Genomic DNA, 144,179 nt, shown 5'->3' on the forward strand with positions numbered 1-144,179 from the left:
GGCATATTTTCCCCCTTCCTTTACTGGAGCCATTTTTTGTAAAGCTTCCTTTTTAGAAAGATGTGTATTTTTCTTGTGTACTAAAGGGTATAGTGCTTTGCAGTGCTTTCAAATATATTCTGTATGTGAATCAGGCAGAATTATGTAAAAACAGAAGCCTCAAACCACCTTAGTCTGGAATTCTGCCTTCCCAGGAGGGCTGACAGGTCTGGACAGAGCATTACGGTAAGTGAAGTGTTAAAATCTATTTTTTGTACCCAGGCTGACTTGTTCAAACTCTCTCAGAGTTTATCTCTACACATTCTACATGGAAATTTCCAAAATTTCCTCAATGCACATTTTAACAATGTAGGTTTGTTTTGGAGGTTGTATATCCAAAAAACATTTCAGCTTTGTTAAAATTCTTGTCTCATCAGATGCTTTGCATTTTTCCCCTTATGACTGAATTAACCCATTTATTTTTGTTTATTTGGCTTACGTGCATCATGGAACAAATGAGGTTGTAGATAGGATAGAGATAGCAAAAAGATCGGGCTTTTAGGGTGAAATCATGGTAGTGTTACTCAGACTGTAGTATTTTCGCAATTATTTACATAGGAAACTAGCTTTTAATGTGACACTTTGTCTGGGTTACTAACAGCAGGGATAATTTCACCATGACCCCTCTCTGAGATTAGGACAAGAGACTGCTAGTTCGCTGATTTTAAGATATTCTTCTTCTATGGTCCTATCATTACAAGGGAACCAAAAGCTGTATTTCATGAGCCTGTTTTAGTACATATAGGCAAATTAAAACTTTATCATTAACATTTGTGGCTACAGGATAAAAATATATAAAACTAGTAATTACACTACAATTTTTCAATAGCTGGTTGTTTCCTGGTGGGATAAATTACCACTGGATTTGAGGAAGACTTCAGTTGGGCTCTTGTGTGTATTTGCAGTGAACAGCACATTTGCATTCCAAAAGCAATGCAGAGATCTAACACTGAGTTATAATCCCTTTACCCAATAAACATAAAGCAAAGAATTCTGAATGCGCATTGTTCCTCCAGTCTTAATATCTTAATTGGATATGATGCAAATTACCACCAAGAGTTAGTTTTAGGGTTTTATTTAATTCATTATATTGATTTATATGTTTTTATTACTTTAATAATAAGAAGACTACTTTGAATAACCTGATGGTTAGTTTTGAACGTCTATTTCTTGTATATTTAGTTAAGTACTGCCTACAATAAGCAGGATGTTGCAAAATTGATAAAATTTCAGCTATATCCTGTTAGTTCCTGGGACCCAAATCAGTATATGCCTCCCCTGTAGCTGGGCCTACAGGCACTGATAGTAAGAGGTATATACAAAGTAATCAAAGGACAGTTGAGACAATAATTTTTGTTTATATTTTCCAGGCTGAAAACTGCAACAAAAGCAAAAGGTTGTTGAGAAAATATGAAACAAAAGACACATCTTAGTCTGCTGCCTTAGGGTAAGCCTTTATTTTTTCTCTGGGTTTCTGTTGATCAAATTTTATTTAAAGAAGTCATTTGGTAAACATTTTTCATCTTGTTTTCTCTCTGCTTGAAGACCAAACTTTTATCTAGCATAATATAATGTTTACCTCTTTCTGATTTTATTATTCATCTGGTTTTAGGTAGACCATCATTTTCATAGAGTATGAAAGCACAGGCACTGTGAGGAAATTGATAAAAGAGAAGCTAGAAGCAATGAAGGGCAGAATATTTCATAATGGCTTTAAAAGTATACTTCATACCTTTCTCAAAAACAGAGAATTAATACTTTTATTGTCTCAAAACCAAAATGCTTTTGCTTTTGGTTTTGTTAAAAATGTAATGGTCTACTTCAATCATCAGATCTTGAACTGATGGAAAACAGATATAAATTATGTGTTTGATCCTGCAAACCTCACTTAGGTCCTTTAATATACCAAAATGTCTAGTTGTGATCAAAGAAAACCAGGAGGAGTGGATGAATGGCACTCTGGAGAATTAGGGTGTGATTATCAAAGTCCTGGGGAAGAAGTCTTACAAGAAGCCAAGCTTAGGAAGGATTATGGTGATCCCCCCTCCCCTTCCCCTGCCCCCTTTTTTTTTTTTTTACTTTAAGAAAGATAAATCCCAGGGAACAGAAAAGTTTTTGCAAAGAAACTCACCAGCACAAAAGTTTCATTAAAGCAATTTAAATTATGTGTGAAAAAGATGATTTGTTAGTGGTTATATTTGTTTCAGTGTAGCTTAATGACATACGCTTGTATGATATATTACCTTACTCTAAGTAATGAATAGTATTGGCACCAAGAAATTTCAGACAGGACCGATTCATGTATGGAGAAGCTGAGCTCTCCCAAACGTGGGGATAAGACACAATGGTGGTGGTTGTCCATCTAACGGAAATACCAAACTGAAGGCAAATGTGATAGTGCCACGTTAGCAGGTGTTGGTGTCACACACAAAGAAAATCTGTAGGTCCAGAACAGTGGGATATGGAAGACATGATGGCAGCAGTTTGAAGGGATCTAAAGACAGGAACAGAGCAATAACCCCTAATACCAGAATACTTCACTCTAGTTTGCTGGGTACAGCAGTGAAGCACTAAGAACAAGATGATAGCAGCAAAAAACAATTTAATCCTCTGCCTTGGCCTTCTTCATAAACTCTCCTCTTTCTCCCTATCCTTGAAAAAGGGGAAAAAAAAGTACAATAAGGAGACTCAACTAGTTTACAAAGACCATGAAAAAGAAAAGAAGATATTGATGACTGATGAAACAGTGACTTTTTTCTTTTCCCTTGTATAGGTTGTTATAGGCAGGTTAGCCTCTCTGTGAATAAAGTCATCAGGCATTTCTTGTTAGCTTATAGGTGTCCCTCATTGCTTGGAAATGTGGTGTTACATTCAGATAGTCATAACCTGGACTTCCTGGATTGGTCAAGTCTCCCTTCTTAAAGTAATAATGATTTAGCCTGACTTTGCATCTGGATAAGTGTTATGCTCTATTTTACTGCAAAATATGTTTATGAACCACAGGATGGTGAAAGAGGATTTCTACTTGTTCCCTTTTGTGTAGCACAAACCAAACTAATTTTCATGTTAGTTATAGACTGCCATGTAGATCTGATTTATGAACTGTATTGCACAAATCAATTTATCCACATGGGTTCTAATTTATACAGACATTCAAATACAATCTCATGGAAATGACAAAAATCAAGCATACATTTGCAGTCATTTGAAGAATGAAGGCAATAAATTTAAAGGGATTTCTTCCTTCTGACTTTCTGTTCTGTAATACAAGTATTAGAAAGGGAAGAAGGAATTTATTTATTCCTACCACTAAATTGGAGAGATAGGGGTTTGGTGGATGGACTGTTAGATGGATAAGGAATTGGATGGATGAATGCATCCAAAGACTTACTGTCAATGGCTCAATGTCCAAGTGGAAACCAGTAACAAGTGGTGTCCCTCAAGGGTCTGTACTGGGACCAATACTATTTAATATCTTGTCGTGGTTTAACCCCAGCCGGCAACTAAGCACCACGCAGCCGCTCATGCACTCCCCCTCAGTGGGATGGGGGAGAGAATCAAAAGAGTAAAAGTGAGAAAACTTGTGGGTTGAGATAAAGACCGTTTAATAGGGAAAGCAAAAGCCATGCACACAAGCAAAGCAAAACAAGGAATTCATTCACTACTTCCCATGGGCAGGCAGGTGTTCAGCCATCTCCAGGAAAGCAGGGCTCCATCACATGTAACAGTTACTCAGGAAGACAAACACCATCACTCTGAACGTCCCCCCCTTCCTTCTTCTTCCTCCAGCTTTATATGCTGAGCATGACATCATATGGTATGGAATATCCCTTTGGCCAGTTGGGGTCAGCTGTCCCAGCTGTGTCCCCTCCCAGCTTCTTGTGCACCCCCAGCCTACTTGCTGGTCGGGTGGTGTGAGAAGCAGAGAAGGTCCTGACTCTGTGTAAGCACTGTTCAGCAACAACTAAAACATCTCTGAATTATCAACACTGTTTTCAGCAGAAATCCAAAACATAGTCCCATACTAGCTACTATGAAGAAAATTAACTCTACCCCAGCTCAAACCAGCACATATCTTCATGAATGACATAGGCAGTGGGACTGAGTGCACACTCAGTAAATTTGTGGGTCACATCATGCTGAGTGGTGCAGTTGACTTGCTTGAGAGAAGGGATGTCATCCAGGGGGACCTTGATAGGCTTGAGGAGTGGGCCTCTGTGAACCTCATGAAGTTCAACAAGGCAAAGTGCAAGATCCTGCACCTGGGTTGGGGCAATCCCCAACATCAGTACAGACTGGGGGGATGAACTGATTCATAGCAGCTCTGCAGAAGAGGACTTGGGGATACTGGTGGATGAAAAATTGGACATGAGCCAGCAATGTACTCTTGCAACCCAGAAAGACAATTGCATCCCAGGATGCATAAAAAGAAGTGTGGCCAGCAGGTCAAGAGAGGTTATTCTCCCCCTCTACTCTGCTCTTGTGAAACCCTACCTGGAGTACTGCATCCAGCTCTGTGGTCCCCACACAAGAAAGACATGGGACCTGTTAGAATGGGTCCAGAGGAGGGCCACAAAAATGATCAGAGGGCTGGAACACCTCACCTATGAAGAAAGGCTGAGAGAGCTGGGGTTGTTCGGCCTGGAGAAGAGATGAGGGGAGACCTTATTGTGGCCCTTTGTTATATAAAGGGGGCTTATAAGAAAGATGGAGAGACGTTTTACCAAGGCCTGTAGTGACAGGACAAGGGGCAATGGCTTTAAACTGAAAGAGGGTAGATTTAGATTAGATATAAGGAAGAAATTTTTTATGGTGATGGTGGTGAGACACTGGAACAGGTTGCCCAGAGAAGCTGTGGATGCCCTATCATTGGAAGTGTTCAAGGTCAGGTTGGATGGGGCTTTGAGCAACCGGATCTAGTGAAGGAAGTCCCTGTCCATGGCAGGGGGGTTGGACTAGATGATCCTTAAAGATCCCTTCCAATCCAAACTATTCTATGTTCTAGTTGATGGTTTAACTCTTTCTGGGCAGTTATGGACTTCTTGTTGAGCAAAGATCAAAGTGAAAGCAAAACTTGCTTCTCTCAGCTTTTTCATGATAGTAGTAAAGATAAATATTGTTACAGGAGAAGGGGAAATATAAGATGCCTTAGAATATTTCAGATATGTAGAGTATTTTAGTGATTAGCATCAATCAGAGAATTGAGTGTTATGGGTAAACATATCCTTAGAAGCCTTAATCTGGGTAAGTCTAACAGCACAAGCCAGAGAAGATGTTTTGCCAAGGATTTCAATGTAGGTTAGCCAGAGCTGAAAGCATTTGGGCCCTCTGGCAAGCTTCTGTTGTTATTCTGAGCCTCTCTTGTTCACAGCTTCATTGTTGGTGTTGTCTGAGACAGTCAAAGTGAAGTCAAATTGCGTATGTCTCTATATCAGACAATCATACCCCTAGTCGCTGCACAGGTGGAAGTCTTTGTCAGTTCTCCTCTATACCAGCTGAAGACCAGAATGCAAACCCAGAGCCTTCCTGGGAAAGCAAATCTTTTAAAGTGGCTATAAAAGTTCTTTGAATCCTCTGAGTAAATATGAAAGTTAAGAAAAACTTGTTTGACTTTCTGTTTTGGTCTGTGAATTGCTCTCAAAGAAAGATTCAAGCCATTGAATCAAGCCAAGAAGAATTACGTTCTTTTCAGTATAATTTATTTCTTATATAGTGCTGTTTTTGTAATGCTTCTCATCTCTAAGGGTCTATCAGGCCCAGCTCTTTCATACACATGTCTTAAAACTGTCTGAAAATGTTGTGGTCCTAGTGTTGGCGAGGTGTTGAAAACTTCTACTGTGATTGTAGCAAGACTGGGAAATATCCGTTTTTAGTCTCTGCAGTTCTCTGTGAATGGGATTAGCACATTAGGAAATCCTGGATAAGTGCATTCTGTGGGCATGATCCATGAAATGAGAAAAGGAGGAATTATTCTGTAGTCCAGCTGCTACAAAAACACACTTGTTTTTATTCATGTCTGTAGGAAACCCAGCAAGGGACTGGGCTGGTTCTTATTTTCCTACCTCGCCAAATTCATGAAGGCAAAGAAGGACAGTTTGTCAGCCAGCAGGAAGCAGAAGTCAACTAAAATGAGCAGGGAAATGAACTGTTGAAAAGAGAAAGCATATTCAAACCTAGTGGCTTGTAGTCAACTCGTCATTAGTCAGTAAAACTAAGTAGTTTGAACAGTCTTTTTTTGGTATGAATAATTTACAGGAGTCAAATCTGTGGCTTCATTACTAAAAACAGTAATAATATTGTGGCTGTGACACTAATAGATGTCTCAATTTGAGAGAGAATAGGTTTTGTAGGTAGGGTGTAACATCTTTATTTAAATCAGCTTTCATCAGGTCTGTTAGCATTGTTTCTATTGTGTTCATAATTGTTATTATCTATGGAATTCTATTTCCCCTCAAGCATTAGAACTGAAACAGAGATGGAAATATTGTGTTGAAAAATGTGTTCCCCCTCATAATGGATTGACATAATGCTGCTGGTGGTGACATGATTTCATACACACAGTTTCTACGAGGAGACTGATGATAATGTTGCGTTCTAGGATGTATGTATTGGTGTCCAATAAGTAGGATATGATTTATGTTTCATTACTGTAGAAGCCTGTTGTGTTTTGAAAAAAGCTGTGTCTTCATAGTCTTTAAGAATCCCCAGGGTTTTGTTGTGAGGGGTGATGGGGTACTTTTTTCATGGTGGTAACAGCGATAATTGTTTCAAACTTGTTGTTGTAACATGATTTGGTACAATTTGATCTATTAAATGGTTGGTTGCTTTTGGTGATAAGTCTTGCAAGAATACAAGAACGTTCAGAGATGGTAAGGTCTGGGAAAATGTTTCTTCTACTGTAGACTGGAGTTGCTGAATGACTTCATATACAAGTTTCACCATTAAGTGACTAGTGGCAAGCAGAATTGTATGTTCTCTTTGTAGGTTTTTGCAAATGGTTTGTTCAAAGGCCAGCTTTTCATTGGGACAAGTATCCAAACTACAGCTGGCCCAGTGTGCACTGTTTTTTCTTCTCCAAAGGTCAAGCTTCTGCCCAGAGGAACTATGTACTGTATTTTCATATATTAATATGTAAAATTAGAAGATTATTTTGATTGGTTCTATGTAATAAATTATTCATAATGATCCTGTCCCGTATGGCAACCTCAAATACAATGAAAAAATGTCAGACTAGACAGATTACAACACATCTAATCTTTTTCAGGGTAAGAATCAGTAGAATTATGAGAACAATCACTAAACACTTTTCCCTCAGAGAACAAGGCTGTCTGCTGCCTAACACCTAATCAACTACCGTAAGTAAACTTGGACACTGGGAACTACTGTATGTGGCTAAGAGGCAACTCTCTGATCCTATATATTACGAGGAACTAAAAAAAAAAGCCCACAAACCCCTCAACAGATACCCATCTTTACCTGAGAATCAAGATCCTATCAATTTTTTTTTTTCTAAAATTCTAAAAAACCACACAGCCTCATCCTTTGTTCTCTCTTCATAAACTTTTAATACTCTTCCTAAGATCAGCTATTAAGATTTGTAGGTCCATCCTCACTCAGTAAGCCAGCTTTTTTCAATACAATGCAGATTTTCTGTGCAATCACTCAAGGTAAATATTTCTGTACCAAAATCAGCACTATCACCATTGGCATCATCAGTCTATACAGCAAAATCTGACATTGGCATGACATCATACCTGTTTCAGCCCATACTATAGGTTTACATTAGTGTGACCCAGGCTATCTTAGTGACTTCCACTACAAATTCAGTAAGATCTTTCTCTAGAACACTTCTTAGTATTGTAGAAACTTCAATTCTTAGATTCTACTGTAAGATGATTAAAAAGGCAAGCTACCTAAAATAAACAGAAAACACGGAGACCTCTACTCCCACTTTCCCCAAACTAAAATACATCTAAAGCTCATCACTTCAAATCACGTAAGTTGCAACATTGCTTCTCAAATAAGATACCAGATTAAACAAAGATATGGTAGGATGAGGGTCCTCTAGCTCAGTGCTCTCCCTCCATCAATGGTTAACAACAGATTTTTATTTGAGTTAAAGAACAGGAGAAAGCTGATGAGGGGTGCTCCTGCTGTGTATTCTCTCAGCTTCTAATGGACTGTGGCTTGGTCATTTTCCAGGTCAGAGGCTGTGATTTTAAAAAAGTCTAAATTTTCTTACAGAAAAAAAACCCAAACCTTCTTTTCCCCTCCGATTCCTTTTTTTTTTAGGTGTTGTAAACTTGTATTTAAATGGCAAGGTCTTGTATATCTTCCATTTTTATGACATAGTCAGAGCATAGCTGATATCATGAGGTTTGTTCTACATCACTCTGCACTGACTGATAGTGAGCTAACATGACATAAAAATTATATAGAAACAACCATTAAGCCTTGGAAATCTCTGGGAAGATTTATTTTAACTTGTTAAAAACCACTTTGGTGGTTTTGATAGTCTCACTGAATTGCTAGTCCTCCTAAGTTTCTCCATGACTGCTAAAAGGTAAGTTGCTACTGAAAGAAAGAAAGGCGGATTTGGATGTATTTATATGTACAAATGAAATACTATGTTGTATCTCCACTAACAATAATTATACCTAGGCTGTTCATCAAAGGCTGCCAAAATTCATTAGAAATTGAGCTTTAGAACACTCCCGTGTCATAAAATCAAGGGTTCACTTCAACTACCACTAATATTCAGATTTTAAAGCAACAGTTAATCAGAACCGAAAAAGAGTAAAATCAAATAAAGTGGAACTAGAAGTAAAGTTCAGGAAAGAATACATGTCCGTGCTTAACTTCCAGCCTATTTCGACAATTAGCCAAGCACCTGATTTGAAATCAGTGGCTAATATGTGCTTAATGTTAAATACAGCTTTTTGATCCCAGGGCATGTTTATTAATGTTGACATCAGGTTAGTCTAAAGCTATAACCCTTTTACTGAAATTAAAAAGTAATTTTCCTTTAAATGTTACAACTTCAAAGACTGAGCTCAAGAAATGTACAACAGGTCAATAAGAGCCTTGGGCATATTGAACTCTTCTGAACCATCATTACTGCATTGTCTAGGTGTCTTGCGCAGTGGGGACTGTCTCTCATCCTGTCATTTTTAATTTATGAGCTTTCCAAGTCCCACATTCTAGCCTTGGGACTGGAAATTTCTATGGACACGATATTTGTTTAAAATATCGTTTGTTTGTACACACTAGCTATGATTCACATAAGGAGTAATGTATTTATTAAGGGTGCTAGTTATTTCAAAGTACACAGAAGTGTCAGTTCAGTTTCTTAGTTTTAGGTGTGAAAAACAAAGAACTTCACAGACTGGCAAAAATTCCATGAAGAATTACAATGGTTCATATCTTCCATGCAAGTAAACAAAGATTTCTGAGATTTAATGCATTAAAGCACAGTGGTTCCTGAGAGTTTCATTTAGATTTTCTTTGGAAACAATACAAATTTGTATACAAAACTCTTCTGCTTCAACTGTTGGGTTTTTGGTTGGGTTTTTTTTTGTTATAATTCACACTTCTGAAAGTTTGGGACATCAAAAATTTTCTTAGAGAAGAGACAGAATGTGTTCAGTGTCCAGGCATATTACAGTAAAATGCTCTTTTTTGTTTTCAGTGTGAAGAATCTGAGCCTTGATTTCTTCCCTGCTGAGTTTGGAGCTTAGCCAATGCAACTTGCTTTAGGTTTGTGAATAGTTTACATAATGCAAAGTCTTTTGTCTGCCTGTCAGCCAGGGAAGAGCTTAACATTTTCATCTGCAGTTGCAGCATTCCATTTTTGTCAGCCCCATTGGTGTCTGGAGCAGCTAGCTGAGTTTCTCTGCTATACCCTGAATAAGCAGTTGCTAAGTGTGGTGGATGTATGCCTGGCCCTGCAAAATACCAAGAAGGTACTGTTTTGAGGATTCGCAGCCCACCCTGTAGCAAAGTAGCCAAATATGACAGATTTCATACTCTTGGTAACTCAAGTGCAAGTGGAAGCTAGTACTGAAACACTGCATACTAATGCTAGTGAGCTCTATTAACAGACAAATATAGTATTTTAAACAGTATATAGTATTTTAAACAGTATGTACCCATCCTGTATTTAAGACTTTTCATCAAGTGCCAGCTTCACAGAAGCTCAGCTCTGTGGGACAAGTAGAAGTAAGGCCAATGGAGTCTCAGTTGGCTGAGGAAACTGAAGTCAGCAGGAGGCTGGCAAGGTAGAGGTTTCAAGGATACTTCTTTTCCCTATGTAAAACTTACAAGTAACCTAGAAATTACACTATTAAATGCCTGAGTATGGCACCAAGTTTCTCAGAGAAGGTGAAAGAGAAAAGTGTGATGGTTATACTACTCTCCCATGAAGGTAAAAAGGAAATAAGCTGTCAATGATCAACACTAAGTGGCAGAGGACATGCTAATGTGTTACTGAAGCAAAAATAATCCTTTTAGCAAAAACCATCCAAATTTTGAAATTTGGTGTAATTATGAAAGCCATCCTGAGAGTAAAGGAAATAACATTTCATCTCTTACTACAACCTTGGGTTATGGGAAATGTGGCTTTCACTCAAATACTGCTTATTTTCGGTGAGAACCATTCATTACAATTTCAAGATATCATGTTTCACGCAAATGTTTCTGTCCTTCAACTTCAATTTTTAAAAATTACAACATCAAAATAAGCATTGTAACACCAGGCTACAGAAAACTTTCTTTAGAAAGAAAGTAACTTTTCTAAAAATATCTTGTGAAGTTTTACGTTGCTGTAAGGATTTTTCTTTTGCCTTCAGCCTAAGTTTTTGTTCTAGGATGAGTCCTGCATTTGGGGCACTATAACTTTAGAAGTACCACATCAGCATTGCTTACTGTTGACTGTTCTAAAATTCTTAGTTTAAAAGGAAGCCTTTCACAGTTTTTGCATGTTTGTTTATACATTAGTTGGCTCATCTTTCTTGTCCAGGTGTATAATTTCAGAAGTTAGAAGAAGTTTAAAGTCCTTAGAACAAAGTGGGCTTATGGATCTAAAGGTGAATATTCAGTTTTATAAACTGTCAGGTACAGTGATCTGAGAAATAGAACAGTAGAGGAGAACAAATGGATGAAAAGCTTGTTTATTCCAAAGAGGTATCACCCAGCTGAGGTCTCAAGGCTAGCAATAAAGAAGGTACTTTGTTGGAGGTAGTCACTGGAAAATGGCATAATTACAGAGCATACAAACGATGATGCTGCACTAAGGCCATCTTTCACACAAGGTTGCGGAAGGCAGGAGCAAGAACTGGCAGAGGAGTTTTACAGTGTGCCTGTTTCATTCCATGTATGGATCATGTGCTGACTAGGCTAAATCTTTGCCTTTGCAGGAGCTTCAGATATCTGGTCTGTAAATTAGAAACCATGCGTAAAAATGCTCAGGGCTCCATTCCTCTATCCAGCTCATTCCTACATAAGGTAAAAAGGGGGTCTTGTGTTCTTCTTCTTCCTTATTTGGGTAGGATGTGTACTGAGATAAAGGTCAAATTTTCTTTTTTCTACGTGAATGAAAACGGAGTCTAAAGATTTATTTGGGAAAATTCTGCCTAACTATCATCCTGTATTTTGTGAAAGGTGGTCCACATTGTTATATTTATTAAAGGATTCTCTCTAGTAATTATATAATGTAAATAGGAAATGTTAAAAAAAAACCCCAACAACACAAAAACCAGTGAAGAAAAACACCTGAGTTAAATAGGAAGGATCCAAGTGGAAGAAAATAATTTGCTGTAGTACTTGAGAGGATTCTCATGAATAGTAAAAACTCCAGCTAACAGCCTGCAGCTCTCAAAATTATTTTTGTTTGGCTTTCTCTTTTCGGAAGTGTTGAGCTCTTTGCTTTAGTTATAGCTTTCCTCTTTCTTATATATTATGAATCATAAGTTATAAATCACTTGCAGCAGTGTGGCAAGCCCTATATAAAGCAGAAGTTGACATTCCACCTGAAAAATGTCAGGGACCAAGTAGAGAAGTAAAATTTTAGGTACTTCGTGGATTGCAGGTAGTGCAGCAATTCCACCAGAGACCCTAAGTAAAATGGAACAATTGCAGATGCCCCAATCTAGGAAAGAATTACAACAACTTAGGGGTACTTTAGGATACTGGAGGAGACATGTACCTGGATTTTCTATCATTGCTTACCCACAGTACTCACTCTTACAAAAGGGAGAACTGTGGAAATGGAAGGCAGAACATGAAGAGGTAGTCAAAACTCTAATACAGGAATTAAAGACATATCAGTCACTGGGGCCAGTATACCTCCACAACCCTATTATAGCAGAATGGGGTTTTGCAGAGCATGGTACTTATTGTAATCTATTCCAGACCGGGCCAAGCAGGCCAAAAAGGCCTTTAATGTTTAGCTCAACTGCATTTAAAGAGGCCGAACATATTACGAGTGGGAAAAGGGACTTTTGCCTTTAGTCCAAGCAGTTAAACAAGTTGAGACACTAAGGGATAACCCATCTAGAAAAACCTACCGAGACCTGGATTGTTTTCTCTTTCCAGGAACAATACCAGGAATTATACCAGTACACTTCCCCTGGAGATTGGGTTAACCATCGAAAGATTGCTTACCCTTCCTCATGGGAGTAATCATCACCAGCATGAACCAAATTCAGTTCATACATCAACAAGCCTGACCCACAGGGTGGAGGCCCTCATTTCTTTTATTTATGCTAATCAATACGGTAACTATAGTACATTCTGCACCAGTTGTGGGTGCAATCTACTGTAACAGCAATTAGAAGGGAAGGCGATGAAGGCACCTTGCCTACTGAGATTCAAAAGATAATTTGAGATAATGTGACTCAATTCAAAAAGGATTTCCAGTCTTGGTGGTATCTAGTTAATTTCACTTATGACCCCACCAACAGCAAAGCCACAGCTTTTGTTTTGACAATACGCAATGCTTCGTATTGTCAATACGCAATTGTATTGCATATTTGTAATTTGACAATTACTTCGTAATTGTCAATACGCAATCCCAGCACAATCATTGTGCTGGGATTAAATCACAATGGAACTGTCCTCTATCCATTAGAGTATAGGCCCAACAAAGTGGGAACAAATGGCAAACTGTTGATGTTGATGCATGTGTTGTACAGGAACAACAGGAATAGTATTACTTGTGAAAGTAATACTGTTAAGGCCCAAGACATTTGTCTTGACACTGAATAAAATGTTTGTCATTTTGAAATACATCCTGATGAAACCCCTGAAACTGTACTTGTATATGTTGGAAATGGGTGTGTTTGTATAAGAACCCTTTGTGATTCTATATTTGTAGACAACACCACTGTAGAGACAAATAATCACTCAAATATCTGTATTTGTAATTTTACCAAAATTATGGGATGTGATTTTAACTATTCAGCTCCTGTCACAACCCACCAATTGCTACAATCTAACTATACATTGTATCAAGATTTATTGCCTACTCCTATCGGAATGAATCTGACATTGGTAAGAAAACTGTTGCAACATGATGACCTGAGTCAATTGCTAAAACAAATCCGGAGCAATGGACAAGGAACCCTGATTATTGTCCATCATGGTGCAGAGAAGATACACCATATCCTAGAAAGGTTGAAGAAACCTCAGTAAGTTTGCAGACAACACCAAGTTGTGCAGGAGTGTTGATCTGCTTGAGAGGAGGAAGGCTCTGCAGAGGGACCTGGACAGGCTGGATCGATGGGCTGGGGCCAATTGTATGAGATTCAACAAGGCTAAGTGCAAGGTCCTGCACTTGGGCCACAACAACCCCATGCAACGCTACAGGCTTGGGGAAGAGTGGCTGGAAAGCTGCCCAGCAGAGAAGGACTTAGTAGTGTTGGGTGACAGCCACCTGAATATGAGCCAGCAGTGTGCCCAGGTGGCCAAGAAAGCCAATGGCATCCTGGCTTGTATCAAAAATAGTGTGGCCAGCAGCACTAGGGAAGTGATCGTGCCCCTGTACTCGGCACTGGTGAGGCCGCACCTCGAATACTGTGTTCAGTTTTGGGCCCCTCACTACAAGAGAAACATTGAGGTGCTGGAGCATGTCCAGAGAAGGGCAACGAACCTGGTGAAGGGTCTAGAGCACAAGTCTTATGAGGAACAGCTGAGGGAACTGGGGTTGTTTAGTCTGGAGAAAAGGAGGCTGAGGGGAGACCTTATTGCTCTCTACAACTGCCTGAAAGGAGGTTGTAGAGGGGTGGGGGTCGGTCTCTTCTCCCAGGTAACTAGTGATAGGACAAGAGGAAATGGCCTCAAGTTGCACCAGGGGAGGTTTAGGCTGGATATGAGGAAATTTTACTTCACTGAAAGGGTTATCAAGCATTGGAACAGGCTGCCCAGGGAAGTGGTTGAGTCACCATCCCTGGAAGTATTTAAAAGACGTTTGGATGAGGTGCGTAGGAACATGGTATAGTGGTGGTCTTGGTAGTGTTAGGTTTACGGTTGGACTCGATGATCTTAAAGGTATTTTCCAACCTATACGATTCTGTGATTCTGTGAAAGATGGAGAACATCACTGGTGGGAAACTCTTTTTGGATGGCCGCAACTGGAATTTAGAATTTGATGCTGCATCCAATTGTAGTTTTGTTAGTTTTAACCTTATTATGTTTACTGCTTATGATCATTCTGTATATCAAAGTTTGGCAAAAGATGAAACAAATTATGTCAATCCAACATGTAAAACATATACAATCAACTGATTCTGTATGTGAAATGGCATATAAGTAGCATTAATTGTGACACTTAAACTAAACAGCTTATCAAATAACTAGACTCTTACCACTGATCTGCAATATGCCACATATTTATGACATAGAGGCAAGAGGTAACCGTACTACCACTCTAAGAGTCCATAAAGTGGATTGACTGTAGTCATGGGGTGGAGTGTGACGGATGCACTCGACCCCTTAACCAACTAGCAGTAGTTTGGTACAGGCTCCAAAGGAGGTAAAGGCCTGAGCCGTAGCCAGGCCAAGAACTCCTCTAGTTCCAATCTGTTATCTGAAAACCCACAAAGGAGCTGAGTGGCACAGTGAGCATTGATGCATTTGAGCTTGGAACATCAATCATGCGATTAAGACACGAATAGCGGGTGGCTTTTCCAAGACTCATTTATCAAGGAACAAAGTTGTGGGTACAAGGAGTCCCATGCATACCTTTCCCATTGCATGTAATTTGATTATGAGCCAACCACTTTATTCCATAAATATGACAGCCTAAATGAGCCTTCTTTGAGCTCTCCCTGCTAGGCAGTGTGGCTGCATGGGGGTGATCTCCCCTTGAGCTGGGACGCCTCTCAAGGTTGTTCCTCGAGGCAGGCAGACCTTTTACCAATGGCAGATCTTTGGTAAGTGATCAATATCGTGCATAACCTTGTAGTATAGTAACTTTGATTTTGTCTTGGTGACTTTGATTTGTGACTTGGTAACTTTGATTTTGTCTTGGTAACTTTGATCAGTTGAATAGTTTTTAATCACTGTTCAAATGATTGTGCCGTACAGTTGATAGAGTGAACCTTGCCATCGAACTTTGTTAAGTCACACTTTTACAGCATCATATTAAAACCACTTTTGCTAATACCTTTGGCAGTGGTTCTTTAAGCAACCTAAATCACCCATTTGCAACACTTGCAAAGTTGTTAGCAGACATTATATCCTTATACAGTATAGTGATAACTTAAGCACTGTCATGGTCCATTTGTAGACCATTTATGGACTTTGGTTTAAAATATGGCCTACAATTAAGCTTTCCATCTCAGAAAGCATAAATGGAAAGCCTTTTATTGGTTGCAAAAGGAACAAAAAATTTGTGTAGACACTGTCACATGGTATATGGAAAACCTGATCAAGCATGTGTTACTATCAAAATATTTTTTTCTCATCTTAAAGTTCTCTACTGTCTGGGAGGTGTAATGCCATATAAAAAGAAACAGCACTTTGGGCACACATAGTATACAATGATATAGGAAATTTTTTTCTGAATATTTTCATAAATCTGAAATTATGGCTTTCTTGATGTTCCGAAACACATTGATTTTTCTACCGTGTGGGTTTTTTTGTGAAAGTAGAAAAGCAAAAAGTACTGCCAAAATATTTTTGTCTTCAAATTACCTTGATTATAAGAAGCTGTAGGAGGAATCTAGGAGCTGCTGGAGTCCCCATGGGAAAAACTAAATTATACCAGAGGAAGGGTACAGTTATGCATCTACAGAAACAGTAACAAATCCTGCTGACTTTGCCTGGGTAGAAGCAGGCCCACCTGTACAAGATGCATGACTGATATCTTCAGGAATGATCCAGAACAGTGCACCAGACTACTCTACATGCTAGCATATTAGAGAAGACATTTAGACTTGTAATGAGTCACCAGTCAAGCACTTCACCCCCAAACCACTGCTTATATATGTTGAAATCTGCTAGCAAGTACAAATACAATCTCTGGTTTTATAATAAAGTATGGGCCTTACTCTATTATGCTTGCCAAAGCTCTGAGTTGCTTGAGCTTTTTTTTTTTTTTTTTAACCTCTACATTGATTTCTCAAATCCTCTTCTTCACAAACTAAAGGGATCTGCATTCTAGCATCTGACATTCAGGGCTGTTTAACTTAAGGACACTCGCTTGCAAATGCAGACCATTGTAGTTATTTTTATGGATGTCTATCCTCAGAGAAGGACTTGGCTGTATAAATAACAATTACATAAAATATGTAGTTTATATATGCTACAGTGCTTCTTTTAACCTCTCCTCTTCTGTAGATGTTTAAAGAATGGACATCACATCTCATGGGCTCAGAACTGTCACCTTTTTTTGAACTATGACAACTTATTGAGTCATGCAGATTGTTTCCCTAATAAGAAAGAGAGAGAGATTGGCGAAGCAAGTTTTTTCTATCTTTTTTTACTGCAATTTATTTTGTGTTAAACCCACTAAATTTTTACTATTAGTGTTGATAAATAGCAGGCAGAGAATGACTTCCTTTTTTTTAGAAATACTTGGTTTGATTTGAGGTATCAGAACTTCTTTCCATATGAGGATGACAAAAGTAAGAAACAAATTCTAGTCTGCCTGCTGCAGCTTCTTTAAAAAAGAAACTACATCACAAAACATTTCTCTATTTCATGTGTTAATAACAATATGTGAAACCAAGCCTAACAGGATGAGCTGGTGACTGCTGACAGCAGTATTTTCATATGAGATTAAAAAAACCCCACAACCCAATATCTGAGAGACTTATTCAAAATGCTGGGTCCTCAACTCCTGTAAATATTGTCAGCAGTAGGACATTTTTTCCTTTTTGTCTTTGAAAATATGTTTGCTTACTTTCTCTGTAATTATGCATTATAGAATAATTGATTTATTTTATGAATCATAGAATCATAGAATGGTTTGGGTTGGAAAGGACCTTAAAGATCATCTAGTTCCAAGCCCCCTGCCATGGACAGGGACTTCCTTCACTAGATCCGGTTGCTCAAAACCCCATCCAGCCTGACCTTGAACACTTCCAATGATAGGGCATCCACAGCTTCTCTGGGCAACCCATTCCCGTGTCTCAGCACCATCACCATAAAAAATTTCTTCCTTATATCTAATCTAAATCTACCCTCTTTCAGTTTAAAGCCATTGCCCCTTGTCCTGTCACTACAGGCCTTGGTAAAACCTCTCTCCATCTTTCTTATAAGCCCCCTTTGTATCATGAAGGGCCACAATAAGGTCTCCCCTTGTCTCTTCTCCAGGCTGGTCAACCCCAGCTCTCTCAGCCTTTCTTCATAGGTGAGGTGTTCCAGTGCTCTGATCATCTTCATGGCCCTTCTCTGGTCTTGCTCCAACAGGTCCATGCCCTTCTTATGTTGGGGGCTCCAGAGCTGGATGCAGTACTCCAGGTAGGGTCTCACAAGAGCAGAGTAGAGAGGCAGAATCACCTTTCTCGACCTGCTGGTCATGCTTCTTTTGATGCAGCCCAGGATACGGGCTTTCTGGGCTGCAAGTGCACATTGCCAGGTCATGCTGAGCTTCTCATGAACAAACACCCCCAAGTCCTTCTCCTCAGGCTGCTCTCAATCCATTCTCCACCCAGCCTGTATCTGTGCTTGGGATCACCCCAACCCATGTGCAGGACCTTGCACTTGGCTTTGTTGAATGTAATGAGGTTCTCAAAGGCCCTCTTCTCAAGGCTGTCCAGGTCCCTCTAGATGGTATCCCTTCTCTCCAGCGTGTTGACTGCACCACACAGCTTGGTGTCGTCGTCAAACTTGCTGAGGGTGTCCCACTGTCCATGTCAGTGGCAAAGATGTTAAACACTGCCAGTCCCAATACCAACCCCTGAGGAACACCACTCATCACTGGTCTCCACTTGGACATCGAGCCCTTGACTGCAACTCTTTGAGTGCGACCATAGAGACAATTCCTTATCCACCTTGTGGTCCATCCGTCAAATCTGTGTCTCTCCAATTTAGAGACAAGGATGTCGTGCAGGACAGTGTCAAATGCTTTGAACAAGTCCAGGTAGATGACATCAGTTGCTCTTCCCTTATCCACGAACTCTGTAACCCTGTCGAAGAAGGCCGCAAATTTGTCAGGCACAATTTTCCCTTAGTGAAGCCTTGTTGGCTGTCACCAATCACCTCCTTATTTTCCATGTGCCTTAGCATAGTTTCCAGGAGGATCTACTCCATGATCTTGCCAGGCACAGAGGTGAGACTGACTGGCCTGTAGTTGCCCAGGTCTTCCTTTTTTCTCCTTTTTAAAAATAGGGGTTATGTTTCCCCTTTTCCAGTCAGTGGGAACTTCACCGGACTGCCACGACTTCTCAAATATGATGGATGGTGGCTTAGAAACTTCATCCGCCAGTTCCCCCAGGACCCATGGATGCATTTCATCAGGTCCCATGGACGCATCTCATCAGGTCCCATGGACTTGTACACCTTCAGGTTCCTTAGATGGTCTCGAACCTGATCTTCTCCTACAGTGGGTAGTTCTTTGTTCTCCTAGTCCCTGCCTTTGCCTTCTGCGACTTGGGCAGTGTGGCTTGAGCACTTGCTGGTGAAGACTGAGGCAAGAAAGTCATTGAGCACCTCAGCCTTCTCCATATCCCGGGTAACCAGGTCTCCCATTGCCTTCTGGAGAGGGCCCACATTTTCCCTAGTCTTCCTTTTACCACTGTCGTACCTATAGAAGCTTTTCTTGTTGTCCTTGACATCCCTGGTCAGATCTAATTCTGTCAGGGCTTTAGCTTTCCTAACCTGATCCCTGGCTGCTCAGACAATTTCTCTGTATTCCTCCCAGCCTACCTGTCCTTGCTTCCACACTCTGTAGGCTTCCTTTTTGTGTTTGAGTTTGTCCAGGAGCTCCTTGTTCATCCATGCAGGCGTCCTGGTGTTTTTGCCTGAGTTCCTCTTTGTTGGGATGCATCGCTCCTGAGCTTGGAGGAGGTGATCCTTGAATATTAACCAGCTTTCTTGAGCCCCTCTTCCCTCCAAGGCTTTATCCCATGTTATTCTACCAAGCAGATCCCTGAAGAGGCCAATGTCTGCTCTCCTGAAGTACAGGGTAGCGAGCTTGCTATGCAACCTCCTCAGTGCCCTAAGGGTCTTGAACTCCTCCATTTCAGAATAAAGAAGACAGGAATCATGCAAATTCACTCCCTGGAAAAAGTTTCTGCAAAAACATTGTGCTGCCTCATACTCAGGCTTTTTAGTCTGCCTTTTACTTTGATGTGGAAAAATTATGTTTTTTAAAAAAAGAGCTTGAACTGTAAGGCAACCCATCATTTCATGCTGAAATGAAACATACCATACTGTGTCCTTGAGAAATTTCCTTGGTCAACATGCACCTTGATGTCAATGTAAGCTAGGTAAACTGATTAATACATTCACCCAGGATAGACCTGCATTATTATCACAAAATTTACATCTGTTTAAAACTGCAGGAAGCCTGACATTCCAATTATATTGGAATGGAATGAGTCTCATGTTCAAAATGCAAACACAATGCAAGTGCATGTTCAGCTACTGATTCACTTCCAATTTCCTGTCCTTACATGACTTTAATAGAGGATTCAGTCCTACATCATGATTTTGCAGCTTGAAGTTATCTGGAAATAATTGCCTGTTTTGGAAGGACAAGAGCTGATTAAAAAAAATGAAGTTGCATAATGTAGAGGCTTTCAAGCTGCTGAAGAAAAAATGTAGAGGATGTAGGGAGAAAAAGAAAGCTGGAGAGGGAATTTCCTCCTGCTGAATGTAATCCTTTGTTAAGTATTAAATTGCATAATTTATATCACATAATTTTATATCGGTGCATCAGGCCTGATGCTAAATAAAAAAAAAAAAGTCTAAAGATGCAATGACTTATTTTGCAAATTTCATACATGTGTTATATTTGAACCCATAAAACACAAATTTCCAGATACATATTGTATCATGGAGATTTCTACCTCTCCTTGTTCTAACTTCTTCAAGCCAATAAATGAGACTCAAAAATAAATTTGCACTTGTAATAATGTTTCTAACTGCAGCTGACACAAAAGTTAGTTAGGTAGCTATTTCTGATAGCTCCTTTTTCAATGCTACTGAAACTGCTTATCTAATACCAATGGCAGTGACTGCCTTTCCTTATGCCTGAAGGCAGCAAAGCTGGACAGTGTGATGGAAAAAGCATCCCTGTATTTTAATTCACTGTATATCACTAAGGTCATCTTTCTTAGTTTCATAATTCTCTTTTCTGTTTTACATCCTGCTCCATTTGTGGCACCTTTGATGACTTGTGCTCATGACTGACACAGGACAAATGGGCTACATATCTTCTTAGCAGGATTTCTTATGCCTGTTTTTATTATGGCAAGAATAAATACATAGAATCAATTACCCTGTTGGTAATATTTGTTACTTTATGTAACATGTCTTTGCTTAGTAAAAATTATATTTTTTCCCATGTGGCATTCTTGTCACACTTATTAAAAACATATTACCAATTATTTTTCTGTGATTTTATTTTATTTTATGAGGCAGAGTATCCAGGAGATAATATGATATTCACATACTACAAAACTGCCATGGCATTGGATTGTTACTTGCATTATTTTCTCAAGCTTTCTTGACATCTCTTAATTCTTCATGACTTTAACTTGGAGAAACACAGGTAGTTTTCTTTGTATAAAATATTTTCAAGTGCCACATCTGGTTTCGAAACTTATTACATTTCTGGTGACTAGGGCTTTGCAAGCATTTTCAACATGACTGTAGATAAACTTCTGCTTATAACTAATTAGTAAGTAGCAGGGGAAGAGAAAAGTAACTTTGATACTATGCTCACTCTTGTAGCTTCATTTTGTAATCGGAGACAAGGAATATCTTTAGTTTTCTTGTTATGGGCAGGTCTGGGTTTCACATTGTAATGTTTCACTTTACTGTCCCTTAAATATATTCTCCAATGGTTAGGCAACCTTGCTGAAGAACTATTGGACAAAAAAATAACCACCTATATATAAATTTTGGGAATGATTAGTAGTGACTTTGTGCTGAATTACAGGAAGGTTTAAGAAAGACATTCTGACAACAGTGAAAGAGCTGACAATTTAGATGGTGTTAAAAATGGTCCCAAGAAGCAGGAAATCGGGCATACCTATGAAACTTTCAGTGATGGATAAACTCCTACAACCAACCTATGACCTTACTGAGCAGCTTTGAAACAGGGTAAACAGAGGAAAGAAAGGACAGCCAAGCTGTAGACATAACTACTCCTATAACAAAGGTCTGAGTATAAGGTCTCTGCATTTCATTCGACCTATACATTTACGATTAAGGAAAAGGCAAATATATGATCTTAGCAGAATAGATAGATATCTAAATTAATGTTCAACTATAGGGACTATAATTTTTTCTATGGATCTGAGGGAAAGGAAACTTTTGTATGGAAGACTTTATCTATTTTGTAAGCTCAGCTGTGAAAGTTAGCTGCTTCTATCACATAATTGATTTCAGGTTTGTATTTAAAGTCAGCATAGAAAAATTCTGTTGGATGTTGTATGCAAATAAATGTCTTATTAATTTATGTCTGTTCCTTAGTTGCTTCATGATGTAAGATTAATAGTTCTCAACTGATACTGATACTTCAATGCTTAACTAGTTGTGTATATTAAATGAATGAAAACTTTTTACTGAAGTGCAACATCATTGATGATGTGGCTGCCAAAACAGATGTTAAAATATTATTCTATTATGGCAGTGGAACTTTACTAGATGCTGTTGATACATATACTTTCAAGAAAGCAAAATAGGCACAGGCTGTTTAAAAAACATTTTTATGCTCAAGGAGTTCAAAAGGAATTTCAAATGTAGTAGTAAGAAATATCAACTGGTTTACTAATAACAAATAGTATTCATTGAAAGAGCAAACTTGTAGGAAAGCAAACTTTCAGCTCTTTAAAGAATTAATGGATAGGACCCCCTGGGAACCTGTCTTCAGGGATAAAGGGGCTGAACAGAGCTGGCAGCTCTTTAAGGACTGTTTTTTAGGCCTCAAGAGCTCTCGATTCTCATGTGTAAGAAATCGGGCAAGGAAGGCAGAAGACCATCATGGCTGAGTAACGACTTCCTGGTCAAATGAAAGTGTAAGAAGGAAATGCACAGGCAGTGGAACCAGGGACATATATCCTGGGGAGAATACAGGGACCCTGCCTGGATGTGTAGGGATGCGATCAGGAAAGCTAAGGCACAGTTGGAGCTGAATTTGGCAAGGGATGCAAAGAATAATAAGAAGGGCTTTTACAGGTATGTTGGCCAGAAAAGGAAGATTAAAGAAAATGGACCCACCCTGGTAAATAAGACACGAGAGCTGATAACAACACATTTACCACAGCAGGCTGAGGTACTCAATACTTTTTTTTGCCTCAGTTTTCAATAATAATCTCTCTTCCCACATTTCTCAAGTCCCTGAACCTCAAGGCAGGGACTGGGGGAATGAAGTCCTTCATGAGGAGGATCATAGGAGAAGATCAGCTTTGAGACCACCTGAGGAACCTGAACATACACAAGTTCATGGGATCTGACAATATGCACTACATGGTCCTGAGGGAATTGGCTGATGTAGTTGCCAAGGCACTCTCCATCATATTTGAAAAGCCATGGCAGTCAAGCCAGTTCCCAGTGACTGGAAAATGGGAAACATCACACCCATTATTAAAAAAGGTAAAAAGGAGGACTGTGGGAACTACCGACCAGTCAGCCTCCATGCCAGGTAGGATTATGGAACAAATCCTCCTGGAAGTTATGTTGAAGTACATGGAATACAGGGAGGTGATTAGAGACAGACAACATGGCTTCACCAAGAGAAAATCATGCCTGACCAATCTAGGAGACTTCTACGATGGAGTGTCTGCATTAGTGGACAAGGGAAGAGCTATGGATATCATCTACCTATACTTCTGTAAGGCCTTTGATATGGTCCCCCACAACATTCTTACCTCTAAATTGGAGATTAATGGATTTAATGGATGGACTGTTAGATGGGTAAGGAATTGGATGGATGGCCACATCCGAAGAGTGCCAGTCAATGACTCAATGTCCAACATTAGCACAGGGTGGGGGATGAATGGATTCATAGCAGTCCTGCAAAGGAGGACTTGGAGATACTGGTGAATGAAAACTTGGACATGAGCCAGCAATGTGCACTTGCAGCACAGAAAGTAAATAATCTCCTGGGCGGCATAAAAAGGAGCATGGCCAGCATTTCGAGGGAAGTGATTCTCCCCCTCTTCTCTGCTCTCATGAGACCCAACCTGGAGTACTGCATCCAGCTCCGGGGTCCCCAGTACAAGAAATACCTGTTGGAGTGTGTCCAGAGGAGGCCCACAAAAATGATCAGAGGGCTGGAACACCTCACCTATAAAGAAAGGCTGAGACAGCTGGGGTTGATCAGCCTGGAGAAGAGAAGGCTCCAGAGACACCTTATTGCAGCCTTTTGTTATATAAAGGGGGCTTATAAGAAAGATGGAGAGACATTTTACCAAGGCCTGTAGTGACAGGACAAGGGGCAATGGCTTTAAACTGAAAGAGGGTAGATTTAGATTAGATATAAGGAAGACATTTTTTATGGTGATGGTGGTGAGACACTGGAACAGGTTGCCCAGAGAAGTTGTGGATGCCCTATCATTGGAAGTGTTCAAGGTCAGGTTGGATGGGGCTTTGAGCAACCTGATCTAGTGAAGGATGTCCCTGTCCATGGCAGGGGTGTTGGACTAGATGATCTTTAAAGATCCCTTCCAACCCCAACCATTCTGTGATTCCATGATTCTATGATTCTGTGAAGGAAGTAACCTTAAAATAATTGGCTACTTTGGATGACTGATGCTGGATACAGTAACTTGCAGGTTTTATACCTGCTCTGTGCTCAGATTTTTTAAGTCTGAACCACACCTTCATGCAAAGTCTGCTAACAGGCAACAAAGCAGCTGAACCTTATTAGTTTTGAAGCAATACAGCCCTTCTGGCTACATCTCAGTACGAGCTGGAAGCTAAGGAGGGCTAGGTGTGGCACTATGCAGGTGCTTTTTTATAAAGCAAGACATCTCCAAACAAAACATCAGTGAGTTTGGAGCTCCACTGGATGCCTAATAAAATTTACAATGGTGACCTTTGCTATGTAAAACCTCAATATTCTCTGAGTGCTGGAAAGCCTTAACCAGTCTTCTCACTCAACATACAACCAAACTGCAAATACATTGTGTTGGTTTGCTATCCCCCTCTGTGCAAATTATGCTAAGTTTGTTGATTTGTACAGAGACACTTGTCTTTTTAGGCTTTGAGGAAGGGATGATGAAATGAACGTTTCCACTGAGAAAAGGTATCTAAGGTTTTCTGTTAATCTTTTGTGTCATGGAGCTTGATTGATGGTTGACCTGCCTCAAAATCAGAAATGGTGATTTGTGTGTATTGGCAATGTGGCTTCCTACAAACAGAAACACATAACAAGTTTCTGTCTGTGATAGGAGTCATGTCCAAACTGCTGGCACAATAATGGCCATGCAGTTTAAACATTATGTTTCAAACTCTTTTCCTGTGCGTATGGTGTAAGAGAACACTGGTGTTCAGAGTGGAGAGAAAATGACATATAAGGTGTCAGTAACAAAGTATCACCCAATATATTTAAGCACTGGCCAAGATAGGTAAGTGACACTATTTTGACATACAAATCAGTTTTCAACCCTTTGAAAGAAACAGTGGTAATAAACTGATTTCAAAAATGTATAGTCTTCACTTAACGAACTGGTCAAGTTTCAATCCATAAAATTTTATACAGTATTCTTATGGAAAATAGTGTACTATGTTGAAGCTACACACATTTAGCATCCTTGAAGAGAAAGAATCTAACTACTTTACTTTCAATTCAAATTTGAATAAACAGAAATGTACTGGGTTTTGCAAAAGTTTCACTATGGTTTGACTGGAAAAGAGGCTATGTTTTGGTTTTGCAATTTAGGGTGACTCATTTTATTTATACTATAATTCATTAGTCATTGAACAACAGTGGATTCCATCTCTTTTCCAAAAATTTCCGCCTAACATCACTGCCTGTCCTTGAAAAACAAAACAGTTGTCTTTGGTCACAGTGATAAGGCCGAGAGCCACTCATTGACTTTTTTCTGAAGCTCTTTTTAAAGAGACTAAGTAATAGAACAGGATTTTGGGAGGAGGGGGAGTTTTGCTTGCTTTATTCTGCTTAGTGGTGTTTTTTTCTCCACAGGTTAAGTTAGTTATAACACTCAAGGATCTAGTCATAATGCTCTACACAACTGAATAGACAACTAAGGAATTTAATTAAGTGCTTGTTGGCTGGAGCATTCTGGAGAAGTACAGGTGTGTATTCATATCTACAGTGGAAAAAAGAAGCGCTACCTCCTCCTCCTCTCCTGTAGAACATTTTAAAAGCAAGCGGCTTCATACAAATAACAAGAATGGCCTGTAGTATTGGTTCAGGGTGCTCATGGGACTTATTGAGAGCAGCACCTCAGTAGGTGTGACATAGTCTTCCATCTGTTTCGACTAGGGCAGAAGCAAAAAAGCTTCTAAGTAAGATTAGGCAGATGTCTAGAATATTCTAAAACCACATAAAGATATACACAATAAATATAACTGCTCACTAGATTAGGTTTTAGACTATTTTTTTTTATATTTTGACTTCTCAATTCTGTTGAAGTTCTTGCAGCTAGCCTGAAATGGATAAGAATTTATTTAAAGGAATAACTACAGAAATCTATGTGTAAATTAAATTACACAGTAAGGGTGCTATGAAGTGCAGCTCTGTCTTATCAATAAGACATGGCATCTGTCAAAGTAGCTTCCCCATTTTGTTCAGCACAAATACCTCATCCATTTTAAAAGAAAACATGTCTTCCTGAGAGTAGTTGTACTTCAGAACAAGAATTAATAATTTATTTCATGTAAGTTAAATAGTTTGTGTTGCATGTGTCTGTATATCCACATATATACATATATTTACGTATATATGGTACCTGCACCTTCTTGGTGCAGATATTAAGGGAGCTAACTAGGAAAGGTGCCCTCCTAGGTTTGTTGTTTGTAAACAGAGAGGAACTCATGGGCGAAGTGGTGACTGATGGCTGGTCACAGTGACCACGAAGTAGTTGAGTTTCAAATCATTGGCGACAGGAGAAAAAGTGCCAGCAAAACTTCAACCCTGGATATGGGGAAAACAGATTTCAGGCTGCTGAAGGAGCTAGTTAGTAAGGTCCTTTGGGAATCTGCTTTTGAAAGTATTGGGGTCCATGACTGCTGGTCACTTTTTAAGAGCCATCTCTTAAGAGTGCAGGAGCACTTAAGAGTGCAATTCCAGAGTGTCAGAAGTCAAGCAAGCGGGACGGAAGGCTGGCTTGGCTGAGCAGGGATCTTCTTCTAGAACTTAGGTGGAAAAGGAAAGTTTATGGACATCAGAAGCAAGGACAGGTGACATGGGAGGACTACAGAGATGCTGTTCACCACTGTAGGGAGAAAATTCACGCTGCCAAACCTCGATTAGAGTTCAAGCTGGCCAGCACAGTGAAGGGCAACAAAAAGGGCTTTTTAAAATATGTTAACAACAAAAAGAGGATCAGAGATTGGTCTGTTGCTTGACAAGGTCAGTCACCTCACAAGTAGGATGTAGACAAAGTGGAGACATTTAATGCCTTCTTCATCTCTGTCTCCAGTACCGATTATGGGCCCTGAGACCCCCTGGAGCCATGTGTTGGAAGACCATGATCGCGGGCATGATAAAATCCCAGCCAACTCTGAACTTGTTCAAGACTTGCTGCTCCAGCTGGATGCATGTAAGTCTATGGGACCCAATGGGATTCATCGCAGGGTACTAAAAGAGCTGGTCGATGTCATCGCAGGACCTCTCTCCATTATTTTTCAAAGCTCTTGGGAGTCTGGAGAGGTCCCAGTTGACTGGAAGCTGGCAAACATTGTCCCAGTTTTCAAGAAGGGTAAGAAGGAAGACCCCGGTAATTACAGGCCTGTCAGTCTCACTTCAGTGCCTGGTAAAATTATGGAGAAGGTTATTCTGGGAGTTACTGAAAAACACTTGAGAGACAACGCAGTCATTGGTCATAGCCAGCACGAGTTCACAAGGGGAAAGTCCTGCTTAACCATCTTAATTTCCTTTTATGACAAGGTGACCCATCTAGTTGACTAAGGGAAGCCAGTAGGTGTGGTGGTTTTGGATTTTAGCAAAACTTATGATACTGTCTCTCACAGTATCCTTCTGGACAAAATGTCCAGCACATAGCTAGACAAGTCCATAATATGTTGGGTGAGAAATTGGCTGAAGGGTCAGACTCAAAGAGTTCTAGTAAATGGGGTTACGTCAGGCTGGCAGCCGGTCACCAGTGTGGTTTCCCAGGGCTCAATTTTAGGGCCAATGTTCTTTAATGTTTTTATAAATGATCTGAACGCAGAAGTCAAATGTGTACGTTAAGTAAGTTTGCCAATGATACAAAACTAGGAGGAGCTGTGGATTCCTTCAATGGCAGAGAGGCCTTACAGAGAGATCTGGATAGACTAGAGAGCTGGGCAATCACCAACTGTATCAAATTTAATGAGAGCAAGTGCCGGATTCTCCACCTGGGATCGGGTAATCCTGGTTATATGTACAAACTGGGGGACGAGAGCAGCCCTGCGGAAAGAGATCTGAGGGTTTGGGTTAAAGGCAAGTTGAATATGAGTCAATAGTGTTACCTGAGGGCCAACCATGTTCTGGGATGCATCAAGCACAGCATAGCTAGCTGGTCGAGGGAGGTGATTGTCCCACTTTACACCGCACTGGTGCGGCCTCACCTCGAGTACTGTGTGCAGTTTTGGGCACCTCAATATAAGAAGGCCATCAAACTGCTAGAGTGTGTCCATAGGAGGGCAACCAAGATGATGAAAGGTCTTGAAGGCAAGACTTATGAGGAGTGGCTGAGGTAACTTGTTTTGTTCAGCTTAGAGAAGAGAAGGCTGAAGGGTGAGCTCATCACTGTATACAAGTTCCTCAAGGGGGGCAGTGGAGTGGGAGGTGCTGATCTCCTCTCTCTGGTGACCAGCAATAGGATACGAGGAAATGGAATGAAGCTGCATCAGGGGAAGTTCAGACTGGACATCAGGAAAAGGTTCTTCACTGAGAGGGTGGCTGGTCCCTGGAACAGGCTCCCCAGGGAAGTGGTCACGGCACCAAGCCTGTCAGAGTCCAAAGAGCGTTTGGATGACACTCTTAATCATATAGTTTAGTTTCAGGTAGTCCTGCAAGGAGCAGGGAGTTGGACAGAATGATCCTTATGGGTCCCTTCCAGCTTGACATATTCTATGATTCTATGATTTATGTGTTGATTATGTATATCTACCTATATAAATATGCAAACACACATACACACACTCACTCATATATATAATAGATACCTATATTAATGACAAGGTATGTCAATATTGAAGATGTCCATGGGCCTCTCTCCAACTCTGTCAATACTTCTACAGGAGAATTCAATCGAGTCTTTTTTCTTTTTTTTTTCCTTTTCATATATGTGCTGGAAGTCTTCTAAGATCAGAACTGAGTCTAATTGTATTGCAATATCATTCTAAAACACAGCTGTGGTTCTTTGCTCTACTCTTAAGATCATTTCAGGTCCTTCATACACATGTGGAGGTCTTTATCAGTTTAAAAACTCTACTCTTTTTTTTCTTTTTCTTTCCTGTGCGTGGTCCTCATAGCAGAGCAAACCTGGAAAGAATCATCAGATTATCTTAATCTGTTTAACTGTATAATTACTAGGGATTGGAGACACCATATAAGTATCTGGACAGAGAGCAAGAGATTATTAAAACTGAAAGTCCTCTCAATGTTAAACCTGGTCCTGTGCTTTTTTGGATGACATAATTAAATAATGCAAAGCATAATGTTAGGTCTAATCTGGCTCCACCTACCTCCAAAAAAGTTCAATCATCAGCTTCGCTGAATCAAGATGGGAGAGAATGTAAACATGCTGTATGAGCTGGGGAAAGAATTCTTGCAACAGTTACAGCTAAACCAGTTCTACTGTAAGCTTTTCTCTAGGCACTGAATATGTGTCCAAGCAGGACAAAAAAAGGCAAATATTAAAACTACATTGAAGATACTCTACTCCAGTTTTGTAACATGGTGCCTGGTTGGTAGACCAGGCTGGTATACTGTTGTGAGGTCAGCTGATTTTCAGACTGTCTTCTGTAATGAGGGTATTGTGTGTGTATGAAGGATGAGGAGAAGACAAGGTTAGTCCTGGTAGAGTGGGTGATGTACTGGGAAGGAAGAAAGGCTCTATGGATTTGGTTAGATTTAACAATATTACAAGGGAAGTGAAATCTAAGGAGATACGGTAGGAAACAATCCCTAGGAATCCAGTCTTTGTTTATTTTGCTGCTTATGAAACTAGCTGCTCTTCTGGACATGTGCAAGGCATACCCCACGAGCTAGAACAAGATTTCTGTCCTGTTTTCTGCATATAAAAATGTGCTACTTTCAGTTTACTGAAACAGTGTTGATTAAAATAGTCATAGCTGCTTACAAATTTGTACCAGAAAAATCAGAACTGTTACTGACCTGTTATAAATTATGGTTAGACTGGTAACCTAGAAATAGCAGCTAGCCACATTTGTCATTTCATAGAATCATAGAATGGTTTGGATTGGAAATGACATTTACAGGTCATCTAGTCCAACCCCCCTGCAAGAGCAGGGACATCTTCAACTAGATCAGGTTGCTCAGAGCCCCATCCAACCTGACCTTGAATGTTTCCAGGGATGGGGCCTCCACTACCTCTCTGGGCAACCTGTTCCAGTGCCTCACCACCCTCATTGTAAAAAATTTCTTTCTTAAATCCAGTCTAAATCTGCCCTCCCTTAGTTTAAAACTATTGCTCCTTGTCCTGTCACAACAGGCCTTGCTAAGAAGTCTGTCCCCGTCTTTCCTCTAGGCCCCCTTTAAGTCCTGGAAGGCTGCTATAAGGTCTCCCCGCAGCCTTCTCCAGGCTGAACAACCCCAACTCTCTCAGCCTGTCCTTGTAAGACAGGTGCTCCAGCCCTCGGATCATTTTCATGGCCTTCCTCTGGACCTGCTCCAACAGCTCCATGTCCTTCATGTGCTGAGGGCTCCAGAGCTGGATGCAGTACTCCAGGTGGGGTCTCACCAGAGTGGAGTAGAGGGACAGAATCACCTCCCTCGACCTGCTGGTCATGCTTCTTTTGATGCAGCCCAGGATACGGTTGGCCTTCTGGTCTGCGAGCACACACTGTCAACTCATGTCCAGCTTTTCGTCCATCAGTACCCCCAAGTCCTTTTCCGCAGGGCTGCTCTCGATCACATCATCCCCCTGTCTGTACTGAAACCGAGGATTGCCCCAACCCGGGTGTAGGAGCCTGCACTTGGCCTTGTTGAACCTCATGAGGTTCATGCAGGCCCACTTCTCCAGCTTGTCCAGGTCCCTCTGGATGACAACCTGTCCTTCTGGTGTGTTGACTGTACTACTCAGCTTGGTGTCATCTGCAAACTTGCTGACGGTGCACTCGATCTCGCTGTCAATGTCATTGATGAAAATATTGAACAGCACTGGTCCCAGTACGGACCCCTGAGGGACACCACTTGTCACTGATCTCCATCTGGACATTGAGCCGTTGACCGCTCCCCTCTGGATGTGACTATCCAACCAATTCCTTATCCAACCAATTCCTTATCTGTTTGTGAACCTTGCCTTCAAATAGTCCAGTAAGACCATCCTTGAGATTAAAGCGATATTTCAACTGAGGGATATTAAAAAATGCATAATTTAATGCACAGGTAATTGTTTGTATAGCTATCACTAGTCCATTAAAATATATTTAGAAAAGTTTGTAGTAGCTACAAAGGCTATTGCATAGGTTGAAAGTGCTGTTATCACTGGTATTTCCTTTATAAACTATTATTTTACCTTGCATTTGTCTTTTGAATTGCACTAGGTGGAACTCTGACTACCATTCCCAACAATGTACACTTTCAATATTTTAATGAAAGGTCCAGAATTTATAATTACCTATAAATAAACCCCTGAGATTCATTTTTTTTCTGTATCACTTGTGCATTTTATTTGTCACATTTAAGAGTGTCATCCTCTTTCCCCGTTTCCTTGAAAAGTATATCAATACTGACAGCAATGAGATTTCCTTGTCCAAACCAATGTTTTCAGTCCATTCAAGTGGTATATTTTGATGCTACTTACACCAAATCTCTAGCACCTTTCATAGTACCTGAATTAAACATCCCTTTTGCTTCTGGACTTCTTGTTAAGGTAGCAAAGTTTTGTGAAGAACATCATGAAATCTGTGAAGCTAAGGATTCCATCCAAATTCCTGAGTATTGAGTTGCACCTTGAGTTGCCTCTGCAACTACATGGAAGCAAAGAGTCCTTAAAATATCTAAGTTCTTTTTGGTAGAATTTATATACTTTTTACACCAAAGAGCAAAATTTTGCTTGTGTGTATGCTAGGCATTACAAAGTGATGAAAACGGAATAGTGCATGGTGCCATTGTTAGGAATAAATTTTGTATTAGCCTGATGTCTTGCAGCATAATAACAGGAACATAAAGTCCCTAAAAGTTAGGATGCATAGAGAGGATCATGCAGGACTTGTTCTTCTGAAAGGCATGAGAAGAGGAAAGTGACAATTACATATTGTATAACATTTTGTGCTGTTTAAAAAAACGAACAAACAAATGAACAGCTGTATTTTCTCCATGTGGCTATCAAAATAGTTACTGATGCTCAAAGATCTTGGAAAGGCCAAACAGCTGGCTTTCCCTCAGAATACTGGAAGAGCCCTGGACCTCATGTTAATGAGAGCTGAGGGAAGAACTAAACTTGCAATCTCCTCTCCTTCTGCCCATGCAGATTTAGAACAGAGAAACACATTCATGCATAGAGTTCACACTGAAAAAAGGTCAAATGTCAGCTGATCTTGCTATTTTATACTTGAATTCTTACTACCACTTTGTGATTCTCTTTAGTCTGAAATGCACCGCTACTATAATGTTCTTTACATAAAATGTATTGCTATCTGATTTTAATGCCACTAGTAAAAGAAGTTGCACATATCTGTCCCACTCTGTAGGCAACATTGTCTTAACTCATTCTTTTTTTTTTTTTTTTAAAGTATGAATTCTATCTTATATGGAATATGTGCACATTATTAACAAATAAGGCTCTTGGCTTGGTAAGGTTAACAATGGAAGACTACGAAGTGGAAAATATAGGCTACGAGAAACTCCCACAGGAATAAGAGTAATAAAAAAAGTTACAGAGGATCATGAAGCTCTTTCCTTGTGCAAGATACTGTCTGACTGAATGTTTCAATGAGAGACTTGATATGTGAAGCTGCAGCCTGGCAATAATCAAGGCACTGTAAAAGTGAGCTATGATAAATACAGGCAGTGCTTTAGAGCATATCTGTGTTTGCTAGTCATTGCTTATGAAGCATACCTAATATGGTTTAGGGTTGAATGCTGTAAGATTTCAAATGAATCATGAGTTCTGAAAAACACCAAATAAAATAAAGCCCAAACTTAGAAAAAACCTGCTGGTTATTCTGTTTGCCAAGGGGGAGAAAATAATTGGTAGTTATGTGCAATGCAATTTTGAAGGACAATCTGATCATGAAACACAGAGGCGAACACTCTTGGACTTGTAGAAAAATATATCTGCAAAGCTAAGAAGTATGCTCCTTCAGCAGTGCAGAATTATGTTTGTGGTCAAACACTTCCATTACAGGCACACTATTAAAAAACATTTTGAGACAATATTGTACACTTTAATGATGATCTTTCTAATGAAAATGCATGCAGTCCTAAATCCAGGTAGAACATAGGTTTGGAAAGCGTGAGGAAGAATCAGTGCTTTGAAAAAGATTGGATGACAGGGCTGGCCACCCTGAAGAAAAGTGAAGTGAAACTAGCAATAACCAGATTGAAAGATGCCATATTTTTAAAATAAGCTGTGATGTGTATGTGATAAAGTGATGATTTCTGGCAACTCAAGGCAGGAAATTCTTTATAATTTCTGCAGTTTTTATGAAGGTGTTAAGATAATAAAACTACAAGCCTGGCAGATAATTCAGCACACAGATCAACTTATATCAAGATGATGAAAAGGTTAGGAACAAAAGATAACTAAAGGAAACATTATGTCTTGTAATATTGCTGATCTACAAGTACATAAAATAGTTTAATGACTTTTTGACTGCTATAGGAGCGTTTCAGGTATTCAGCTTTTTATGTTTCCACTAATTAATCTGCAGGCTCTATTTACAAGTTAAAGAACCCCTAAAGTATCACTGAAAGATCATGTCCCGAATATTGGAATGTGTCATTTGTCAAGATATTCAAGTAAAATTCAGTCACTCAGTTCCTGAGAAATTTTTAAATATATTTCTGCTCTTGGTTGGAATATTCTCCCCATTCAACCCCATTTTCTTTTGCCATAATGAAAAATTACAATATTTTTTCATTAAGAAATATCAGTGTGCTTTAATTTGGACACCTTATATATGTTTACATGCATATAGTGTATGCATACATAAATCTTTATATACACTATTTAATATCATTTATTCAGCATGCAGTTAAATGAAACAGTAGTTAAAATGCAAATTAAAATGAAACATTTCTGTCAGAAATTCTTTAAACCACTGTTTTCTAAGAAAATCATTAACTGCAGCAGAAAACAATTTCATCAGCAATATTTAACTAGCCCTAGTTGATAATTAAATTGTAGTTAGAAGGAATAGGAATAGAGTGTTAGGTAGATTTGATTACTTTTTCCGTCTTTTTTTTTTTTTTTTTTTTTTTGTAAATGGCCAGCGTACAACAGTCATTTGACATGTAGAAAACTGGCCTTTTTTTTTTTTTTTTCCCTTAAATCCTCTGATAAGTGAAATTGTGGATGGTCTGAGCAGACTGTTTGCTAAGAGTTTTCCTGAAACTTGAAACCTGCTTGGAATAACATAAACACCACAAACAACAAAACTTACATTATCAGTCTAAGTCCACCTGGTTGGGCCAGATGACCTCCAGAGATCCCTTCCAACCTCAACCATTCTGTGATGCTGTGATTCTGTGATTCTGGGTTCTTTAAATAACTGTCAAGTTATTCTGTTATGAAAGACCATTCTGGTTTAATGAGAAAATATATTTTGTTACCTTTGTGGCCTTAAAAGAATTAAATTAAGACTGGTGGGAAGTTTCATGTACCAAAATCTGACTGAAAGAAATAATATTCTGCAGAAGTTACATGAAATTTTAAAATAGTGCAAGTGCCATACACAGATTAAACTCAGCTGTTGTTGGTGACAATTAACCCCATATGTCTTTAGCCTCTCTGAATATAAACTGCACAAAAAAATTTAGTGTCTATCTGTGTTTTAGAGTACACTTTTTACCTTTCTGCCATTTGTAATGAATTGCATCCATACTGTCTACAAACACATCTGTTCTAAATCAGCACGCACTCTGAAATTAACAAACCCCAAGGTCTGGGAATATAAATCTAAGATGAAGCCAGCAGTTAGATTTGGATCCATTTAGTCAATTGTTGTAGCTTACTAGAACCTGTACACTTGATGAAATGGCTCTATTGGGCTGTACGTTTTATAGCATTTTAAAAAAGAGTTTTATGACCTCAACAGATTTCAGATAGAAGCATTGGTTTGTGCATTGTTGAAGGACATGGACTACCATGTAGAAATTGACTTGTAGACGAGATCCCCTTGGTTTCAGGTGGGGCTCAGTAGAGGACAAATGTATGTGTGTATGCATGTGTAAGTGTAAGGGTGGGAATGGGAGCCCAAGGCTTCAGTATTTGCCATACTTTTCTGAAGGTGACAGCATGTGGATGAGACGTTGAGAGTGATTTGTTGTGTGGAACACTATTGTTCAAGGATAAGCCTCAGAATCAGTAGCTAAGAACATCATAATTTCCAAGTTCTGTGATTTTAGTCTAAATTACAAATAGTGCCATTTACAAGCAGAGGTTTACAGAATGTTATGAAGCAAGACAGAATTACCTTTTATCTTTTTTCTTCCCCCTTCTTTTTTGTAATCTTTATAGTCCTAATTTTAAGACAGATGGACAAATTGCTGGACACTTGTAACTAGAACAGTTATTTAAAAATCAGCAAACAAAAGTATCAGTATATGTTGCCTGGGTCTTTATAGTAATTTCTTGCCATGTATCACTTGCCTTACCTATACTGATGTGATTCTCAAATCCTAGTCACTGTACACAGTTATTAATGTTCTCATATAAATTTATGTCTGTGCAGAGGTTAGAATGACTACAAACCACTTACTAGTAACTACTGTCAATGTACATCATAAAGGAATTCTGCTTTCCTGAACAACTATATTTTAATGCCTGTTCATGTTAGGCATTGCCCTAAGTCATCTTTGTTTGGAGAAAATAGAAGACAGAGGACTGTTCTTCCATTATTGCAAGGCTTTTCTGTGGATTTTTTCAAGAGCTACTTAAGCAAAAATTGTATCCATAGGTAGCTAGGTTGAATTGTTACATAAGGATCCTGAAGTTTAAGCTCATACAGATCATATAGACTGATATGAAATCAGATGACTAAGGTTTCAAATAGGGTTTGGGGAAGGGTGTATACATGTGAAGGAGAAAGAGTAGGGAACAATAGGTAAGTTTATTCAACGTGATGTCAGGAAGCTCTGTGCCCATGGTAATTTAGGTTTTTCATTGTCTAACTTCTTAGTACCAGAGTTGCAAAAGCTGTCATTTGCCAGGTCCATTCAGTCAGTTTTCCCATTTTAAAAAGAGAAGGACAATATTGCAAGTTCCCATACACATGGTACTGTATTTTGCACTGATTAACTGAGATACAGGGTCTTACATTCAAGCTGTTAGTTCTTCATTTGTGGAATTAATATGATTTTATTCCACATACTGCATTCTAAGGCCTTCACTCTTGTGATAAGTTCATGTATCTGTGTACATTCAGATATACTAGGCACAGGATCTCTTTTTAGTTTATATAACATGCAGTCTCAGAGGGTAAGCTGAGATATTTGTTGATTTAACAATGCCTTAAAAGGCAACCATTCACCTTAGAAATGGCTGAACCCTGCAATCCTTATAGCTTTTCCTGGTATCTCTCCCTTTTTTTTGATCAGGAAAAGCAAAGCAGTATTTCCTGATCTTGTGATACAAAAAAAAGGAAGAAGTTATAAAATGTCATTTTTTGCTGAAAAACCCTTTCTTAATCTTTCTCACTTGCTTCCAAAATCATTGGTATATGTACCGATTTTCCTAATATTTTTTAGTCAGAAAGCATGTGGTTAATTTTGAGTGTTATGCCAAATTTAAAGGAAAGCAAAATAGGCAAAACATAGTTTATGGGCTTGGAAGTAAAACATGCAGTTTCCCAATTGCTTGGCTGTTACCCTGATTCCAGCTCAGAAATTTGCAGCCTGAAATCTTAATAGTGAAAGGCTCCGGATATAAGATAAAAATAAAGAATTAAATTGCAGCAATTGTGAGAATTGCTAAAGGCAGTGGTACATGAATTTCACAGCAGCAGTGGCTTAGGTGAAGTTTACATTTAAGCTGGATCTCCACTTCTCTATACTAGCACATCAGATGAAGAACCTTGTAGGCTTTGTTCCTTAAGGAATACCTACATACTGATGGCTTGCCATTTTTATAAGTGTTGACTTGTAGACGTTTCTGCTGAAAGTGCTGGAAAGGTATTTAAGTGGTTTTGAGACTGAATTTCTGTCACCTCGAATGCCTGAAGTTGAGCTGAGACTGCTCTTGCAAGCTACATAGATCATTAAAATGGCCTAATTATTTGAGTTAATTCGCAGAAGTTTTAAGCTGCATTATTGTGAAGTATTGAGAATCAGTATTAAAGGTGTCTGTGCTTCTCAGAACCTCAATGTGACACAATGTAAGGCTTTGGTAAAGAATTAGAAAAGAGTTTAGGAACAATCCTAATTTATTTAACTTTATTCCTATGTTAATTTAAGCACATACTAATTTTACCTCATTCTATGATTTCATTATTCCTTTCCTTATGTAATTTTTGGTCATAATTTAGTCTTGTTTCATTCATATTTATTCTCTTTTGACCTAAAATCCCCTGTATCTATTCAGCATTATAATTTTTCATACAAATACTATCATAGTATCATTTCCAACTGGAGGATCTAAGAGATGCCAAATCCCTAAACTTTCCCTACACATTGTATAACTCAAGGTTAATGACTTTGCCTGTAGGCTTTAAGAGCATCACCATTATCAGATAATTCCAATGGAATTCTAATGGAAAAGAGACAAACACACCAATATTGGAAGGGAAGTGATAGAATCTGAAATTTGTGGTTGATCCTTACAGTGTGTCAGTAATGGGTTAGATTAAAATCCAGGTCCTGCTTCAAACTCTAATGAATGCAGTTCTGAATCTCAATTTTATACTTCTGGGTTATCTCTGGAAATAAAATATTGATATAATGAACTAATGTCTTTATATGCATAAACCATAGCACTGATTTTAACCGGCTTTCTTAAAAGTCTGTTTCAGCACAATATTTTAAGAAGATCTGATAAGGAGATCTTATTTAGGCATCTCAAGCTAAACAATTGACAATGGATGTATCAAAATTAGTAATTTTGGTTTTTTAAAATAGTGATTATCTCAACCTGCCACTTTCTCTCTATATATAATATATGTGTGCTTACTTCATAATAAATCCTGTTAGAACATTTCATATTTGGAAAATTCCTTCTAGACTAATTAAAAAATAAAAATCTTAAGACTAAATATTTTAATTTTTCCCATATGAGTAAAAAATCATTTATCCTAAGAATGTAAGTTATTGTGAAATATTGGGAAACATTCGTTTTCCATAATTCCCAGACTCATCAATTGCCTGAAACAGTCTGGTGCTAATGGAAATACAAAACATATTATAAAGTGGTTACTGTTGGAACTATTAAGAGATCCTTTGTGACTTCCTCTTTAAAGACTGGTGCCCTGTTCCATACAGGAACTGAGGGAACTGCAGTCCGTGTGACTTTAGGTAAGTCCAGTGAATGGTCTCACTGATGATAAGGAGAGTCTTCCTTGTCACATGAAAGTGAGCAAAGTGTCACATACAACCTGATTATTAGTGTGTTTTAGTTCCTTATATGAGAAAAGGGCACCACACTTATCTCACTGAGTCTCCACTAGGATTAGCTAATTGTGTAAAACGAACATGGAATTTGACAATTCTACAGCTTCTTTATATCACTTTACTCACTAAATAGATACACATACACAATTTATATAATAAAGAGAGAGAGTGTGAAATTGTCAAAAGATTAGCAGGACAGTTCTGGTCAAGTTTTCAGCTGCTGTGGAGAGGTGATGTACACCCTAGACTCAGCCACTGGATAGTCAAGTAATGCATCTGATGCAAGATTCATTTTGGACCACTTGCCCAGGAATAATAGATAAATGTGAGCAGACATATATTGTACCAGCTAGTAGTTTATCACCATTAAATATTTAAGCCACTTCAGCACAAAGCTTAGGACCAAGATTCTCTCCCCTGAAGTCAGTACATTAACACAGAACTTATGAAAGCTTATGTTTGCTTTGCTTTGATGGGTTACAGAACAAGTGAAAAGGAAGGGGTTTTACAACCCAGGATTTGTCTTTTCTTGTGTTTGAAATACAAACTTGCTCTCCTGAGTTCTCAGATTTAAAATAAATGTATGAATGAACAATATGGGAGTTCTTTTTAAGAACTAAATTCAGATTAATATGGTCTTTAAATACACGCTGCTGAAAGACAGAATTATTTTTTCTCCAGAATCACAATATCAAAACACATTCTGTATGTTTTTCTTGCATGCCTTTACATTTCTTCAAAGAAAGACATTTCATTTATATTTTAAAATAAATTATTCTGAAAGCTGACATGGAAAAGACCTGGAGTTTAGTTTTGCTCCCACTGAAATCACTGAAGAATTTAGTTTCATAGAAGCTGTTTTGTAGACTGTTTTCTTAGAAATGTATGAACTGCCACATAGACTAATACCAAAATCTGTCCAGACCAAGTGTCCCTCAGTAGACAGAACCAGAAGATGCAAAAATTATCCAACAGGAAGGTATAAGATACTTTTGCCCTCAGTAGGGTATAATTTTGTTTCTAATAGTTAAAGCTTAATTAAACCTCAAAGTTTAATATCTTCTGCAAAGTATTTGTTTTTTTGACAACTTTGTGTATTCTGACTTCCATATAAATGTCCAATTCCATTTTCACACTTGTTAAATTCTTGGCATCAAATATTTTCTAAAGAACTAAGTACTTTTTGAGACTTCTGCTGAAATGCAAACTGATTCAGGTACTTTCTGTAGTTGTTTTGGACATAATCCATAAAATATTCTCTTTTCCCTAAAATCACAGAAATCACAAAATGGGAAATTCTCAACAAAATCTAATACATTGTTTCACATGAGAACTGGAATATGATGTGCGTCACTATTAGAACTGCCTATCCCCCTAGTAAGCTGGTGGCACATTGTTTCTGAGTTCATGCTGTGCAACTGAAAGCTAGTAAAAGCCAAAAACTTGGGGAAATTTGTATGGTTTAAGGCAAAGAATTTACTGCTAACATTGACTTTTATGATTTAGTGGTTATAAATATGAGGAACACAAACAGACAACTGCCCTGCTACTGAGACTATGGTGTTACAATAGGGCTAATCTTGCCTTCCTCTAAGCTGAGTGTCCTATTTTAATTTGCTAACAGGAAGGCATATAATAACTGAAAAATCATTGTGTTCTCTCTGATTTCTAAACCACCCTTCTCTTCATCATAGCTAAAAGAAAACACTATCTTGGCATCAGCAAATTATTTTGGGAAAAGTTTATAACAATAGTTTACCCTGAGTCTGTACCTTATGGTACCATTTGTAATTTCCTGCATAGTCATGATATCTTGCAGCATAAAATATTACCTTGTAATGCATTTTCTGTCTTAGTTTCTGTGAATGCACTGAACGAACTAATATACAGTGTAAGAATGACATGATTAAGTGCTCCAGTTCATTTACTCGGTATCTTCAACCTGTCAAAAATGTACTTAGTAAAAAAATCCTATGATCTGTACAGACTTACTGTGGATCTTTTTCCTCCTTGATGGATATACTGTTCATACAGAGAAGCTTGCTGTTAGCTTGAGGATAATTTAAACATCTGTAGGTTTGGGGGCGTAACTATTAATTGATGCTAGATGCTGATAATGTGGAACAGCTATCACTTGTGTTTGGAATTATTTCTATCTTTTGCAAATATACCCAGTTGTCATTATGGCTTCCATATTTTGCCTGCCAATGCCAGTTATGTATTTCCAAGCAGTTAGCAGAAACCCTGTCACTAGCTCAGTATAAAATGCAGATGTTTTCTGTTCAAAAATGTGTTTACCATCCAGGATGAAATTCATAATCTTGCATGGGGCCCACAAAGGCTCTCTCTTGTCCTTCTAAACCACAAACTAAAGTCTTACATAGTGTATGTGTCCTTGTGGGGAGCCTGTGTGCTGGAATGAATTTCACCAGCATGAATAGCAAGGGACGGTATGGCCACACCAACAGCAGTAACTGCTGCCTGTAGTACAAATGAGCACATGGAACAGCCCATGAATAAAATTTATTAACTCCTCCTTTGAATGCAGTTGTGCTCTGAAAACTGATTCTTAAAATAAGTCAGTTTTGAACTTGTCACTAACATTTTACATGTTTAGTTTTTTAAGATGTGTGTAACTCAAAATACCTACACCTTCCCTCTGAGACTTGAAAGACACACTGAGTGGGTTTGTTCTTTCACTTTTGTAGATTCATGCAGCTATCCACCATAGAAAACAGAAGTTGTGCTAGAAAGCTGCACTAGAAAAGTTGCCCCATTAGTCTGCCACCCAGTTTTTTAGGGGATCATCAGTTCTGAGTATAATTGGTCTTAATTTTGGAGAAGCAGGTAGTCTTTTACATATTGTAGGTCTAGATCATCTTGTTTCTTATAATAGGGACTGAGATTTAGAACTGTCTGGAAATCCTGTGACAGCTCTAAGACTGGGACACAGGTCAAAGGAAGATTGTGTTGGAGGCTCTGCGTTTGCTTGAGTGATTACTCCTTTTTTTTTTCTTTTTCTTTTCTTTTGTTTTTACTACTGCTGTAGAGGTTTCAGTGAGACTGTAAATTTTCTCACTCTCTTTAAGCCAGAAAAGCTTTGCAAACTAGTTTTACTGTTGTGTTTTTCCCATCCCTTTGGCTGTAAAAAATTGACTGTTTTTTTTTGAGACTGTGTATTTTCTGAGATAATGAATGCTTTTGGAATGAATTTTTAATCATATATTGTTAATGGCATGGAACATAATTTTTAGGTTCTTAAGACTTGCATTTTATAATAAAAGCATATTTTTACCAATCTCAGTCTTTTGAGGAATGTGTAAAAAGTAAAATAATATGACTTTCACCAGGACTTTTTAATGATTTAGAGTGTTGCCAGTTTTAAAGAGAAGTCTGTTGTTTGTTTGCTGTAGCTATTCAATAAGCCTAAATGAGGTTTAGGTCAAATATTTGTGTACTTTTTTTTAATCAGGCTATGGCTGCAGTTGGTAGTTCTGATTATTTAAGCTTTGAGTATTATACAGATAAACTGTACGTGATCTCATTGATAAACTGGGATTTTTAAACATTCAGAGATAACAGAGAACTACCAAAGTAAACTAAAGGAGGGCCATGCAATTCAATTCACATTTGTTGGAAGGCTGAAGAGTTATTGATATACATGTGTTTCTACAATATATATGTGTGCTGCTTGAGTTCCACAAGTAATTGTTGGATATATAGCATATAAAGAACCAATTTTGAGTTGGTCGTTGGGCTCTTTGATTAATTTTTTTCAAAAGGAATGTCTTGTACTGTGCACCCAGATATGTATCTGGATACCTGTGGAAGAGGACAGAGATGAATACTTCCAGGCTGTTCCCCAGTCACAGTTTCTTTCTGCACTTGGCTTTTGTAAATCAGTTATTTTTCCCATTAACCACCATTAAACAAAGGATGCTTTATTTTTCTTTAGAATTATTCTTACTCAAAGTCTTGCCCTGTGCACTTGTTTTGCTGTGGAAGAAAGAAAGTTCAGTTATTAGTTTTCAAACTTCTGGAAGAGGGATATACTGCTTTCGTGACTTTACGTTCATATACACAGCTGAAAGAAATAGTACCCACTTAGGAGTTCCATTCAACTTACATCCCTCTGAGCATTGAGAACAAACTGAAACACGTATGTAATGCCTTAAAGTATGCTAAGGAATCTATTACACTGTGATGGAATAAGATTAAAAGAGAGGAAGAACTGTATCCAGTGTAGCATTATAAATTTATATATTTTCTTCAAAGATTTTTTGATTGCTTACTCTCTAATTCTTCTTTCCTCTTGATAGGCTACATCTGCTTTAATATCGGCTGTGATCTAAAGCCAGCAAAAAGGGTAGTCAGTTCTTGTCTTTGTACAACAGATTATTTTAGGCACAAACCTGGGAGAACAGACTGGAATTATATATCCTCTGCCAAAGCACTTATGTATCAGATGACAAAAGGATAGACTAACCCTGCTGCTGTAGAATCATATAATCTTTTACAATAGGAGTCCCTGAACCAAAAAAATAAATATTCATCTTTACATCTCAAAATTTCTTTACCATATTACCACATGATTTGGCCAGCGCACTTTAGATGTCTACCTTTGATTAGGTTCATTATCTTAGGTAAAATGAATCTCACTTTTTATTGTTGCATTTTTTCATCTCACAGATGTGCACATCAGCTCCTTCTCTGCACAGGGGTTATTTACCACCAGCATCTATTTTGGTGCCTCCCAAAGTAGAATATGATAGTTAGCTAGTTATATGCTCTAGTTTATCATAAAAAAGGATAAATATTTATTAGCTGAAATCACCAAGTAACTTTTCACAAAAATCTGTATGTCTTGGAGCTTCTGCTAACAAAAGACACATTTCAGGTATGCTTATCATTTTAATCTACCAGTCTGTCAGAAAAACACAGGGGATTGTCCTTCAGAGCTGTGTATTAGTATACAGCTGGTAGATAATTTGAGGGATAGTATACTATGGCTGCAGAAATTGTGAACTTTGAGAATTAGGCTGGGCTATTTTGATTGTGATTGGTATATTTGATAGAGTGGCATGAATTTAAGATGCAAAGCAATAAACTGAAGTTTTTATATTGAACATGCTCACTATTTGTTTATCATACTAAAAATAAATATGAACATATAAATCAAAATACTTTCTTAAGTTTGATACTACTTAAGTTCATGCTCTGACAGTCAAGTTATTTTTTTTAAATATTATTTTTACTGACAGAGCATTACCTCTATTTTGGTGGTTTTGCAAAAAAGATCCAACAGCTAGGAAATAAGTCAGCAGCTTAAAAGTTAACATAGTTTGCCAGCTCATCTCCACTTCTTCTGAATTTTAACCTTAATTTTTGGGTCCTTTGCTTCTTCTAGCATGCTGGCCTAATTTTCAGAAGTTTTTTTACATAAATTATTTTAACATAAAAAAGAAAGACAGCTGGATGTGTTCTTGCCAACATACCCTCCACTCCCCAGCCCATCCCAGGTACAAAGCTCTGTGCCTAATTTTCCTCCACTGTAAAGAGACAGTGCTAAACAAGAATAATTGCACAGACAGATCCTTCAAACCGTGGTGGAAAATGCTGCATTAAGCTGGGCAAGAAAGTTGGTAGGCTAACACAATTTTCAAGTAAACGTGATCTTTTGACTAGTGAAGTTCAGGTTATGTTTATAATTTATACCACCAAGAACAGAAAATCTACACAGAGAAGAGGCCAATTACTAAAGAGTGCAGCTCTTATAAGGAAAAGCTGGCAGTTTTTAGGTCATTACAGGGCATAGGGTGAATCCTGAGATACATTTGAAAAAGGATATAGTGCTGCAAATTCTTTGCAAACATATTATGAGGCAAAACTGTGAGTGTCTTAAAAGCTTTGAGTATTTTCAATGTCTTTCAGTTTCTGCCATTCTCTACACCATTGGTTATGATGTACTCGTACTGTCAGAAAATATCATTAATTCTCACCTAAATTTGCCTCGAACATGTAAAGTTTTTATTACTGTGTCTGACTTTCAGTCAAAAAGAGGCTGACAGTTTTATAACACAATTACAAAATCCTACATGTATCCATTTAGAAAGATACATAATATGATGATTTTCTACCTATTGTTGCAAATCAGAGATAAATTGTAATTAAAACCACATTAAATATTACTTGCATACGTCCTAAACTAAGATATTAATGAGAAACTTTCTAAGTCACTGCCAAATTTTCTGCTGTTTGGAGAACAAATAGCTTGCTAAAAGTAGAGAGCAGAAATCAGCATGTAACATGATTTCCAGTTTCCTTGGGTAAATAGTATGATATAAATAGACCTAAAATAATAATTTAATGAATCTTTTTCTAATATTACTGTAGCTTCTTATTCTTTTTTTTTTTTGTGCTGTTTTCCTGCAGTCTACCTCCTCTGAAAAAACTGTGAATTCTATCAGTACTTCACTTGCAACAGTATAAAAAGTGAAGGAATCCTCCCTCATGCCACATTGACATACATACAACCAGTATGAACCGCATATGACGACATGGTGAATTGTGTGATAGAGACAATCTTCTCTTCCTTATACTATAAGTATTTGTCCATTTCTTTGGGATTGTTAATTTGTTTGAAATTTAATTTCATTAAACACTGTGTGCTGCTGCAGTGTAAAAATCCAAAACACATGATCAGAAGTACTTGATCATGGTACTTTTTATACTGATTCAGTTGCTGGATTTTTAAAATTATCAGTATTTTATTACTTACCTTATTATTAGTTATTTTATCAGATTTTCATCTTAACATGCTGCCTATAATAGACACATGCTTATGTCTATTTCTTTCAGCTAAGCAGATATGCAAGTACTTAAAGTTAAAGACTGTTTGAGCACTTTGGTGGAAATCTTAATTGATGATTACCCTGGGACATTCCAAAGCTCTCCAGTCTTCAAGAAGGACATCCTTCAACCATGCATCTAACTTTGACCCTGCAGTAACAGGTTAACAGCAAATATTGAAACCAAGCTCTAATGATTCATGGGCTTGGATGAAGGAAAGGGAATAGCTTATATAGCTATAGGCTTATGTAGCCGATATTCCCTCTGCACTTCTTTCTTGAACTGTACCGTTATTAAAACCAAGCTGTACCGTTGGTTTGGGCCATCACAATTTAAAATGTGTTGAAAGCAATTTGTGTTCCTCTTGAACTTCAGGAAGCGTGATTTTAATGAGTGCAGTAAATTTCTGAAGCCACCTATAATCCTCATATAGAAATACTTATGAGTTAACTGAAGCCTATGCTTACTCTTATTTTTTAATTGCCGAAAGTTGTTATCAGGCTTATATAAACAATAAAAAGCAGATGTCAATTTATTTTAAATGGATGTAATTATCAGGGATACATAAATTTGAAATGGCATTCCTTCAAGGATAGCTCATTCTGCTATAAGTCTTTTCACTGCATTTAATTTGTTTCAGTAGAAGCTTAGCAAAACCTAAAGAAAGGTGTTAGCATAAATAAGTTCTGAAGATAATAATAATAATAATATAAAAACATAAAAATAAACATTGGTTTTTATATGTCCTACTCACATGGAAATACAGTTTGAGAATATAAAATTGAAAGGAGGGATAAAAATCACATGATCCTTCTATTTATACTAGAATATAAGCAATAGTTTGCATTGCAACAAGTGATTTGTACTGCAATTCTGCATTGTCATATGGAGGATATCTTTAAGAAGCAAGAGCAACTATGAGTGAATTACATTATCATCTTTTTTTCCTGATTTTCATCTTTATGATCCTTATCCTTCTGCTAGTTCTATGATATCTTCGGTGTTTTGCATTTTTCTTGTGACTAATATTGCTATATTTTAATGAACAAATTCCTCTAAAAGGCAGTTGTTTTAAATCTTGAAGGGAACATATGCTTATTCTGCTCCCTGCAAAAGGTCAGCATTTGGTGAATTTCTTTTCTGCAAGGTGCATACAAAAACGCTGGAAGTGAAGTGGAAGTTCTCTGACAATCTGGTCTTTCCTGGGGTCTTGAAAGTCCAAGTGCATTCTTGAAAATCCAAGTCTGGGTTTCTGAATACTGCTCTCATGTTCTTGAAAGTAAGCGTAAAAGCATTTTTTTGAGGCTGCCTCTGTTGGGTTTTTTTGCGGGGGAGAGGGGGTTGTCAGGTTCCTGTAGTCATTATACCTTTTAGCTATGGGTCCATCCTGCCAAAAGAACAGGCATCTTTTATGCCTACTTATATGGATTATATCACAAGGGAAAACAAATATCTCATTATTGAGGCTAATTCATACCCCTTAGTTAAAGAAAAGAAATTTTTAAAAATTCACTTAAAGACTTACTCAAAAACTGGTGTTGTAAATCTAATTTTACATGATACTGGAACAACTATGACAATATTCGGGTAGTACCCTGTTACCGAAAATACTAAAGATGACCTGGTTGAAGAACATAATAGTTGTTCTTTTTCTAGTCTGAAGATTTATCATTATCACACAGCCATCAATTATATGTTTGATTACCAGGGAGAGATAAAAAACCCACCTTTGAGCCTTGTTTCTTCATCCTTCCTCCCAAGGCAAAACAAAAACAAGCTGTAAAAATATCTCTCTTAAAACTTTGAAATGTAGAGAAACTCTTAAAGTTACATGGCAATTGCTCAGAATTCTCAGAAAAAGAGTTTAGATGACAAATTCAACATTAATTTTTTCTTTATGTATCTTTCTTATATCAGAAAAATCCCATGTGGCCTCTTATTTCCCTAATAATGCATTTTATCTTGTTTATCAAGTACTGCATCATCCATGTCAATAGTCTACTCATCTCAAAACACAGGAACTGATTCGTTGTCCATAAAAAAGTGAATTCAATCCTAAAAATTCCAAAGCAGTTACACTGAGAAATCAAAGTCAACAAAGATGTACTTGACTAAATTTTAAATATTCTAGTTTAAACAAAGGGCACTTTCAATGGACTTCCAGACTTCTATGGGCTTACAGAAACAAAAAGCATGGAGTAAATTCAGCTGTGTAAATGTGATGAAAACAACAATCCTGTGGGGAATCTCTAACCAAGTGTTTACCACGAGTTGTCCCTTTTTTTTAATAAATTTCCCATCCTGTATAACAAACAGGTAAAGATTCAAATAAAAGCTGGAGGAAGAGAGATTTTTGTCATAGCTAACTGCAATAAAACATAATAAATTATTGTGTTCTAAGATGTCATTTCTATTTTTTATTTTCAACATAAATCTGATTGAAAGAAATGTATATTGAATTTTTTTTTAAGTTTAATTCTCAAGTCATTTAAGTGATGAGATAATGACTTAATGACAAGATATCTGAAAACAAATAAGTGTAGGCATATGAATATCTGCATGAATCATAATAATAAAACCAAAACAAAGTGTACTGATTTTGTTGTGAAACAGAAGGTATGAAATAATTCAGGGTTTTTTTACTCCAATAGAAAGTAAATTATGCATTTCTACTATGCATTCCTATTTTGATCAGCTTATGATTTATATTCTTGCTTATGTTTTAAAAAGCATTTAAATATATTTAAATATTTTCAATAAAATTGTGATAAATTGGCAAAATATTGAGAAACTGAGGAAAAAGACATTATATTTTGTTACATTATTGTTTTTGCATTGCCTGATTTTGAAATCTCAGTCACTATCCCAGAAAATAAAGGACAAGACTAAGCTGATTTTAAAGAACTCAATAGTCTTTGGAAGAGGTATTTAAAAAATTTCTAGACTAGTTTGCCAACTTGAATGCATCCATTTCCTCATTTTCAATGTAAGCAATACATAATCCTATAAGGCTCATGGGAAAATGTTTACTATGTAAGGCTTTATATTTCTACAATTTTAACGTGTCACAAACTGACGTGCCTACTTTTATGTGCCTTTAAGTCATGGATTAACTTTGTATCTCATCTTTTTATTTTTTATATGTTAGCTTTTTTTAATGTTAACAGAGAGAATTACTCCTTGTCAAGTACTTACTATTCCAAACCTACTTTTATTAGATAAGCTTTAAAACTAGACCTCTTTATTTCAACCATACTTATTTAACCACTTTCTCAACATGCTTTCTTCTTACCATTCTGAAAAAAAAATAGTTCAAGCTATGGAACAAATGTGTCATTTATTTATTGAAAGAAGAAAGTGCAAATGACATTTTACAGCTGATGCATTTTACTTCATGCTTCAAGGCATCAGCAACTGTTGCACATGCATCATAGCTAAGTGCATATTGTGAGTTTTGTACAGACAGAACTGATTTTCCTTTTGCACTTCATATTTCCTTATTTTAAATTAAGAAAATAAACTCTCAGGCATGCATGTCAATGAAGTTCCATATGAATACAAACACTCATTTATTTGCATAATTTTATCATTTGTATTTAAATGTCTTATAGAACTGGAAATAAGTGAAAGTTTGGAGACCATTTATTTGGAAGTATCTCTTAAAGACCAACTATAATGAAATTGGGAAGATTTTCTGTAATATTAGTTAGTTCTGAATCTCTTCCTTGCCCTTTTTGCATTTCTATTTTTGTTGTCTCTTTTGTAATTGGCATCTTAAACCCTTTATCTTCAAGATGCTAATCCTTCATCTAGCACTATTAATTAATTTGCTAAGTGTTTAACAGATAATTATCTGTCTTTTTTGATGTAGTTTGTGTGCTTAAATATTATCATTTATTCTTTGAAATAAACTAGAAGTCAGGCAGGCTGTGATCATTTCATATGAGAATTTCTAGTTTCTTTTTTAGTTCATTTTTTACAAAAATCCAGGAATTTGCCTCTCTACTCTTCTAAAATAAAAACCTGCAGAACACAAAAAAGTCTGAAAAGTCTAACTGACATAGAACTCGGTGTAGATTAAGTTAGAAAAAAATAAGATTAAATACTACTGATACTGATGATACTTTCACTCCTTATAGAGTCAGTGACAGTTTACATAGGAGGAAAATAATTTCCAGCCAAAATTCGTTCTGTAAATTAGATGTGACACGCCCCATTTATTCAGAACAAGATCTATAAAATAACTGCACTGCTGATCAGGTACACTAAGAATTTTTTGTCATGTTCTGTTTTTTCCCCTTCTTAATCTTCCTCAGGTATTAACCACTTTACATACCATGAAACTAGACAAAAGAGTCTCCTGTTTTGATCTCATATGATAAATGCAAAACCTGTCTAATAATAGATAAATGTTAACTATTTAGTAGACAAATGTCAACCATTGCTTTTTTCCATTCTGTCTTAGATAAATAGGATTCATATTTAATTACAAACTTTAAATGCGTTTTAGGTAAAAGTCTCTATTCTGAACATTTCAAATCCAGTTTGTAATTTCTGCACATGTCTGATTTTGCATCCAAACAAAGAATTGGCCTTTTGGGAAATAAAGATGAGTACTGCCTAATTTTCCTGGGAAGATAATTTTTATTGCACTTTTAATTTCTTTTTTTATATTTATTATGAAGGTCTTTTTCTTTCAAACATTTTATGTACTATAGAGTGTCTCTTTCCAAAAATCCTATAAAGCAGTAGAAAAGCCAGAATCCCATTTCAAAATCCACAGTGCTATACACAAAATACTATATTTATAACCAGGAAAGGACCGAATTTAAAACCTTGATAGGGAAATAAAGTTGTGTAAAGATTAACTGGAGAAGTAATGGCCAATCTCTAAACTCAGATCAAAACTTAAATCTGGGAAATTTGCTGCTAATTGCAGAGGTATTAATATTTATCCCAATGAGAGACTAAGTTCTTGAGTCATTCATTTTTAGGGCCAGAATACTGTTCCTAATTGTAATTCTCAATGTGATTTCCCCAATCAAACAGACCAACAAGCATTATTTAGTGAACTCTAATTTCTTCCAGTGTAGTCATCTGCTGTGTAGAACACGATGGGAAGATAGAGAAGAAACAAGGTATGCATTTGACAAGTCACAATATGCCTAAGCAATGTGTTTGGGAACTCTCCAAAAATAATTCAACCTTCTGTAAATTTATACTACCTGGGGGAAGACTTTTGTCAGCTTCTCTCCCTGTTTGCCAGCATCAGTGCCGATATCTCTGGAAGGACTGTACAACGCAATTTTCTCTTTGTTATAACATTCAGAGTTCTAGTCCTATCCCATCCTGGGAGATGATTTTCTATAGTCTGCATTCAGTAGATGACGACTACACCCTGTTGCATTTTCACTCACACAGAACATCTGTCAGATTTTGGTAAAAATGATTTTATAAACTTGCCTTAGAGCATGTGTCTCTGCAGTTGGAAGGAGGAAAAGAAAATGCCTCAATCAAAATAAACAAACATTAATTTGTTTATTCCCTTCTATATGTAAAATTCATTTCTATATGTAAAAAACAGAGCAAAGTCCTCAACATTCATAGAATCATAGAATCATAGAATAGTTTGGGTTGTAACAGACCTTTAAAGGTCATCTAGTCCAACCTCACCTGCTATGAGCAGGGACATCTTCAACTAGATCAGGTTGCTCAAAGCCCCATCCAGCCTGACCTTGAATGTTTCCAGGGATGGGGCATCTACCACCTCTCTGGGCAACCTGTTCAGGGGTTTCAGCACCCTCATCGTAAAAAATTTCTTCTTTACATCTAGTCTGAATCTACCCTCTTTTAGTTTAAAACCATTACCCCTTGTCCTATCACAAGAGACCCTACTAAAATGTTTGTCCCCATCTTTCTTATAAGCACCCTTTAAGTACTGAAAGGCCTCAATAAGGTCTCTGCAGCCTTCTCTTCTCCAGGCTGAACAACCCCAGCTCTCTCGGTCTTTCTTCATAGGAGAGGTGTTCCAGCCCTCTGATCGTTTTTGTGACCCTCCTCTGGACCTGCTCCAACAGGTCCATGTCTTTCCTGTACTGAGGACTCCACAGCTGGATGCAGTACTCCAGGTGGGGCCTCACCAGAGCAGAGTAGAGGGGGAGAATCACCCCCTCGACCTGCTGGTCATGCTTCTTTTGATGCAGCCCAGGATACGGTTGGCTTTCTGGGCTGCGAGCCCACATTGCCAGCTCATGCCCAGCTTTTCATCCACCAGTACCCCCTATTCTTTCTCTGCAGGGCTGGTCTCTATCCCTTCATCCCCCCAGCCTGTATTGATAATGGGGGATGCCCCGACCCAGGTGCAGGACCTTGCACTTGGACATTGGTCCTGTTCCTATTAAAGGCCAAGGGAAAATGCTTCTTGTAAGGTCTACATAGCATTCCAGCTTTAGGTGTAGACAAGATCCTGCTTTAGACATTTGAAAATGTCCTGCCCATTAAATATGGGATTTCTTACTTTTGACAGCCAGGAAAACTTTAGATAGAGTTGGAAGTGTGATCTTTTTTTAAGATCTCCTATTTAGCTGCTCTAAAATAATTTTTTTTTTTAGATAGTCTGATTCATCAAGTCAACAATAGCAACAAAAATGTATATTTAACCTGCTTCACGCATTCTTTGCTGATTTACTACTCTATGTTATCTAGAAAGTTTACCGGCAGGACTATTTATATTCACGCTATGACTCCTGAATAAAAATGTTGACTTGTATTTTCTACTCCACCAGTCCCATTAAAAATATTACATTTGCTCTCCATTTTGCTTTGCTGCCTAATTTTTGGGTTCTGTTGAGATTTATTCAACTATTTAAGATATTATTCATTGTTGTTTGCTTAACTGTTTCTGTGGTGATAATTTTTCCTCCAAATACTATGTGGCATTAAGTCAAAGACCTTTACAAAATCCAAGTATGTCACATCCACTTTCTTCATCAAAATATGAAATCGTATTTGCTTGGCAAAACCTACTTTCTAGAAATCTTGTTGTCCAATATTTAAGAATATATTTCAATCTTTTACCTGTCTATTGATTGCGTTGTGCACCAAATTTCTTTTTCCTATTAGGTAAAATGACTAAGGTTGAAATCAGACGAGAATAAGGATGTAATAATTATATACCCTTAATCTATCAGCAGTTTAACAGCATTCAGTGGCAATGCTTTAGATGTAATAAATGAATGTGTTAATTGTGTTTCCATCTACAGTTTATCTGCAAAGTTTCCTTTTCTGAAAGCAAAGAATTAAGTAAGCACAGCTGTTAGGGTGAGCCAAAGCAAAAATGAAATAGCAACAAAGTATTAAGAACTGGAATACCAGGAATCCTTAAAAAACAATAAAAAAGTACTGACTGAGGAACACCCATGTGCCCTCTTTCAAGGAAGCTGTTTTATTAGTAGGGACTGAGGTAAAAATGAATCCTAAACTATTAAAATTTCTATATTTCTGATCTTGCCCCAAACTGCTCAATTAAGGAAAACACAAACAAAAAGGCAATTTCTGCAAAAAAGTCTGAAAAACAAATGGGTTTGCATTTTGGGAAACCAGAAGGAGTGACTTGCTTAAAAGTTTTATAAATGTTGACATGCAACCTTCAGGTACAGTCTGATCAGACTGATGTCAATGGGACTGTACTTGGCCTGCCATCATATGCATTGTATCTGTGTCTGGCCCATTTTAGTTCTCAGTAAAATACATATTAGCCTTCTCCGGTAGTTATCATCCTTGGATGTAATGTTGGAATGTTCTCTTCCTACAAGTGGTCTTTCTTATAAAAGTGCTTTTTTCCTTTCTGTTTTATAGGCTTAATTTGACAAGAAACACCAGATATGATTTGTGATATAGTCATTAAATTATAGTACAGTAATAATTTCAAAAAAATATTTCTCTTAAGTAATTACTTTAAAAGTATCCTAAATCAGGGCCATAAAATATAGTTCTTTTTTTTTTTTTTTTTTTTTTGACCAAGAGACTGTTTGGGCAGTTTTCTGGCAGGCACTATGTATGTCTATGCGTGCATGCAAGTATCAAAATGGAAACTATGAAACTCTTGTGCTGCTACTAACTGACTGGCCAGGTAGCAGCTCTGCTGGAAAGAACCTGGTGGACAGTAGGCCAAACCAACTCAGCCATGCATTTTGGCAGCAATGAAGACAAACAACTTCCTGCATTTTATCAACATCAACATCCTCCATAGATCAAGGGAAGTGATTATTCCTCTTAACTCACCATTCATTAGACCACATCTGGAATACCACGTCCAGTTTTTGGACCCCCCTTTTTTTTTCCTACAGAAGCATATCTTTGCATACAAGTTGAGTAAGATTCAAATAGGCTTGTATTAACAGGGAGCCAGAAATGCAAGATCTAGTGACCAGACAAGATCAATATCTAGTGGTAAAGAAAAGGGGCCATGGTAAATGAACAAATTCAGCAAACCTTGAAGAACATTCGGTTCTGATATTGTGATACATGAGCATGACAGAGTGACAGAATGACATGCAAAGTTCTTGGTGACATGCCAATGTACCAGAAGGTCACGGACAGGGGATTTTGTGAATAAAGGCAGAAGAAGGAAGTAATATGAGTGGTTTTTGTTTTGGTCACGTATTTTGTGTATTAGTCAGCATAGGGATAGACTGTGCAGACAGTCCTTGTGTCTGTTCTTTTTTTATGACATGCTTTTTATCTCGTTATTTGATAACAAAAATAGTATTTCACAATATATAAATATGAATTTTCTCAGTAAATATCCTGCAGGCTGTATGAAGTGGCTAAGGATGGAGATTATATAGTGTATGAAGAACATGCAAAGTTGAGCAACCACTTCCTAAATTTGGGCATTTTGTGTCGTCTACTACTAACTTACATTTCTTGTTGAAAATACAGATGACATTATTTTGTGATTATTAACTCTTTTTTGCAATTTTAGCTATTTCTCTCTAGCCACAATGGTTTTTGCTATGGAAATTGCTGAACAGTCAAAACAAAGAGTTTATGGGTTTTTTTCTTTTTTTTCCAGAAAAGTGGTGTTTCTTTTTCTTTTATTCTACTACTTTATTTTTATTTCTGGTATTTGTAATTTTACCTACTCTGTGTGATCATGTTCAATATCATACTAGATTTACAAATTATTATTAACTTTAAGTCTACTAGGAAAGTTTGTTATATATTTGCAAGAGGTTTGGATCCCTTTGCAAAAGTGTAAAGACAAGTAAGGACAGTCTAACACGGGACTCTTACACATGCGGTGCATCAAAAGTGAAACCATGACACTGCTGGAATTATAGTGCGTTTTTTGCACTATTGAATGGGCTCTGTGCAGGGTAAGAGCTGTAAAACCGAATTCCCATCTGCTGGCATGCAGAGGTGGGATGTACAGAAAAAAACATTCAGAAAATTTAAGACGCTAGAAAAACACTTCTCTTTAGCACAAGTTGTTTATAACTCTGTTGCATTTCACTGTTTCTGAGACAAGTAGTTATAAAGTCTGACATCAATGTACAGCTGCAATTAGCTGAATTAAAGACATCTCATAAATGAAGGTGTATTTGAGAGGTACATAAAAATAGTATTAGAGTTTAGAAGATGAATGACATCACCAGCATTCTGTCTACACTCTTCAAGATAATGAATAGGCAGGTTCACAGTTATTTTGTGAAAGTAGTTAAGGCAGTTTAAATGTAAACATTAATAAGGGATTAATTAAATCTATTACTAATAGCCAACTTAAAAAAAATGAGTATTTTGTCTCTAAGGATTTTTGTTTTTCTAAACACATTGTGGGTTTTTTTTAATAGTTTATTTAGGTTGTTATTAAGGCTTTTTCTTTTCCAGTGTGGGTAACAAAGTAGTTAAACATTTAAGTAGGACATAGATGAATTAACTTGTAGATATTTTGGAGGGTACATTATATGAAAAGATGTACAAAATAGAAAGCAGTGACCTTACAGGACAAATAAATATAAACTGTAGCGCTATTGGGATTGTACTTTACTAACCTTAGAAAGTAATATTAACCTTCCCCCCTACCCCTCAAAAAACCTTATAGGAATTACATGATAGGTATTTTCTCCTTGAATGGCTCTGGAGAATTTTTTTAATGTTTCTTGTTTCTTTCTTTAAGCTGCTCTAATTCAATTGCTTTTCCATATGGGGAAGGGAAGGAAGGAAGGAAGGTGTTCCTTTCAGGTAAGAGGTAACTTAAATGATTCATATTTTTGTAGAGCTTTAAGTCAGATGATAGCATTATCTATTCTAGCCTGATCTGAAGTTTTAATTTTTACCCAAATACCCAACAAAGCACCTATCTAGAATGCAGCAAGTGAGGTGGTATGTTAAACAGAGACCAAATTTTAGCCAGCTGGGCATTTGGGAAGTGCATTTAATTAGTCAGTGTCCTAAGGCAGAGCTGTTAAGTGTTATGATCACATTCAAGACATTGAGAATGCTCAGAAGGACTATAAACAACTTAACAAGCTAAGACCCACAGAAGGAATAAATAGTACAGTCCCCAATGTTGCAGTAGTCTTTCAGGCTTATGTAGTCCATGACCCACATGCATTGGTTTGACAGATCAAGTAGAGCAGCCTACTAGAGCAGAGCACAAGTCTCTCTCGGCCCAGATTCCTGCTTTTTGTATGAAAGCAAGGCTTTTCTCACTATCTGCAGTCAGAAGGTAGCAAAAATACCAGACCATGCGGATGATGGGTGGAGTGCCCTCTACCCCTTTGGCTTCTCATTGTAGACAGAACTGCAGATTCCAAAGACAAAATAAGAGGTCACATCCATTTTCCCAAGCCACCCTTGCTCATAAACAACACTATCAGTCTTAAAAATAGTAACTACTTTTATTCTAAGGACTCATAGTGATAGTTGTACTTTCTACTTTAGTACGTATCTTCTAGAGTATTTCTTGCTTACAGCTAGCAAGATGTGTGCTGTTTCATGTTTCAGTTGGTCTAAACTCAACTTCTAAACATTTGGGGTTTGACTAATCTTTGAAGCAAAGCTAGTGAACTCCAGACAGCACCTTCAAAACACAAAAACAATTATCTGTTTCTCATTTTTACCATTTCTATAATATCTAAATTTTGTAGGGTGAGATAAGAATACTGAAACTATTCTGAGATTGACTGTGCTGTTCAGATCTCCAATCCAGTTTTGTTGATAGGAAAAAATTGGATAGATAATAAAATGGTGGGTATTTTGTCTAACTGGACCTCCAAATCCTTCAGGTTAATCTTTGATGACTAATGGAAACTACAGCAAAATAGAATTGCTGACTTAAAAAAAAAATTCCCTGCTGTTTTAACAGTGAGTGCAAATCTGTCAGGATGCATGCAGTGTTTTCCATTTGAGTTACTCTCAAAATACACTCAAACTGAAGAAGAAATAATCTTAAATATGGCACATTTGGGAGCAGAGATGTGTTGCTTCATATAAAATAAACCAACATTAAGATAGTGTTTTTTAATATTTAGTAATAATTAATATAAACTAACATAACAAGTTAATGTAGGGAGCTCGTCAACGACCTTCAACACCCAAGGTTCAACAACCTTCAGTACCACAAGTGGCTGCTAAGGAAACTGCCATTATTACAGAGCAGATTAACATCTCCACACAGTCTGAGTTGCAACTTTGTCATCTTTGTTTACCTGCCTGGACTCAAAGTACACAGAGGTATCTAGTGGCTGGAGAAAATGCCACTAATTAATAATATTAATTGATCAGATAGGAGCACTGAAGATGAAAGATAAGAAGACATGAAGAAGTCCAGTTTACATGAGCAATTTCTGTTTGTATCACTGCAAACCAAGAGTTGTGAGGTTAAGTGAGGCACTGCAACCATATATCCATGTAAACTAGATTGGCATAGCTGAAATCTTTCAGTAAAACAAAATATATACCTGAGCATGAACTGAATAAACCAGCTGTGCAGATGGAAGTTCTATGGAAACTAGAGTCTGCATGCCTGCGAGTTGAGCTCTGGTGGGTACTACAACCCTGAGAGAGCGGGCTGGTGCAGTTTTGTATCTGCTGGTTGAATACCCAGTATTCCAGGGTGCTGTTGCATCCTTTCCAATATAAAAAATGGATGTTTTTTGAATGTTCAGAAAGCCAGAAAGTCTTGCCTGTCCTTTCCATATAGCTATTCCTAGTTGACAAAGAATTATGATAGAGGGTGGGAATTGCATTGTTTTCTCTCCTGCCCCTTCTTCCCTCCCTCAAAGACAATAGAAGCCTGATTTAAAGGAAGCTAAGGAGGTGATGGGGAGATATTCTGCTTTCCATAGGTGGTAATACTACTTCCAAATCTCCAGCCTCAGTGGAAGACATGATTTCAAGATAATATTATGCCCCTTTAGACTGACAGTGAATCTCAGGGCTCTGTAATGCTCCAGTCTGCTCAATAGTTAGAGATTACTTAACTGTAGGAATGATTGTAGCACACAGCTTTTATGTAAAGGAGAAGACAGTTGACTGGCTGATTCCTCAGCATATTTTAAATAATTTTTGCAAGGATGCCACAGAACAGGATTTGTCTTATGTATTTGAGAAAAACAGTCAGTTATTTTCTGATTCAGTTCATCTACCTTTTGACTTTTCACAGCAGAGGTAGATTTCATTTTTTTAGGCCTTCTAGAGTTGATCAGGCTCTTAGGACATGAGATAGAGGAATAAAGGTACACTAAGCTTGTATACAACTGTTGCTTTCTTGTGCCAAGTACTGCCCACTACCAAATCTTGTCTTCAAGCAAAAATTAGTTTTCTTTTTTTTTTTTTTTTATTTATTTTAAGCTTAAAGACATACTGGGAGTTTGAAGTTTTGTAGAAAGTTCTGCTGTCATATTGGTTCTGGATTTGTATTTCCTGCAAATATGTCTGACTGAAAAAGTACTAAATTATATTAGGTGTAATAGGCTTATTTTGATTTGAACTATTGATGACATTCACCAAGTTTTAGAAGCTATAGTGAGTTATGTTGGAGAAAGAACAAGAATTTTTATGTAAGCCATTTTGATTAATTTTGCATACTGAGATTAAATGAAAATAAAAAATAACAGCAACTTTTGCTAAGTAAGTAAAAATCGGTAATTCAGATCAGTGTCTAATGAAAAGAACTTTACTGAAAATTTAGACTAGAACTTTATAAATTCAAAGTTACTTTTCACTTATTGATATAGTAGGTATGGTGTCCCTTAGGACATCATGATTTATTTTACTGTAATGCTACTCATTTTTCCACTGTTGCATGCAGTTAATACTGACATGTCTTCTGTGTTCCAATCAACAGGGATGTATTTGTTCTTCCTCTAAGACACTTTCCAGAACTGTAAGTGCAGACAAATGCAGTCGTACAGAAGCCTCACTTAGATGAAAGCATAGTTAGCCTGCCTAAAGTTAAGCCAGTTTGTACTCTTGTTTTGTTGTTGTTCTATGCCATGTTTTTATGTTATGCAAATGCAACATAAATATAACATTTAAGTAAGGGGTATTAATGATCCCTTGATATTTTTAGAGTATAAAATTCTCTGCAGAGAGCACAAAGTATAGCATTAGTATTTTTACTGTAAAACATCAGAACAAATTTAAGGTATAGGTGCTTCACAGCACTCTTTGTCTCTGAACTAATTTCTCATTTTGAGGTATCCTTTTCAAACACTATGAGTTTGCTGTATTGGCTGCTAACTTGAGACAATTCTAATATATTGTACTGGAGAATTAATATTCCATCATTATAAAAATGGAAACCTGATATTTCTTAAGCCAATGGAGGAATCCTTAAGCCAACAAAGGAATTAATTACTTCTGAACTGCTTGCCAGAAAGAGAAATCCACTGCTAATGTCTGTCTTAAAGTAATCACACAGAGTTTGAGCAAGTAGCTATATGGCGCAGTGGATTTCATTCTAATAAAGTGTGTGCTTTGAGTGCATTTAAATTTTTTGACAATATTGTCAAATGTTTACAGCTCTAAGAAGCAAAAAGTTGTTTTAAATACGGGGTCACTGAGTGAGCTGTGTGATGCAACTTTTCCTACTGCATCACACCTGGAAATTGTACAGGGTTGTAGGTGAATGAGAGGTTTCTATATTTAGATGTCTATGAATGGGAAAGTTTATATATGTCTTATTTTTGTTTGTGATTAACCATTTCAAATTTTTTGTGCTCTTTTGTCTTTTAAAAATACTATATCGCAGTCTTGGGCAGTAAACAATGTGCAAGTTATGAAGTTTTATTGTCACCCAGGTCACTGGACTAAATACATATTGATTATCTAAGTGTTCATCATTTAGCTAATTAATTGACCCCGATGAAGTATGGACTTTACAAAATTAATAATGAAATTAGACAAATATTTTCCTCCTCTTGCAAAATATGGACTACTTATTTTCAGTTATATACCAATTGTTTCCTAATGCACACATCTGTGCTGTGTCTGTTGTCCTTGTGATCCATTTCAGTGATACACTTACAGAATTAATTTTCCAGATCTGTTGCATTTTGAGTTTCTTGGACATGTATATATTAAGCTCTGCTAAACCTTCATTTTTTAACTAGAAGCTATTTCCTTGACAGTTAAATTACCTTTAATGAGAAATACAAGTGGTTCTCATTGTCACGAATCCTACGCTCATTTAATCTGGTCTTATAAAAAAAAATTCTAGAGTTCTCAGTTCTTTTGTAATCAAGAAAGCACACATTAATGGAAATTGTGTTAGTGAGTATGGATTTTGACATCAGCTCATTCTGATGACATTGGCAGTAACTATATAGACTGTTGAGACTGTCTCACTCCAAAGACAAAATCATAGGACTTCTCTTAGGCTTTAGGTTATACCAAAGAATCCATAAGAATTTGTGAAAGTTTTATAGCCTACTAGTAAGTATGTTCCTAATCTTACAGGTGGAGAAAGAGGTACAAACGGAAGAAGCAGCTCAGGTTCGCAAAATATTTCTCTTTTTTTCTTTGCTCTGTGTCTGATCTATACTCTGCTTAATAGAATAGGAGCTGCTGTGGTAGGTGAAGTCAAGCACTGACAAGCCAGAAAACTTAACTCTGAGGTTGAAGTACAAATTGAACACTGATCTTCATAGTTTTAAATAGTCTTTTGATGTTGTTAATTAACCAGTGATTACGGTTGTTGTCAATTAATAATGAATTACAATTAACATTAAAAATTGATGTCATTATTTATCAAGCAGCACTTGTAGTGCAGCTTATGCAGTCCTTCAGGTTCTGACTGAAGTTCATTTGACCTGATATGAGATCCCAGACAACTTTGTATGTTGGCAGTTCATTAATTTCCACTTTAAGTGTAATGAGTATAACTTAGCTATGGAATACAATACTGCCAGCTGTATACAGTGGGTTTGTGCTGAAAGCATTTTGCAACCTGTTCCAAATCTCCTGTTACAGCCTGTCTCCAGACAGTCTGCTCACTGCTGCTGCTGTCCTTTTCTTCCTGAGAGTTGTGCTGCCTGCACACCTTGTGTTTCACTGTTGTGGCTCCTTTCTAAAGTCATGTCATCTACACAGAGACTGGCAAGCAGCTCCTTCTTCATTTACTGAAGCATGAACCCCAGTCTCCAATCCTGGTACATTTATGTGAAGGAGGCAGGGGGGCAAGTCCCTGCTGGATCCAAGAATGGTCTTGATCATTCTTCTAGCACCTAACTATGAAATTCATAGCATGTGAAGAGTAACAAATCCCTTTGTAAAGTAAATAGTTTCAATATACATCTTCACATACCGTAAGATTTTGTTGGCTTCAGTATACTGAATATTTGTTTCAGTTTGGTGATCGAGGAAGAGGGACATATTGGGGTTTATGTTCAATATTGTCATTAAATAAAATGAGAATACTTCGTGTTGAATTTTCCATTTATCAATGACCTGTAAGAATTCATCTAGGCAAGTCTGGTGGTTTTTTTTTTCTCTTCTTTTTTTTCTCCTCCATACTCACAAAGACCTTTATAAAATACAGATCTTTTAACTGATATATCTACTTCCAGGAGAGTAAGCCACAAAATGACCCCAAAACAAATTTTAAAAAGGTGCTATGCATTTTTCTAAGTTCTTTTTAAACTCAAGACCTGATTACCAGAAGTGCTGGGTAAAAACATTTAGAGATGCAAATGTTTTTTGCCTGTATAGATAAGTACCCTGGCAGTACATTTGCCAAAGGTCTTTAAAAAATGTACTGTTTTGCTAAATCTTAAATACATCACAGAGATGTTACAGTTCTTCTAGACTATTTTCTTGAAGATTTTTTGGGTCCATTTGTAGGATCTGAGTGATAAGTAGAGATAAGATAGTCTTACAAAGAAGATTCTAGGCAAAGATTTGGGAGACAAGTTTCATACTTTATTCTCATTAATGCAGAAACCTATGTGACTGATCATCCCAGATCTATCAAGTAAAGAGAAGCCTCATTCTGAGCAAAAGGAATGAAAATGCCACATGTCTGAAAGCACACTGATAGCTTCTGGAGACACAGCAGTTTTTTCCCAAGACTTCCACTACCTTCTCTCCTTCATTACCTCCTTCCCTCCTCCCTCCCCCCCCCCCCACTCCTCCTTTAGATGGCCTTTGCAGTAGCTTTAGACAGTATTCTAACAAACCTACAGCCCTCTGATGTAGAACCCCCTTCAAATAACTACCCCAATCAAATGTTTATAACTGCATTTACTAATCGTACTGACCTGTAAGTAAGAGTAAGTAACTTTGTCACCAACAAAGTTATGATTAGATTATCTGTGAGGAAAGGGATATGGATGGAAGGAAAGCAGAATGCATTGGATTATTACAATATTTATTAATTTTCTAAGATCTCAAATTGAGTATGTCTTCAGTCATAATTAATATAGTAAAATAGAAGTTTCACAGAGATGTATCCTTATAGCTGAATTTTCTAAGGTGATTAGATCCTTACTAATAAAAAAGAAATTAGACTGCCAAACACAGTAGTTTGGGCTTGTGATTAACATGTCACAGTCAGCAGGGTGAGTGTGTGTGTGTGTGTGTGTCAGTGCTGTTCCTTATCAACTTGTTGTGCTACAGGACTGTAACTTACATATTCTATAGGAACTGGAAATAACCAAGGACTGTATTTATTACAACTGTACTTACCGCACTAGTTGTATTGTCACCAGAGGATATCTGCATATGCAACAGCAATTCTGCCTGCCGTTGTAATATAGCAGGAGATAAGGACAACCCTGCCTCTAAACTGGAGTTTCAGTTAGATGCATAAAGTTGAATCTGGCTTCTTGGGCCAAGTGAAGCAATTTCTAATCTAGAATCCAGTTCTCTACATTGCTGTATCTCTATTTTAGTGACAGTAGCACTCCGAGTCTTTCTATAATGCTACTGATTTAATATGAAATAATTGGCATCAAGGGCACTGTGCATTTGTGAAGTATTTAGTTCCATCTTCTACAACCTCTTTTTCCTCTTCATATGCTCTTCTGTTAAGAACCATACACCTGAGATGGCATGTGCAATTTTAAGAGATCTTTATGAAATTAGTTCTTCTGCCTAAGGATGGATCTAACAGCGTAGGCTTGCATGGTGAGGTGAATGAGAGGAGTTTCATGCCTACTTGTTGGGTTTGGATTTTGAATACTGACTGTGATGAGAGTGTCTAGAGTAGTAAAGAGGACACATTACTTTTGGAATATGTTTTAAATGTATAGATGTGATTTTTCTGATGCTGTTCATACTGCTTTTCCTATGCATGCACACTTTCTTGGAAAGACACTGAATGTCCAGGGTATGAGAACATTAGGCTTTGTTTTAGTATCTGTTATTTTAGTGCTCAAGTCAATATTTGCAATAGTTTACAAATTTCCTTTTTGAAGCTGTGCCTTGAAAATAATGCATTGTAATAGTTTTTGCTATTAAAAGTATTACATTTTAAAAATACAGTTTTAATATTGTTTCATATGAGCTTCTGTCCTACATGAGCTTACATTCAAGCATGAAAATAATGCAACAAAGGATTTATATTTGTGTTTGGGAACCCACTGGTTACCAGCATCAAATATAAATGAGAAAGACTGGCTGGAGCATTGCAATTCACTTTTGTGCCTGAGAATAATGGTATGAGAAGCTTATTTGGGAACTGACACTTTACTAGTCCTCTATTTTGCCTTTTCTTCCAAGTAAAGTATTAGTTAGTTAATACTAGTCAACTGGTTAATTAGTATTAGTTAATGAGATACATTTTTTTGACTGCTATAACCTCAGGTTGATGACTTCTAACTGCTTTGAATGGTACAGTAGGATAGAGAAGCCTTTGAAGAATGCAGTGAGACACTGAGAACGGAGTTCATCTTTGCAGACTAGACATTCACATCTGAGCCTGTTACCTGTTGTTATATACAGTAGAGGTAAAGGCAATATAGTCAGTGGGATCTAGGGGGAAATACTTTATGTCATAAACTAGATGTTTAAGAGGTGCTGGATTCACCAAACTTTAAAAACACATTTCTTCTCCAGTGTCTATGAAAAGAACACACAGGGACTAGTTTAGCTGCCTTCTAAGAAGAATGTTAACATTATAATCCTATTGAACAGAAGATACTTATCGAGAAACCAGATCCACCTCGGTGTTCCTTTTTTTGACCTAATTAAAGGATTTGCAAATTTTGTCTGACAGTTTTACATGATCATCAAATCATTTATTATAAGTCTTATTTTGCTCAAGAGGGAGGAGGATGTAGGGTGCTGGAATCAAACAGTGATTTTTAGAAACAAGTGTTTATTTGATTAATCTGCTTTTGTGAAGCAGTTAAGTGGACTCAGGAAGTGCCCATTACTGCCAAGTTCCAGGCAAATCCATGTGTCACTGAGTAGTCATAAGCCAGCACTAGACAAATAACTAGTGAAGCTAGTTTCCCAGTAACTTAGTGATCATGCTAAGGAGTTGGAAAGTCAAAGCCACCTTATATTCACATTATCCTTTCAAGAAGCAGTAGCTTCTCAGTTGTGATTTTCAGCTTCATCTTAAAGTCAATTTTCCCTGCTATAAAAGTGACAAGATAGCACCTTCTGTTAAACAAAACTTATTAAGCTATTGCTGGGGAATTGACTACAGGTTTCTCAAGAATTGTAGGAGGCAGTTGGTTTTATAGGGAACACCTGTGCTAAAGACAGCCCTTAGGACAAAAAAGGAAAATGAAAAGAAAAAAAAAAGAAAAAAGAAAGTAGTGTAATGTCAAAGAATTTTCAGGAATTGGAGAAGGAGGAGGAAATCTGGGGAAGATGTGATACTTGAGGGTAGGTATCTTGAAGTTTATGGGTAAAATGTGAAGAAGCTGGACAAATGGATTTGCCTAGTAAGACTGTCTGAACATCCTGGGGCTATTTCTGCTCTGCTTTTCTCTTCTTATTCATGTTATAATCTCTACCATTTTAACAGCATCTGGGGAAAATCCTTGTTGTAACAGTTTGCATTCTTTGTCTGAATACTATTTGAGCTGCCAGTGAGAACCTTTTCCTACATCTTATTTTCCCTCATGTAAAAATAGATGGAGTCTGACTAATCTTTTATGTCACCAGTTCTTATTTGCTTAACTCCTACAAGCTGGCAGTCATTACCATTACACACATGAATGACCACTGCGTGAATGCCTCTTGAATCCCTAAACATGGTGTATTTCATTTGCTTGTTTCAAACACAGCTGGTTATTTAAAAGATTGTCAGAATAAGGTATTTCAAAGCACGTGTCTTTTGTTTGGAGGAGGTGCTAAATACTGGCAAGGATACAGTCACATATATCAAATATGTGCCAGATCTCCTGCTGGAACTAATTTATATTCTGTGAGGTAAAATTTAAACTTCTGAAAAAAATTGCATGAAACAATTCATGTCAGACATTACTTAAGTATTCGTCAAGACTTCTTTTACAACAATGCTCATACAATAATTTAAATATATGTTTCTGTGAGAGCTCCAAAAGAAAATATTGTCAAGAGTTATTTTTTCTTTAGAATTTCTAATATAGGATTCTGAGATATTACGCTAATATTTTTGAAATTCTACAAAGATCTATGTTTACTCTAGGAGATAGACATGAGAGAAATCATTAAGATGTCCTCCTGAAATTGTAAATTGTCTTCAGTACTGACTTAGGCAGCTTTTGTTTCAAGGATACATAGAACCTACTCCTTTAATGATTTGAATAGATTAAGTAATCTGGAATTAAATTGTTTCTAGCTTGGATTCAACAAGAATCCTCACAGCATCCTCCTGGAGAAGTTGTCCAACTGTGAGATGAGCAGGTAGATGGTGCACTGGGTGAAGAATTGGCTGAACAGCAGGGCTCAAAGGGTTGTAGTGAATGGGGATACGTCTGGCTGGTGATGAGTCACCGGTGGTGTTCCTCAGGACTCAATTCTAGAGCCAGTTCTGTTCAATGTTTTTACCAATGATCTGGATGCAGGAGTTGAGTGCATGGTTAGGAAGTTTGCTGATGATACTAAATTGGGAGGTGCTGTTGATTTTCCCAAGGGACAAGAGGCCTTGCAGAGGGATCTGGATAGACTGGAGCATTGGACAATCATCAATGGTATGAAACTGAACAAGACCAAATGCTGGATTCTGCATCTGGGATGGAGTAACACTAGACACAAATCTAAATTGTGTGAGGAGTGGCTGGAGAGCAGCCCTGAAAAAAGGGGTCTGGGGGTGCTGGTTGACAGCAGGCTCAATAGGAGTCAGCAGTGTGCCAAGAGGGCAAAGCACATCCTGGAGTGCATTAAACACAGCATAACCAGCCAGTCAAAAGAGGTGATTATCCCACTGTATTTAGCATTGGTGCGGCCTCACCCTGAGTATTGTGTGTGGTTCTGGGCCCCATAATTTACAAAAGATGTTAAGGTACTTGAATGTGTCCCAAGGAGGGCAACAAAGTTGGGGAAGGGGCTGGAAGGCATGTCCTATGAGGAGCGACTGAGGACACTGGAATGTCTAGTTTGGAGAAAAGGAGGCTGAGGGGTGACCTCACTGCTCTCTACAGCTTCCTGAGGAGGGGATGTGGAGAGGGAGGTGGTGGTCTCTTCTCCCTGGTACCTACTGCCAGGACACATGGGAATGACTCAAAGCTGCGTCCATCAGGAGAGGTTCAGACCTGATGTGAGGAAACATTTATTTACCAAGAGGGTGTTCAAACCCTGGAACAGACTTCCTAGAGAGGTGGTCGATGCCCCATGCCTGTCAGTGTTTAAGAGGCTTTTGGATGACGCCCTTAATGCCATGCTTTAGCTTTGGTCAGCCCTGAAGTGGTCAGGCAGTTGGACTCGATGATCGTTGTAGGCCCCTTCCAGCTCACCTCTTCTGTTCTGTTCTGTTCTGTTCTTCTTCCTACCTCCTTCTTTCCCTGTCAGTACATGCTGAGGAAATCTCTGATGACATATCTTCCCAGCCCTGCACTAACAGAAGGGATTGAATGAATAATCATGTCCCATCCTAGGCATTGGCTCTGTCACATTGTGGGAAGGAGGCATCTACCTTCTGATGGAGGTGAGAGCTGTGGATTGTTTCGAGATAATTTGACCACCTGAACAAATTTGCAAAAAGCATGTGTGAAGTGCGGTTTTCGAAAGTCTGCTATGTTCATCCAGTTTAACTGGGTTTCCACAGGATAACAAAACCCCACATCTCTAACACTAGTGAGGTTCAAAGACCAAGCACTCAGTCTGAAGCAGGATGTGCTCCTGAACTAAGTAGTTGCAAATCTTTTTGAGGTGAGCAATCTGAGAGAATCAGAAGGGTAAAAGTGAGAAAACTCATGGGTTGAGATAAAGACAGTTTAATAGCTAAAGCAAAAGCCACACACACAAGCAAAACAAAACAAGGAATTCAGTCACTACTTCCCATGGGCAGGCAGGTGTTCAGCCATCTCCAGGAAAGCAGGGCTCCATCACGCATAATGGTTACTTGGCAAGACAAATGCCATCACTATGAGCATCCCCGCTTCCTTCTCCTTCCCCCAGCTTTATATGCTGAGCATGACGTCATATGGTATGGAATATCCCTTTGGTTAGTTGGGGTCAGCTGTCCCAGCTGTGTCCCCTCCCAGCTTCTTGTGCACCCCCAGCCTACTTGCTGGTGGGGTGGTGTGAGAAGCAGAGAAGGTCCTGACTCTGTGTAAGCAGTCCTCAGCAGTAACAAAAATGTCCCTATATTATCAACACTTTTTCAGCACAAATCCAAAACATAGCCTCATATTAGCTTCTATGAAGAAAATTAACTCTATCCCAGCCAAAACCAGAACACCTTGTACTCATTTTTAGAAATGCCTGAGCTGTTTCCCTTAGAAAAACATAACAAAACAAAAAAGCCAGAGAACAACAGTAGTCCTTCAGAGTGAAGGTTCATCTGGCCCAATACTCTTGTCTCCAAAGCAGCCAACCATAAATGTCTAAAGGAGAGCATATGAGCCGTGCATGTCTACCTCTGCCGGGGTCCTGGGGGTGCTCATAGGCCTCAATGGCTGGGACTGTCCTCCCCTGGGACCCCCATCCCCACCATCTCCTGCCAAGGGCCCAGGGGACGTGTCTCAGCTCAGCCTGGGGCCTTCAGTCCCTGCCTGAGAGATGTTGTAGGTGTGCCCATGTTTGCCCCTGTCTCCCGGCTGGGCCTGGCACCTGCACTGCAGAGAGCTGCTCTTCTGGATGGTCATCTCAGACCTAGGTCATGGTTTGTCATGCAGAACTAGATGCATAATATAGCATTTCTCTCCTCTCCTCTCCTCTCCTCTCCTCTCCTCTCCTCTCCTCTCCTCTCCTCTCCTCTCCTCTCCTCTCCTCTCCTTTTCTCTTTCTCTTTCTCTTTCTCTTTCTCTTTCTCTTTCTCTTTCTCTTTCTCTTTCTCTTTCTCTTTCTCTTGTCTTCTTTCTCTTCTCTTCCCTGCACTTACCGTGAGTTGAATAACGATGAGACTTATTTGCCTGAAATGCCAGGGATTTTTCAGCTCAAAAAACCACTTTCAAGGACACAAATTAGAAAGGTTACAAGTGGTAACAGGGTTTTATTTTATTTTTTTTATTTTATTTTATTTTTCTGAATCCATTTCAGAGCCGATGCTCACAAGCATTACCACAATGCACACGTGTAGCCAGGAGCAAGCTGATGTATCCTTCAGTTTAGCTTGAAAAAACATCTCTTGCAGTCTGGCAAAGGAAAACCACAGAGCTACAGAAAGTAGCAGCAGGAATGCAGGCCAAGCAGTCCCTGTTTCCTGAAGAGTGAACATTTGAAGAATGAGGATGGATATTGATCACACACAAAAGTAGAAGAGGTGTGTGGTACTGTGGGGTGTTTTCCAAAGTATGATACATAACGATGCCATGCACACTTTTTGGCTTCCAAAAGTTGCTCTGCTGTGCTTCTTGGCCAGTGATGCATGAAAAGTGCTCTTGTGCCTGCCCTGCACTTGTATTGCATGCAGGGACAGCTGAAAAGGGGCAGCTCCAGATGGTGCAGCAAGCCTGGAGCCCTTCCAAGCACAGGCAAGAACACCTGTGGAAACGGAGCCAAGGGAAGGGCAGAGCTAACTCCCCCTCCAAACTTGCAATGGGCAAGAGAGCCCAAGGATGGCGCCTTGGTGGTGCAAGAGCAGCAGGCAAGAACCTAGCCAAAATGTCCCAGAGGAGCCCTGGCAAGGGGCTGTGCTCAACGCTACAGAGGAAGAGAAGAAATCCCCAGCGCACCGTTGCCAGCCTGCCCTGGGGGCAAAGACTGTTTCCTCCCCCCACGGATGTGGGGCATGAGGGTCACCTCCATGGAGCATGAGCAGCAGGCATCTATCCCAAATGGCCCAGAGGAGCCCTGGCAAGGGACTGTGCTCAATGTGGTAGAAGAAGGCAAAAAAGCCCCAGGGACCGGTGCTGGACCACCCTGGGGGAAAAAAGCATTCCTCCCCCTGGCTACAGAGCACAAAAGGCTGCTTCATGGAGCAGGAGCAGCAGGCACCTAGCCAAAATGGCCCAAAGGAGCCCTGGCAAGGAGCCGTGCTCAATGCTGCCGAAGAAGCAAAAAACCCCCAGGGACACTTGTTAGCCCAGTATGGGGGGAAAAAAGCCTTCCTCCCCTCAGCTGCAGGGCACGAGAGGCCATCTTCGTGGTGCATGAGCAGCAGGCAGTAACCTAGCCAGAATGGACCAGAGGAGCCCTGCTCTGACAAGTGGTCATGCTCAATGCTGCAGAGGAAGGCAAAAAACCCCCAAGGACCAGTGCCAATCTGCCCCAGGGGAAAATTCCTTCCTGACCCCAGAGCTGGCGATCGGCTATTCCCTGAGCATGTGAGCAAGACCTGCCTCCTCGTCCCACAGGCCAGTCATGCCCCCCAGGAGATGCCCAAGCCCTATTCTCCCTCAACCTGGTGCCATCTCAGGGGCTTCTGAAAGTGGCAAAAGGCCCCCAGCCTGATCGACCTTGGGGGCAAGAATCCTTCCCATGCCTGGAAGGATACCAGTAGGTGGTCCAAAGCACTGGGACCCCTGGCAACATCTCTGCATCCCATTTCTTACAGCTGCTGCCATTGGCTCTGCAGGAGGTGAGGACAGCAAGCTCTGCAGTGCTCCTCAAGAAGGCATTCCCTTGGTCTGGCCACTGCTATGCAGCTGAAAAGGCCTGATAGCCTCGGGCACCCCTGAAGGACTGGCATCTGTTCCCCAAAGGCTGAGGCAGGATTTCCATCCATCAGATGGGCTTTGATCACGGCCCTGCCAGGAGCTGGCCTTGCAGCAGAGAACCTCCAGCCGCCTCGTCCAGCCTCCTCCAGTCTTCCTCCCTCAGCCCCCTCCAAGTAATTCCACTGGGTCCTAAAGGACTTCATCTCACATGCCTTCTGGCTGCCCCCCGGTCCTTTTCTGCCAGAGGACATGGGAGGGTGCTCCCTGTTATCCTGCCCCAGAGCATTGTGACTGCTGCGTTGCCAGGTGGAGGCACTGTGACATGGGGATGACAGAGCCCTCTGCAGTCATGCTGCTGAAGAGTTTGGGAGCAGCAGTTGCCATAGGAGGTTGGGAAGTCAGATAGTATCAGGATGTTGGGAAGTCAGATAGTATCAGGATGTTCAGGAATTGATTAGAGGCACTGGTGGGCCACAGATCCATTACGACATATTAGAGGGAAGTATGAGTGCAGTAGACTAAAATTAGCAGCCAGGCTTACATTACCTCCCTAAATAACATCTTTTAGTCTCACTGTCCAAGACAGAACAGTGGGATGAATATCATGTATGTTCTGTCTTGCAAATGATTCTGTTAGAGACATGATTTAGCCAATGAGGCAGCTGATCTCACCAGTTCTATGTATCTGATGACTTAGTTTGACAGAAGAACAAAGAGTACCAGGAAATTGCTGTGTATTTTATATGGCAATCTTTCTGTTGGTATCCCTTGCATGCTCCTGTTTTCCAGGTCAAATGAAATGAAAGTAACTTCCAATGCTTTTTTCATAGGAAGGCAGAAAGGCCATATTTATTATGTGATACGAAAATCAAGAAGAAATATCATAATCTCTAATTATTAGCTCAGAGTTTCCAAAAGCAAAAGATGACATATTAAATGAGGTACCAACATACTCTTTTTAGCTGTCATAGCTGTTGACACAAGAGAAATCAGTATTTCTGCAGGTCATTCAGATGGCATGCTAATAAAAGCTATACCAGGAGTGGGATACAGTGAATAAATACTTTAATAATTCTAAGACAACTGTGAGAGATAATTCTGGTGGTAAAATACTTTCCTTTTCTAATTCCAGCAGTAACAAAACAGGTAAACAAGGCACCATTCTACCTGCAGTGCTGATAAGACAGCAACTGGAAGAAGTAAAAAAGGTTGTCATGAGTGTTGTCTACGTTGAACTTGTTCTGGTGCTAGTTCCACGATCTGCTAGATTTCAGTAAACTACAGATAAGCAATTAAAGGTTGACATTTTCCAGAAAGTTGATCAATTCTGCTAGAAAGGATAAGGTCAAAGGACTTGAACTGTTATCCTTACTCAGTTGAACTGGAAGGGTCAGAATGATCTTCAAATGGATGCTGGCATGCTTTTAGAAGGAAACAGCTCTCCAGAACTGACCATTAGAAACACAATACATCTGCTTGAAGGTCATAAGCTCATGCATCTTGATTTGCTCAGCACAACGAAGCCTATAACAGATATGTGAATGGTGAAACAACAAAATATAAGACCGTTATTGCACAAAGCTGCATAGTCATCTTTGGCTTCAGGTAGCAACAGATTGGTTTCTTGCTTTCTTTCCTGGAAAGGAAACATATTAGTTATCATAGCAGATTACTTCTCCAGACTTACTGAATTAGCCTTGCTTTTCTCAACCTCAGTAATGCATGTTATCTAGAAACTAGATCTAGATGTTTTTATTGGTCGCAGTCAGGCAAACTCTTAAAGCTGTACTATATAAATTATGTATGCAGTCTTAAAGGAAAAGTATTACAATTTTACTTACCAGCTCATAAATAACTAACTGTTTACCTTTCAGAAAAATCTGAAGATGACATTGGAAAAACTCAGTGTTGTCATAATAGACAATTGTCTATTGTTTCAGATAGCATGTAGACTGAAATTATTTCTAAAATTATTTCAGAAATTGAGATGTTCTGCATGCCCTTGAGAAAGACAAATAATGGGAAAATACAGATTTGCTTTTAATTATTGTAAATTTTTATTCTATTTTTTGAAAACTGAATTTTATTCTATTTTTTGAAAACTTCATATTTTGTCCAATACAATTAGCATTGAATGCATAATTCATTAGGTCAATGTGAACACCTTTATGTAATGACTATTCAAATTTTTAGGCCTTTTTCTTCAGGTCTCTATTAATGCACCTTCCTTTAATTATTCTGTGGAAGTATCTTGCAGAATTCAGTATCATTCTCTGTAAAGTACTTATTTAAAAAATAATCCCCAAAATCCATCCACAAAAATATTTTACCTTGGCCTGAATTTTTTCTACTATTACAAATCTGGGTGTATATTTACTCATTTGAGTATGTGTTTATATGAAGCATACACCACACTTTGAAAAGATAGATGGGAAAGTCATATTCAGGCTCTCCACATATGTAAGTAACATTAATAACTCTAAATTATCAACAATCCTTCTTCCAGGCAGATAGCCTCCACATTTGATTTTCACAACTACTAATGTTACCCTAGGTTTTCTCAAATGCATCTGTTTTCTAAAATCTAAAATCCCAAGAATCTGGAGAGTAATTTTTGAAAAATTATATTTGTTGGATCTTACAAATGCATTGGCTACAGAAAATTATTTGTCCATACTTACAAAGTTTGCTCTACAAGAGGTGAGGTAATATATTGTCCTTCCTTACACTGATGCATATGAGCCAACTGATGGAGATTTTTAACTGGCTGTGTGAGCTGTGTCTTGCTATTATCCTATAAACAGGCTACCGTATCTGCTGCTTCATTTACAGTTCTACAGATTGAAGATTTGGCCCATAAGGGATGCCTGTAGCACTCACAATCCTCATTGAAATAAAAATAAATGTGAGATTAGGAAACCTAGGAAGCAAGATAATGTCCCTGGTTCTGTGGATAGATTATTCAAGTGCAGAGGAAGAAGACAGCAACAACATAACCAAACTTTGCATTTTCAAGAGTTTATATATTACCTTTGCAAAGTGGTAGAGAACTGTCACTGGAGTAAGTGCAAGATTGAAAGAAGATGAAGTTATCCACCATATATGTAGGGATGAGGCAGGTGATCCTAGTCAGTTATCAAGAACATGTCTTTTTCACTAGATATTTTGACAACTGTCTTATTATTTGTATTTCTGTATGTGCTCCTTTAAAATATATGTGACTCTCCTTATATGTTAAGGAAATGTAGAAAATTCTCCCTTTCATTTTCAGAAGCTCTGTAGACACATTGACAGTGTGCTAGACATCACACCCAAGTAACCAAGACCTATGTGGGGATATTGAGATATAAAATGAAATATGAATATATTATTTTAAATTACTCAATTAAAGCTGAAACACTATGTTTTGACAATGTTGTTTTAATATTTCCAAATAAAATTTAAATTTATATATTTCAAAAGAAATTTTGCATTTTCATTCTCATTAAAGTATTTCAAAGTGAAATGTTTTTCCATGAAGAAGTGTCAGCTTCTTTGCTACCTTATAGCTTAACTTATACCTTATAGCTTAACCGATATGCTAATTTTAGTAGATTATTCATCAATTGGTTTTCAAAGATAATTTTGATAGATAACAAAGAACTTTAGGAAGAAAAGTCAAAGTTGTTTGAAAACTACTCTAGAAATTGCATTTTCCCATTACTTTTGCTCATTTTCAAAATACTTTTTGTATCTGAAATCTTAAAACAGTTCAGTATTTCTCAACCAAGATTAAATATTTTTTTCACAAACATTATTGTAGCAGATGAGAATGTTTAATTTATGAAGATACTTGTGTCTTAATCTGCACTATTCTTGCCATAGTTCCAAATTGAAGAAAACACCTGATTCTGAAATGACTATAATAGAAGCCAGTGTCAACATTTTCTTTGATGTTAATTCAAGCAATCTCTTGAATTAAAAAAAAAAATCATATATTTTCTTCAGTAATGCATTGGATTTTGGAGTGCTGTTGTTCCAGAAAGAATAGAAAATGTTGAAAGGCCTCATGGGTAAATTCTCAATAGAAACTAAACAATGTTATCTCACTACATGAAGCATAAATTAAGAACATTCACCTGTATTGTAGTTATTTTGATTGTGTATGTGAAATAGTCAAACTCATACCCAAATTTCATAACTGTTTGTGCATTTCTATATCTGACATTTTTAGAGGGTAATTGTTAAATTCGTTTCAGGGAATGGAATGTCTTTATTAATGCTATGAGGACAATCCAAACTCTTCCAGATCATGTGTGAACGTATTTCCTGCTTTAATGGAAGAACACAGAGGACAAGCCCAATAAAACCCATATGCTTGTCTTCCCAGAGAACATTGTGTCAAAAAAAAGTTTTGAACACAAAAAGGATGGCTATTTTAATGAAAGTATGTGTGGTTTTTTTGTCTCTCTCTCTCTCTTTTTTTTTTCCTCTCTTCTATCTACACTGTGCTTACATGTTTTAACTCTCTAGCCCAAGAAGGCCAACAATATCCTGGCTCATATCAGAGATAGTGTGGCCCGCAGGACTAGGGAAGTGATTGTCCCTCTGTACTCGGCACTGGTGAGGCCACACCTCAAATACTGTGTTCAGTTTTGGGCCCCTCACTACAAGAAAGACATTGAGGTGCTTGAGTGTCTCCAAAGAAGGGCAACGAAGCTGGTGAGGGGTCTAGCACACAAGTCTTATGAGGAGTGGCTGAGGGAACTGGGGTTGTTTAGTCTGGAGAAGAAGAGGCTCAGGGGAGACCTCAATCTCTACAACTACCTGAAAGGAGGTTGTAGTGAGGTGGGGGTCAGTCTCTTTTCCCAAGTAGCAAGTGATAGGACAAGAGGAAATGGCCTCAAGCTGTGCCAGGGGAGGTTTAGATTGGATATTAGGAAAAATTTCTTCACTGAAAAGGTTATTAAGCATTGGAACAGGCTGCCCAGGGAAGTGGTTGAGTCACCATCCCTGGAGGTATTTGAAAGATGTGTAGATGTGGTGCTTAGGGACATAGTTTAGTGGTGGACTTGGCAGTGTTGGGTTTGTGGTTGGACTCAATGATCTTAAAGGACTTTTCCAACCTAAATGATTCTATGATTCAAAGTAAAATGAAAAACAGTGGAGACAGAACTCTTTTAAACAAACTCCTTCAGGAAAAAATGTAAGAAAAAAATTAGAGAGATATCATCTCTATTCAAGTTATCTTCTCCAATGTTTTTAAATATAGAAGTCAGGTTATTTCATCCTTAAAACAGAAACAAAATAGAGACTAGGATACTCCTTATCTATCTATACATCCCATGTTTCCTAGGCTTCTGGTCCCAGCTGAAAAGCAGTCTGCTGACACCAAAATACCTTGAATAGCTGCAGTAACTTCAGGATTTGTTGTTATTTGTATTTTTTTCAAGACAAAGAATAATTCATAACATTCCATGCACAGCACAGTTGGGCTTCCAGCCTTATGTTGATGCAGGGTAAATCACTCTTGTAGATCAGTAGGTCTTCCTTACAAGAATAGAACACTGTTAAGGCTATATATTGGTGATATGCTATCTTAATACCAACATAAGATTTTTACTTCTACTTCATAATCTCCTGTTCTTTCTTACTCCAATTCACATTCCTAAAATTGTCCCACAGTTGTGCATATCCAATTTTTTGAAGGGTGATGCAGACAATCAAACTGGGAAACAAAATTACTTTAGAAAATTCAGAAAGAATCCCTTGAAAATCCTAGTAAACATTTTAAATTGAATTAGTTCCCATATTCAGTTCACAGTGTAATCTTGCAAACACAGGAGGTGGGAATAAGTGCTCAGCATTGCTGCCAAGTGATGGTATGTGGCTCTGCCACCTGAGAGTTTGTTTTACTTTCTGTATTTTAACTTCATGGTGATCATCTGAAGTGAACCAGTGCACGTTTTTTCTTTGAACATAGTACCTCTGCTGCTGGGTGTCCTATTAAAGAAACAGCTTCTTTCAAGTTGTTTGTATTTGAGATTGTTTTATTTAGATATTCAAAAATAAATGTAGGTGCAAGCTGAAAGAAAGACAATTTGAGATGTAAAATTAATATATTAAGATGCTGAAAGAAAATGTTTTTCTTAAAACTAAACCAGTTTGTTACATTCAGCTGAGGGTGATGAATTACTTCAGTTGACTTAAATTTATATGTTCAGCAATATAAAAAGAAATATTATTTTCTTCCTTTCCTCTCCTCACCTTGGATTTTCTTCCACTTGTAGAGGAAATTATAGCAAAATAAAAACCTTGGCAAGCAGGCTGATTAAATCAGCCTTTTTCTCTTAAATATGAGGAATGAAATTTAGCGTACTGGTAGCTACAGAAAGGAACAAAGAGAGTTGTGAGGAAAATGAATTTACAAAAGACTAGCTTCTGCACTTGTTTTGGATTTATAACAAAAAAAGAAAACCTCATATACGTAAAGTAATAAGGAAAATGAGGAAAATATAAAGGAAAATTTTCTAGAGCTTGGTTCCTTTCATTCATAGTTAATTGTATTAATATATAACAAAAATTGCTGGCTATTGCAGCTACAAATCCAAATAGAAATCTTGATATCTTCAACTCTTAGACAGTTTGAATTCAATAGGTACTGCCTGGTCTTTCACGTAAAGCTTAGGCACATTCTAAAATCCATCCCAACTCTACTAAGCACCAGCAACCCATCTGTCTTCAGCAGCTAAGGGCTTTCAAACCAGTGAGTTCTTACTGCAATCAGTAGGACTTAAATGCAGGCTTAAACGCTATGCTGTTTTCTGGCCTAAGCTCCTTATTGGGTCCTAATTAGCCCATGCCCATTGTGATATGATTATAATGGAAATGTCACCCTATTTCCACCAGTTGTAAATGTAGACATACTTTTCCACAAATGTTGCACCTACTTTGGTTGGCTATTTTTTCAGGTATGTAACATCCTTCTGGGTTGTTATCTTTTAAATGTGTGTGTTTCTCTTCCTCTCTCTCCTCCTCCCTCCCCCTTAAAAAAATATTAAGGAAGAAAAATACATGAAAAATCTATGGTAAAGCATTGAAGTTATGTATTGTGGCACACAAAATAGAGTACAGAAAATACTTACTTTCTCTCTGTACCATGAGCTCTCAGAGAAACTTGTTTGCCTCAGAAGTTTCATGCTGATGCCATGTCATGTTTCTTGTGTTGATCTAGGATTCATGGGTATTGCTGAAAAGTGGAAACATTAGCAAAACAATATAAAAGGTGGATTAAGGAAAAAATAGAGTTGATGTAGAGAATTCATTATAAAATTCATGGTAAAAAGTGTTAGTCTAGACAACTGCTTCAACACTTTGAAACTTAGAAAACAAGCTGCTTCATCATGGAAACAAACATAAGCAAGACTTTCCTTCACTTTAACTAATCTGACTAAAACATTTTTGTCTGAATTGACTCCAGATTGGAATCTCTATATTTCTTTGAAAAACACTAATATAACTCAGATCACTTGCTGATATTTTTTTACAAACTATACATTTCAGACTTGTTTGCTTTTCTCAATCACACAGGTGCAAACTAGTTATAAGCTTGCCACAGTCCATTTGGATCTCTCAAATTTACAGGACAACATACTCTGCAAATTAAACTTTACTTTATGAGCTCATTAAGAAAGGAAACAAACACAACAAACAATGGCTCAATCCCCTTTTCATTACTAGCCTGTCATGTGAATTCACTAATTCATTACTTAAGTCATGAGGTTTCTCACTCACAAGTTCTCTAATTTATAACTCGCAACTGATAACTTACAACTTGCAACTTATAAATCATGCCCCTATGAGCAAAATAGTTACCTAGCTGAAGGTGAGAGTGCTTATCCTTCCTTCTTCGTCACAATGTGGGCATACCCTGTATCACACTAGGAAGCACAAAAGCTTCAGCAGTCCAGCTGCTGTTGGATCCACTTCAAAAGCTGTGGGTAAGCTAAAGTTTTATACCTTCCAGCTTGAAGGTTTGGTCTATATCATTTCCACAAGTTAGTAGATTCTGACGAAACTGCCAGACAACCAGTATGCAAAGATGATGGCTGCAGGAGACAGCAATTTTGCAGGAGACAATGGCTGCATAATGGCTCTTCAGCTCTGTCTGGCCACCTGTCCTGTCTATGTGGTGCTCTGGCTTTGACCTAGTGGTGCTGCTCCCAGCATACATCAGGTCTTAGCATGAGATGTATTAGCCAAAATCTGAGCAGGAGTTAAATGAACAGTCATAAACCTAAAACAGAAAGTCCAATGTGCTTCCTGTTCCCTCTGGTCGTATTGTTTCCTGCCACCTTTTTCAAACACTAATGAAGTACTTCTTCATCTAATCACCTTCATCTTCAATGTCGGTATTTGAATACAGAAACAGAACTTCTTTCTATGAAGAAGGTCACAGATAAGAGTGTTTTTCCTTAACCATAAGTCCATAGGACTTTTTGTCTCATTCTGGAAGGAAAATATTGAGGTTAATGACCTAATGTGAATATCTTTCTTAGAGAAACCTGTATTACCTTTCTCCTTTTTCCTTAGGACTAGAAAAGCTTTACATTTTCTATTTTTTTTAATAAGTAGAACAGAACTTGCCAAAATCCAACAATTAAAATGCTATTCTTGTGTTATTTACAGCCTGGTTGGAAACAAGAAGTACCAAGAATCTGACAAGGCTTCCTGGCCTTCCAGCACTTCTGTCCTAATTCTGAAAAGCTAACAAATTTCTGTTAATTCTGGTAAACATAAATAATTCTTTGCGCTAAGCGCATGCAAATCTCTTCTATCTGGAGAGTCACTCAGTAGTTGTCATAAATTGCTTTGATTGATTTGTATGTTTAAAACATAAAAAAAGTAATTAATTTAAATTTTAAAAAGCTTTCACTTCAAAGTGATTTATGATTTTGGCACCAAATTCCTCTTCACGTGTTCCAAAGACCTTATTTACATAAACCAGTACTGTCCGTGACTTCTTGTGGACTATAAAAAATAAAAATGTGAACTATAAAAAATAACTTATTTTTTAAAAGCTGACTGTCAAAGACAGAAAATAAATAGTAAACAACTGCATATTAAAAAGTGCATTCACTTAGCTTTTGCAAGTGCAAGGTTCAGTTTATTTCATGTAGCTTTAATTATAAACAAACACAGATCAGAGGCAACCAGCAGTGCCTGTGGGTTTTTCTTAGCATGATCATTAGCTTATGATTTGGCTGTTGGCAAGGGAAAAAAAAAAGCTGAGCTAAGAAACAGATGGGCTAAAGGAGTGTATAGTTTATTTTAATAATTGGTACTACGCAGCATAGCGTAAGCAAACATACTAAAGTAAGACATACTTATCCATTTCTTTACAGCATACCGCATCTCATTTTCTGATTATGAGCTGCAGTTTGGCAGACATAGGTAAGAAAAGGTTTTAAGTGAAGTTACGGTGAGAAACACGTCCTCTGAATGTGGAGGCAAGTCACATATTTAGGAAATGAAAAGAGAGAATCCATTCCAGACATTGGACTCACAGTGTGGAGAGAGAGTTGTGGTTTTAGCCTCAGTCGGCAACCAAGCACCACACAGCTTCTTGCGCACCCTCCCCGCCTCAGTGGGATGGGGGAGATAATCTGAAGAGCAAAAGTAAGAAAACTTGTGGGTTGAGATAAGAACACTTTCATAATTAATAGTAATAATAACAGTAATAATAATAGTAATAATAATAGTAATGAAAAGGAAAACCATGAGAGAGAGAGAGAGAGAGGAACAAAACCCAAGAAGAAAAAACAAATTATGCAACTGCTCACCACCCGCTGACCGACACCCAGCCAGTCCCCAAGCAGTGATTGCTGCCCCCCGGCTAACTCCCCCCATGAGCATGGCGTCATATGGTATAGAATATCCCTTTGGCCAGTTTGGCTGTACCCCCTCCCAGCTTCTTGTACACCTGGCAGAGCATGGGAAGCTGAAAAGTCCTTGACTACTGTAAGTATTACTTAGCAACAACTAAAACATCAGTGTGTTACCAACATTATTCTCATACTAAATCCAAAACACAGCACTATACCAGGTACTAGGAAGAAAATTAACTCTATCCCAGCCAAAACCAGGACAGAGAGATAGAAAAGGACAAAAAGGAGAGGACTGGGAACAGCATGAGTTATAAGGCATTAGTAGAGGATAGATAAAGGGGTGAGTTTTTACATGATGGGTTGGCAATACACATCTGTGTAAGAGAATAAGGGAAAGATCCAATGAAGTGACAATATGACTGGAAATTGTAACAGTCCTTATAAACAGAGTGAGGGAATAATGAACTGGGGCACAACAGAGGTAAGAGAGAGAAACCAGCGAAAGAAACAGAGGTCATTAGGTTAGAGAAACCAGCAGAAGAGACAAACCAGATCCAAAAAGACTTGTTATATAATGATGACTAGATAGTTAGCTAAAAGGAGATAGAAATGGCTGGGAGGCAGAGGGGATAGTAGAGCATTAATGGACACAGAGAAGGGAAGAGGAGTAGTAGTAGGAAGCCAAATAAGAGTTAAAAACCATGGCATTTCTGTTAAGCTTTTATACCATCTTAAATACAGTCTTGCTTTACTTAATAGAAAAAAAACCTTTTTTCATTAATTTAAAATTTAGGTAGTTAATTTAAACTTTAGGTAGTTAGTATTTTTGAAAAGTCAAATAAAAACTTGCTGTGCTTTTGTTTACCTTTGCTAAAATGGTGACTAGTGGTCACCTACCTTCTAAGTCTGCTGTAGATCTACAATACTTCTAAGAGGTTTGAGCTAATTCTGCCCTACAGAAGTAACTGTAGGTTAATGAAAAATTTTAGAAAGATTTGGTTTGTGTTCAGCTATAAATATTGATGTTTAATTGAAAATTACAACCTTGTTAAATTATTTCAAATGCTATGACTACTTGTTCCAAGTGCTGAATTCATGTTATTGTTACTGCTTATCTGCTAACAGCAAAGAAAAAGTTTATCTCCACTGAACGTAAAAGGGATGTTTACCTAAGTGGGTCATGCAGTTTAATTCATTTGGAAGAACCTCAGATATCATTATCTACAGAACATCCTTGCTTGAATGTAACTACACATTAACCAGTCAGTGTACAAAGCGGTCAAACTGACTAACTCTGGAAGGAATTGATGATGTGAGTGTTACCTAATGATCAGTACTCTTAGGGGCCAAGAAGCACTTTTCCTGGGAGGAACAGAAATTATCAAGACCCTTGGAGGTTCTGTCCTTCCTTTTAGTAGCAGAAAGTGGAGTTGAAAAGGTGAAAGGCCTATGTGTTGCACCTTAAGGGCAAAATGAGTCCCAGTAGGTAAGATCTCCTAAGCTATTTTGCATCAAGGCACTATGCTCGTAAGTAAAAGATGCAGGCTAAAGACCATGCTTCAGCAAGAAAGATTTACATAGAGGTTGTTGGAAACAATAGCCCTGAGCAAAGGATCTAGATACATAGCTCTTTTAGGCTGTTTAGAAATAGTTGATTTGGTGGGGTTTGGAAGTGGTCTTACACATATGCACTGAAAGTTACATACTACTTACTGGTTTTAGATACCATTCCTAACTACATAGTGAATATAGGCAACGCATTTACAGTGACGGCACTATGTGTGTAATATAGAATCTTTTAAACGTATTTGTAATCACAAAAACCAGGGGCCATCTTGGTAGAGACAAATATATTTTCATTCTATAACTGCCTAGCTCAAATTCATCCCTATCTGTCTAGAGTTTTTCATTTGTTGTGTGAGCACACAGCTGTAACGTTCTTCCTTAGGTTGTTGTTTCTGTAAGTATGGCCATTAGTTTTAAAAGTGATTCTTGCGGAAGACATTGCAAACCATCAGTGCTATTGTTTGGGTTCATCAGACTCTCTCCACAAAGACTTTTGATCTGATTGTTGTGGCTTTTTCTCCAAGGGGCTTGTTTGTTGGGTTTTGTTTTGTTTTCAAGAAAGCCCTCAAAGAAATGGTGGTAAAAAATGTATCATTAAATATACTTGACATTTATAAGCATTTTATTACTGCATGGACTTAATGGTAAAAAGTTGAAAGGAGTTTTGAATCTTTAAAATGGTGCTGTGTTAATTATAGTAAGTAACATTACTTAATATTTGTTTCCTGATGAGGCAGATATAGTTGTCATAGCTGGGGAAAAGGCTCAAAGTCCCTAGGGTATGAATTTCTTGGAATGCATAGTAGTAGGATTAAGATTAAATGAGTAATGATAAAATTAAATGAATGAGTGATTTTATATATGTCAGAATTTCTCCTCATTGTTCAGCCTAAGGTATAATTCTTTGAGAAGTAAGTTTTCTGTAAGATCTGACTAAGAATTTAGTTTAAATTTTCCCATCATATTCACAGTAGTCTCCATCTTAGTAATTCCAAACTTCTTTTTAAATATTTTGGGTTCTTTTGATACATTGTTCGATATTGCTTCAGGCTAATTTTTTTTCTCTTCTAACTATAAAGCAAAAACACTTTGTCGTTTTCCTTATATGAAAGCTGATGTAATCATAGGACTTCAGAAGGTCAGCAGAAAGAGCATTACTGTCATGAACTTTAGGGACCAGATGGTCCTTTTAAGCGTCATGTCAATTTTCTTGCTCTGCAACCTCAGCTGACATTTTTCTTTATATGATCTTTCTTGTGAGTAAAGATAGATAAAGGATAAGGACAGATAAAGGATAGAACAAGCTTAATTCACTTTTATGCTTTATCAGACTATGGTTTCATAGTTCTGTTACAGAACCTAGTTCTAGACTTTAAATTATTTTTAATTTTAATGTGTTACTGTCATGCAGATTGTACTAAAGCTTCATAGACTTTCAGTATAAGCCAGACAAACTTCCCAGCTGACACTACAGATGAGTTTCATCTGGTTGTCTCTTTGTTGATACTTTAATCAGTCAGGAGTCATTATTGTAATTATAGCTGAGAAATATATAAACATGAGAAAGTATTTATTACATTTTAGGTTTTATCTGTTCCAGACACTGTGCTGATAGAATACAAATGTCCCTTGTAAGACACTGAAAACAAAGTGAATATTGCTTTGTAACCTTGTGTAGCTACTTAATGAGGAGCTGTTTGCAAAAAAATGTAGTGACAAGTCTCAGTAATTTTTAAAACACTATTGTAGATTCATTATTGTTATCAGATGGTATATAAAGGAAGATTTCAGAGATGAAAAGAAACATTTCTTTGTTGTATTGACTGATATTGTTCTACCTAGAATTAATGAAAATCTGAATTAGCTACAAGGAAAAGAAAATTTAACATGGTAAGTATTTAAGAAGGCAAAGCTACTAGAATGCTTCAAGTATGTAGCTGTTAATAAGAAAGCCTGCTTGTACCAAAGACCTGATCTTTGTGAACTTCAGAATTCGCATTTAGGAGTTTTCCTTTCCTTGTATTCCCACCACTCCCACAAATCATATTTGTTGAACTGTACATGACTTTTTCTTCCTTTTTTCCTTTATCCTTTTTTCCTTTTTTCTTCCTTTTTTCCTTTTTTCTTATTTCTCTTTTTTCTTTTCTTCTTTTTCTTTTCTTCTTTTTGCTTTTCTTTTTTCTTTTTTCCTTTTGAGTTTTTCTTTGTTTTTTCTTTTTTCTATTTTTTATATTTTTTCAATTGTTTCTCTTTTTTATCTTTTTTTCCTTTTTTTTTCTTTTAGTGAGGTCATCTGATTTAAGGGAGTGCTTTAGAGAGTGTCTAGTAGGGAATGAGTCTGTAGACTATTAATTTTTAGTGGGTTTGGGGTTTTTTTTGTTTGTTTGTTTGGTTGGTCACAGAGCAGTTTAGTTATCTGTAGATGATATGAACATTACCTATAATTTTCTTAGCTTAAGTGCAAATGTTTCTTGTGTGGTTATAAACAGAAAAAAATCAGTTAATTAGCTGTGGTGTTATCCTCTTGCTCTGCTGCATATTATATTCACTGACCTGGCAAAAATACCAGAAATATTTTGAGACAGGCTTCTGTTACCTTTTTATGCACAGATAAAAGAGAAGTTAAGTACATTAGTTTTGAGACCTTTAATAATTTCTGGAGATACTTAGAGGATTAGTTTTGATTTGATATATATGGAAAAAACAAGATAAAACCTTTTATTTTAGCTCAAGTTCATTCTACAGAAGTTATTACCTGTTCCAGATATCTCATATGATGCATGGCCTTCTGCTTTATCTTTGGCTAAACCTGAGGAAAAAATAATTCTGGGGACAAATAGCTGGCTTCAGTGTCTATATTGATGTTTTACAAAGAGAGGACATGGGGACCAAGGACAAAATAAGTGACCTTTATTTTTAGCATTGTAAGAGCAATATCTGAAAAGTATCTGATCTTCCTTTTTCTACAAACCACATGCCACTCCTAGCAGCAAATGAAGTCTGAGAACATCTAAAAACACATGTCCACATGATTGTCTTCCTGACAAGAGAAAAAGGGACAAAAGCAAGTTGAATCAAAACAAAATGTTCCTTGGATTGCCTGAAATAAGATCACTTAATTTTTTATTTATTTGCCATCATGCTACTTTTTGCAAAGCGCAGGGCAATGTTGTTGTTTTAGCTACTAAGTTTATTAGTCAGATAAAGATTTTGCTTTGTTGATAACACACACACTGATTAAAGACTTCCATCTCACTGTTTGAGATAGTATTCTGTGATTCATAGTATAAATGGATGGGTGCACGTGTATCAGCCTTTGTACATACTTTCTGTTTTTCAGTTCAGTGGTCCCAATTTAGCACTTGTGTCTTACATGGTCATGAAGACCAGTGAAGAGAGGTTTCTTTCATTTCTGAATGCAAAAGTGGAATGGTGGCTGTAATTCCACTTTGAATCTCAAACTGAATGTTTCCAGCAGTGGAACACATGCCAAAGATAGTTTACGTACTGAAAAATTTCACTGAGTGAGGAAGTAGAGATTTTTTGTTCTTACCATTTTTCATATTTTTGGCAATACTTTCACATAGCTTTATGAATATGTTAGATCTGTAGCCCAACTTCTGTTCCTTTCTAATCCTAAATTGGTACCTCTTTAAAACATTTGCTGCATGTACATTTTTGAAGCACAACAAAAAAACTTACGAAAGTAAATTTACAGACACATATGATTCTATTTTTGGGAACTAAATAGAAGAGAAAATGGACCAATGCCTGGCAGAATTGTGTCAATTAGAACACTATTGACAGGTTTCGCAAACTGCAGGGCTCTAAGCATGTTAAAAATAGTGATAAAATGGAATGTGGCCAAATAAGCTCCAGTCATTTCAGAGAAAGGTTTAGAACATGCAGATAAAAAACTCTGCAAGCTCGTTCAGTTTTAACACTGATTTGATATCCTGTAAAACTCACTGCAAGTTAGCATTGCACTTTCTTCAGCTTCCAGATTCACACACATGTATAACACTCTCATGCAAAGATAGCTTTTTCAATGGAACATAACAGTTCAACCATTGTTCCAATTAACCAATGGATAAGATAAAATTTTATCCATTGCCATACAGCCAATATGAAAATACTTAGTCTTGATCCAAATACTCTGTCTCTAATAATGAAATATTTATACAGTTACCAGCCTCACTTGTCTTTAAGTTGAATCCTAAATATTTATTGAATTATTTAAATAAATATCTTAATTTTAGTGATCTTTAAAAGTAAAAATATCTAACCTTCTATTCTTGGGCAAGCCACATGGCCTGTTATGTTGCTACATGAATGCCATTGAGTCTCACAAAGAGAATTGACAGAATCTTGCTCCAAGAAACGGCAGGAGATATTTGCAGACACCTTAGTATTTGTCTCAGGAGCTGAAAGAGAAGTGTGCAAATATTCTCTATCTGTTTACATTACTTTAACCTAAATTGAAATTTAGGAAAGGAAAACAGGCTTAGCTGGGAGTAAACAATTACTGCTTCTCCAGGATTAGATGAAATATTTGAACCTGCTGTATCCAATCTAGCCAGTCCTGCCTTACAGTATTCAGGAAACAAACTAAAGAGAAGGCCATTAGGTTAAAATTATGTTAAAATAAAAATAATGTTTAAAAGTCTATATACTGAACAACAGAAAATGTAGTTCCTAAGGTGGGAAGAAAGGAACCCTCCAAAGACATAAATGAACTCTGAAGGCTGTCTCTTTTCCCATATCCTTATATATAGAATTAAGAAAAGTTTTCTCACTCCAATATTATTCTGTCAATTAGCCTTCATCCTTCAGTCACTCCTTCATAACAATGAAGACAGGGAATCAAATATCAGTCCCAATAAAAAAGGATTACAAATGTTTGAACTATAATGAAAATAGAATTATAGCACACCCATATTTAAGTTTATTGACCCTTCAGTTTCCCACATTGTGTTTCTTTGCTTAATTTAAGTACTGCATCCTCTACCAGCAAATGACTCTTAACAGATGATGTCGTTCATAGTAGTATGCAGTATTCTTAGTAAAATGTACAATGAGTAGTTCTTAAGAATGTGAATCACAGAACTATATGGAAAATCAGGCTGACAGAGTTGACTATTTTTAATAATTAAACTCTTTGAAAAAGGAAAAACTCTTTAAAAAAAAAAAATCTAAACCCCAGTGTGTTTACCTATTTCTTTATTCATTTATTTGTTCCGAGCTCCTTGTAATCCAAACGGGAGTTTTGAAACTGTTTTGTTTTTCTGTTTGGATGGTAGCTGCTTGTATTAGTTTGAATTAGAGGCAACTAAAAACATCTTGAAAAACATGTAAATTAAACACTTTTTTAGAACTCCTTTTTCCATTCAACTTTAGATTATTTAAGTGTTAATCTTCACTTTTATGGTGATATTCTCATTTTAAACATAACTGTTGCAAAATATATATAAACAGAACCTTATCAGTCAGTGTAGTAACAAGCTACTGAATCCTCAGCAAGACCAAACAGTTTGTCCTGCAATTCAAAAAACTATCCATCACACAAATGTGTGCTTCAAGGTAATGACAGTGCTTATGTATTTATGAAGAGTATAATAAATGCTCAAACACATATTCAGAGGTTAATGTGAAATGTACTGATTATGAAAACACTTTAACAGATAATGGTGAAATAGAATTATTAGTCATTATCAAGAATACCTGGCAAACCTCTCAAATTTGCATGTAAAAATTATTTCTGATCCTACCCTTCCTTGCCAAAGTTTGGATAAATTATCCTGGCTGAAACAAAGCATTTTGTGAGAAAATGAGAAAAATCCCTGAGCATCTGAGGCAATACAAAAGCTGAAAGTGTGTAATATTTTCTCCAGGCAAGGTAGCCAAACCTTTCCTACTTAGTTTTTTAGCTTACCTTAGGTATCATTTACTTGACAATGTGCATAAGATCCATTGATTCTCAGTGGATGCTCACCTGCATGGTTAAACCAGCCAAACAAAATACAATGTTATACAAAACATTTCAAAAACTAAGTTAGGGAGATTTTTTACTAACCTTAAGAAATGCTTTGTTCAGAGGTTCTTCTGGAGAAAAAGACCAACCAAAACACTGATATTGAACTTGGGGAATTTGAGCAATGAGAGCTCAAGATGCAAACAAATCTTTACATCATACTTCCAGTTTCATAGGCTGTTGGTTTATGGCATATCTTATGGCATATGTTGATTTGTTCAAATCTATCCCTCAAAATTGTGTCTGTGCTGACTCCAGTGAGCAGTGGGAATCCAAAGCAAAAAGAAGTGTGAAACTATATGGAAAAAAAAAAAGTGTAGATGGTTCTAATTTTTTCATTCTGTTTCCCTGGGACCTGAAAACTGAGGTATTCTTAAATTAAAATTATGGTTAGAAAAAAATAATCCCAGTTCCAGAGTCTTGGAATCACTTGCCCATGGTTTTAGCCATTGAAATAGATTACCCATGTGCCAAACTGGCAGCAACATTTTTGGCCTGAAAAATAATTCACTGTAATTGTCAGGTTTTTATGACTCTCTTTGTTTAATTAGAGTCATAAGTGAAATCTGATTTCAATTTAAGCCCTGAGAGCTAGGTCTTCAACTGGTATAAATTAGAATAGTTCCACTGACTTTTGTGGAGCTGGGCCAATATATCATCATGCAACTCCAAAAAGCTGGTGCTATGGTGACATTTTGATGTTCTACAATGCAGTACAGCACAAACTTTGAGTGACCTTTGAGTATTTATTAGAACAAGTGCTTGAAATGACAGTGGCAAGAAAAGTTTGTTAGGAAAGCTTGAGTCAGGATAGTATAAAACTTTCTGACAATTAGCAGTTTTCATCAAATTTGCATTAGAACTGACCAAAGAAATTGCAATTTATTTAGACAGTTTGTTTTTCACCATTTTCTTCCCAAGGAAGAATAAAGCTTATTTTCCACTGATTTGCCTGGTGCTGAAATTGCTTAAATCCAAGTAATTTGAACAACTAAGAATTTTTGGTGACTGAAAAAGGCAGTTGTTTGTAGTGAAACGATGTTATTACCAGTGGAGATCCCTGGGCCAGGATTTGATTTTTAATGAGAATTATAAGAGAGAGCAGTCTTCACCACTAAGTTTCACTAAAAGCAAGGAGAAACCTCTGTGAAGAAGCACATTATAATACTTGGCTGTGTCATATGGGTGTCACAGCTCTACCAGCAAAACGACTGTGCCTACGACTTTGTTGACAGAAGCTGGTGTGTGTTTGTTGTTAGTAGAGCAATGTAACTACATTGGCATTTTACTTCTCATGGCATGTCCTGTGTGTACACTGGAGATCTTCATCGACACACCTGTACCAGTGTGGCTATGGCAGTGGAAGTTTTGTTGCATAAACAAGGTAATAGGAGGCTTAAATCAATCCAGATATTCTCACACATACACACAGACATGTTTACATCAACATTTGAAGGTCAATGACATGGATCTTTCTAAAATTAAGTGTCTTTGAATGCTGATAGATTTTTCAACTTTGTATGTTTTAGTTTTAAACCGAACATCATATTTGATGCAGATGCTGCAATTACATCCACATTAAGATGCAAAGAAATCTGTCAAAGATCCAACAAAGCTTCACTTCTGCCTGCTGCAGACTCCTGGAATGACAAAAAGCCTTTAGAATTAGGCCACAAGTGGGAAGAGAGCCATTATCTGGTCTTTCCGACATTACATTTTAAAGATAAAAATTCCTGGACTCCTTTACTTACACTCTTGACATCTAAATTCTTTATCTTATGATTAACTCCATTGTTGAAGACAATAGTCTGTTATAGAATTGGGATTCTTACAAGAAAATTTAAGAAATAAAGTTAAAATTTCTATAATGTCAATATGCTTATGCTGACTATGCTAGACAATTCACTGGGCATTTGTTTCAGAAGTGTGATGTACTCTTGTTGAAGACTGTTAGATGAATGGCAAGATCATCTTTAATTCTGAATATTCTTTCTTTAAGTTGCAAATAGTATTTGATTACATAAAAAGTATGATTTTCTTTAATGTGTATCAGCATTACAGTTACTGGGGATAACATTACCTGAATTTTTTGACTCATGCAATATTGCTTATTTTTTAATCTCTTCTGCAGATCTATTTTTAAAATATCTTATGGAAAGCTGAAAGTTTCATTTCTTTTAAAATTTCAGCTGCTTATTCTTTATCCTCCATCACTCAATCAAATAACAAAATAGCAGTATATGTGATATAATATAGTCTTATATATTACCACATTATATATTATATATTGTGAATTGTCACATTATATAGTCTTAATATATTAAGGAATGTACACATTTCGTTGACATGGCATACAGACTGAGAAAGATGAGTAAATGGATTCAGCACATTTTCTTCCAGTAAGTAAGGATTCAGTCGACAGTTATAACTAGCAGATTGTTCTCAGAAACTTTGGTGTTTCTGTGTGTGCATGTACAATTATATAGCTCTCCTTTATATATTAAAGCTTTAAATGGAGTTCATTAATTATCCCAGCTACAGATTTAAAGTATGCAAGATAGTAAATTTTGTAGTAGTACCTTACTGATAACAGTTTGGATTTTAAAATGCTTTACAAAAAAAGCCCATCATTTTTTCTACTTTACAGTTAGAAAGCCTAAGGAGGAAAGGTGGCTGTGGTATTCATTAGGACCAGAACTACATTCAATGGGGTAACTGATAGTAAAATAAAATAAAGTGATCTTTATCAAAGTACTACAGAAAAAATAATAATATTTGATTAGGAAATTTCAGTCACTTCTGAGTACAAAATTAATAAAAAGACTAGACACATCTTCATCTTCCTTGTATTTTTGCAAAACACATTCTAGAAAAAAACAAAAGTCCTCAAGCTACATATAAAAATGTATTTATATAAATAAAAGCATAGATGTGCTAGGGAATGTAATACTATTAAGCATATATGTATTTACACACAAAGAGAGGGAGTGAGAGTGTGTGTTTATGTGATAAGATTGCAGAAGTGTTTGGTAATTTAAGACATCTCATTTTAGTATGGCTCGATAGGGTAGTGTAAACAAGCAAATCACTTTTAACAGTAAGGGATCACTTAAATACTTTTCATTCTGAGAATAATTAGTCCCTTCTAGTCCACAGGAATATGAGTTGATGACCAACTTAAACATTTTTCTGCTCAATGCAACTCTGTGAACTTATCCTGTCTTCAGCCTGTAACTCTAAAATTCTTTTAACTTTGAAAAATAAGCACAGGGACTGGTTTCCCCCATTTCTTCCTCCCTATTCACTGCTGACAAACAACTTGATCCAATGAACTTGTTTAGCTGTTTAGTCCTTTCACTGCTTGTTAAAAGGGTTGGCAGGTGACTGACTTCTTTAACAGAGATGGAGTCATATCCAGATGTAACTAATCCTCAGCTCTTTTCCATCTGAAGCAGTGGGACTAATGACCAGATAAGAACTGTTTCCAATAAAGTCTAAAAAAGGCTTGGGTTGTTTAGATTAAGGAATGTTGTTGCAAACATGTATTTGACTGAGAAATAGACCCTTGGCAGTGCAAGATTTGGATGCAAGTCTGCCATTTCGGGGAGTGGTTGAACTCCTGCTGAAGTTTCATGGTCAGGAAATAATACAGAAAAAGGCAAAGGGGGCAGAGAGACAAACCCTGCAAAGTTTAGCTGCCATGTGACAGAGGAAGTATGTAATTATGGCATGATAGCCAGATATTAGTTTAAATAATTGACTTGGCCTTGTGGGAAGGGGGCAGGGGAGAAAACAGGTAGTGTATATTTCACTGTGGACCAGACACGTTTGAGCCAGTCAGTCTTGAGTAGATAACTCTCCATTGTCCAAGTGCTGTGCAAAGCTCTTAACTTAGTCTTGAGCATAGCATAGCTCCATCAGGGCAGTCATCACAAAAGGGCTATTTAGCCTTCCTTCTTAATGCACTGTCAACCTGGTATTGTATTGCCAGACTGTATCTGACTCGCTTTGACATAGCTTCCATTATTTTATCCATTTCTGAAGTGTGTGAATATACCCTTTCTCACATGGGCTGTCAGTTTTCTTGGGTTAGTACAGGCAAAGATAATGAAGGATATTTGAAAATAGTACCCTGGTTAGCAATCTTTATTTTTCACCATTTGTATAATTTCTTAAAAATGTGCGCTGTATGGCAGAGAGCAAAGCTGTATCCCTATTTATTTTCAAAACAAAAAAAATCTTAATAAATGGAAAAAATCCAGTATTCACTTAAAAATAAAACTTTAAACAGAGAGAGATTATGATCATATTGACTGCTACACTCTGGATCAGATGGGGCTCTCTGCACCGAGGGAAGACTGAGGAAATTGTACCCTTGCAGTGGGGAAAGTGAGTGCACTGTGCTGGGAAAATGGGAGGGCAGGATGGGCATGCTGAGAGACAGAAAAACAGCAAGCATGGAGAAAGATGGGAAGCTCCTGTGTAGGGGCAAAGGAGTGTCAGGCAGCAAGGCCCCGAATGAGCAGGGTCAAAGTAAGTTGCATGCTCCAGGGGACCTGTGTAGACACTGCTCAATTTGGAAGTTAGTGACAGTTGTTGCACTTAACTGAGTCCAGAATGTCCCAGGGCACAACGGACAGGGAGCAGATTTGGATCAAATCCAGCTGAAAAATGCATTTGAAGAGTTTAAAACATTTTTAATGAAAGGAATGTGTATTTCAGGAAAGCCTGGCAGCACTGGTTCTCAAACTCAAGGGGTTCTAGCTCAATTTACCCCATGATCAGTTGTCAAGAAAATACTAAGTCATGCCTGGCAGAGAAGTTTCTGATGGAGATCTGTCTGGGTTTACTGGGGGTTTTGCGGAAGTGGAATGACTTCCAGGAATGACTTTGATGAATATGAGGGAAACTCCCTCTTTGTTAAAGAATTCCAATGAGCTGTGCTAGTCCATAATATGTTAAGCAGGAAATAGCTGAAATTCTGAGGCAATTGGATGCTTGTGTTTCTGTTCCCTCCATTTGGGATTTTTAAAGGTTCATTTTTGAACTTTAAATTTGGTCTGTGAAAAATCTGAAACTTAACACTTATTCCTCAAGAAGCCACCTCCATCTTTTTGCAGATTTTGAGCTTACAATCACATTTGGGGTTGTTACATTTAACAGCCAAAAAGAATATTTTTGCCTAAGATAACCCATAGATTCTATTATATTATCTATATTTTCTTAAATGTCTGTCTTATACATGTATGTATGTGTGTGTGTGTTTATAAATACATATGTATCATAACTGTTCCACACTGGACCAAAGTTATATTTAGCTTAGGATCCTATTCCTGATAGTAGCCAATGCTTAGAGACAGCACGTAGGGAACAGAGAACTTTAACTTTCACAGCTAGGTAGTGATCATAGAAACAAATCCCAACCCTATGTTCTGGTAGATAGCTGTTTGTTACATTGTCTTTTTTTATATGCCTTCCTCAGGTGGGATGTTGAAATATGTTCATGTTTGACAGGCAAGAAGTGCTCGGGAGAGATACTGTGTGCAAAAGGTGACAAAACTGAAATGAGGTATTCAGTGATCTGCTTTCCGTGCAAACTTAACCATACATTGAAGAACAAACAAATCCTTTAATTATCATTAATACTTTTTAAATCTCAGTCAAAGTTGCTGCAGATAACCTAAGGTCTTAAGATGAGCATGCAATGTTACTGAAGGTTTTTCTTAATCTGCTGACCACAAACATGAACTTGTTCATAAGAAAATGTATTTATCTTTTTGCTCTTCATCTTCTTGCTAAATACAGAGTGGGGTGATGTACACTATGAGAATAAACTCTTTGTCTATACACTAAGGTCATTATTGGAACTTTTCCATTATGCTGGTACTTTACTTGGCATAAAATGAAAATGTCTTTTTAAAAGGTTTATTTTTTCCCATTGTTCCAAGAGCCATAAAGCAAAAATAGGTTTTTGAGAATTTCTTTGCCTTTCAATTTTCTATTGTCATGCTAGTATTAATGAAGTAATAATGTTGGAGTCTAACATGTATTTTTATTGGACTTGCACCTCTGTGTTAAAAGATTACATTAACTTCTGATATACATTATAACGATGATTGCCCTGGGAAATGTATTGGCACTAGGCAAAACAGGTGTAAAATCAGTCACTTTGGGCCACTGATTACAGCAGCATATGGGTAAACTATAATGAAATGCGTCCCTGGAAGCTGTTTTAAGAATAAAATAAAACAGTTCTTCAGGTTTCCCTCTCTTGAATTATGCTTCCTTACAAGGTATGAAAAAACCCTCCCTGAATAATTTGGTTTATATTAAATCTACATATAAAATTGTTTCTTAAACAACAACAAAAGCTAAGCTCCTAGATGTATATTTTGTTTTCTTCTTTCTCTGAAAACCAAGTAATCAATACACTGACCCTGGCAGAACAGGAGGTGACAAAAGGGACTGATGGGAAAGTGCACATAAGGACAAAAATGCAGAGCAGATCACTTAGGCTGCAAAGCTAATACCTAATTATGTATTTAAAAACAACCACTTGCCAAACTGAACTTAGCCTTTCATCACTTCTGTTGATCTGTTTCTGTTTTCACATTAAGTCACACAAGCCCAATAGTTATAGTATTTCAGTGGTTTCCCTCTTGCTTCAACCTTCCAGTGATATTCTGTTAGCAGAACAAATATAGCCAATTGTTCCTGTTATATTTCACTCCAAAAGAAAATTATTCGGAATTTTGATTATATAACCTGATGGACAGCAGAACATATTACATATGTTCTTGTTTATTTTGTTTCTAAAAGAGGTAGGAATATGATGAGGAAATCCACTGCTTTCTGGCAAAGCTTTTCAGATTGTAATAACTCTTTCCATTGTCTGTATATAAATTAGAAAGCTTCTCCATTCCAAATATTTTTATTGTGAAGAATTTCTGGTATTTTGAAAATATTTATTTGAACTTATGAAGAATTTCTGGCATCTTGGAGATAATTATTTGAATTTTTTGCATATTTAACAAATTATGAATTCAGCTTGTCTGAAGGACTCCTTCATTTAAAGTTGATATTTTTTGATCAAAACTTCTTTCACACCCAAGAATTCTAATTTGTCAATTGAAATGTTTTTCAAGAAAATGTCATATTTGATGAAGAATATATCTTTGTTTCTTTTGATGTGGAAGAGACAGTGATAGAAGTGAGAACAGCAAATAACCAGGCTGTGGCTGACACATCTTATAAAACCCAGATCACTTTTCTAATCATACCAAACCTCAAATTTTAGATGAGGTTCCTAAGTACCAAAGTATAGATTCAATCTCACATAGGTCATGTACGCAGTATAGAATTCTCTAGTATAGAAGTGTCAATCACAGTGATTTCTGATTGATATAGTCCTGAGATCAAATCCCTGGAATAAACACAGTACTTTTCTTCTTAAAGTGTGATTATTCTTGAACAGATTATTTCATCAGAGAAAACAGAAGAGGGGAGTAGATTATTACTTCAGTAGTTTAGCACCTCTCACAAATACTGATTTTACTGTCTGTAGATAAACTCTGACAGGTGAACTTGGATCAGATTTTGTAACCAGTGCCCTTCAATCTCAAACATTTTAACCCATAAATAAACTCTTTTTGCTATTTGCCTTGTGGAACCATGCTTCCAAATGAAGGGTGAATGTCTGGCAGAACTTATGTTGACTTGCATATAATAACCAGGCTTTCACCATTTTGGCAATGTCTTTCAGTACTGTGTCTTTTTTCCCTTTGTTTTGACCTAGTGATGATTGGCTTTTGATCTTTCAGGAGTGTAGTTTTTTCACTTTTTTTTTCCATCTGGGAGCAGTGAGGAAGAAAAAGAGATGTTTTCTGGTTTTGAGGAAGGGTCATCTGGGAATAGAAAGTTCGATGATTACTTGCCCAAAATGTAAAGTGGAACTTTGTAAAGTGAACAGCAGTAAATTCCATAAGCCTATGCATCAGCATCAGAGTTGAATCATTTTTCCTCTGTCCATTTTTTGAAGTTTCTAAAGAAATTAGTGAGCATCATGGCTGTGAGCATCTTCTTCCCCCTTTCCTTATGCTGGCAGTTTTGATGGAGTGCAAGAGCTGGAAAGTATAACTGCCATACTTGATAAACTCTACTTACATGATATTTTGTACATTGAATGGCCAGACTGGACAAAATAAAAGATTTAGTTAACATTTCTGTATGTACTCCAATGTTTACACAGTGGCATAGCTTTACCAATACAAGGACAGTAAAACTATTTGTCCTGGCCCCTCTGGAAATTTAACAGTCTTTCTTATTTGATGCAGTATGTTTCTAGTTAGGTGCCATGTCAGCTCGCTGATGAGGCCTTCAGACTTTTCTTCTAATGTCTTTTGTTGGTTCAGTCCCATAACTAAACTAAATAAGATTGTAAAGATAGCTTCCCTTATGCCTTGCCTGGACTGAAAGCTCACCTTGTGTACTTTATATATGAGTTAATCTAAGAAAGCATAAGTATGCTTACTCGTCAGTGTTAAGCCTAGATCAAGGTGTGTACTGAATTGTCTCAACTAGTTCAAAATGTCCTAACATCGTCTAGGAATGCCAAAACTCACAGCCCTGGTAGACATGAGCTGACAAGCACACAGGAATCTTGCCCATAGTATTGTGATCCGTCAGACTTGGAGAATCTATTCTTATGTCAGTGCCATATTTTCCCGCTCCTTCAAGGCACATTTAATGTACAAACTACAGGAGTCTTCCAAAAATAACTGGGGCAGGTGGCATGGTTTTCACATTACATGACTATCCAAGTGATAGAAGCAGAGCAATGTTTGCTCGCCTTTCAGGCTTTTTAGGTTCTGTAACAATCCTTCTCCCCTTGTGTTCTCACTACATACATATAAGCATGTAAAAAATTACAGTTTGATGAATAGGTTTCTTATAGAATATCCTTCACTGATTTTTAAATTATTTTTAATAATTTTCTGCTCTGAAATTCTCTTCTTTCTTTTGCTGCAATGTTAAGTAAAAACATTTCACCCTTATCCCCCAGCTTGTTTTTGTGTATATTTGGCAGTAGCTTGTCTATACTCTTTCACCTATAATAGTTACTCAGATTTCCACTTGTTTTTTATGTAATTTGTTCATTTGTATCACATGCCTTCTTTGCCTCAGTCTTTAATAGTAGGCCCAATTGTTCTCTGGGTACCCAGACCCCAAGTCGGAAGATAGGGATGGGGACCAGAATGGAGCCCCCATAATCCAGGGGGAAATGGTTAGTGACCTGCTACACCACTTAGACACTCACAAGTCTATGGGGCCTGATGAGATCCACCCAAGAGTACTGAAGGAACTGGCAGAAGTGCTCACCAAGCCCCTTTCCATCATTTACCAGCAGTCCTGGCTAACTGAGGAGGTCCCTGCTGACTGGAGATTAGCAAATGTGACACCCATCTTCAAGAAGGGCCGGAAGGAGGACCCGGGGAACTACAGGCCTGTCAGCCTGACCTTGGTACTGGGGAAGCTGATGGAGCAGATCATCTTGAGTGCCATCACACAGCACGTAGAGGATAACCAAGGGATCAAGCCCAGCCAGCATGGGTTCAGGAAAGGCAGGTCCTGCTTGACCAACCTGATCTCCTTCTAGGACAAGGTGACCTGCCTAGTGGATGAGGGGAAGGCTGTGGATGTTGTCTATCTAGACTTCAGTAAAGCCTTTGACACGGTTTCCCACAGCATTCTCCTGGAGAAACTGGCTGCTCATGGCTTGGATGGGTGTACTCTTCGCTGGGTAAAGAACTGGCTGGATGGCCAGACCCAAAGAGTGGTGGAGAATGGAGTTTACTCCAGTTGGCGGCCGGTCACAAGTGGTGTCCCCCAGGGCTCTGTGTTGGGGCCAGTCCTGTTTAATATCTTTATCAATGATCTGGACGAAGGGATTGAGTGCACCCTCAGTAAGTTTGCAGATGACACCAAGTTGGGCAGGAGTGTTGATCTGCTTGAGGGTAGGAAGGCTCTACAGAGGGACCTGGACAGGCTGGATCGATGGGCTGTGGCCAATTGTCTGAGGTTCAACAAGGCTAAGTGCAAGGTCCTGCACCTGGGCCACAACAACCCCATGCAACGCTACAGGCTTCAGGAAGAGTGGCTGGAAAGCTGCCTGGCAGACAAGGAACTGGGGGTGTTGGTTGACAGCTGCCTGAATATGAGCCAGCAGTGTGCCCAGGTGGCCAAGAAAGCCAATGGCATCCTGGCTTGTATCAAAAATAGTGTAGCCAGCAGGACTAGGGAAGTGACTGTCCCCCTCTACTCGGCACTGTTGAGACCACACCTCGAATACTGTGTTCAGTTTTGGGCCCCTCACTACAAGAGAAACATTGAGGTGCTGGAGCATGTCCAGAGAAGGGCAACAAAGCTGGTGAAAGGTCTAGAGCACAAGTCTTATGAGGAGCGGCTGAGGGAACTGGGGCTTACCCTGGAGAAAAGGAGGCTGAGGGAAGACCTTATTGCTCTCTACAACTGCCTGAAAGGAGGTTGTAGAGGGGTGGGGGTCGGTCTCTTCTCCCAGGTAACTAGCGATAGGACAAGAGGAAATGGCCTCAAGTTGCACCAGGGGAGGTTTAGACTGGATATTAAGAAATTTTACTTCACTGAAAGGGTTATCAAGCATTGGAACAGGCTGCCCAGGGAAGTGGTTGAGTTGCCATCCCTGGAAGTATTTAAAAGACGATTGGATGAGGTGCTTAGGGACGTGGTATAGTGGTGGTCTTGGTAGTGTTAGGTTTATGGTTGGACTTGATGATCTTAAAGGTCTTTTCCAACCTATACAATTCTGTGATTCTGTGATTCTGGTTACAAGAAAATTTAGTTCTAGAAATAATCAGGGCTAAATAATCTAGGACTAATCAGGGGTAGGCATAGCATATATTTCAGGTAACACAAAAGCCACACAAATATTAAAAAATATTTTTTCTCATAACCTTAGTTGTATTAATTTAACAAGACTTTTTTTTCATCTTTTCTCAGAGCATTTCTACATGATCTAAATTAATTGCTCTAAGGTCATCATCTTCTCTTTGGCTTCCCTAGACTGTGTAACAGCAGATATGATGGAGCAGTTGAAGCCAGGTCAGTTGAAATTGTTACTGTTACTGTTTTGTTCTGAAGGCCATGTAAATAGGTCAGTGCAGTTCAGATTTGAACTGGTTCTGTTGCAGATTGTATTTGTTAGCAGGAGCAGTTGCAATAGGACTTTTATACGACACTGATCTTGCCATGACGTATTGAAGAATGCACTGTATTTTAACTGTGGAGGTATTCAATAATGCAAATCTGAAAAGTTCAGTTCTTAGAGCAGAGGTCTACTTTTAGTTTGTAAGACTGTGGAGTTCATTCCTCTAGATGTAAAGAAAGAATCATGTAAACACAAAGCCGTCATGCAGTCAGTGATCCATGTTACATATTGAGTCACATGATTACCACCAGCTGATCTGTGGTTCCACCCAAACAAGCATCCAAAATGATATTATTGAACACATATGTTTCATGTAAACCTCCACGAAACAAATAGATGGATTAAAACAACAAACAATACTACTGTCTGTGGTGCAAATTAAAACAGAAAAGGGACATAATGATAGAAAGTTTTAATGGAAAGAGGTTTGAACAAGGAAGGAACTGAAGCAGTATTTACTGATCAGTTTCTGAGATATTCTTTTTCTTGCCTTGAAATTTCTGTCAAAGATTTATTTCCAAGTGTGGTGGTTGACCTTGGACAGCTGCCAGACACCTGCCCAGCCGCTCTCTCATTCCTCCTCAGCGGGACAGAGGGAGAAAATAAGATGAAAAAACTTGTGAGTCAAGGTAAAAACACGGATATCACTTACTAACTACCATCATGGGCAAAACAGACTCAGTTTGGGGAATATTAATTCAATTTATTTCCTATTAAAATAGCTCTGGATGGTGAGAAACAAAGACAAAAACTAACACACCTTGCTCCCATCCATTCCCCACCTTTTTCTCAGCCCCAACTTCCCTCTTTCATTCCTGAGTCCTGTACCTCCCCTCTGCCTCCTCCCAAGGGGCACAGGGGGACGGGGAATGGGGTGCTGCAGTCAATCCACACCAGCTCCTCTCTGCTGCTCCTGCCCTCTCACACTGTTACCCCTGCTCCAGCGTGGGCTCTCGGCAGGCCGCAGTTCCCTCAGGAGATACCCACCTGCTCCGGCGGGGGCTCTGCAGGGGGGCGTGGCTGGAGCCCTTCCTCCCCCTCCTCCCGCTCTCCCCCCGGGGCTCGCAGGGCTGTTTCTCACTCTTTCTTTTTCCCTCACCCTTCACTGCCGGGCACCGTTCTGTCCTTGCTTAGCTGCGCTTTCCCCGAGGTGCCCGCCTGTGGCGGAGGGGCTCAGCTGTGCCCTGCGGTGGGACCGCTGGAGCCGGCTGGAACTGGCGGTGTGTGGCTCAGGGAAGCACCGGTCCCCCCTCACAAAGACCACAGAGGCAGCAGACCCCTGCCAGCACCTGGGCAGCTGCACCTGGTACAACAAAAAACAGTAGATGAACTTATAATAATTAAGAATTATAAAGACAGTTAAAAATACAACTGTTAAGTGTTGCATACCTTCCCTTTTGTTCTCTATTTGTACTCCTAAACAGTCTACCTATTTATGAAGCTCCCATGAATGTTAATTGAAATTTAAACATAGCCATTCACTGGTGATCTATCAAAAGTAGAAGATAAGAGCTAAGAAAAAATATGTAAATTAAAATGTGTGTTTAATTTCTGATAGGGCTGGTGAAGCATTTGCCAACAGAGTTTTTCATCAGAAAATACCCATCTGACATACTATTCACAGCAAATGTTACTGAAGTTTTTTGAGAGTATTTTATTTAGTATGAATCTGAAATCCTGTATTGTAGTAATGTTATTTTACTTTTACATTCCAGAAATAATAGTTTCTGATTTATGAGACCTTTTGACTTTTGGTTTTGACTTTGGACTAAAAAAATTATTAAAGAGAAATTCTGAGTTTCACTTGCCTCTAGCTTTCGCCATCAATCTCTGGGTAAATCAGAACAGCAGCTCCAGATTCACAAAGGTCTTAGATGAACTGATCTCATTGCAATCAAATGATGCATCTTAGAGGTCAATATTTCTGACCTCCTGCAAGGTTATTAATAGAAGAAAACTGGCTTAATAAATTTAACAGATACCAACATGTAACCCTTTGTCATTAACCCTCATAATCTGTGTAAGATGAAGTACACTGACTCTTTGAAATCTCTTTGTTTTTTTCTGAGTTAGCTTCTGTATGCTGTGTGCAAAACCAGCAGATTGGCCCCTACTGTAGTCTAAGACCCGTGTTTTATCCAGAATTCCTCAGAGCCGCAGCTTTGATCTGTGGGTTTCTTGTATTTACAACAACATACATGCTAGGTTAATTTAGTTCCCTCATAGTGGTAGAATATGAAAATGCTGATTTGCTCCTCTGTGTTTTATTCAGGTATTATAATTGATAGGGAACCTACCTTACAGAATTCCCAGTTTTTAAAAGACTTTCCTTTTCCCACTGTGTTTGGTTAGATACCTAATATTAGGCACCTAATTAAATCACTAGATAATTTAAAAGTAGAAATGTAATTTATACCTGCTGATTTAAACACGTAATTACTTTACATGAATACTGAATAATTACATCATTTTAGTGCTCATTTTTCTTAGTACCATGTTATCTCCTGTGAAGAAAATGTTATTTTCAGTCTTGATATAATTCTAGAATATTAGAACATTAAAAATCTGCTGAAAAAATGTATTTTGCTGAAAAAGAGATCTACAAAGCTGTAGAGAAAAGCTTACTATTATACATATGCTTCAACAGAGATGGACATGGAGTTAACTCTAACAATAACCAATTATTAGAGAAAACAATTTTCTCATCTTAAACTTCACATTTGTGAGCACCACATAGTAGATTTTGGCAAAGATTCAGGAACAGTACTTTTGTCTAGAATTCTGTTCATAAGTATAGACACAGACCTTGACCATTTATATCCGTAGAGATAACACAGAGAGAGACACAACTGTCTTTGGAGTACTACTGCAATGCATATGGAAAACAGATGTCTAAATGTTAGAGATTACAATGTAAAGCAAATCACTGCATTCCAGTGCAACATTATAAATCAAATACTGAAACTGGCAGGAAAAAAACTATAATAAAGGATCTTCGAAGGTGTGGTGGTTTTGTGTTATAAGAATCTGTTTTTAAGTATGATGTCATATTGGCCTACCAGGGAATTTTGGTAACATCAGCAAAACTAGAAAATTCATCACATTTTTTTCAACTAGCTATGATAAAACTGAGGTCACAAGACCACTGTGCACTTCAAAGGGGCCAAGAACTGGTGTTACATAAGAGAGTAATTTTTAGAAGTGCACATCAGCTCCCCGTTGCTTCATTTTGGGGAGATTGTATTTTTGTGCCTTATTATGGTTATTGATTTCTCCCAGTACTTTAGACTAGTTAATCAGCTTACTCATGTTGACCCTTTACCAATTCCACTGTATACTTGCAGCACTGAGATGTAATAATCCTTGTAAACCTAATTTTAGTCTGGAAAATTCAACCGCTACCTACTCCTTGTAGGATAAATCTTTCCAGATTGTACATACTACAAGAACAATTAAGAGTAAAAGTCGTGGTGCAAAGAAGAGAAGGGAATGTGGACCAAAGATCTGGGAGGACTGCCAGAACTTACAACAGCTGCTATACAACAAAGGTCCATTGCAGCATTGTGTTCTGCATATATTAAAAGCATGGCCACAATGCCGTGAAACTAATGCTGTAACTCAATCTGCAGTTAATCCATGTAACTCATTTGCATTCATTGGCTACATTTATACTAGCAAATTAAAGATATGTAGACTGTTTTCTGACATTAAGGCCCATGCTCATATTATAAGAACTCTTATCTTCCAAAACAGGCTGGCTATATGCAAACTATCCATTGGGAATACTTCCTATCGCCCAAATGATAGCTTGGATTTGTGTGGGAGAATGCTAGTTGGCACAATATCAAGCAAGGAATTTTTCTCACAATAAGTATAACCAAGAAGATATTAATTCACAATTAGCAGCCTGTCTGGATGATTTTATTTGTAGAGATTTAGTAAGTTTAAATGATGTTTGAATTAGTAGACTTTAGAAACTTATGTAATAAGAAAGATGTACTTTAGACAAAGCCAAAGGCCTCTGTCTTCAAAGGGACTAGGTTCCTAGATATCACTTTTAAGTATAATTCCTCACCTGCTCAGCTCAGCTGCAATTTAACAATGGAAATGCCTAATTTGTAACCAGTCGAGTCATCTAGGTACACCTATTCCAGCTCTGGGCAAATTGAAAACCACCAAATTGGTCAGTGATGGTGCCAAATTGCTCCACATGTAAACACATCAAAATTCTTGTTTTGACATCCCTGTACCATTCTTACTGTAAGAAAGTCTGGACCTTGAGACCCCCAGGGGAATGCCCAGTTAGGTGAGGCATTAATTTTGATTCTCTTTATAGATTAAGAAATATGTGATTAATTTATACAAAATTGCATTGTTTCAGTAACAAAAGAGTTTATAAAAGCCCTGTAGCTCTCACATATTTGTGACCAATGAAGATTCAAGAAGACAGGAGAAGGATTTTAGAGCATATGTATCACATTTCGTTTGGGTATGCTAAGCACTGGGACACTGGGTGTAAAATGGGACTGAAGAAAGAGTAGCACAGTTGGTCTCTTCGGGCTGTTTGTTTTCTTGAGCTAGGGTAGATATAATTTTAACACGTTTCAAATAGATCTTTGAGATTGTGTGTTCTGCATGTATGCAGGTGGAGTGGCTGACAGAGGTTGCGGGTTAGTTCAGCTGACTTTGCACTCAGTGTACTGAGCTTTGTGAATCCCATTCTCTGACTCACAACTGTTCTTACACCTTTTGTAGAGAATCTAGACACCTAACGTTGGTTTTTATTTTCCAGTATAACAGATCAGTTACAAGTTAGGCATCAGAATACTAAACATAATTCCTATTTTATTGATTTAATCCTAGATCACTGAAAACAATGTTTTCAACTATTACAAGTGCAACTTAGTGTAAATCATTAATATTTGGATGTCACCTTCCTCATATTTACGTTGTTATTGTAATCACCTTGAACTTTATTAATAGACTTATTTACAATTTAGCAGTTTCTAATCCTGAAGAGCTTCCATACCAAAATACACTAGAAATTAACATGAGTATACACTAACCAAAGCTGTAGAAATATTTTAAAATACTGCTTAATACTAACTTTGCAAGATTACAACACAGCCATTTTACTGACACATGCATTTTATATGTCTGTGAGACCCATTTTTATAAAATGGATTACAAACTTATTTTAGGTACTAGAATATCAGTGACTTTATTAATACAAAATGTAAAGAAAGCAGATGGTAGAATTATTCTAAGAAGAACATAACCTTAGCACTTAGATAATGACTACCCAAGCTTTGGGTGCTTACAGAAAAGTTAAATGGAAGCAGAAGATCATAGAGGCTGATGATTCAATTTTATGTATTGCATCCAAGAAGTGATTTATTGTCACTTCTGTGAAGTGACAATTTTCAGTCTCATAAATTGTCCTTGTAATCATTGCACACACAGGGGCATGTAAATGTATTACAAATGCAGTAAACAAGATAAAAATAGTGGACTTATGTATGTTCATTCTGAGAAAGCCATATTGATAGCATATGAATTTAACACAAGGCTTAATTTAAAATGGTTTGAATACCACTATGGTAAACGTATGGCAGAGTATGCTGAACTCTGTTGGAAATGCACGTACACAAATTCTATCTGCACACAGTTTATTTGACTTGGGGACAAGGATTTTTTTTTTCTTAGAAGGCTTTGGAAACAGACATCATTTAGCATGACAGCAGCTTTATTAATCATCTGGCATCTAGCTTGAAATACATGTATTTTGTTAGTTTTTAAATAGAAGTGACACAGGTTTTCGTAGGAAGTTGTAGACTCAAAAGTATTTATTCATTGATCAAAATGTATATTTAACTGATCAATTCTCTCTTTTCCCCTAGTTATGATAATAACCCATTTCATATCTGCATGTTGTAGTGTAATATTTGATTATCAGTTTTCAAAGACCGCAGCAGATACTATTTTTGTCTTGTCCGTAGGCTGCTTGGTGGCTCTGGAGGTCACTGCAACTTAGTAAAGGTTTTTCTCAGACACCACCTGCTAGATCAAGTGGTAAATCCATACAGGGATTAAAGATCCACAAATGGTTTCTCAATGTTTTTGAAGCTCCTGTCATAAACTCGGTACCAGAGAGAATAGAAAATTCTTCTGGTTTGTCCCAAAGATCATAAAATAGTTTGCTCATTCAGCCATCACAGATGCTGTTTTGCAGATGAACACTTGTTAATGATCCTCCATCTCTGATGCTCTCTGACCTTTTCTTAATCTCTGCTACTTTCTAGAGTGTGGAAAAATGGTAGCTGATATTAAGCTGTTCTAAATATGTCATAAACAATAGTAGGATTTTAAAATTTAGATTCAAGCCATGCCCATCCATATTTCTAAGCATCTTTGACATTAATCTCAAGAAGGAATACTAGTAAAAGCAATTAAAAGGGTTGGGGTTTTTCTTTTCTACTGTTTTAATTATGTTTTAATCTAATCCACCATCCCAGTATTACCAACCTTATATAGCCTGATAACTGTCATTTCATGTTATCTCCTAACATAATGTGAATCTAACTGCATCAGTGTGCCTTCACTATGTAAGTGCTGGGACACTGCAGAAGTGGAACGAAATAAAAACAATTCATCATAAGGCTTCAACACCAAGATTAAATGCTTGAGCCAGGCAGGGAATTTGGTTGCTAAAGCAAGTGTTTGTAAAAGGAGTAACTAAGGAACACCCAGCATCTAAGCAAAAATACTGAGGCATTTTTTTAAGAGAGAGCAGGAATGCAATAAGATGTTTTGTTCATTTTTCTACCATGTTTTTTGTCTCATTAAAATGAACTGTTTGCCAATATGTGCTCTAACACTAAATCTTGTTATGAAGATCTATACCACAAAGCATGATCAGTCTGATTTTCATCATGGGCATACTACTGTTCAAGAGCACTCTCTTACACATGGCATAGATTAACATTGCAGAGTGTAGATGCTTGCAGTATCTTTAAACACACCCATTGATGTACTGGAAAAGACTAGCCTAGGTGTGCTGTGCTTGTTAATGGCTTTCATTTGAGAAACACAGTAACATAGCACAACATCATACTAAGTCAGCGAAGCTGCTTTCTTAAGTTGGCTCAGATAGCCTTATAATTACAACACAGTTCTGTCTAGCTGTATCTCCTGGTTGTTGCTTGGAGTGCTATGATTTACTGGGTTTTTGTTTAATCTGTTTTCACCAGTGAGAAATCACACTAGTCATTCTTTTTTTTTTAATAATTCTCTCCTATTCTAATTTCTTCTTCATACCTTGAAGCTTCATCTACATACAGTAATATTCAGTATATATTTCTTTAGGAGTGCTGGCCTAGATGTGACCTGTGGACCAGATTTGATATACTGGTTTTAGTAATATGGTTACAGTTGTCCTTGTCTGTAATGTGATCTGTGACTCACAGCACTGAAAGTGTTGGCTCATGATGGTTAATCTTGATCTCATTGTAGGAGTGTGCAGTCAATGTGAGCCAGACTTTGACAGGGAGAAGCAATTATTTTTGCAAATAATTGCCCTGAGGCTTCTAGAAGATTGTTACTGCTATCTTCTCTGGAGTACTGTGAGGTTGTGTACTTTGTCACGCATGCTTATTCTAAATAAAGCAAGCTAATGACATTGATTTAATGCAATTTCAGACCTTATGCAATTTTTCCAGTTGTTCTTTTGCTTCTATCACCTTATCAGTTTGTTGTGAATATGTGGAAAATTGCTTGAATATTTTTTAATATTTAATTGTACAGAATATGCACTATTTAAATTCTGACATGTAATTTTGAATGTGTATTTAGTTGACTTTAGGACTGATGGAAAAAATTCATTCCAGATGGTTTTCCATTAGGAAAATATGTTTACTCTATCCAGAAGTGTCTTCCTTTAGGGTCTCTTTCAGGAGCTGTCTGCCTCTCTGCAGCTTCTGTCTTAGGTCTTTTGTTAGGACTATTTGATCACTTCCGCTATGGGTTGATAATTATGCAAATCTGGCTGCCCCATGTTGTTTCGTGCACAAAAAAAGAACCCACAGCGCATCATCTTTCCCAACAGCGAAAGGAGAATTTTTGGTGCCTCATGGGAGGCAATGTGTTCCAGCCTGTGGCTGTAGCACATAGAGAGAGGAAAGGGGATCACCTGGCCTACAGACTTTGATTTTACAGTGTGAAAAAATGCAATGCTGCAGTAGAAATTTATCGTTTTAAATTGCAGGGGTTTGTTTTTTTAATTAAAAAGTCCAGATGCGATGGTGTGATCAAAATATTCTCTTGCACTGTCCATTCCTATGCTGACACAGTTCTGAGGAAGACAAGAAATGTGTCTTCTTGCTGAAGTGAGGCAACAGCTCTGTCTGCTGACCTGATAGGGGTATGAAAGAAGGGAAGAGTGGTCTGGGAGGTTGACACACATATAAAGATAAAAGGCCTGAATGATTTTTCTGTTAAAAGTAATGGTTTCTTCTAGCATTTTTGTTTAGTGTCAGTGTGGGTGCAACTATAAATTTGAAAAAAAAAATTAAAAAAAACCCCCAACAATTCAAAGAGTTATTAACGCAAATTAAAGCTTTAAGAGAAAACAGTACTAGGTGTCACACACAGAAGTTGCAATTATAAGAATTATAAAGTTTATAGATTATTAGATTCTGCCATCCCGATGTAAATAGGTTTATATCTTATTTAGATGATCATTGATGATCTAGATGATCGTTGTAGGTCACTTGCAACTAAGCTGTTCTGTTCCAAACCCTGCTGGGGCTATTAGCTAAGTATGGGTTTTGTCCACCTCAAAGTTAGGCATCTTGCCCAAGATTGTTATCTAGACTTTTTCAGGATGTAGTGGAAAAAGCTAACTCTAGAGAGCATTTTATCTGCAGGTGTTAATTAATTATCTCAGAAGATATCTTTCTCTCTCCCTCCCTTCCTCCCTCCCAGTCTCTGTCTCTCCCCCACCTCTCTTCCTTTCCCTTCCTCCCTCTTCCTCTCCCTCACTCTCATCCTCTCTCCCTTCCTCTCCCCCTTCTCTCTCCTCTCCTACTTCCTCTCCCATCTTCCCCTCATCTCTTCCTCCTCTTTCCCTTTGCCTCTTTTCCCTCTCCTAGCCCCCCTCCCTATCTCCTCATTCTCCCCTTCCCCTCTTCCCTTCACTCTCTCCAACCCTAATTGCTCTCTCCCACCTCCCTTCCCACCTCTCTCTCCCCTCCTCCCTCCCTCTGTTGTCTCAAAGAAATGTAGATTAATCTCTTACAAGGACACTTAAGTTTAAAACATCCAAACTCAAATGAGATACAGCTGGAATTGTCTACTGATCAGAACAATTAAGTTTATGCCTTTATTATCAAATAGTAAGGGGAAAGAGGAGCAGATATGTAGGTGAAACAGTTAGGGCTGAGGGTCAAGTATGGATTGTTTATACAAGTTTTGGGAATTTGAACTAGCTGCAGACCAGCTCTAGTTTGATCCCAGGGACTGAACTTCCCTTAGTACCTGGAGCACATGGTTGGACTCTTGGATTATTCCTGCTGGTTTAGTTTCACCCAAGGGAATTCAGTTTGCATGCTGTGAAACTGCTCCGTGATGTAAACAAAGTTCAGCAAGAGGGGACTGATCAGGAGATTAGCTTCAGAAAAGCACTCCTGATTCAAACTAAAACTTTACTGTGGGCACACATTTGCAAGTGCAACAAAATAAATTCAGGGAATCAGAATTCAGTAACTTATAAATTAGGGTAAGTGAGCTGTACATGCTGATTATAGAATGTACTACATATTAATTTAATGTCTTTGCCAAAGACATGAAACTGTATGAAAAAGTAAGTTCTTTGCCAGGATTTTGGTTGCAGCAAAGCAGTTCTGCTCCATTTAAAGTTAACAGGAATAGAATCAAGGTCTGACAAATTAATGCCCCAGTTCTGTAACAGGACTCAGCATGCTTAAATATCTTTGAAGCCTCTGTGCAATGCCCTTTGCAAGATCGGGGCATATGGGGAGACATAAAATGATATTGCTTATCAGTTAGAGATTTTCCAGTAAGAACGCCAGTACAGGTACGACTCATATTTTGACTGAAGTAGCAACGTGATCATAAATAGTATTTACTGTAAGAATAGAAATAGACAAATTATCAAGAAAAATGATTCATCTAGTAATGATTCATAATACAGTCTTCCTCTACAGATTTATGGATGCAAATATGTTGAAATAAGTTTTAAAAAGAAGAAAAAGGTTGCTTATCCCTGCAAGTCACAACATGAGACACTGCAAGTGTTAAGATTAAAGCAGTTCATGATCTGATCCTTCTTCTGTTTGAGGCATAAGCTTGCTTTATCAATATGAAATGCATGCTAAAATGGGGAAAGCAAAGTTGGTGACGATTTAGCAGACAGTAAATTAGTCATAAAGGCTCTGATGCAGATGAAATATGACTGCCTGCAGGTTGAGACTTATCAAGCTCTTCATATTTTGCTTTTCCTAATGAAGGTCAGGAAGGGATTTGATAATTTTCTGTATATGGGGATAACTTAGGTTGGAAGATACTGATGGAGGTCATCTAGTCCAACCTCCTGCTCAAAGAAAGGCCCATGTAAAGCTATTTCAGTTTGCTCAGGATCTTGGCTGGTTGAGTTTTGAAAATATGCAAGGATGGAGGTTCCACAACATCTCTGAGCTTAATCACTGTCACAATATAAATATTTTTCCGTATACCAGGTCAGAATTCCTTGCTGCAACTTACATATGTTACCTCTTACTTTTTCTGAGCACCTCTGAGTACAGTCTAGCTGTCTTCTTTCAACTTCAGCCTCTTTTGCCCTCTCTTCTTAAGACTGAGCAAATCCAATTCTTTCAGTCTCTCCTCATATGTCATGCACTACAGGTCCTGACCATCTTGTTGAACTTGCTCCAGTTTTTCAGGGACATTCTTGTGCTTGAGGGCCCTAAACTGGACATTGCATTCAGATGAGACTTGGTGCTGAATAAAGGGGATTAATCAGTTTCCTTCATCTGATGGTTACGCTCTTGTTGACATGCATAGCCTTCATTGCAACAATGGCACATTGGTTTTTTATGTCCATCAGGAGTGTCCATCAGGACAATCAAGTCCTTTTCTGCAAAGTTCCTTTCTAGCCAGTCAGTCGTCTGCTGATACTGTTGCATGGGGTGTTTCTGTTCCAGATTCAAGTCTTTGCATACATCTTTGTTGAACTTCATTAATTTCCTTTTGGCTCAGTACTAAAAGCCTGTCCCCTGGATGGCAACCTTGCACTCCAGGATATCAAGCACCTCTTCAAATATGGTATCATCCACAAACTTTCTGAGGGTGCATTCTGTCTCATTTTCCAGGTTATTGATGAAGATGTTAAACATTATCAGCCCATGAGGAATGCCACTTGTGATGGCTGCCAGTTCAACTTTGAACCTTAACTACTACCTTTTCAGATGAACAATCTAGTCAGTTTTTCACCTGCCTTACAGTCTACCAGCCTAGTCTGTATCTCATTTGGGGTAGAAAGATACTTGTAAGGAGATTGTGTTAAAATCCAAGGCTGGGTTCCCAGTAAATAACATTTTCTGCTCTCTCCTCATCCGTGGACCAAATAATTTCATTACAGAAAGTAATTAGCTTTGACAGGAACAATGTGTCCTTGGTAAATCCTCAGTATTATTTTCCTCTGTTTATTACCTGTGGGTCCAGAAGAAACTACATGCTTGATGTGAGAATTACTAATTAAAATGTTTTATAAACAGGACATCAGAGCAGATCATCATAACTGTGCTGCTTCTTGGTCTTAAATTCCATCAGCCTAGGAGAAATTTAATGGAGATATTCTTGTTGATTTCAGTCAGTTTTGAATTAATCCTAATGTGCAGGTGGTCTTTAATGCTCTTTAGAAGATGTAGTAGTTGGTATAGAAGATGTAGTAGTCAGTATTTATGTATAAAGTGTAACTCCTGGAGAGATTCTTTATTCATCAGCACCAATAGTTTTAATGAAGTACTTTGTAGTACTTTCAGTGCCATGAGTAATGTCAGAAACCCAAACAAAGGTACCTTTCTGCAAGATGAGCAATGGCTAGAGCAGAAGTAAAAATGGTTGTCTTATCTCTTGGTCTCTCTGAACAAAGCTTCTTCAAAAGCTAAATTCAGATAAACTCTCATTAATATTTTTCTCAGATGTGGAAATTTTAGTGAATAGAGTTGCACATATCTCTCAGACATTGCTTTTCTGATGGAAAACCAAAGTGAAATTGTTGATAGGATTTTGTTTGAGGTTTGTTTGCAATTTCCCACCTTTCCTGCAATAGTTTGCAAACCTGCATGAAGCGGGAAAAAAATGGATCTAGGTTTCCTGCAGAAAGTATTAATGCTTTAAGCTAAATATTTTGGCTAAAACCAAAATGTTTTATTTCAAAATCATGATATAGTGCCTCATAGACTTTATGCTGCAAGTTTTATTGTAAGGCTTAGTTCTTTGGTCACATTGCATCTTCTATACAGTGCCACACAGTCAGAGACTGTTGGTGTGTTCCTCCCACACAAGAAACCAGAAAGTCTTGCTTCTATATCATCTTAGAAATGCTAGTAAGAAAACAGTAAAACTTTAATGCTAAAAAAAACCAAACCATCCTTGCAACAATGCATGACAGGTGATATGCGAAACAGCTCAAAGTATTAGTTAAACCTGTAAGACATGTAAGCTGTCTCTGGGCAGAGATAAAGAAAGATGTCATATAGTAGTTACTGCATCATGGATGTAATTAAGAAATAAAAAGGAAACATGCCAGGAATCTGTGGGTAGGAAAATACTCATTCTTCCTCCAATTTGTAAGTTCCTTCATGGAAAAATATTCAATATGTAAAGTTTACCATTTTGTCATTTACACCTCTGTATTTCTTTAACAGTTGGTGAAATACTTGGCCCTATGGATTTAACTTTTAAAAAATTCTTATTTAGTAGTGCTAGCAATTTTGCTACATACTTCTCAGAGTCCACAAACCAGACTGATCTGTGGTTGAAAAACTCACAAGCTCAATGATATGCACATACCCTTGGGAGACAAAAGCATGAATTGCACAAACAAGTTTATATAGTTACTTCTTAGAAGTGCAAATACATATTAGCCATTAGAAATATTTTCCAAAGTCCTCCTGTTACTTAGGAGTCGAAGACCCATTTTCAGAAGCAACCACAATACTTAAAAGTCTCTCTGAATTCTGAGATTTGGATTCCTGCAGGGGAAATCTTCAAGCATACTTTACACTTGCAATGCATAAATTTATGGTGACTGCTTTCTGAAACACAAGACTGGTTTCTCTGGAAAGTGAGAATCTCTTTTCATTGTTTTCTCACTTCAGAATGCAAGGGGGTATTTTTGAAATCTCAAAACTTTGTGGGTCAGGAAAGATGTTCCTAGATCTTCTGGTGACATCTATGAATTTCACTAACCTGCTGCCCAACATTGATATGTGCATACTCTGGCAATCTCTTTTAAAATCTTTTTCTTTGGACTAGCTCCATTTAAACTTCATTAGTAATTCAACAATGGAATTTTTGTCGGAAGGGTCTGCTTGGTAATTAAGTATGATAGTTAAAGGATCTGTGACTTGAAACTAGACGGCGAAAGTAATTTGAAATGCTTGGTGTTAAACTTGGTTGATATGGAAGAGATGGGTGAAAAGGATTAGAGAAAGAAATCTTGGGTGTGTATTTTTCTAAGAAATATTAAATCATTGTTCTAGATCAAGTTTAGAAAAGAAAAATAGGACTATGGTCACACAAAGTGTCTAAGACGCAAACCCAAAATAAGTCCAGCTGGGATAAATGTGAATTTTACTCCAAGATTAAGTATATTTTGGGCTATTAGGGAAAGCTGTCATCTATAATAATGGGTGTGTCTTCCATTTATTCTAGCCCTAAAACCAGATATTCCCAGATATGTTTCTAGTTTTCATTTGTCTGCCTTTCCGTCCCCATATTTGACTTCCCAGAATGATCTCACTGTGGGTGGTCTCACCAACTCAAAACAAATATTAATGGAGAAAGGAAAAACATCCTATAGCCATACAAATTACCCTGGTTTGTGGATACCTATTTTAGCTTTTATGTTAAATAATTAGTTGTTTTGAGCAGTTCCTGGGCAAGCCCACAAAAATGTGCTTGCTGACCATTTTGTTGACCAAAAAAAAGCATTGAAAATTTTATGTGCTTTATTATGAACTTTCCAATATAATATTATTATTGTGGGTTGTTTTTTTTTCTGTATCTGGATAGAGGTTTCAGATGCAGTGTTTGAAGTAGAGATATGTTTAAAGATTATTTAGTTATTTTGCATTACCATTGGAAAGGAGTACATGGCAATGATTTAACAGTGATTTTTAAATAAAAAGGTTGCAGTTAGCATCTCCAAAGAGTTATATACATTTAGTCACTGTGGGAGTCAGATCCTTAACTGATGTAAATTAGTATTGAACTGTTGAATTGAGTGAAATGCTGCATATTTACACCATTTGAGAATATGTCTTTCTACTTTCTGTAGACCCCAAATAATTCATAAATAGCCAAATTAAGCCACTCACTTTACAGAAATCAGTCTCCATATCATATTCACTATGATCTTAAGTACTATCTCCATTGTGTTAATATTTTCTATTTTCATTATTTTATTACTTTTTAAAACCTACCAAACTGTACTCCTAAAAAACATCTCTTAAGATATCTACCCAAATACAGCTAATTTTGTCAACAGAACTGATGACTAGATTTCGTCTTGTCTCATCATTTTGTACTAGGAGATTCTTATTTATAGGGAAATAGAAATAGCTATGACAGTGCTTTGCTTTTCTAATTAATAGATCATTTATTTCAATTACAGAATTAATTTTTAATTCTGATTCCTGACATTCTGAAATACCAATGTGTATTTCAGCATTTTCTGTTCTTTTCATTTTGAAAAAATAATCTTGCAGCAGTATCTGGTTTTCCCATGTGAAAGCTTGTATACATGTACAAACTGAAGGAGATTTGCATTACGGAATAATCATATTTTGCTACTCATATCCATTATGCTAATTTTAATCAAGCCTAAGTTGCACCATATATGACTACTGTAAGTATCTTTCAGAGTATTTGTATGAGAAAATATTAGACATTCTCTCCAGCATTGTAAAAGGGGAAAAAAAAGTGTTGAATTTGAGTCTGAACTTTGGCAAGCACTGCAAGTACAGGTTGTGAAAGGACTGGAGGAAATCTGAGCTAGCAGATATACCAAACTGCCAAAATATCTTTGGGTAAAAAGCAAAATACATGGGAGTGTTGTTAACAAAGGTTGAAATATTTAACTTATGGAGGATTGTTTACCATCAATAAGACAAACCACTCACAGCATATTACCGGTTGTGCCTTAAAGAAACTTAGAACCTGTTGAAAAACAATTTCTAATCTTGCTTTCTATGTAAGGTTATCAAGAAGCCAACTTGAAAAGCATTTTACTTCCCACAGCAACTCTAATGCCTTTTCACTTGGTTTCAGCCTTATTTGTAGTGTGGGAGGCAGCAGCCATTGTGCTGATGGATAGCCAGCTGCTGAGAGAGTTCAAATTGTGAGATTTATACTGTTACATCCATCTGTAACCACTCTGCAGCCTTTGACTTTATTGACTATGATGCTGTTAAGACTTCAAAGAAAAGCTGATAGCTTAATATTTGTGTAGCTAAAGACAACTGTTTACTTTACATAAACTCTCTTTTGAAGTTACTTTAAGAATAAATAGATAATTTTACAAATTTACCCTCATGCTATGGCTGTACTTTTTGTATCAATGGAATTATCAGAACAAATAAATATTTATTTCAGAAGTATCCTATTGGCCTTAGAAAAAAAGTAGTATGTAGTTCTCTTTGAAATATGTATCTAGATGACCGAGATATTCAACTGCTATTATGACATGAACAGAATGTTGTAGAAATGTGACCAAAGATTTATGTCTTATTTCAAATAACAGGAAACACAGGCCAAAATTTCCATTAAAATTAAACAAAGTTCTTTTCTGAGAGCCAAAAACTTACACATTTGTAATTTTTTCAGTGCCATTGCACCTTGTTGACATATGGAGCTGGTAGAGAAAATGTGGCAAGAAAGCAAAAATATGTGTGTTTTATTTGTACATTATCCAAGAGTTTGTTTTTGTATACTTTGTTCTAGTTTTTGTAGAAAGTGGTTTGGGACAAATTCTGATTACTAAGCTGAACTACTATTCCAATCTTTTTAAGGTTTGTCTACCACAAATTTTGAAGGCAAAAAAAATAGATCCTTGTTTTAAGACTGCTTGAGAGGTGGATATATTTAAGCATGTCTATTCTTTTAGCAAATATTCATTTTAATGGTTTCGATGCTATTTCCATAACTTTCAGAGTGGTTATCTTATTGGTGGCTTGGATTACAGTAGTCATGTTCTTGTATGTGCTTCATGAATGTTTTTTTCAGATTTATTGTACTTAGATCTATAGGTGTGTAGACAAGCAGTCAAGGAGAGGGCATTGTTAATGCAAGAAGGCTGAAGATGTATTTTAAACTGAAAAAAATGCCCATTGCTATGTTACATTCCTAAGGGGGATGGGGGGGAAAGGAAGATTAAAGACCACACAGCTTTAACTTTGTTCGATATTCAAGAGTTTAAAATATTTATTTCAGGAGCTGGGATACTTTAATTGTTTATAATTAGGTTCCAGAGCCCTTTATGAATTTTACAATAAAAACAATTAACTAACAGGTACATCTAACAGTGAATGTTCAAGGAATTTATCTCTAGATGTTGCAACCTTCTGTATATAAAATTTCATTTTTATTTTTCTCTTTGTTGTATTTTATCCTGCTGAACAACGTAAGTAATTTTAAATATCTGGGTTTAGTCCTGCACTTTCATGGCATAAATGGTAACAAAGTATAATCATTGTAGTAATAAATATTGTACATCAATTTTGTGATGTTAGTTGCTGTAGATCCTAGTATGTTTTAGAAAAACATTAGAAAAAATATTTCCATCTTTTATTTGTGAAATGTGACAGCTGAAACACAAACAGAATGAGAAAGTCCACTGCCTAAATTAGAACCACCTATGACATATTACTGAGAAATAAGTAACCTTTTAAACACAGTGTCAAACAGTTCTTTAGCAATTAATTCTTTCAGTGTCTGGATTCCAGTGTTCAAACTTTTCATCCAGTCATCTTATCACAAGAGAAACTATATTTAGTGGACTAACATATCTATGTACGCATGTATTTTTTGTATTTAACACAGCTGTCTTGTGAAGATATGCTCAACTCTGGTAGTCTAATGTAAACTATGGAAAATAATTTGTGTGTATCTCTTCTAGGATTCTTTTCAGATACTCCTATGGTATCTGCATTTGTAACATAAAATTTAGCATCATTGTTTGCAGAATTTATACCTCAAACAGTTTACTATGTCATTTCCAAAGAAGGAAGCTGTTTCTTTTAATTTATCACCATTAGTCAAAATAAAAAAGGGGACTATGAATATCTCCACTTTGGATACCTAACTTCAGCTTAAATAGGCTGATTTGTTTAGAAAGATGTAATTGACCTTCTACTAATGAAAGTTCCTTTGTAAATGTTCCAAGTTGAGCACCAGGATGTTAAGACAATACATGCCACTAATCAGGTTTAAAAATCCCAATCCAAATTATTTGTTTGATGATACAGGTATTTTTTTGTCATGATAATAAAACAAATCCCCCAAGAATATAAGGAAAAAAATTAGTAAGCTATATAAAACAAAACCAAACAAGTAGACAATTAGAAAGACTTTAGAAATCTAAAGATTTCTATTTTAGACAATTAGAAATCTTTAATACTTCAAATGCATAAAATAAAGTTTAAAAAAAAAAAAATTCCCAGAGACATTGGATACCCCACTAAACAGGACCCAAATGCACAGTTGAGCAAAGGGAATTATCAAAGCACGGTCCAGAGAGAGAAGTTTCTCTGTTAACGAGAAGAAAGGAAAATAATGCTAAAAGTTTCATGAGGAATTTCATATGGTATTCTGATGGATTTCTGGAATTAACAAAGAACGATGTGTGGAGTAGTAGTGGTAGCAACTAGACAGCCTGGATACACAGCACTTATAACATGTTCATGCTTGAGGGGAAAAGTCTGAGGATAACATGGAGAATAATATAACATAAACAAACATGACACTCCTTCATTAGAAGCTTAACACAAAATGGTGCTAAAATGTGTAAAAATTAAAACTTCCATTTTGGCTGTTTATAGAGCATGTATACTGTAGTGCAAGTAAATGACTGCTGGGTGAACAGGTAGATGTGAGCAAGTCTGGAACTAGTTAGCTGAACTGAATACATAATATGACACAGCCTTCCTACTTAGCTACAAGGCAGAATTGTGGCCCTTGAATAGATTCCAGTGCTGCTGGAAGGCTTGCCCTGGTATGTCTATCTAGTCTGAATTGTACTTCTGAGTTATAGCAAAAGATGACACCCTTAGTTGTAACTTAGACCATGACACAGTGGTATGTGCACACACCAAGCAGGGTGGCAAGTGTCTTGTTCTAAACCGGAACCATAATCTTCGTTGCCTTTTTGCAAGTGAAGAGAAAGAAAAAGTTGTTTCCTGCCACATGACAGATGACTTTGGGGTTTGTTGCTTTGTTCTGAAGTGTAGGGGAAAGGACCATTAAGCTCAAATTGATTCTACTATCATTTTTTGTGATATCCAACTGTGAAATGCAGTGTAAATATTAAGCAAGTTTAATTACGAGACACTTTCTTGCATTTCCACCATTCCTTTTTCATTTGCATATATTTTATGTTTTCATTAACCCTGTTACTGCTTCAGAAATATGGCAGAGCAAATAGCAAGCAAATGTGTTTAAGATCTCATACTGGATTCTAAATGGTTTTGCAGCTTGGCTGTGCTTGTTTATTTTTCCATTAAAACCCAGAAAGTCTAGAGAAGATCTTTAGAACCAACTCTAGGCTCTGCTTTTTGAGAATCGCACGCATACCTTCTGATGAGTCAAACTGTGTTCTTGTTTCTGCTGCTAATGAATAGATGCTCCAAAATAGCTGGTGGGATAACTCATGGAACTGACTGCTTGCCAAAGAGAAAAAGGGTATGCAATTCAGTGCTTTGCAAGTAGTCTCCATGGTTTTTGTTGCTGTACTACTGAGCAATCTGTTGAAATAAGCTTCATTGGACTGTAATTCTGATAATCAGCCTGGATACCTTATCAGGTTTATGTCTGAAATGTTGGGGTTTGGGGAATTTTACTGGAATTATTTAAGTTTTGCTTTGCTGTTGAAGTTTCATACACTAGAAAGTAATATTTTTTAGGAGAGGCTGGCTTGAAGTAACCAGAAAGCATGGCTTTCCTAGTTGTCTGTCTAAACATGAATCAGCAGTAAGCCTCAGTAAATGAACTGTCAATAGATTGTGTGATTAACTGAAGGCAACCATCCAGCCTATTCTCTGTGGCAAATTAACCAACGTCAGTACTCCTTTTCTGTGCAGACACGAATCATGACTGAAGGAGAACAACAAAACCTTACCCCTTCACACTGTGACTTGGTGGGCTGTGTATTACCTAATACACCAAAGAACTATGCTAATGACCTTCGTGATGCCAAGTGTGGTTCATTACATCTTACGTAAACCCTCTTAGCACCAAGGAAAGCAACACTTGATTCCAAACTGCCTTGTGGCTGGGTTTTGGTTTCAGAAGGCTATGGAAAGGGAAGGCAAGGGAAAGATGACACTGAGATTAGAAATACATTATACACAACTGTATAAAAGATCCCTGTTGAAAATAGTAGTAAAATTACCACTCTTGGTATTTAAAACTTAATCTAGCTTTTGCTTGTGCAGATGCATACCAGTCCTCAAAGCAAAATACTGAAAAACTGGAACATGCTGGCTTACAGTGCACTTGCTCAAGGGAGTATGACTACTTCCAATGTGTGAAGTCAGTGTCCATGATCATATTTGCATTCGGGTGGTAGGCATGTAAAAGTGCAGGTGGGCGGTTCTTTAACTGCAGCACAGTTATTTTGAGAAAACAGTGTGGAAGATACGGATTGTTTTACAGTTTATTCTCATTCTGGGGACTAGGACATCTCTGAGCACAATGTCCCTTCCACATTTTCCAGAGACAGTGCACCAATTTAAACCAATCATCTATATCAGCAATGGGCTTGCTCCTAAAAAAAATTACCAAGCTAATGTAAGCCACACTCAATTGTAGTTAAAAATAAATTTTCCTTTCTGTGGATGCTGCTGAAGTGATAGAGAGTCCTTGCTAGTACCAAAAGTTAAACAAGGGTAGAAAATAAAATAAAACTTTCTGAGTACTAGTGGAATAGAAGCATACAATTACAGTAAGAGTGTGTTGAAAAGTTTTTTCTGGGTATACTGGTAACTCTAGCATCATTCACATTTGCAAGGAAGAAATTATTCTAGAACTGGGGATACCTGAAAATGTAACTTCTTTAACATCCCTATCATTAAACATGTCTTCATATTTCCATGCAGTACTCATTTTAGACATTCTGAGGCCTCCGATTCATATCATTACATCAATAAGAGTTTAGTCACCTTTCTTTCTTTAAATCTTGACCTGCTTCTACTTAGAAAATAATCTTCTGGGCCTGCTTTGAAAAAGCACTAAGCATCTTCAGAGCTTTTTATGATCAGCAACTTGTAGGAAGATATAAGAATCTTATACCGTTCACTGTACATTGTTAGCCATTCCCAAAACAAGTTTCTTTGCCACAGTTTAGATTTTGCATTTCTAAACAACACTGAGTACATTTTGTACCATCCTGGGAGCAGTCTAACCCAGTTCATGAAAAGGTTCTCCTTGGTTTCTTCATTGGCCTTTAGCTGGATGTTATCATAATCAGGAGCAGATTAGTGGCCTATTCTTAAACTGGCTCAGCTCTTTTGAAACAATTAGATGGCAAACAATTTTCCTACTACTTTTTATATAGGGGATATGATATATCCTGAGATCATTGGCCAAGTGACAACTCAAGTCACTTGAATTGCTATCCATAGCTGTGTTGAACTGAAGAATTAAAAACAAATGAAACTGTCCTATAGATTTGAATAGATTTATACATTATAAATATAATGCTGATTTAAAAACAATTAAAAAATCAAGGAAACTTTAACAACACTCAGGACAGTTTGGACTAGATGCATATGATCTATAGACTAAGGCACTGTCAGTAAATTTTGTAGGATGGGTAATACTGTAAATCATGTATGTAGCCACCACTCTGAACTTCACGCAAAATACGGGACATTGTTGCTGGTAACAGTTAAAAGGAAATTGTCTGGACTAATATTATTGCTATGTATCATGGTTTGGCTTAGGTTTTATTCTTCTTAATTGTAATTTTCTTTGTGAACACTAGATGAAGCCCTGATGCTTCCACACTATAGGAAGAAGAGAACTCAATGAGCTGTGCTGGGTTGTGTATCCTGAAGTCCTGACTTCTGCTAAGCCAAAACAAGTAGAGTGGATTTTTTTGTGGTCTGCTGTTCTGTTCCACAGGTGAATCCTTCTAAGCTGAGAGTGTTCCCAGTCAGGGTAACTGAACAACTAAATAAAGTAAATAAGGCCTTATGCTTCCTTTCATTTTCACGCTATCTTTTAAAATGTATTTCCCTGCCCTGTTTTTGCTTGTCTTTTCAAAAAGTTAAAAAAAAAAGTGGTATAAATATCTTTCATAATCTACCTTCAAAACGGTGTTTAAATTTCCATTCTGAAAAAGCATCTGTGTGGTTTGCTGACCCTTGTGTCTCCAAAGCCCATCTGATTTCAGTGGCTGAAAACAACTGAGAAGTTGAATGTTCATTTCTCCTGTTTTCTCCTCTTCTCCTGCATTCCAGCATGGGTAAGATCAAAGAGAAAAGAAGGCATGAAAAGAACAGAGGGATAGTAATGGGGAGCCAGAGGAAGAACCCACACTGTAGTCCCACAGATGGTGAGGAAAAAGAATCAAAGTGATGAGGCTGTAGGAAATTACTGTTGGTTGTTTTTTTCATTAATAAAGCTTTACCACCTATACTGTGATAATCTAAGGAGCTCTAATAGAATAAAACTGTTTGGTCAGCCTTCCTTCTGGGAAAAAATCACAGCTGCAGAGGTTATTTCCATTAAAAGAACTTGTGCACAGTTGATTGCACACATTGTAGAGAACACAAGCAAATGGATAACATGTAATTTAAATTTCCTCATTGGCTACAGTTTACGGCTAAGTAACATGTAGGTGTTTATCTTCTGCACAGTTCATAGGACTTCACTCCAAATATTTAAGTTCCTATCTGGCTGCAGATCCAAGATGAAGTGTAACGAACTCCTCCTAGTCTATTCAGAAGCTGTGTTAGAGAATGGAGGAACAGTACTGAAATGGTAAAATGTTGCCTCAAAGAGCTTTGAACTCAAAGAGCTCAAGGTTGCCTCTCTGCAGCATGTGAAAAGTTTCCTTATTTTACAGAATTGACATGAGTCTGAGGAAACATAAAAATGACTGAATCTATCTTGGAGTGAGAAATTCAAGAGATAACAGGAACCTGTGTGTCCCACTGCATCTTTTCTACCTTTTGAGCATGGAGACCCCCACGCATCAGTTTTCCTACTGATGCATTTTCTCACCTACCTGCAGTAACTTGGAACTAGTCAGACGTTGGAGTCCACTCTGAGTTCATAGAGCCGCTGCCTAAAAATGGCTTCTAGCAAAAGAAAACTGCAATTGTTTAGTAAAGTAAAGCACTTTCAAAATCTAGTATGGTTTCTGTAACAAGAGGCCCATGCTGATAGTTGGTCAGCTCAGGCTGTAGCTCATCTTGAAAGTGCTCTCGCATTTCTGACTGATGTGAAGTTCCTGTATAGCAGAATCAAGTGATATTTTTTCTAACATTAGTAGAGATGCCATCTCAAGGGAGGCAATGTCTTGGAATTAATTATTCACAGCCTTCTTAGTTCCTGTTTGTAATAAACAGATGATTTTATGTCATCAGTACTTCAGGATTTTCTATTAGTAGAGAACTCCTTTGGATGCACATGACTTTTCTCCAGAAAAATGAACAGGCTGGGGTCATAAACATTATAATCATCAAGTACTTCATATTATGCTCAAATGAAGGATAAGAAGCAGCAGAGAAAGCATAATAATGGCTAAAGGACTGAAGAGGGTCCTTTCCTTGTCATAGAAATAACCATGAATGTTCTCCCAGAGGTTATAAAATCAAATTCAGGATTACACCTTTTTAAATATCTAGGAACTGGATTTTCTAAAAATGAAGCAGTTGAAAGCTATGGTAAACATATTGTACTTCTGCTACATTGATAAAACTCATCAGTGTAGAATGCAGAAACTGGGGATCAACAAAATGTTATGAAAGATACTTCTACAGCATTAAGGGCTATAACATCTAACTATGTTCCAAAATGAAGGTATCTTTCTTTGGGCTCACCTTTTATAACTGAAATAGCAACATGTATGTATAAACTGGTTTAGTACCAGTTAAAACACCAATAATGTTTCATTTCTATTTTTTCTTTATCCTTGGTTTGTTTAGACATCAGAAGCCAAAATCTACCATATTTACACTGAAAAATGCTGTGTATATCTGTGTTTTTATTTTCTTACCCCTGGAATATCTTATCTAGTTCAATGGGAAGATTAGTTCAAAGAAAAAGAAGCAGAATCAATCACTGGTAGAATCATGTAGAGCCAATCTTTTATTCTTTCCATAACACAGTACTTAGTTACTGGTTTCCTGACCCGCTGCCATGATACTAGTGCCGCTCACTATAATTAATGACATCATGACTGGGTTCTTGGCATTAAATTTTTCATGAATCTCAAAAATTCATTCAACTGTTTAGATTATAGATTCTGCAAAGTGTTTAATAGAGGCCTTTTATTACCTGGATTTGATTTACCACTACTAGTAAATTAAACCACCAGGTGACACTATTGTTCCACTCTAATACAGAGCTGGACATATTTTATCAGGCAGAAGAAGAATATAAACTCTCAGAGGGGGAAGTTTAACAAAATTTAAAATGTTGATTTCCCATTTATGCTCTGTCTGATTTTTTTTCAGATTTTTTTTTTTCCTAGTCCCATCTTGAGGCTCAAGTAACTTGTTGCAAAAAAGCTTAGATATATAATAGTTTTAAAACTGTATTACCTCATTTTAATCCCTCAAAGCAAACTGCCAACAACTTTTCTCTCATCTCAGAAGGAATTTCTCTCAGCAGCTTGCCTTTCAGTTTTCTATTAAGCATGATGTTTTTGTCTGATAAGGTTTTTCTAGTGACATGGAATTTTACATATGAATGTTTGGTTTTTTAAATAATGTTCTTTTTCTGGGGCGGGGGGGGGACGGGGGAGAGGTGGGCAGGTAACTGACATAAAAAGATCTGTGTCATTCCCTCAAGCAAAGCAATACAAACAATTCTGTACCACACTGCAAGAAAAAGAAACAAAAATATAATGTGCTAATTACACCACCTCCTCTCCCTGTGTAGAATTTTGTCTATGGTAGATTCTGTAACAAATCATAGAATCATAGAATCATAGAATAGCTCAAGTTGGAAGGGACCCATAAGGATCATTCAGTCCAACTCCCTGTTCCTCGCAGGACTACCTAAAACTAAATGTTATGGTTAAGAGCATTGTCCAAACACTCCTTGAACAGGCTTGGTGCCCTACTTCCCTGGGGAGCCTGTTCCAGGGACCAGCTGCCCTCTCAGTGAAGAACCTTTTCCTGATGTCCAATCTGAACTTCCCCTGATGCCGCTTCATTCTATTTCCTCATGTCCTGTCGCTGGTCACCAGAGAGAGATCAGCACCTCCCCCTCTGCTGCCCCCCCTTGAGGAAGTTGTAAACTGTGATGAGGTCACCCCTCAACCTTCTCTTCTCCAAGCTGAACAAACGAGGTGACCTCAGCCGCTCCTAAGTCTTACCCTCAAGACCCTTCACCATCTTGGTCACCCTGCTGTGGACACAGTTTAATAATTTGGTGTCCTTATACCGAGGCACCTAAAACTGCACACAGTACTCGAGGTGGGGCTGCACCAGTGCAGTGTAGAGTGGGACAATCACCTCCCTCAGCTGGCTAGCTATGCTGTGCTTGATGCCCTCCCAATCATAGTATTTAAATTAATTGCTGACCTTATTAAGCAGCTGGACAGGCAGTAAGACTTTTTTTAATTGGAATCACTAAACCTTTACCTAAAGATATTACAATTAATACATTTATGTCTAACACACATTTCTATAACTGATATTAATTTGCATAGCTCCAGTGCAATGGAAGTACATATACCTTGCACATATTTCATGGTGGTGACTGTTCTGTAGCAGGTTCTTCTGTGAGCTTCAGGATACAAGCCTCAATTCAGAGCGTTACCACTGGTTAGCTGGTTTGTCCTAATTTTCAGCTATGCACTGCAGATCTGGCTTCTGCATATATTTCACTCTGCATCACAGTGCCAGCAAGATAGGTGGATGCAACTGATAATGAAAAGTGAGCTGCAAGAAGAGCCAATGGGAAATGAAATTTGAACATGCAGTAGTACATAGTGCTGATGAAGAAACATACTGCAAACATCTTAATTTGGGCATACAATTACTGGATTATATTTTTTTTAATTTTATTTTAATCCCTGTGCATCAGTAAAATGAGAATAACAGTGCCCTCATTCACTGCAGAATTTCAGAAGATTAATGCTGGAGAAGCACTCAGCTGTTACATCAAGGCACTCTATAAAATCTCTAAGAGCAGTTGTCTTAAGACTCAAATGTTCTCTTCTAGTTCCAGTGTTCAGTAAATAATATCTGGAGATGTACACTGAATAATAAAGAAGGTGAAAAGAAATAGCTGCTCCCCTAAGAAGTACTGGCCATCCTTGTAACCTGAATGAGTCAAGGGTCCTTAGTGGTAAATTGTATGTGATCATACAAGTAATGATTATATCTTCCTGCATATGCACAACCAAGGGCAAATTACACTATGTAAGCCTTTGTTCTTGGAAATGGGTGAACCAATCTAGTTGAAAAATTCATCCTGAGGCAGGGAAATTTCAGCCTAGGTGATAAAATTTGTCATAGTTATAAATAACTGAAAAAACAGTGAGTAATGATGGAAATTTAGGAGCAATCATAATAGATGTTGCTACCTCTAACTACCTAGAAATATTTTGATTTATTGCAATGCTAATCTGAATAATTTTATTTAAAAAGTTCTCAGAAGTAAAGAATTTCGTCATTAGATGTGAAATGTTTATTTTTTATTTCATACTGTTTATGTTATTAACTGATTTTGACACAATTCTTTTATATAATAGAATTCTGAAATTTCTTATAGAAGAGAGCAAAATACTTTGGAATTGGCCTAGGATGCAGGAGACCCTTGTTCAGGTAAACTACAGATTTTCTGTGTTACTTTGATGAATGTTTAATGCATTTTTATGTTATGATATTGTGTTGGCAATGAGGAAGTATCAAGTTGCTATACATCATAGGTTTTGGGGAGAGGTTGGTTTGATTATTTACCAAGTTCTATCAAATCGCTGTATGTAGCCAGACACAACTACATCATTTAACTTACACTGGGTTCATTGTAATCATATATTGTAGAACAAACAGTAAGGGTTAGCCTTAAGTATATGCCACCAGAGGAAAACTTTAATTAGGAAAGACTGAGGTTGACCGGTAATTACAGAGGTAACAGTTCACGCCTCTATAGTTAAAGGTTGACTCAGTGTTTTCAATATAAACCATTATTTTCTGGGGTTTCTACTCACTTATTCAGAAACTATGTGGTCACATCCTAAGGACAATTTTTTTTTTTATAGGCTATAGGTAAATTCCAGTTGTAGCAGTGGAAAGAAATATACATTCAACAAACAACACTCTAATCTTTCAGAAACTGAAAAAATTCCTTAACTGATTGATGTGAAATGTTTGGGCTCAAATGCAAAAACACTGTTGCATGAGAAAATCTGTGCAAAGATATTAAAGTATTCAAAATAAATCTGTTCTAGTGATATCCTATAATGTGAGTTATGCTGATTAGTTCCAGCTCACCTCACTGTATTGCATTACCTTTGATGTACTAATAGCATTCCAGTAACTCCTACTCTTAACTAGATTACAGCAATTAATATGCTACGGGTGATGTAGTTTGAAAATATGTTCCTAACACAGCAGAATGTGTCAGGATGAAGTGACTGCCTTGATTTTAGCTAAGTTATTCCATGCTAAAGTTGCCTCCGTAAATTATATCTTCATTTATTTATGTCTTTCTTTATGTATGTATTAATTTTAAAGCAGTAAAGGCTGAAGTATTTGAAATCTTACTCAGGCTCAAAAAACAGTCTGAAAGCTGGTATTTGTTTGATTTGTGTGCATATTCTACTCTTCAAAAGTATCATTGGACCAAAAATCTGGCAGTACTGTGTTTTGCTTGGTGAAGTGTGAAGAGTGAAGATTTTTGGACTGTAACAGCTCCAGTAAGAATCACGTATATTCAGTGTCTTTTAGTACTAACAGTTTCTTATCCTGATAGTTTTCTTTTTTTTTTAATAACAAATGAAGCAATATCTTCTATGTATGTAAGACAAACAACAGGAATAAACTAGCTCAGAGGAGATGGTAACAATAACATGAACAGACTAAACTTAAAACCTTAGTTTATACACAGAGAAATGGAATTTTTTTGTTTGAAAGGTTCACAGAATTTAGTGAGAAGAATTAACACAAAACTTAATCAGGAAAAGAATTACCAGAGTTGTTTATTGTTCACTATTTTATGGCATTTGTGGTATTAATTACATTTTTAACACTTCTCAAAACTGTTGTAGGCCCTTTATGGAACAGGGGGAAATATATTACCCATACCTCAGAGAGCTTACCTTTTAATTTTATATATGACATGATGAATGAGGATAATAAACTGTACAGAGACAATGAAGGTGAATAGAACAAGGCTTGCAGCAGTATGTTCAGGCAATGATTTGGTTTTGGCATTTAGAGACACAATGACTCAGTTTCAGATTGGTGGGGTGTTTATTGTTGAGTCATCTGGCACATTAGTTTAAGAAGGGAGTGCTAGGAGATATTTGAATGAAAAAATGAGAGATTTTGCAAGCCAGAAGTTGAAGTGAGCTGATGCACCAGGATGCCAATAGAAACATGGGGAGGCTGTGGGAGAAGTGGGAGATTAAAACAGTGGCATAACTGTCAGAATGAATGACTGACAAGACACTGAAATAGTTGTGTATTTGTGTTTATCACTATGCATTAAGGGCTCAAGCCTTTAAAATGCAAAACATTCTCAGCTGATTTACCAGTGTAGTTAAGCATGTATTAAGGATGTTCAACTATATATTATTTAGTCTATGAGTTTTGATTTTGTCTTAGCAAATATTAGCTGCTGGATTTTTCTGTAAGTTCTAAACATGTTATTTATGTTTCATTTACTCTGTCTTTGCCTCCCTTTCTTCTTTTACCTTGCTGCATTTACATTTCTCGTGACTGTAACTCTATTGTAAATTTGCTCATGAATGGGGAATACGGGAATTTTATTCAATATGGTGCTAGCTGTATCTATATGCAAGTGTGTTCTTTATCTCTTTGAACTGCTCTCCCTTCTGCATTGGAAATGGATATTAGAATAAGAACACTATAGTTTAATCGTCAGCTCTTCTCCTTTAACCAATTAACCAACTCTCACTTCCAATTGAGAATGCCATAAACATGCACATACTGGCTAGTGTGGGAAATATTCCCTTAGTAAAGCCTACAGAAATTTTGCAAGGGGTGTGAAAGGGATGTTAATGCCCAAAGCCCCTGCGGAACAGTTTGGGATGAGTCAGATTGTATCCACTACGGGTGTGTACTCCAGAACAGTAACCTCACCACCCTTGGAGGAAAGGTGCAGCCTAGTTCCTCATCCAGGCTGTGGCCCCTGCACAGGCATTGAGGATAATAGCCCAACACTCACCTCACCCAATTCAAAGCCCTGCAGAAAGACAGAGAAGAGTGTTTGATCCCCCTAAAGGAGTCTTACCGAAAAAAAAAGAAAATACCTGTTATATATATAGTTATATTGGTATAATTAAATATATGTGTGTGTGTCTACAATCCATCAATAAGAGCAGTACAGTGTTCTGTGGGTGTTACATTCCTTGTAGGTCATAATCCTTAATAAAATGCAGAGATACCAGGGTTGTGGCTGTATTGAATAACTCACTAGAAAGAGGTGGATCCACTTACCAGCTAAGAATTGGAGTTTAAACATCTAAAAGGCATTTGTAAGGGAGAGGATCACAGACTAGAATCTTCTTGTATCTCTCATTTAATGTTATGCTGCACAACTCTCAATGCATGACTAGAAAAAAGACCTCTCTCAACACTATCTGAATATCAGATAAAGCCCAGTTAAAGACCATAACAATGGCATTCTCACAGACAATGGACTATAACTGATATAATTTTAGAGGAGCCAATCACTTTAACAAAATACTGTAGAAAACCCTCAGAAAACAAATCTGTACTGCTGCATTGGTTGCTTCAATCTAATGAGCTTGAGGGATGAATGCGTAGTAAAGCTGGCAGGAACACTTTGTGGGCTCTAATCAGCTAAAAATTTGGAAGTGATTCAGGTGCTAGGGAGGCGTGTAAAGAGGAGTTTCATCATCTAGCTTCACATAATGGCATGCAAGAACCAACTGTAACAAAAATATCTTTGTGCTGAAAAACTGAAATGTGTTGAATGAGCAGTTGTGTGAGGGATTTTTTTTAATTTTTTTTCTACAATCTGAACCCCAAAGGTCATCCAAAAACCTCTCACATGCTATGAAAAGCAATAGTCTTAACTTGGTCTGAGATACCAGGTGGCTTCTGCCAACTCCACTGTCTCAGAAGGCATTGAGACCCTATGTTTTCACATCCAGACAATTATAACACAAAAGTCTGTCGGGTTTTATTCCATAGCTCATGGCTAAAGTTTCAGATAACTGGGATGTGGAGAGTTTGCACGACTACTCCACCATCTTAGGTTATATCATTATTTTCAATCTGATGGGTCAACACAGAAAACTGTTGCTAACCACTTTTACTGGTGTAGAAAAGGATGAGGAAGATTATCAAGTTACATCAGAGCCTATAAAATTCACCTCATATAAATATTTGATTACTATCTTTCAGTAAAAGTAAAAATTGAAGTAAAAAGATCATAGGAGCAGTGAAGCATATATTTGTGAGTCCTGAGTATGTAAGATGAACATAATTTACTTAAAACTTGCTGAAGTCTAGATTTTACCAGTGGTTTTATAAACAAAATTTAGATGTGTTGGTTAATCACTTTGGTGATTTTACAGACCTTATAAATCATCACAGAGAAATCAGAAACCTTACCTGAACTGAGTTCTTCCCAATGAACATTCAGAACAGTTCAGTTCCATTTGAGACTTTTTTCTTCCCATTGCTGTGTGAGTGCATCCCTTTTCTTTACACATTAACTGAATGTGTTTATAAATAGCTATGGTGTGATTCTAATTTATTGTAAGACCCATTTAAACTAGTGAGCCTGTGTAAAATACCTTTAAATTATGTATAAACTGCAATTAAATTCAGAGAATGGCTTCTTCATACTGGCAGTGCTTTTAAAGTGGTACTGGTATTTGCAAGAGGGTAGTCTGTGCTCATAAAGAAGAATACTATATGTGAGTGAAAATTATATGATGGGACCAAAAAATTGCATACTATTTTCTCTTTTCTTGACTTTGTTTCGCTGTGTTCAAGGTCACAACTTTCTTCCTGTCCAAGATGCTTTGTTTTTCTAGGAACCGAGTACCGGCAATTTGGCCTGGGCAATTAGGAGCTGAGGGGTAAATTGGAGAAATGTAGAATCTCAGGCTGGTCAGAAAGGAAGGGCTCAAAACAGTTCTTCTGCATCTGAGCAGATGCTTCCTGCTGGAAAAAGCCAGAACCTTGGTTGACTTTTTATCCCAGTGTAAACAGACTATAGGCTCTTAAGAGTGTGGACAAAAGCCAGTGTTTGTATGATCAGAATATGTTATTTTGACACTCAGCGAAATTCGGGTGATTCAGCTAACATCAGAGTTTTATTAACTAGTCGATAAAATGAAAGGCCTCTTTCATCAAAAAGCTGCAATAATTGCTATAAAATGATAACTGTAATATAACATTTTTAATAGAAATTTGAAGTTTTACTAACACTTCCACTCACATCAACTAGCATTTGGAGTTAATGAGAACTGCAGTATCAAAACCTGCTTTTATAAGAGAAGACTCTCATTTCTCTCCATGTCACAAACTGCCTTCCAGCCAGCAGCTACCTGGACTATGCCTTTTCACCTGAGCTGTGGGTTCCACAGTTCTCAAACTCTGCCTCTGCTATATGTTATCTTTTAGAATAATGTTTGTGTAAGTGGCTCTTATAGTCTTAGGATAAAAGACAAATTTTCCAGGGAGATGTGATATCTTCTGTTAGATCTTATGATTGCACCTGGGGAAAAAAGGACCACTATTTTTTGAGCCTCCCTGTTTTTTGTTGGGTTTTTTTAAACTAAATTGATAGACAGCTTCTTCACTTCTGAGGGAAGGAATCTCTATGCAAAAAAAGGTGACTGTTCAGCTTTTAATACGTGTATGAAAGGAAGTCTTTTTCGCTTTTAATCCTTGCAACACCTTCTGTGGTATGACAAGTGGCATTCACAGAATGCTGTTTGTGTTCCTTTTGAGTTTCCTCCTTGAGACCCACTCCACCTGTAACTTGCAGCTGACATTACTGAGCTGATGATATTAAGCTGGTAGAGAAAAGGGGAGGCTCATGCATGTTTTATCTGTCTGTATGCTTGCATAAGATATAAATCTGGCATATGTATTGTGTGTAACATGGACCCCATATGATTGTGTTCATGTTCTGTTTTGTTTCTTGCTTTTCTTTTCAGACTGTCACATTAAGACAGGATGCCTGGGCTAGAACATCAGCTGGATTTTCCTGCTTCTCTTCTTTCTCCATTCTGTTTCATTCCAAGATTCTTTTGTGTATGAATTGCAGTCTCCAATCTCTACAAACATCATTGTTGTTTGTAAAGAATTTTCTGGCATAAGCCAAAATGTAGGGAAGTCTGTTGTTTATATGAATAAATAATATTTATTGGATATAGGAAAATAAGAAGTGCCACAAGTAAAATCTGTCTTCACACTGACATAGAGTTTACTACAAAACTAGTTGTAATGAACTACAGTTTTACAATACAATAACAAAGACAAATTCCAAATCTAGTGGCCAATATAGATTCATAGACAGGCATAGATGCATGCACTCAGCATCATTACAAGCCAAGAAGGCATGTAAACGTTTGGTTCACTGCTGTGATACAGAGCAGAAGGCAGACTTCAAAGACATCATACACGATGTTGAAACTGGTTCCCTGCTGACTTTCCTAAAAGTGATTCATCCAGAAATGGAACAAAAAATGTTTCATGTATAACAAAGAGCACAGAGCAGGAACTGGCTGTCCTTTCTTCACCATGTGACTGGCAAATAAAGTTTGGAAGAGTTTACAAGTAACAATATCCATAACTCCTAGACATGGCCTTTAGCCTCTTTACCTGGGAAAATCTGTATTGGTATAGAAACCATTTCAGTCCTGGCTGACGTGGAAAAGCTAGCTACTTGCTTTACTTGTCAAATGAGGTCAGGTGGAGTTGGGGATGGAGAATACTTTATGAACTCAACACAAAAAAAAAAATTAATTGCACATTAACACTTAATTCCCAAATGAACTGATTTAGAGGATAGAGGACATGTTATAATTTTTCTCAGTACTGATTTGCTCTATATATCATAGTCATATTTCACAGGCTTTCAAATTTACAGGACAGATGAAGTTTTTAAAGAATTTGCTACCTAACTGCTTCCTTTTAGGCATCTAAATTACATGGCAGAATTTTCACATCTCTCAATTAGGCAGGAATCCACAACAGCTCACATTTTCAGTGTGAGCTGCAGGGTGCTGAACCCATATAAAGACTTTAATTTGTGTTCCTAGAAGGGACTTGGACTCATGAAAATCTGTCTGTAGAGTATTTTCTTTTTAACTCTGTCCTTCTTGTCACAGGAAAACAAGAAATCTTTCTGACAGTCTGTCCGATTTCATCTTCTAATGGCAACCTGTGCAATACAGGTTCATCATTAGCTCTCAGAAGAGTTAAATTCATCATTTAACTCTCTGAGAAAGATTTCCAGAGATGCAAAGCAATTAGGTGCTTAACTCATACTGAACTGGGAGGAAATAATAACCACAAGGCTCTAACATGAGGCTTGTTTAATTATTCCAGATTACATTGAGATCTTCAGATGAAAGATACTGTAGTATATGTGTTAACAAATTGACTGTTTTCTGTTGTCCAACAGAAATTACTACATTTTGTTTGTTTGTTTACACGATTTGGGTAAATGTAACTAACACACAGACAATACTTACATGTTGAAACATGCTGCCTGTGAAAAAGACTTCTGTTATGGAATAAATATTGACACTTGTTGTATCCTGTTTATTGTTTGTTGTTATTTTATTTACTTTGATTGAGGTTTATAATGCAACATTTTGATCCAAGAGCCCACCCCTATTCAAGAATATGCCATAGTTTGAAAAATTCATTGATACTTTGGCAGAATGTTTCACACAGCTGTGAAGTTACTGTACCCAGAGATGGTCAGTTTTCAGCACAGTCTTTCCAGTTCTCTCTGCATGCCAGCACCAGTGTCTACATAGTAAATTTTAAAGTCTTTACAAAAAAGCAAAGAACAGAAACACCTAAGAACTGCATATAACCTTAATGTGACTGAGAGTAAAAATGTTACCTCAGGCCTGTTCTTGCCATCAGTTTCCTTCTAAAAGACTTGGTGCAAAGTACCTAACAGGAATTGTATTTTATTGCTCATAAAGTTATAGCATCAGACCCTTTGGTTTCAAGGACATAAGCAACCATGTCAGGCTCTTGGTAGAGGCACACTCAAGGCTGGAGTTCACAAGTTTTAGTAAAGGCTCACTTAGCCTGTATCCCTTTCTGTGCAGACCCTCTGTTACTTAGAGAAGTTGTTGTATACCTCTCATGCATTAGGAGATGAAGAGCTCAGCCCCTTAAGGAAATTCAGCTCTTCTCATCTTCATATCCTGGACTCTTCAAGACTCAGCTGCAATCATGACACTAAGACTTGGTTCAGAGTGCTGGGCTCTATTGTAGCACTATGCCTTTTTTTTTTCTCCTGTTATACCATCACCAAACCTGTAAGTAAATATATTAAGTTGTTGTGATTTAAATGAGAAGTGAATGTAATGAAGTGAGTAGTGGCCATTGGCAGGCTCATATTGCTTGCTCATATATGTAATCTTATTGCTGTGATTAAAGACTTTTTAGCAAGGCTCCCCATGTGAGGTTTGTTGTAGTGGAACTGGAGACAGTAGTTTAGAGATCATGTCTGCTTGTTGACAAGTGATGTAACCTTTCAGATGAGACAGTAGAATCACAATACACAGGCAAACAGGAATCAAAATTATGTACTTCTATATGAAGTTGTATATGTACTTCAGTAATAATCAACAGCTCACTCAGCTACACTTAGAGGTATTTTAAACCAGAAGACATGGTAACTCTGCTACTCTCAAATTATTCAAATGCCTAAACGCTCCAAAATCTCATTCAGTTCTTCTAAGGAAGTAGGTATGAATGGTGCACAACAATCTAGGTTTTTGTTTAAAAAAATATCTGCAGGTCATTCATTATTATAATAAATAGTGCCTGGGAGTATTCCTTGCTTATCTGGTGATTTTTATGCTTTAGAAAAATTAGAGTTTGGGTTGTAACCAAATAACCTGTATTATGCCATTTTTATTCAGTAGTAAAACTTTTCCAAGCATGCTTTCCTGTTTGACTATTTGACTCTGTGGCATGCTTCTAGACACTAACAAATGCCAGTTCTATCAATTCGTGTGGATTTACACATTTTAAATCCCCTGCTGACACAGTTGACTTTCTTGTAATGAGCAAAAATACCAAAGCCAAAAATGCTTCCCAGCGTTTTATTGGCATATCATAATTTATGATGATTCATTATGCATTAAGTGCCGTGTTTTCCAGCCTTTTGGGCATATGGTGTGGCACAGTCAAGTATCAACAATATTACAATTCTTTTCTGATTAAAGATCTGGCAAGAGATTTGGGCTGCTTGATAGTTTGCTTATTAGCCAGATAGTGCCACAGGGGCACCTCATGTTTTACAATTATTAGTTGCTAAAGATGTGGTGGGAACACAGAAAGGTTGTTAGCTATGATTCTCATAGCAAAAAATTTGCATAAAGGATTCAGTGATGAATTAGCAGAACATAACACCAAATCATCAGGAAAGGGAGCTGAGTAGAATTTTTAAGATGTGTTTTCTTGATTATATATAATTAATCACATAATACTGGGATTGCATTAGAAATCTGTGGAGCTGTTTGTGAGCTTTTTTTTAACCAAGTAGTCCTCTGGAAGAATGATGACCAAGGTAAATGAACTTTTCCAACCTTCAGTTTCTTAGTGAGAACTTCAGACCATAAGAAACATTCAAAATGCTTAGTAGAGTTCTACATGATTCACCTGTTGTACAAGAAAACATAAATAACTGTAATAGTACTTGTTTGAGAAACACAGTGGCCAATTTTCAGAGGATAGAATATTCAGATTAGTCAATGGTAGAGAAAATGAGGAATCCATTTGAATCTAATGAAATGCATAACATTATTGTCTGCTTTGACAAAAATAAACTAATCCCTGATGTACCTGGATATATTTTAAAATACCACCCATTGAGTGAAATATACTCTACTCAACAAATTACCTGATTCTCTTTGCAGCTAGAAACTATATCTTAAGATGCTGGCACATTAGAAGCTTAAATTGAAGGTATTGTGGAAAATATTGAAATGTTTTTAGATTGTAAATATTTTGGCATTGACACCCTTTTTAAAAAAACAAAATATAATTTAGTATTAGTAGTAACATATTTATCCAACATTCTGGTGTCCCAAGTTACTTGTCCTCCAGGCATTGGATCATTGCAGAAAACAACAATACACAAGTCGGTGATAAACCTTCTCCTGAGTTTCACTATTGTAAACCTGTCTCCAGAAAAGAATGCCACTACTTGGTCATCAGCAATCATAAGGTTGCCTCCCCACATTAATCATGTACCATGTGATACAAAATATCTCCTGTGAAAGTTATGTATAAATGTGTTTCTTTTGCCATTGAAATGTGTGTTTATTTTCGTTTTAAAGAGAGCAGTAAATAGGAAAGTGCTAGAAGAGTGAGAAATTTCCTTGATTCAAATTCAAATGAGCGCCTGAAGACAGTATGTATCGCTGAATTTTTTTGTCCTATTACAGCAGGACCAGTCCTGAGTAGCAAACTCAGATATAGATGAAAGTCTTTAGCTTTAGCAAACAGGGAGTTTTGCAAACATTTTCTTTAACTTTTAAAATATACACGTGGAAGACCTGACATGCTTAGCTATGACCTTCCTCTGCATTTTGAATTTATAATGAAACCTGAGGCACTGCAAGTTTAGAGTGGCTTGGGGGATTTCACAGCCCTTATGCATTGGTCTGTCACAACAGCAGTAGTAATGGCAAAATGTATTAGTGATTCATAGTTTCTCATTTACACCCAGGCTTGCGTCATGTACCGTGTTGCATATTTCCTTTCTTTTCAAGTATGTTTTTTGGGACTGGTTTATTGTTGACTGGGAAGTGGAGCTGTTCCCAATGCATTCCTAAGGAAACATCCTGTACAGGAAGAGAGATTTGTTTTATTTTAAATACAGCTGCCAATATACTTTAAAGTGGATGGTCTCCTCAGGGTTTTTTTTTTTTCTTTCCCTCCTAACCTAAATTGAAGTTTAAGGTCAGTTTGTAAGCCAGGCCTGCTTGAAGAAGGTCAGCTGAGGCTCATAGAAATTACTGCAAGTATTACAAGTTTTAAGACCTCTTTAAGACCTATTAATAAAGAGGTTTAAGGCCTCTATTTATTGATCTTTATGTAGCTAAAATGTATTAAGGCCCCAAATACAAACTAACTGTGCTCTTCCTATCTTGATAATATGAACAGCTACTTTGCAGCATAAGAAGGAACTGTGTATTTTAAAAGGTGACTTCAAAGCTCCCATGAGATTAAAATTTGCTTTTCCAGAGATGTCACAGATAAGAGTTGCTATTGTCAAACAAAGCATAGGACTCACAAATGTATCACAATACTGTTACCAGACTGCTAATGTTAAAGAGGATATTTTAAAGTCTGTGTCTCCTCACAGCTGTTAAAGGTCTTTCATGTCAATATGTAATTCTTTTCTTGCCATTCATGAGAGAGCAGTAAACTGTGGCTTATTTCTCTATCTTAAAACATGGTGGAAAAAGAGGTAAGTATGAGATTACTGATGCCGTACATGCTGTACCTAAAAACTTTATCAGAAAATCTTTCGCTATTGCTGATATATTGTCTCTGAAAAAAATTAGTCTTATACTGAGGAATACTGTTTCTTCAGGATTATGTGCAAGTCATTTAAAATTTGAGTGTGAATTTTCTAAAGAGTCAATTTTTGAGGCAGAACAGGTACACCTCATCAGCAATGCAATATGCCCAGCATTGCCCCAGTACAGAAACTATTTGTGAGAGTCGGGGTTGAATTAAAAGAATTTCCTGGACCTGTTCGATCTTGTACACTTTCCTGAAACTGTGAACAAGAATGCTGGTTATGACGGGTTTGGTTTTTTTCTGGTTTGAATATGTGTCCAGTGGGAACTGGACTGGAGACCACACAAATTAGTAGCAATTAGCTACTAGTCCCTAGAGTTGGATTTGGAAAAGTTATCTGAAGAAGTGTTCTTTCTCTTGTACCCAGTGCTTATATTTCTCATGTTCCTTAGGCATCCTATTATTACTGGTTAGCTGAAACTGTTGAAGTGAAAAGGCCCTCTTTGAAATATGAATGTTGCATCCAGCTTAAGTCAAGTAGGACTACTGAGCTGAAAAGAAATTTAAAAAATAATTTTTGTACAGATCTGTTCAGATCTTTCACATTTTCTGATTTTCTGTATCTTTTTGCAGATTCATGGTTCTTGTAATCTGCTAGATTTTTCATGCAAACAAAAAACCCACTGTCTTCTGAAAATAATCTTTAGAAGTGTATAATGAACAATATTGCATTTCCATGAAGCTTGCAAAGAACAGTTTTTATACCTATGCAAAATGCTAGACACAGCTTCCGTTTTCTTAGGACATTTTCTGGGCACAGTATATTTTCTTGCTATAAAAAATAGATGAGCTATCTGCCAAATTATATACATTAGAAAACAGAGGAAAAGGAGTTTATAAGTATTTCTTTCCAGCTAATCTTATATGCATTTTAATGAAGCTCTTTCAAGGCCTCCTAGTTTTTGTTTGTTTGGTTTTTAAGGTGAGCTTTCTGAAGCTCCTACAGTGCTACTTTTAATTAGCGATGATTATTCTGCTATCTTTCTCTCAACTTTTTTATCTGCCAAAACACTGTCATATTAATTGCCTCTGTGATTTAATTCAAAATGAAACAACCAATGTTATTATTACATAATGGGTTATGCTTCCTCAGTGAAATTACAGAAGGCAGTCTAGAAGAGGAGACTACAGTTATTATCTCTGTATGCAAACTTTCAGGAAAATCCTTGAAGAAACATTTGTTCCGAAATCCAAAGGGAAAACTTTTCTTAACATAATTGACAAATGTTCCAGCAAACTTTACCTCAGCCTCTTTGAAGTATTAATTCTATACTGAACTAGTCTTCAAACTGATTTCAGACTTTAAGCTATTTCAGCACTATGTATTTAAGGCCTAAATTTTGTTGCTGATGCAAAAATTATGAACTAGAATTTCCAATGGCTTTTGGTCCACTTTTTTTTGCTTCATGAAGGAAAATCAAGTTTCACTCCAGTGTGATTTTACCATCAGTTGTCATAGATGGTAGAGCTTCTAGTATATTCATTCCTCAATGGAACAATGAACAGGAGTAATTTAGAGCTATGGTGTCTTTCTGTGGTGGATTTCAGTTTAACTGAGGCAGTAAATTCAATCCAGAAAGGGCAAGAAGGTGATAATTACTTTCCTTTGTCTGGCATAGGGAAGTGAAATAGATGAGAGAAATAGTGTGTCGTAACTGATTAGAAATTTCTTAAGCAAAACACTCCCTGCAAAGTATTTAGAGAATTAAAGGTCACAACAAAAGCTGAAGAGTTTGCTGTAACTTGACAGGTATATGTTGTGAGTGGGTTTTGGTTTTTGTTTTGCTGGGCTTTTTTTCTTTTTAATTGCATGAGCTCAGTTGAGTTATCATAACACAACTGAAAAGCTCCGTTAATATGCAGGCAAAAACATGTGTGACTATGTTAACTGTCTTTGCTAAAGTTTGAATTCCCTTTAGGCTATACACACCCTGTGAGCAGGACTTCAGTTGTCATATGCAATTTAATTGTGGCTTTTCACAGCCAGCTAACATAAATGACCTGAAATATTTTGGGAAAAAAAGCTGGTTGTCTGTAAGCAAAGCTAAATAGTTAACGTGCATCCCCTCCCTAAAGAAGTATTTTAAGAACCCCAGACTCTAATAATTTCAGTATGCTTCTCCTGGGTGGCAGATTTGGTTACATCCCATGATGTGGAGGGCTGCAGGGAGTAGTTTGATATATTGTCTGCACTTTAGTGCTCAAGTGAAGTTTGGATGAAGACGAACGTGGCAGTTCAAAAATGGGAGCAAATAAATACAGTGGCTTATTGGCTATGTAGTTTCACATGTTCCAGGTCATGAAAGAGCATCACAACGACAAGCACTGCTTGTGCATGCAGCCTTGGTTATCATCCTACTGAGTGAGGAAGCGTCCATTTTCACAAGATCTCAATTGACAATATCTCATGTGCTCAGAGCATGTGAGGACAAAGGGAAAACTGGTGCTAAGTACATGCTGTTCATATCTGCTCCAAATGTGATAGCTATTCTCATATGCTGTGGCAACACACTCCCTCACTGAAAGATACAAGTCATAAAAAGGAAGAAAATAAAGATTTATAACCTAAACACTGTCCACTGAGACGGTCAAGCAATTTATAAGGCTTGAAAAATCTTAACACTGTTCCTTCACAGGTGGACTAGTTGTTAGCTTTGTGAACTAAACTAAGGAAACTTGATGTTTTGCAGGTTCGAGTTAATAATCCTTTGCTCTCTGCAATATAGTTACTTAGAAATCCACACAGCATAAAAAACACAGAGGAAGTGATCCCAACAAAAATAATCTGAGTTAGCTGAGTATGGTTTACTGTGTTATCACATATGGGACAGGCACAGAAGCTAAGAGATTTATTCAAGGTCAAAATGATATTTAGTACTAGGAATAGAAATTGAATCATTTAGGAAACTCTAAATATCCTCTCTAACCACTACTTTGCATCTGCTAATTATATAATTCAAACCTTTTCCTCACTGCAGTACGAAATAGTATCTGATACAAGGATGAAAAGGGGGTTTTTGCAGTGTGTAATTTATGGCTTCGGTCAGATAGAGCCTTATATGTATTGCTGTTTTTCTTCAAATAAATTAAAAAATACATTAGGTTTCACCATTAAAGTAAATGTAAGTTACAGTAACCTGCTTGCAGATATAATCACCCATGTCAAGTCATCTTCCACATAAATTTTGCAGTTTTTTCCAATGGTTGTTGAGAAAGTAGTATGGAGTGGAGGACACCAAAAATTTGATTACTCAGGTTCAAAAATTACTGCCATTCACCATTGTTCTTGAAGTCATGTAGCTAACCTACTTTAATGTTTAGCTAGTTTAAAAAGACACTCTAGTTTAAAAAGACAAAGTTAATTAGGTTTAATTACTTGTTTCATTTAAAACTGAAATTATTTTTATTATTAATTGATCTATTTATTGCATGAAGTACAAATCAAAACTTATTTGGGTCTTGTGTATCTCAGTGGTGATTTATCATAACTCTTTCCATCTTCCATGCTCTTAAATTTCCTGTTGTGTAAATTAACTGAGGTTCCACATTAATGTTTATCAGTGAATTGTAATAAAGTTTTGTGCTGAAAGTTGAGGATCAATCCAAATTAAACTTGGGCTGTCTCATATATTTTCTCCAAACTGGAACCAAATATGGCTGAAATGCTTTAAAACTATGTTTAAACATGAGGTGCACCTGTGAGTAGTATGGTCAGTTTTATTCTGCCAGAAGATGGAAAGGAATGCTTTTTAATGTCTCAGGACACATGCTAGTTCCCATTGATTGCTCACAGCTTGTGGCTGGGAATGAGGGCCTTCAAAATATTCAAAACTTTCAAAATATCCTAAAATGCCTGCCGCTGCTCCTGAGATATTTTTGGCTGAATGGGAAGTATAAAATAATGTCATACCAATCCCTCATGTGACTCCTTACCTCCTTGAGTCCCATAAATTGGCTTGACTCCCATTCATTTGTATAAGAATTAAGTGGATAAATCCTGTGACTTCTTTCAAAATCTCAAAGGAAAAGTTCATTCTGTTCAGATAAACATCCAAACTTTGAACACTGTTGTACTTAACCTTCTAATGTTGTGAGTTTCAACTATGAAAAGTCACAGGAGTCTCCTCCTCTCTTTTTTTTTTCTTAACTCCGTGTTTACTTGGGGAAAGAAAAACCAAAAAACTTCAGTTACATGCACATTTACTAGAAAACCACTGGTGTTTTCAGTGAACTAGTTGCTGAACTTCATGAACTGGCAAAGTACTCCCAGTTCAGGTAGTGCCTGTCACCATGCAGCACACTCACCACCTCAAGCCATGCATTACTCCCTCCTTCCAGATTACTGCCCCAATACACACTGGTGGGACACAGGACCATGCTCTGGCATCGCTACTTTAGAGATGGTGTTACTGGCTTGAATTGCTTTAGTGGTAGTATGATGAGTGTACAGGATACGTGTGTATTATTAGGTCTCTGACAATCCTGTGTGATGTAAACAGCTGAAGCTATTACTGCCCCCAGCTGTCTGCCTTACCCACTTCTGGACATTGTCATTCCTGAACCAGGTATGTCTGATCCCATCATGAACCATAATACACCAGGCTGAAACGTGCAGCAGCTGATTGACAAAAGGATCAGATATCTATGCCTCAGGGGCAGCCATCTCACTCAGAGGGGCAGGGTGGGTAGCTGGGAGCCATAAGTGTTTCAGACTTCCGTTTTTATCTGTCACAGCCTGTGTGACACAGGTCCTTAAAGTATCATAGTAGATGTTTGCTTCAGTGCAGGAAAGTCAAAGTCTTTAGTAAACTGAAATGTTTTGAAGTCCTATCCAGTAACATGCTACCAATTGACTGGTAAGGTAGTGTATGAATATATTATTCATATTGCATTTTTTACTTTTTTTTTTCATGGTACAAGAAAGAAAGAGTTCTTGGCATAGCTGGGATTCTGCAACTTCACAAGCATTCATAAGATATCTTTCCTGAATACAATCTACAGCTCCCTGCAGTTTCCAATTAAAATACTTATCTTTGATCAATTGTGGTTTATTTTTCTTTACTGATGTTAGTCTAGAATGGAACAATACAAGACTATAATGATTACTGCTATGTATTTTTTAAAACTTTCCTATGGTAGTGATACAAGAAGGACTTCGTCCAGTTAGTGGATATCAAAAACAAGCAGTCAGCTTGGTTTATGATGCTTTGCTGGGATAAGTATTCTTCCATTTCTTGATACGGGGCAAAATACAAACCATCAAAATGAATTCATTGCAGAAAAAAAAGAAAAACCAAAGCAACACAACCATTGAAATAGTATTACCAGGATTGAGAGAAAAGTTCTTCACAAAATGAAAACACTCAGTACTCACTTGGATCCAGATTTAAGTTTAAAATCAGTAATTACATCACAAGGGTTGGCATGTTGCAGTTTTTTGACTTCTATCTAGGTCTGGCTCACATAATTAAACTATGAGGACTTGAATCACAAGTACTTTGGTCATGAAGCAGAAAGGCGTTTGTCAGCATTGTTTCTGAGCTTCTGCAGTAAACTTTTCCACACATTAAGGCTTTAATTTGAAGATCTTATGTTGGAAGTGTGAATATCCTGCCTCTCAAAGGAGAAAAAGATGGTTCCTGTGTCCCCAAATTGAAAGACTTTATTTTTATACACTCACTAAGCAAATTACAAGCAAAACAGTAGAGTATCCTTGGTCCAGAAAGTATTTAGTCTTCCACAAAGGCCAAGTACAAATGTTCACTCTCTTTTGCTTTAGAATGAGCAGGAACAAGTAATATATAAACACAGTGTTTGATTGGTGCAGTAAGGGAACAATTGTCATTAATATCATTAGTAACCCCACAAAATTTGTTAACATCTGAGTAATCCAGATGTACATTTTACTAATTACATCACTACTCCACAGCAGGTGTAGTTGCTTCAGAAAGTTTAGTCAGAATTCATATGTCTCTGAAAATCTGTTTTGTGAAGAAAAATATAATATAATATATTGGCTGTTATTTTCTAGCTTTCTAAACCATTCCATTGTTATTCAAGGATTTGCATGATATACATCTCATATCCATTGCAGTTGGACTATGTGAAAGAGCACTTCGAGAGTCTCATTTGTGTAGGAAGACAGTGATTTGTCACCACAGACCTAATCCAACCATTCTGTCAACCAAGCAAGGACTTCTCTGACTGGGTATGCAGTAAGGCTGCAGTATAAGGTACCTGTGTGCCCGTATCACAGGAATAGACTGCTGTGCATGGACTTTGCAGACAATCACATCTCTACTTGTACATCAGTTCTAGAAATTGTGGATTTATTGCATATGAGCCGACCAACTGCACTGAGCATGTCCTGGGAACAAAACAAAAAAAATATGGATTCACATTTGTAGCAAAAAGATCTTTAGTCATATCATAGGTGCCTATGCAATGGTTGTGGCCATGTAGCCCTCATTTCACTTAGTTGAAAACTACATCTTCTTCACTATAAACTAGGTTTGATGTAACTGGGAAACACTAGATTGACTGTGTATGTCCAAGCTGGCAGAAATGCATAGGCGCAGTTTTCCAGAAAAGAAGAAACTGCATACTTTTCACAAAGTGGAGCCTTACACTGCAGAAAAGTTGTAGGAGCAGGGCAGAAAGAAAGGACTGGCTTCTTTAGCCCTCTCTTTTGTTTACTTCAATTGGAAATTACTTCTGCAGAATGTTTAGCAACCCACTCATCAATCCCAGGCAGGTTACTTGAGCCTCCTGCCTATTATCCAGCATCTAGATCACCCAGAAAAGCACTGACATGTATTTTTCTACCCTTGCACAAAAATAAATTGAATTTCTCCTGCAGACTCTGCAATGTTGTGAAATCATTGATAATTGTTTAGTGTGCATTACGTGGATTAGGAAGTAATAATAATCCTACAGTTGGTTAACATTAAAGATATTATGGCCATACAGGTTTCAAGTTACTTGTAAATTGTCACAAACAGCAAGGGTTATAATACAAAAAAAAATTAACAAGGTGCTATTACCAGTCATGCACATATAACAGCCACAAAAAAACCCAAACAACCCCAAAACCAACATCTTGTTTTACCCTCCATTATTCAGTTTGTTCAGTGTCTTCATGTCTGCAAACCCCAGTCAGCAGTATTGATTGGCTTTTCTGTTTTGTTGTATGGATGGTACTTTCTTTGTGTGTTTTTTCCCCTTCTGTTACACCATAATCCAATAATCCGTCTCATCAAACCCATGGCAGTGTGTAAAAACTTTAGAAATGTATCCAGATTATGATTAATGTTTTGTTTGTCTTGCCAGTACCCAAGACAACTAAGTGCAGACTTCTCATTCAGAGA

General features: G+C 37.3%; 1 long non-coding RNA gene across 1 annotated transcript; it reads left to right on the top strand.

The window, feature by feature from the left end:
* The first annotated feature begins 1,455 nt into the window (after nt 1–1,455).
* LOC140647178 (uncharacterized) lies at nt 1,456–120,633 on the top strand. Its single transcript, XR_012040690.1, has 3 exons — nt 1,456–1,486; nt 55,866–55,937; nt 120,597–120,633. It is a non-coding gene; the product is annotated as an uncharacterized lncRNA (long non-coding RNA).
* The last annotated feature ends 23,546 nt before the right edge of the window (nt 120,634–144,179 follow it).

This window comes from Ciconia boyciana, chromosome 2, assembly GCF_034638445.1.
Source record: "Ciconia boyciana chromosome 2, ASM3463844v1, whole genome shotgun sequence".
Lineage (NCBI taxonomy): Eukaryota > Metazoa > Chordata > Aves > Ciconiiformes > Ciconiidae > Ciconia > Ciconia boyciana.